Raw genomic sequence first — 144,179 nt, 5'->3', positions numbered from 1 at the left:
ACAGGCTGCAACGTGAGGGCATCATCTCCCCAGTGGAATTCAGCGAGTGGGCTAGCCCGATTGTTCCAGTACTCAAAAGTGATGGCACGGTCAGGATTTGCGGCGATTATAAAGGAACTATTAATCGTTTCTCGCTACAGAACCAATACCCGCTACCTAAGGCAGACGACCTATTTGCGATGCTGGCAGGAGGCAAGACGTTCACCAAGCTCGACCTGACTTCAGCCTACATGACGCAGGAGCTGGAAAAGTCTTCGAAGGGCCTGCATCAACACGCACCACAGATTCCCGTTTTGAATTCGTTCGGCTGCAGCGATCTTCCAGAGAACCATGGAGAGCCTACTCAAGTCGGTGCTACACACGGTGGTCTTTCAGGACGACATATTGGTCACGGGTCGGGACACCGTCGAGCATCTACAAAACCTAGAGGAGGTCCTCCAGTGACTGGATCGCGTAGGGCTGCGGCTGAAGAGGTCAAAATGCGTCTTCATGGTAACAGAAGTGGAGTTTTTGGGGAGAAAGATCGCGGCGGATGGCATTCGGCCCACAGACGCCAAGACAGAGGCTATCAGGAACGTGCCCAGGCCACAGAACGTCACAGTGCTGCGGTCATTCCTGGGACTCAACAATTTTGGTAACTTCCTACTGGGGTTAAGCACCCTTTTAGAGCACCTACATGTGTTATTGCGCAAAGGTGAGAACTGGATATGGGGAAAAAAACAAGTTTGCTTTTGAGAAAGCCAGAAACATTTTATGCTCCAACAAGCTGCTTGTATTGTATAACCCGTGTAAAAGACTTGTGCTAGCATGTAATGCATCGTCGTATGGAGTGTATTACAAGCTAACGTTGCGAGGAAGTTGCAACCTGTCGCCGATGCTTCCAGGAGCTTGTTTAAGGCCGAGAGGTCCTACAGCATGATTGAGAAAGAGGCATTAGCGTGTGTGTTCGGGGTAAAGAAAATGCATCAGTACATGTTTGGCCTCAAATTTGAGCTGGTAAACCGATCACAAGCCTCTCACATCCCTGTTCGCTGAAAACAAGGGGATAAATACTAATGCCTCAGCCCGCATACAAAGGTGGGCACTCACGCTATCAGCGTATAACTATACCATCCGCCACAGGCCAGGCACTGAGAACTAAATAAGAACATAAGAATTAAGAACAGGAGTAGGCCATCTAGCCCCTCGAGCCTGCTCCGCCATTTAACAAGATCATGGCTGATCTGGCCGTGGACTCAGCTCCACTTACCTGCCCGCTCCCCGTAACCCTTAATTCCCTTATTGGTTCAAAATCTATCTATCTGCGACTTGAATACATTCAATGAGCTAGCCTCAACTGCTTCCTTGGGCAGAGAATTCCACAGATTCACAACCCTCTGGGAGAAGAAATTCCTTCTCAATTCGGTTTTAAATTGGCTCCCCCGTATTTTGAGGCTGTGCCCCCTAGTTCTAGTCTCCCCGACCAGTGGAAACAGCCTCTCTGCCTCTATCTTATCTGTCCCTTTCATTATTTTAAATGTTTCTATAAGATCACCCCTCATCCTTCTGAACTCCAACGAGTAAAGACCCAGTCTATTCAATCTATCATCATAAGGTAACCCCCTCATCTTCGGAATCAGCCTCGTGAATCGTCTCTGTACCCCCTCCAAAGCTAGTATATCCTTCCTTAAGTAAGGTGACCAAAACTGCACGCAGTACTCCAGGTGCGGCCTCACCAATACCCTGTACAGTTGCAGAAGGACCACCCTGCTTTTGTACTCCATCCCTCTCGCAATGAAGGCCAACATTCCATTTGCCTTTCTGATTACCTGCTGCACCTGCAAACTAACTTTTTGGGATTCATGCACAAAGACCCCCAGGTCCCTATGCACCGCAGCATGTTGTAATTTCTCCCCATTCAAATAATATTCCCTTTTACTGTTTTTTTTCCCCAAGGTGGATGACCTCACATTTTCCAACATTGTATTCCATCTGCCAAACCTTAGCCCATTCGCTTAACCTATCTAAATCTCTTTGCAGCCTTTCTGTGTCCTCTACACAACCCGCTTTCCCACTAACTGTGCGGATGCTCTCAGTCTGATAACAATGCCCACCACAGGGGTGGAAATGGTGCAGCCTGCAAACTTGTTGATGGTGGCGCAGCCCACAGATTTGTTGATGGTCATGGAAGCGTTTGAAAATGATAAATCACCTGTCACGGCTCGCCAGATTAGGACTTGCACCAGCCAAGATCCTCTGCTGTCCCTAGTAAAAAACTGTGTACTGCATGGGATCTGGGCCAGCATCCTCGTTGGAATGCAAGAGCCAATCAAGTCGTTCCAGTGGCGAAAGGACGAGCTGTCCATTCAGGCAGACTGCCTGTTGTGGGGTAACCGCGTAGTGCTATCCAAAAAAGGGCAGGGAGACGTTCATCTCGGATCTCCACAACACACACCCGTGTATAGTAATGATGAAAGCGATAGCCAAAACCCACGTGTGGTGGCCCGGTATCGACTCTGACGTAGAGTCTAGTGTACGGCAATGCAGCGTGTGTGTTCAGTTGAGCAGCCCAGAGAGGCACCACTAAGTTTGTGGTCCTGGCCCTCCAGACCATGGTCGAGGATCCATGTCGACGATGCGGGCCCGTTTCTCAGTAAAATGTTCCTGGTGGTGGTGGATGCTTTTTCAAAATGGATTGAATGTGAAATAATGTCGGGAAGCTTCGCCATTGCCACCATTGAAAGCCTGAGGGCCATGTTTGCCACCCATGGCCTGCCTGACACACTGGTCAGTGACAACGGGCCATGTTTCACCAGTGCCGAATTTAAAGAATTCATGACCCGCAATGGGATCAAACATGTCACCTCGGCCCCGTTTAAACCAGCCTCCAATGGGCAGGCATAGCGGGCAGTACAAACAATCAAACAAAACCTTAAACGAGTCACAGAAGGCTCACTCCAAACCCGCCTGTCCCGAGTACTGCTCAGCTGCCGCACGAGACCCCACTCGCTCACAGGGGTGCCCCCAGCTGAGCTACTCATGAAAATGACATTTAAAACCAGACTCTCGCTGGTTCACCCCAACCTGCATGATCAGTTAGAGAGAGCAGGAAGCAGCAACAAAATGTAAATGATGGTCACGCCACTGTGTCACGGGAAATTGATATCTGAATGACCCTGTTTATGTGCTAAACTATGGACATGGTCCCAAGTGGATCGCGGGCACGGTAATAGCTAAAGAAGTGAATAGGCTGTTTGTAGTCAAACTGGACAATAAACAAATTTGCAGAAAGCACCTGGACGAAAAGAGGCTGTGATTCACAGACTGCCCTGAACAACCCACAGCAGACATCACCTTTTTCGAGCCCACAACACACACCCAAAGGATCAACGACACCACGCCGGACTAGGAAATCAAACCCATCACGCCCAACAGCCCAGCAAGGCCAGGCTCACCCAGCAGCCCTGCAGGGCCAACAACACGCCAGCCCAGCGAAGGCACAGCTAACGCACCAGAACAGACATTTGTACGGAGGCGATCCACCAGGGAAAGAAAGGCTCCCGACCCTCACCTTGTAAATAGTTTTCACTTTGACTTTGGCGGGGGGGACTGATGTTGTGTATCTGTAAAGCATGCACTCCCATGTTCTGCCACCAGGGAGCTCATCCCCTGAAGTTCCAAGGGATCCCAGTATATAAGCAGACTCCTAAGGCCTGTTCCTCACTCTGGAGTGTCTTAATAAAGACTGAGGTCACTGTTACTTTAACCTCCCTGTGTGCAGCCTCATCTGTGTTCGGAGCACAATAAAGGGGAAGGAATACCACATCGTGGCCCCCCCAACCTGCGAGAGAACAGCTCCACAGGTCGGGCTATAAAGGAGCTGGAGCGCCGGGCCCTGGAACATCGTGGCCCCCCGACCTGCGAGAGAACAGCTCCACAGGTCGGGCTATAAAGGAGCTGGAGCGGCATACCACTTCAACCTCCAGCGTGAGCTGCTCCAAATGTGTGACGATTTTGAGATGGGCGACTGGGTGATGTCATCAAAACCCTGGTCACCGTTTTGGAGCATGGGCAGGAACATCGGCAGGACCCAGGTACAGAGGAGTGGGAAGGTTGGAGCGGATGAGCGGCGAGTGCTTGTGGCGAGATGTGATGAAAGTTTATGGCGGGGGAGCGGTGAGAAATCATGGCGGAGGTGCGACAGATGAGTGTACGGAGCCCAGAAGAGCAGAGAGCCCAGGGGCGGCATGGGCCAGCCCACACTGCGATATGGGAGCGCACTAGGTCCATGCAGCAGAGCAGGTCTCCAGTTGTCTTGGTTAATCCTTGCCACTGGAATAAGAACTAGCTCTGCCAAGCCCGTGTGGTGGCTGGTGTGCAACGGTCACCACACGTTAAAAAAATTCACGCACAGGCATCTTTCACCCCCTCAATTGGAGTTCAGGACTGGAACATCGGGTCCTTCATCAAAACTCGTGGAAGCAAGTCATCCTCGTTCGAGGGGCCGCCTATGATGATGTAGAAGTGTTCCCTAATTTCACTCCTGAAAGGTCTGACTCTAATTTTTAGACTATGCCCCCTAGTCCTAGACTCCCCAACCAGCAGAAATAGTTTTTCTCTATCTACCCTATCTGTTCCCCTTAATAGCTTGAAAATGTGATCAGATCACTCCTTATTATTTGCCATCTTTTTAATTGCTTCTTCATTACCTCATCGTGTTCCCACATACTTTCTATAGCTATTCTGTTAACACCTGCTAAGCCTGCCGTGTCTCCTATTCCTAACCATTCTGTCAACAGTCGCCTTCTTCACGATTTAAACTGATTCTCCTTATGTTCCCCCTGGTTTCCAGCCCTTGGTTCCTGTTTTCTATTCTTTTATAACACATCTTTTACTAATTCTCCTACCATTTTTTCTATTCATTGTGAATAACTCCCTTCACGTAATCTAGTTGACAGGTTCAAGCTCATGTTTAACATAACTGGCAAAATTTCAAAATGCGTATCGTTATGTAATACATTTCCTGATTTAATTACTTCCAGTCCATTAACATTTGGGTTCTTTTGCTGGATTGGACAGGTCACTTTCGGGTTGGCAGACTGTAACTAGTGGGGTAGCGCAAAGATCAGTGCATGGGCCTCAGCTATTTGCAATCTGTATCAATGATTTGGATGAGGGGACCAAAGTCCAGAGAGGCAGCGGCCGATAAAAGGCTCAGCAGTCCGGGGAGCGTCGAGAGAGGCGGGAGTCCAGAGAGGCAGCGGCCGATAAAAGGCTCAGCAGTCCGGGGAGCGTCGAGAGAGGCGGGAGTCCAGAGAGGCGTAGCGGTGCAGCTCCAGCTGGGAGAGAAGGCAAAAAAGAAGTAGAAGGAAATCAAAAGGTGACGTCACAGCCAACGGGGTAAGTGATTGGCTGCTGATTGGTGAGTAGTTTTTCTTTTTCTTTATTAGTCAGTAACTTAACATTGTTGTCGGCAATTTAAGTGTATCTAAGGGTTAAGTCATGGCAGGACAGCTCGGTCACGTGATATGCTCCTCCTGTACCATGTGGGAACACGGGGACAACACCAGTGTCCCTGACGACTACATGTGCGGGAAGTGTGTCCACCTCCGGCTACTGACGGTCCGCGTTGCGGAGTTGGAGCTGAGGGTGGATTCACTCTGGAGCATCCACGATGCTGAGAATGACGTGAGTATCACGTGTAGCGAGTTGGTCTTACTGCAGGAGAAGGGTCCACAGCCAGCGAGGGAATGGAAGACCAGCAGGAAGAGTAGTGCAAGAAAGGTAGTGCAGGGGTCCCCTGTGGTCATCCCCCTGCAAAACAGATACACCACTTTGAGTACTGTTGAGGGGGATGACTCATCAGGGGAGGGCAGCAGCAGCCAAGTTCATGGCACCGTGGCTGGCTCTGTTGCACAGGAGGGCAGGAAAAAGAGTGGAAGAGCGATAGTGATAGGGGATTCAATTGTAAGGGGAATAGATAGGCGTTTCTGCGGCCGCAACCGAGACTCCAGGATGGTATGTTGCCTCCCTGGTGCAAGGGTCAAGGATGTCTCGGAGCGGGTGGAGGACATTCTAAAAAGGGAGGGAGAACAGCCAGTTGTCGTGGTGCACGTTGGTACCAATGACATAGGTAAAAAAAGGGATGAGTTCCTACGAAATGAATTTAAGGAGCTAGGAGTTAAATTAAAAAGTAGGACCTCAAAAGTAGTAATCTCGGGATTGCTACCAGTGCCACGTGCTAGTCAGAGTAGGAATCGCAGGATAGCTCAGATGAATACGTGGCTTGAGCAATGGTGCAGCAGGGAGGGATTCAAATTCCTGGGGCATTGGAACCGGTTCTGGGGGAGGTGGGACCAGTACAATCCGGACGGTCTGCACCTGGGCAGAATCGGAACCAATGTCCTCGGGGGAGTGTTTGCTAGTGCTGTTGGGGAGGAGTTAAACTAATATGGCAGGGGGATGGGAACCAATGCAGGGAGATAGAGGGAAACAAAAAGGAGGCAAAAACAAAAGACAGAAAGGAGATGAGGAAAAGTGGAGGGCAGAGAAACCCAAGGCAAAGAACAAAAAGGGCCATTGTACAGCAAAATTCTAAAAGGACAGAGGGTGTTAAAAAAACAAGCCTAAAGGCTTTGTGTCTTAATGCAAGGAGTATCCGCAATAAGGTGGATGAATTAACTGTGCAAATAGATGTTAACAAATATGATGTGATTGGGATTACGGAGACGTGGCTCCAGGATGAGCAGGGCTGGGAACTCAACATCCAGGGGTATTCAACATTCAGGAAGGATAGAATAAAAGGAAAAGGAGGTGGGGTAGCATTGCTGGTTAAGGAGGAGATTAAGGCAATAGTTAGGAAGGACATTAGCTTGGATGATGTGGAATCTATATGGGTAGAGCTGCAGAACACCAAAGGGCAAAAAACGTTAGTGGGAGTTGTGTACAGACCTCCAAACAGTAGTAGTGATGTTGGGGAGGGCATCAAACAGGAAATTAGGGGTGCGTGCAATAAAGGTGCAGCAGTTATAATGGGTGACTTTAATATGCACATAGATTGGGCTAACCAAACTGGAAGCAATACGGTGGAGGAGGATTTTCTGGAGTGCATAAGGGATGGTTTTTTAGACCAATATGTCGAGGAACCAACTAGGGGGGAGGCCATCTTAGACTGGGTGTTATGTAATGAGAAAGGATTAATTAGCAATCTCGTTGTGCGAGGCCCCTTGGGGAAGAGTGACCATAATATGGTGGAATTCTGCATTAGGATGGAGAATGAAACAGTTAATTCAGAGACCATGGTCCAGAACTTAAAGAAGGCTAACTTTGAAGGTATGAGGCGTGAATTGGCTGAGATGGATTGGCGAATGATACTTAAGGGGTTGACTGTGGATGGGCAATGGCAGACATTTAGAGACTGCATGGATGAACTACAACAATTGTACATTCCTGTCTGGCATAGAAATAAAAAAGGGAAGGTGGCTCAACCGTGGCTATCAAGGGAAATCAGGGATAGTATTAAAGCCAAGGAAGTGGCATACAAATTGGCCAGAAATAGCAGCGAACCTGGGGACTGGGAGAAATTTAGAACTCAGCAGAGGAGGACAAAGGGTTTGATTAGGGCAGGGAAAATGGAGTATGAGAAGAAGCTTGCAGGGAACATTAAGACGGATTGCAAAAGTTTCTATAGATATGTAAAGAGAAAAAGGTTAGTAAAGACAAATGTAGGTCCCCTGCAGTCAGAATCAGGGGAAGTCATAACGGGGAACAAAGAAATGGCGGACCAATTGAACAAGTACTTTGGTTCGGTATTCACGAAGGAGGACACTAACAACCTTCCGGTTATAAAAGGGGTCGGGGGGTCTAGTAAGGAGGAGGAACTGAGGGAAATCCTTATTAGCCGGGAAATTGTGTTGGGGAAATTGATGGGATTGAAGGCCGATAAATCCCCAGGGCCTGATGGACTGCATCCCAGAGTACTTAAGGAGGTGGCCTTGGAAATAGTGGATGCGTTGACAGTCATTTTCCAACATTCCATTGACTCTGGATCAGTTCCTATGGTGTGGAGGGTAGCCAATGTAACCCCACTTTTTAAAAAAGGAGGGAGAGAGAAAACAGGGAATTATAGACCGGTCAGCCTGACATCGGTAGTGGGTAAAATGATGGAATCAATTATTAAGGATGTCATAGCAGTGCATTTGGAAAGAGGTGACATGATAGGTCCAAGTCAGCATGGATTTGTGAAAGGGAAATCATGCTTGACAAATCTTCTGGAATTTTTTGAGGATGTTTCCAGTAGAGTGGATAAGGGAGAACCAGTTGATGTGGTATATTTGGACTTTCAGAAGGCGTTCGACAAGGTCCCACACAAGAGATTGATGTGCAAAGTTAGAGCACATGGGATTGGGGGTAGTGTACTGACATGGATTGAGAACTGGTTGTCAGACAGGAAGCAAAGAGTAGGAGTAAATGGGTACTTTTCAGAATGGCAGGCAGTGACTAGTGGGGTACCGCAAGGTTCTGTGCTGGGGCCCCAGCTGTTTACACTGTACATTAATGATTTAGATGAGGGGATTAAATGTAGTATCTCCAAATTTGCGGATGACACTAAGTTGGGTGGCAGTGTGAGCTGCGAGGAGGATGCTGTGAGGCTGCAGAGCGACTTGGATAGGTTAGGTGAGTGGGCAAATGCATGGCAGATGAAGTATAATGTGGATAAATGTGAGGTTATCCACTTTGGTGGTAAAAACAGAGAGACAGACTATTATCTGAATGGTGACAGATTAGGAAAAGGGGAGGTGCAAAGAGACCTGGGTGTCATGGTACATCAGTCATTGAAGGTTGGCATGCAGGTGCAGCAGGCGGTTAAGAAAGCAAATGGCATGTTGGCCTTCATAGCAAGGGGATTTGAGTACAGGGGCAGGGAGGTGTTGCTACAGTTGTACAGGACATTGGTGAGGCCACACCTGGAGTATTGTGTACAGTTTTGGTCTCCTAACCTGAGGAAGGACATTCTTGCTATTGAGGGAGTGCAGCGAAGGTTCACCAGACTGATTCCCGGGATGGCGGGACTGACCTATCAAGAAAGACTGGATCAACTGGGCTTGTATTCACTGGAGTTCAGAAGAATGAGAGGGGACCTCATAGAAACATATAAAATTCTGACGGGGTTAGACAGGTTAGATGCAGGAAGAATGTTCCCAATGTTGGGGAAGTCCAGAACCAGGGGTCACAGTCTAAGGATAAGGGGTAAGCCATTTAGGACCGAGATGCGGAGGAACTTCTTCACCCAGAGAGTGGTGAACCTGTGGAATTCTCTACCACAGAAAGTTGTTGAGGCCAATTCACTAAATATATTCAAAAAGGAGTTAGATGAAGTCCTTACTACTAGGGGGATCAAGGGGTATGGCGAGAAAGCAGGAAGGGGGTACTGAAGTTTCATGTTCAGCCATGAACTCATTGAATGGCGGTGCAGGCTAGAAGGGCTGAATGGCCTGCTCCTGCACCTATTTTCTATGTTTCTATGTTTCTATCAGAGGAGCAGCGGCGGCCATAAATACCGCGAGCTGGGAGCAGAGCGAATGGACCAGTGACGGGAAAAAAATCAGTGTGACATCACAGGAAAGCAGGTGATTGGTTGATGAGTATTTCTCTCTTTTTTGCTAAAACTACACTATTGGTTGAAATTAAGAGCCATGATCATAGATTAAAAACTATAACTAGATAATTGAGTGATATTTCAAAATGTAAAAACCAAATTAGTTAAATAAGATACAAGGGCGTGGACCCGAGCGGAGGCAGAGCAGAGCAGCAGAGGCAAAAATCGAAAGGTAAACGTCAGAGTGACGTCGGCACAAGGGAAACAGCTGATTGGTGAGTAGCCGATGAGTGTTTTTGTCTTCTACTTTTAAGTTTATTTCATAGTCAAATAGTTTGTAGTTCATAGTTTAGTTCAGTCAACTAAATATAGACGCGGCAGGGCAGCTCAGTCCCGTGGAGTGCACATCCTGTGCCATTTGGGAAGTCCTGGATGCTTCACGTAGCCTGGACAACCACAGCTGCAGCAACTCGAGCTCCGGAGCTTGAGCGGCAGCTGAAGTCACTGTTGTGCATCCGTAAGGTGAGAACTTCGTGGACAGCACGTTTCTAGAGGTGGCCACTCCGCAGCTTAAGAGTGTGCAGGCAGAGAGGGAATGGGTGACTGCCGGACAGAAGAGGAGCACCAGACAGGTAGTGCAGGAGTCCCCTGAGTGCATCTCACTCTCCAACCACTATTCTGAGTACTGGTGGGGGCAATGGTTCCTCTGGGGAGTGCAGCCAGAGCCAAGTCCACAACACCACAGGTGGCTCAGCTGCACAGGGCGGAGGAAGAAGAGTGGAAGTGCAATGGTGGTAGGGGATTCGATAGTCAGGGGAGCAGACATGCGTTTCTGTGGCCACAGACGTGACTCCAGGATAGTATGTTGCCTCCCTGGTGCCAAGGTCGAGGATGTCACCGAGCGGCTACAGGGCATTCTGGGGGGAGAGGGTGAACAGCAAGAGGTCGTGCTCCATATCGGTACCAATGACATTGGTAGAAAGAGAGATGAGGTCCTGAAGGCAGGTTTTAGGGAGCCAGGAGAGAGATTAAAAAGCAGTAATCGCCGGATTACTCCCGGTGCCACATGCTAGTGAGTACAGAAATAGGAGGATAGAACAGATGAATGCATGGCTGGAGAGATGGCACAGGAGGGAGGGCTTTAGATTCCTCAGGCATGGGATCGTTTCTGGGGAAAGTGGAACCAATATCCTCACAAGGGGGTTTGTTAGTGCTGTTGGGAAGGGTTTAAACTAGCTTGGCAGAGGGATGGGAACCTGAGAGTAGATTCAGAAGGGAGAGAAACAAAGCTGGAATTGGAAAGCAGAAATGTAGAAAGTGAATTTGGAAGACAGAGGAAACAGGAGCTAGAAAATAGACAACGTTTGGCAGTGCTAAATTGTATATATTTCAATGCAAGGAGTATAGGGGATAAGGCAGATGAGCTGAGAGAACAGATAATCACTTGGGAGTATGATATTATAGCCATTACTGAGACATGGCTGAAAGAAAGGCAGGTATGGCAGCTCAACATTCCTGGTTGCAGGGTTTTCAGACGTGATAGAGAGGGGGGCAAAAACGGAGGGGGGAATCACAGTATTGATTAAAGAAACAATTACAGCTGAGGAGAGATGATAGTTAGGACGGTCGTCAAATGAGGCCATATGGGTTGAATTGAAGAACAAAAAAGGGGTGATCGTACTACTGGGAGTGTACTATAGACCCCTAAACAGTCAGAGGGTGTTATGCATTAATGCTCTGGGGTCACTAGACACCAGAGGGCGCCGTAGTCGGAGGTAATCAGGCTGTGCGCATGTGGCATGTGTGCTTGGTCACCTGTACATAAGCTGGATGTCTTTGTCACGCAGGCACTCTCGGGCTGGAATAAAGATGGATCAGGTTGCACCTGAGTGAGTTTACAGTAACTAGACTCTTGAGTCATTACAATTGGCGACGAGGTAATTTAAGAACTTTTGCATGCACAATGGGCATGGTTGGACTCCTGGAGAGATTTGTGGAGGGTGAGGATTAGACAGATTTTATCGACCGCCTGGATCACATGGAGGCAGAGGCCTAGGCAGTTAAGTGCAGGGCAATTCTCCTCACCGTTTGTGGTCCGAAAATTTGTGGCCTCATGAAGAATCTTCTCTCGCCTAGACTTCTGACGGAAAAAGGGTACGAGGAATTGTGTACGTTGTTGGGTAACCATCTGAAGCCACAAGAGGGGATCATCATATCACGCTACCGTTTCTACACGCATGTTCATGATGAGGGCCAGGTCGTGTCGGGATTTGTCGCCAACCTGCGATGTCTTGCTGAGCCGTGTAAGTTCGGGAACATGCTGGAAGACATGCTGCATGATGTCTTCATGATAGGCATCAGCCATGATGCGATCCTCAGGAAGCTGTTGGCTGCAGAGATGCTGGATTTGAAAAAGGCCATTGGGACTGCCCAGGCATGAATGACGACGGATGATAATTTGAGGCATTATCGACGAGTCAGAGTTCCACGGCAAGTACTGTAAACAAGATGGTGTTGTTTTCGGGCAGAGCTGCTTACGCAAAACCTGCCGCTGTTCAGAGCCTGCCAACTGGTTCGAACCAGATTTCACCCTGTTGGCGTTGTGGGGGCAATCATCGGCCTCATCAGTGTCGGTTTAGACAATACTCATGCAATGGATGTTCAAAAATGGGGCATCGTCACAGGATGTATCCATAACGGAGCAAGCATGGTTGATGAGGACCAGTTCAATGATGGCCCGGATATGCAACCCGAGGAAGAAGTGAATGGACTGTATTCGTTCCTGAGCAAGAGCCAGCCGCTAGTTGTTAATGTGAAGCTGAATGGCGTGCCTGTATCGATGGAGCTAGATATGGGTGCGAGCCAGTCGATAATAAGCCAAAGGACATTCGACAAGCTCTGGGACACTAAGGCTGCGAAACCGAAGCTGAGTCCAGTCATTGCCAGGTTGCATACTTACATTATGGAACTCATACCGGTGCTCGGCAGTGCAGCAATCGAGGTGTCATATGATGGTGTGGTTCACGAGCTACCATTATGGATCGTCCCAGGTAATGGTCCAACGCTGTTCGGCAGGAATTGGCTCAAGAAAATCAAGCTGAACTGGAATGATGTCAAGATGTTGTCCTTGGTGGATGATACTTCGTGTGCTCAAATATTGAAAAAGTTTCCTTCCTTGTTTGAACCGGGCAGTGGTAATTTTACAGGAGCCAAAGTGCAGATTCACCTGGACTCCAATGCAAGGCTTGTTTCTCACAAAGCTCGGTCTGTTCCATACATGATAAGGGAGAAGGTTGAAATTGAGCTCGACAGACTCCAGCGTGAAGGGATCTTATCACCAGTCGAGTTTAACGAGTGGGCTAGTCCCATTGTTCCTGTGTTGATTTGTGGAGACTACAAGGTTACAATTAACCTATTTTCGAAACAGGATCAGTATCCATTACCAAGAGCTGATGACCTGTTCGCCATGCTAGCTGGTGGAAAGTCGTTCACAAAACTAGATCTGACATCAGCCTATATGACCCAGGAGCTTGTCAACACTTCGAAGTAACTCATCTGCATCAACACCCATAAAGGACTGTTCATCTACAACAGGTGTCCTTTTGGGATTCGTTCGGCTACAGCCATATTTTTAGAGAAATATGGAGAGTTTACTGAAGTCCGCTCCTAAAACTGTCGTGTTTCAAGATAACATTCTGGTCACAGGTCGCAAAACTGCTGAACATCTGAACAATCAGTCCAACAGTATCTGGACAAAGTGGGACTCAGGCTGAAACGCTCGAAGTATGTATTCATGGCACCTGAAGTCGAATTGCTGCTGATGGCATCAGGCCCATCTAAATTGATTCTAAAACCAAGGCCATCAAAAATGCACGCTGCCTCAGAATGTGACGGAGTTGCATTCGTTCCATGGGCTACTCAGCTACGGTACTTTGGTAATTTCTTACCCAAATTCAGCACTTTACTAGAGCCACTGCATGAGTTACTAAGAAAAGGTGATAACTGGGTCTGGGGTGCGTCTCAAGATACAGCCTTTGAGAAAGCAAAGAATCTGCTACGTTCAAACAAGTTGCTTGTCATTATGATCCATGTAAGCGTCTTGTATTGACCTGTGATGCTTCATCATATGTGCTTGGCTGTGTACTCCAACAAGCAAATGAATCGGGTAAGCTATAACCTGTTGCGTATGCTTCGAGAAGTCTGTCTAAAGCAGAAAGAGCTTACAGTATGGTAGAGAAAGAAGCTTTGGCCTGTGTGTATGGGGTAAAAAAAATGCACCAGTACCTGTTTGGTCTTCATTTTGAACTAGAAACAGATCACAAGCCACTCATTTCATTGTTTATGGAAAACAAAGGTATTAATACCAATGCATCGTCCCGCATTCAACGATGGGCGCTGACATTGTCTGCTTATGATTACGCCATCCGTCATAGACCTGGTACTGAGAATTGTGCCGATGCATTAAGTCTTCTGCCCTTACCCACAACTGAGATGGAGACGCCTCAACCTGCAGATCGACTGTTAGTAATGGATGCTTTAGAGAGTGGAGGAACCCCTGTCACTGCTCAACAAGTTAGGATCTGGACCAGCCATGACCCTATTTTATCGGCTGTGCAACGGTGTGTACTCAGTGGTGATTAGACTGCCATACCTATGGAGATGCATGAGGAGACCAAACCTTACAACCATCGCAAGGATGAGCTGTCCATTCAGTCAGACTGTTTACAATGGGGTAATCGTGTAATCATGCCTAAGAAAGATCAAGAAAAATTTGTACCTGAACTTCATAGCACTTATCCTGGTACTGTCATGATGAAGTCCATTGCTAGGTCTCATGTATGGTGGCCTGGAATTGACTCTGATCTGGATTCATGCGTGCATCAATGCAATACTTGCATGCAGCTAAGTACCAGCGGAATCTCTGCTGAATCTTTGGTTGTGACCATCCAAACCACAGTCGAGAATCCACATTGATTTTGCGGGCCCATTCCTAGGAAAGATGTTTTTTGTCATAGTAGATGCATATTCAAAGTGGATAGAGTGTGTTATGTCATAGAAACATAGAAACATAGAAACATAGAAAATAGGTGCAGGAGCAGGCCATTCGGCCCTTCGAGCCTGCATCACCATTCAATAAGATTATGGCTGATCATTCCCTCAGTACCTCTTTCCTGCTTTCTCTCCATACCCCTTGATCCCCTTAGCCGTAAGGGTCATATCTAAATCCCTCTTGAATATATCCAATGAACTGGCATCAACAACTCTCTGTGGCAGGGAATTCCACAGGTTAACAACTCTTGAGTGAAGAAGTTTTTCCTCATCTCAGTCCTAAATGGCCTACAACTTATCCTAAGACTATGTCCCCTGGTTCCGGACTTCCCCAACATCGGGAACATTCTTCCCGCATCGAACCTGTCCAGTCCTGTCAGAATCTTATACATTTCTATGAGATCCCCTCTCATCCTTCTAAACTCCAGTGAATAAGGGCCCAGTTGATCCAGTCTCTCCTCATATGACAGTCCAGCCATCCCTGGAATTAGCCTGGTGAATCTTCGCTGCACTCCCTCAATAGCAAGAACGTCCTTCCTCAGATTAGGAGACCACAACTGAACACAATATTCCAGATGGGGCCTCACCAAGGCCCTGTACAACTGCAGTAAGACCTCCCTGCTCCTATACTCAAATCCCCTTGCTATGAAGGCCAACATACCATTTGCCGCCTTCATCGCCTGCTGTACCTGTATGCCAACTTTCAATGACTGATGAACCATGGCACCCAGGTCTCGTTGCACCTCCCATTTTCCTAATCTGCCGCCATTCAGATAATATTCTGCCTTCGTGTTTTTGCCCCCAAAATGGATAACCTCACATTTATCCACATTATACTGCATCTGCCATGCATTTGCCCACTCACTTAACCTGTCCAAGTCACCCTGCAGCCTCTTAGCGTCCCCCTCACAGCTCACACCGCCACCCAGTTTAGTGTCATCTGCAAACTTGGAGATATTACAATCAATTCCTTCATCCAAATCGTTAATGTATATTGTAAAGAGCTGGGGTCCCAGCACTGAGCCCTGCGGCACCCCACTAGTCACTGCCTGCCATTCTGAAAAGGACCCATTTATCCCGACTCTCTGCTTCCTGTCTGCCAACCAGTTCTCTATCCATGTCGGTACATTACCCCCAATACCATGCACTTTGATTTTGCACACCAATCTCTTGTGTGGGATCTTGTCAAAAGTCTTTTGAAAGTCCAAATACACCACATCCACTGGTTCTCCCTTGTCCTCAAAAAATTCCAGAAGATTCGTCCATGCTGACTTGGACCGATCCTGTCACCGCTTTCCAAATGCGCTGCTATTTCATCCTTAATGATTGATTCCAACATTTTCCCCACTACTGATGTGAGGGTAACCGGTCTATAATTACCCATTTTCTCTCTCCCTCCTTTTTTAAAAAGTGCTGTTACATTAGCGACCCTCCAGTCCATAGGAACTGATCCAGAGTCGATATACTGTTGGAAAATGATCACCAATGCATCCACTATTTCTAGGGCCACTTCCTTAAGTACTCTGGGATGCAGACTTTCAGGCCCCGGGGATTTATCGGCCTTCAATCCCATCAATTTCCCGAACACAATTTCCTGCCTAATAACGATATCCTTCAGTTCCTCCTTCTCACTAGACCCACTGTCCCTGAGTACATTCGGAAGGTTATTTGTGTCTTCCTTCGTGAAGACAGAACCAAAGTATTTGTTCAATTGGTCTGCCATTTCTTTGTTCCCCATTATAAATTCACCTGAATCTGACTGCAAGGGACCTACATTTGTCTTCACTAATATTTTTCTCTTCACATATTTATAGAAGCTTTTGCAATCAGTTTTTATGTTCCCTGCAAGCTTCCTCTCGTACTTTATTTTCCCCCTCTTAATTAAACCCTTAGTCCTCCTCTGTTGAATTCTAAATTTCTCCCAGTCCTCAGGTTTGTTACTTTTTCTAGCCAATTTATATGCCTCTTCCTTGGTTTTAACAATATCCTTAATTTCCCTTGTTAGCCACGGTTGAGTCACCTTCCCTGTTTTATTTTTACTCCAGACAGGGATGTACAATTGCTGAAGTTCATCCATGTGATCTTTAAATGTTTGCCATTGCTTATCCATCGTCAACTCTTTAAGTATCCTTTGCCAGACTATTCTAGCCAATTCATGCCTCATACCGTCGAAGTTACCTTTCCTTAAGTTCAGGACCCTAGTTTCCGAATTAACTGTATCACTCTCCATCTTAATAAAGAATTCTACCACAATATGGTCACTCTTCCCCAAGGGGCCTCGCACAACAAAATTGCTAATTAGTCCCTTCTCATTACACATCACCCAGTCTAGGATGGCTAGCTCTCTAGTTGGTTCCTCGACATATTGGTCTAGAAAACCATCCCTAATACACTCCAGGAAATCCTCCTCCACCACTTTTGCTACCAGTTTGGTAAGTCCAATCAATATGTAAATTAAAGTCGCCCATGATAACTGCTGTACCTTTATTGCACACATCCCTTATTTCTTGTTTGAGGCTGTCCCCAACCTCACTACTACTGTTTGGTGGTCTGTACACAACTCCCACTAGCGTTTTCTGCCCTTTGGTATTCCGTAGCTCCACCCATACCGATTCCACATTATCCAGGCTAATGTCCCTCCTTACTATTGCATTCATTTCCTTTTTAACCAGCAATGCCACCCCACCTCCTTTTCCTCTCTGCCTATCCTTCCTAAATGTTGAATACCTCTGGATGTTGAGTTCCCAGACTTGATCACCCTGGAGCCATGTCCCCGTGATGCCAATTACATCATATCCGTTAACTGCTGTCTGCGCAATTAATTCATCCACCTTATTTCGAATAATCCTCGCATTGAGGCACAGAGCCATCAGGCTTGTCTTTTTAACACACTTTGCCCCTTTAGAATTTTGCTGTAATGTGGCGCTTTTTGATTTTTGCCTTGGGTTTCTCTGCCCTCCACTTTTACTATTCTCCTTTCTATCTTTTGCTTCTGCCTCCATTTTATTTCCCACTGTCTCCCTGCATAGGTTCCCATCCCCCTGCCATGTTTGTTTAACTCCTCCCCAACAGCACTAGCAAACACTCCCCCTAGGACATTGGTTCCGGTCCTGCCCAGGTGCAGACCGTCCGGTTTGTACTGGTCCCACCTTCCCCAGAACCGGTTCCAATGTCCCAGGAATTCGAATCCCTCCCTTTTGCACCACTCCTCAAGCCACGTATTCATCTGGGTTATGCTGTGATTCCTACTCTGACTAGCACAAGGCACTGGTAGCAATCCTGAGATTACTACTTTCGAGATCCTACTTTTTAATTTAGCTCCTAGCTCCCTAAATTCGTCTCGTAGGACCTCATCCCATTTTTTACCTATATCGTTGGTACCTATGTGCACTACGACAACTGGCTGTTCACCCTCCCTTTTCAGAATGTTCTGCACCCGCTCCAAGACATCCTTGACCCTTGCACCAGGGAGGTAACATATCATCCTGGAGTCTTGGTTGCGGCTGCAGAAACGCCTATCTATTCGCCTTGCAATAGAATCCCCTACCACTATAGCTCTCCCACTCTTTTCCCTGCCCTCCTGTGCAGCAGAGCCAGCCACGGTGCCATGAACTTGGCTGCTGCTGCCCTCCCCTGATGAGTCATCCCCCTCAACAGTACCCAAAGCGGTGTATCTGTTTTGCAGGGGGATGACCGCAGGGAACCCCTGCACTACCTTCCTTGCACTGATCTTCCTGTTGGTCACCCATTTACTATCTGGCTGTGTACCCTTTACCTGCGGTGAGACCAACTCGCTAAATGTGCTATTCACATCATTCTCAGCATCGTGCATGCTCTAAAGTGAATCCACCCGCAGCTCTAGTGCCACAATGCGGTCCAGCAGGAGCTGGAGGTGGATGCACTTCCCGCACACATAGTCATCAGGGATACCAGAAGCATCCCTGACTTCCCACATAGTACAGGAGGAACATAACACATGTCCGAGCTGTCCTGCCATGACTTAACCCTTAGATAAACTTAATTTGGTAATAACAGTGCTAAATGTTACTTACTGATATAGAAAAGAAAAATAAAAACTACTTACCAATCACCAGCCAATCACTTACCCCCTTGGCTGTGACGTCACCTTTCGATTTCTTTCTACTTCTTTTTTGCCTTCTCTCCCCGCTACAGCTGCACAAGCTGGGCCTTGATCGGCCTCTCCACACACCTTGAACTCCCGCCTCTCCTCTGCCGCTGCCTCCCGCTGCCGCTGGGAATTTCTAGGCCTCTCCACGCACCTCGAACTCCCACCTCTCTTCTGCCGCTGCCTCTCGCTGCCGCTGGACGTTTATAGGCCTCTCCATGCACCTCATCTAACACGTCTACAGCTACCATTGACAGCCTTCATATCATGTTTGCTACTCATGGTTTGCCTGACATTGTTGTGAGCAACAACGGATCTTGCTTCACAAGTCTTGAGTCCAGGAGTTCATGAAACTCAATGGCATCAGACATGTGAGATCAGCTCCATTCAAGCCTGCTTCTAATGGTCAAGCAGAGCGTGCCATTCAAACTATCAAGCAAAGTATGAAACATGTAACTTAGGGCTCACTGCAGAGATGGTTGTCATGATATTGCTCCGTTACAGGTCAAGACCTCATACACTTACTGGGGTTCCTCCTGCTGAGCTACTGATGAAGAGAAATCTCAAGACCAGGCTTTCTCTTGTTCATCCTGATGTGAATGCTCATATTGAAAACAGACGTCAAAGTCAGCAATGGTGTCATGATCGTGTTGCCGTGTCACGTGACATCTCGGTCAACGATTCAGTTTATGTACTGAACTATGGTCAAGGTCCAAAGTGGATCGCTGGCACTGTTACAGCCAAGGAGGGTAACAGAGTATTTATTGTCGTGCTCAAGAATGGACAAACATGCAGGAAACACCTTGACCAGGTTAAACTGTGGCACACAGATGAACTGGAACCGAGTGAGGAAGATGCAGTCAGTTACCAACCAACTATTGTTCACTCATCAGAGGGCTCTGCTGACATTACTGATTCTGAACCTTCAGTCTCTGATGTAGTCATGAACCACTCCCATCAGATTGGCTATTCAGCCCTCAGTCTCAACAGACTCAGAACGCTCGCCCAGAGCCAAAGTTGAACTGAGACAATCAACTCGTGAGAGGAAAGTCCCAGGCCATCTTAATTTGTAAAAAGATTGTTGTTAAGATTTTACAAGGGGGATGTTGTTATGTATTAATGCTTGGGGGTCACCAGACACCAGAGGGCGCTGCGCTCAGAGGTCATCAGGCTGTATGCATGTGGCATGTGTGCTTGGTCACCTGTATATAAGCGGGGTGTCTTTGTCACGCAGGCACTCTCAGGCTGAATAAAGATGGATAAGGTTGCACCATAGTAAAAGCTTTTACAGATATATAAAACGGAAAAGAGCGACTAAAGTAAATGTTGGTCCCTTAGAAGATGAAAAGGGGGATTTAATAATGGGAAATGTGGAAATGGCTGAGACCTTAAACAATTATTTTGCTTCCGTCTTCACAGTGGAAGACACAAAAACCATGGCAAAATTTGCAGGCCACAGGAATGTGGGAAGGGAGGATCTTGAGACAATCACTATCACTAGGGGGGTAGTGCTGGACAGGCTAATGGGACTGAAGGTAGACAAGTCCCCTGGTCCTGATGAAATGCATCCCAGGGTATAAAAGAGATGGCGGAAGTTATAGCAGATGCATTCGTTATAATCTACCAAAATTCTCTGGACTCTGGGGAGGTACCAGCGGATTGGAAAACAGCTAATGTAACGCCTCTGTTTAAAAAAGGGGGCAGGCAAAAGGCAGGTAACTATAGGCCGGTTAGTTTAACATCTGTAGTGGGGAAAATGCTTGAAACTATCATTAAGGAAGAAATAGCGGGACATCTGGATAGGAATAGTGCAATCAAGCAGACGCAGCATGGATTCATGAAGGGGAAATCATGTTTAACTAACTTACTGGAATTCTTTGAGGATATAACGAACATGGTGGATAGAGGTGTACTGATGGATGTGGTGTATTTAGATTTCCAAAAGGCATTCGATAAGGTGCCACACAAAAGGTTACTGCAGAAGATAAAGGTACGCGGAGTCAGAGGAAATGTATGAGCATGGATAGAGAATTGGCTGGCTAACAGAAAGCAGAGAGTCGGGATAAATGGGTCCTTTTCCAGTTGGAAATCAGTGGTTAGTGGTGTGCCACAGGGATCAGTGCTGGGACCACAACTATTTACAATATACATAGTTGACCTAGAAGAGGGGACAGAGTGTAGTGCAACAAAATTTGCAGATGACACTAAGATTAGTGGGAAAGCAGGTTGTGTAGAGGACTCAGAGAGGCTGCAAGGAGATTTGGATAGGTTAAGCGAATGGGCTAAGGTTTGGCAGATGGAATACAATGTCGGAAAGTGTGAGGTCATCCACCTTGGGAAAAAAAACAGTAAAAGGGAATATTATTTGAATGGGGAGAAATTACAACATGCTGTGGTGCAGAGGGACCTGGGGGTCCTTGTGCATGAATCCCAAAAAGTTAGTTTGCAGGTGCAGCAGGTAATCAGGAAGGCGAATGGAATGTTGGCCTTCATTGCGAGAGGGATGGAGTACAAAAGCAGGGAAGTCTTGCTGCAACTGTATAAGGTATTGGTAAGGCCGCACCTGGAGTACTGCATGCAGTTTTGGTCACCTTACTTAAGGAAGGATATACTAGCTTTGGAAGGGGTACAGAGACGATTCACTAGGCTGATTCCAGAAATGAGGGGGTTACCTTATGATGATAGATTGAGTAGATTGGGTCTTTACTCCTTGGAATTCAGAAGGATGAGGGGTGATCTTATAGAAACATTTAAAATCATGAAAGGGATAGACAAGATAGGGGCAGAGAGGTTGTTTCCATTGGTCGGGGAGACTAGAACTAGGGGGCACAGCCTCAAAATACAGAGGAGCCAATTTAAAACCAAGTTGAGAAAGAATTTCTTCTCCCAGAGGGTTGTGAATCTGTGGAATTCTCTGCCCAAGGAAGCAGTTGAGGCTGGCTCATTGAATGTTTTCAAGTCAAAGATAGATAGATTTTTAACCAATAAGGGAATTAAGGGTTACGGGGAGCGGGCGGGTAAGTGGAGCTGAGTCCACGACCAGATCAGCCATGATCTTATTGAATGGCGGAGCAGGCTCGAGGGGCTAGATGGCCTACTCCTGTTCCTAATTCTTATGTTCTTATGTTCTTATGTTCACCTGAGTGAGTTTGCAGTAACCAGACTCTTGAGTCATTACAGAGGGAGATAGAAGAGAAAATATGTAGGCAAATTTCTAATAAGTGCAAGAACTATAGGGCAGTGATAGTAGGGGATTTCAACTACCCTAATATTAACTGAGATAAAATTAGCGTAAAAGGTATAGAGGGTGCCGAATTCCTAAAATGCATTCATGAGAACTTTTTTAGCCAGTATCTAGCAAATCCAACAAGGGAGTGGGCGGTTCTGGACTTTGTTTTAGGGAATGAAGCTGGGCATGTGGAAGGGTAACAATGGAGGAGCATTTTGGTGCTAGTGATCATGGTGCTGAAATTGATCAACTCACCGTCCACTGCCGCCGACATTCCTCTGCCAGATTCGTCCAGTGACACTTTCGACGTGGCCTGGAGCGGGCGGGAGGAGAGAGCCGTCGGGAACCGCCCGCTGGTGTCAGAGGATGGCCGAGTGGTGCAACTGACTTCCCGCCACTAAGCTCCCATATTCATGCGGGCGCGAGTCGACGCCAGAACGGGGGTAGACCGCTGGCTGGAGGCTGGTCTATCCCTAACGGTAAGTATGAAGATCCTGAAAAAAAGGTTAGTGAACATTTTATATATTTTCTTTCCACAGTGACTGACCTGGATGGGGTCCCCTGAAGGTCTTCCGATAGTTTTTTAATTTTTTCTTGATGATTTTTTTTTTCAGCTGTTCGACCTTCCAAGTGCCTCTGCCGCCAAAAATGAGACCTCCCGCCCATTGCCGCCCAGATTGGGGGCGTACGTCCTTCATTTGCCACCCACTTACCTTCGAGGGACCTCGGCTATGAATATCCCGCCCAAAGTACCGTCCGGTACTTCGATTGCCATCGGCGACACTTTGGGCAACACTTGGGCGGGCGCAGGCCTTGACCAAATTCGGCCCCATAATTCAGTTAGATTTAGGGTAGATCTAAAAAAGGACAAAAATAGACCAGGAATAAAAGTTCTCAATTGGGGAAAAGCCAATTTTGCTAAGCTGAGATAGGACTGGAGACAGCTACTTATCAGAGCAGTGGGAGGCATGCAAGGAGGAGATCCTGAGGGTTCAGAGCAAGTATATCCCCTTAAAGAAAAAGGGAGGGACAAACAAATCTAGAGCCCCCTGGATGTCAAGGGACATACAGGGTAGGATAAAGAAAAAAAGGGAGGCTTATGACAGATACCGAGGGCTCAATACTGCAGAAACTCTGGAGGAGTATAGAGAGTGCAATTAAAAAGGAAATTAGGAAAGCAAAGAGGGAACATGAACATTTTTTACAAGTAAAATCAACGAAAACCCAAAGATGTTTTATAATTACATTAAGAGCAAGAGGATAACTAAAGAAAGAGAAGGGCCTATTAGAGACCGTAAAGGTAATCTATGTGCGAAGGCTGAAGAAGTGCATATGGTTCTTAATAACTACTTTGCATCTGTTTTCACAAAAGAGAGGGGCGATGCAGACCTTGCAATCAGGGAGGAGGAGTGTGAAATATTAGATGAAATAAACATAGTGAGAGAGGAAGTATTAAGGGGTTTAGCAGCTATGAAAGTAGATAAATCCCCAGGCCCGAATGAAATGTATCCCAGGCTGTTAAGAAAAGCAAAACAGGAAATAGCAGAGGCTCTGACCATCATTTTCCAATCCTCTCTGGCTACAGCTGTTGTGCTGGGGGACTGGAGGACTGCTTTTGTAATACCTTTGTTTAAAAAGGGAGAAAGGGATAGATCGAGTAATTACAGGCCAGTCAGCCGAACTTCGGTGGTGGGAAAATTAATGGAAAAACTTCTGAGGGACAGGATAAATCTTCATTTAGAAAGACACGGATTAATCAAGGACAGTCAGCATGGATTTGTTAAGGGAAGGTCGTGTCTGACTAACTTGATTGAATTTTTTGAGGAGGTAACAAGGAGGGTCGATGAGGGTAGTGCTTTTGATGTAGTGTATATGGATTTTAGCAAGGCTTTTGATAAGATCCCACCTGGCAGACTGGTCATGAAAGTAAAAGCGCATGGGATACAGGGCAAAGCGGTAAGTTGGATCCAAAGTTGTCTTAGAGGCAGGAAGCAAAGTATAAAGGGTGACTGGAAGGCTGTTTTCAGTGGGGTTCCGGAAGGCTCAGTGCTGGGTCCCTTGCTTTTTGTGGCATATATCAATGAGTTAGACTTGAATGATTAAGAAGTTTGCAGTTAATACTAAAATCGGATGTATGGTTGATAGTGAAGAAGAAAGCTGTACACTGCAGGAATATATCAATGAACTGGTCAGGTGGGCAGAACAGTGGCAAATGGAATTCAATCCAGAGAAGTGTGAGGTAATGCATTTGGGGAGAGCTAACAAGGCAAGGGAATACACATTAAATGGTAGGACACTGAGAAGTGTAGAGGAACAACGAGACCTTGGAGTGCATGTTCACAGATCCCTGAAGGTAGCAGGCCAGGTAGATAATGTGGTTAAGAAGGCATACAGAATACTTGCCTTTATTAGCTGAGGCATAGAATACAAGAGCAGGGAGGTTATGCTTGAACTATATAAAACACTCCTTAGCCCACAGCTAGAGTACTGCGTGCAGTTCTGCTCACCACATTACAGGAAAGATGTGATTGCACCAGAGAGGGTATAGAGGAGATTTACATGGATGTTGCTTGGACTGGAGAATTTTAGTTATGAGGAAAGATTGGATAGGCTGCGTTTGTTTTCTATGGCACAGAAGAGGCTGAGGGGAGGCCTTATTGAGGTGTATAAAATTATGACGGACCGAGATAGAGTGGATAGCAAGGACCTATTTCCCTCAGCAGAAGGGTCAACAACCAGAGGCATCGATTTAAAGTAATTGGTAGGAGGTTTAGAGGGGATTTGAAGGAAAATTTCTTCACCCAGAGGGTGGTGGGGGTCTGGAAATCGCTGCCTGAAAGGGTGGTAGAGGCAGAAATCCTCACCACGTTTAAAAAGTACTTGGCTGTGCAATTGAAGTGACGTGCAAGAGCTGGAAAGTGGGATGAGGCTGGATAACTCCTTGTTGGCTGGCATAAGAACATAACATAAGAATTAGGAACAGGAGTAGGCCATCTAGCCCCTCGAGCCTGCTCCGCCATTCAATAAGATCATGGCTGATCTGGCCGTGGGCTCAGCTCCACTTACCCGCCCACTCCCCGTAACCCTTAATTCCCTTATTGGTTAAAAATCTATCTATCTGTGACTTGAATACATTCAATGAGCTAGCCTCAACTGCTTCCTTGGGCAGAGAATTCCACAGATTCACAACCCTCTGGGAGAAGAAATTCCTTCTCAACTCGGTTTTAAATTGTCTCCCCTGTATTTTGAGGCTGTGCCCCCTAGTTCTAGCCTCCCCTACCAGTGGAAACAACCTCTCTGCCTCTATCTTGTCTATCCCTTTCATGATTTTAAATGTTTCGAAAAGATCACCCCTCATCCTTCTGAACTCCAAGGAGTAAAGACCCAGTCTACTCAATCTATCATCATAAGGTAACCCCCTCATCTCCGGAATCAGCCTAGTGAATCGTCTCTGTACCCCCTCCAAAGCCAGTATATCCTTCCTTAAGTAAGGTGACCAAAACTGCACAAAGTACTCCAGGTGCGGCCTTACCAATACCCGATACAGTTGCAGCAGGACCTCCCTGCTTTTGTACTCCATCCCTCTCGCAATGAAGGCCAACATTCCATTCGCCTTCCTGATTACCTGTAGCACCTGCAAACTAACCTTTTGGGATTCATGCACAAGGACCCCCAGGTCCCTCTGCACCACAGCATGTTATAATTTCTCCCCATTCAAATAATATTCCCTTTTACTGTTTTTTTCCCCAAGGTGGATGACCTCACACTTTCCGACATTGTATTCCATCTGCCAAACCTTAGCCCATTCACTTAACCTATCTAAATCTCTTTGCAGCCTCTTTGTGTCCTCTACACAACCCGCTTTCCCACTAATCTTTGTGTCATCTGCAAATTTTGTTACACTACACTCTGTCCCCTCCTCCAGGTCATCTATGTATATTGTAAACAGTTGTGGTCCCAGCACCGATCCCTGTGGCACACCACTAACCACCAATTTCCAACCTGAAAAGGACCCATTTATCCCGACTCGCTGCTTTCTGTTCGCCAGCCAATTCTCTATCCATGCTAATACATTTCCTCTGACTCCGCGTACCTCTATCTTCTGCAGTAACCTTTTGTGTGGCACCTTATCAAATGCCTTTTGGAAATCTAAATACACCTCTATCCACCATGTTCGTTATATCCTCAAAGAATTCTAGTAAGTTAGTTAAACATGATTTCCCCTTCATGAATCCATGCTGCGTCTGCTTGATTGCACTATTCCTATCTAGATGTCCCCCTATTTCTTCCTTAATGATAGTTTCAAGCATTTTCCCCACTACAGATGTTAAACTAACCGGCCTATAGTTACCTGCCTTTTGTCTGCCCCCTTTTTTAAACAGAGGCGTTACATTAGCTGCTTTCCAATCCGCTGGTACCTCCCCAGAGTCCAGAGAATTTTGGTAGATTATAACGAATGCATCTGCTATAACTTCCGCCATCTCTTTTAATACCCTAGGATGCATTTCATCAGGACCAGGGGACTTGTCTACCTTCAGTCCCATTAGCCTGTCCAGCACTACCCCCCTAGTGATAGTGATTATCTCAAGGTCCTCCCTTCCCACATTCCCGTGACCAGCAATTTTTGGCATGGTTTTTGTGTCTTCCACTGTGAAGATGGAAGCAAAATAATTGTTTAAGATCTCAGCCATTTCCACATTTCCCATTATTAAATCCCTCTTCTCATCTTCTAAGGGACCAACATTTACTTTAGTCACTCTTTTCCGTTTTATGTATCTGTAAAAGCTTTTTCTATCTGTTTTTATGTTTTGCGCATGTTTACCTTCGAAATCTATCTTTCCTTTCTTTATTGCTTTTTTAGTCATCCTTTGCTGTCGTTTAAAATTTTCCCAATCCTCTAGTTTCCCACTAACCTTGGCCACCTTATTCGCATTGGTCTTTGATTTGATACTCTCCTTTATTTCCTTGGTTATCCACGGTTGGTTATCCCTTCTCTTACCGCCCTTCTTTTTCACTGGAATATATTTTTGTTGCGCACTATGAAAGAGCTCCTTAAAAGTCCTCCACTGTTCCTCAATTGTGCCACCGTTTAGTCTGTGTTTCCAGTCTACTTCAGCCAACTCTGCCCTCATCCCACTGTAGTCCCCTTTGTTTAAGCATAGTACGCTCGTTTCTGACACAACTTCCTCACCCTCAATCTGTGTTACAAATTCAACCATACTGTGATCATTCATTCCGAGAGGATCTTTTACTAGGAGATCGTTTATTTTTCCTGTCTCATTACACAGGACCAGATCTAAGATAGCTTGCTCCCTTGTAGGTTCTGTAACATACTGTTCTAAGAAACAATCCCGTATGCATTCTATGAATTCCTCCTCCAGGCTACCCTGTGCGATTTGAGTTGACCAATCGATATGTAGGTTAAAATCCCCCATGACTACTGCCGTTCCTTTTTCACATGCCTCCATTATTCCCTTGATTATTGCCCGCCCCACCGTGAAGTTATTATTTAGGGGCCTATAAACTACACCCACCAGGGACTTTTTCCCCTTACTATCTCTAATCTCCACCCACAATGATTCAACATTTTGTTCATTAGAGCCAATATCGTCTCTCACAACTGCCCTGATATCATCCTTTATTAACAGAGATACCCCACCTCCTTTCCCTTCTTGTCTATCTTTCCGAATCGTCAGATACCCCTGTATGTTTAATTCCCAGTCTTGGCCACCCTGCAACCATGTTTCTGTAATGGCCACCAAATCATATCCATCTGTAATGATTTGTGCCGTCAACTCATTTACTTTATTTCGAATGCTGCGTGCATTTAGGTAGAGTGTTTTAATGCTAGTTTTTAAACTATGATTTTTAGTTTTGACCCCTCCTGCAGCCCCTTTATATTCAGTGGCCCTTTTTGTTTTTTGCCTTAGGTTTCTCTGCCCTCCACTTTTTACTCATCTCCTTTCTGTCTTTTGCTTTTGTCTCCTTTTTGTTTCCCTCTGTCTCCCTGCATTGGTTCCCATCCCCCTGCCATATTAGTTTAACTCCTCCCCAACAGCACTAGCAAACACTCCCCCTAGGACATTGGTTCCGGTCCTACCCAGGTGTAGACCGTCCGGTTTGTACTGGTCCCACCTCCCCCAGAACCGGTTCCAATGCCCCAGGAATTTGAATCCCTCCCTGCTGCACCACTGCTCAAGCCACAACTATCCTGTGATTCCTACTCTGACTAGCACATGGCACTGGTCCAATCCCGAGATTACTACTTTTGAGGTCCTACTTTTCAATTTAGCTCCTAGCTCCTTAAATTCGTCTCGTAGGACCACATCCCTTTTTTTACCTATGTCGTTGGTACCAATGTGCACCACGACAACTGGCTGTTCTCCCTCCCTTTTTAGAATGTCCTGCACCCGCTCCGAGACATCCTTGACCCTTGCACCAGGGAGGCAACATACCATCCTGGAGTCTCGGTTGCGGCCGCAGAAACGCCTATCTATTCCCCTTACAATTGAATCCCCTATCACTATCGCTCTCCCACTCTCTTTCCTGCCCTCCTGCAACAGAGCCAGCCATGGTGCCATGAACTTGGCTGCTGCTGCCCTCCCTTGATGAGGCATCCCCCTCAACAGTACTCAAAGCGGTGTATCTGTTTTGCAGGGGGATGATGGCAGGGGACACCTGCACTACCTTCCTTGCACTGCTCTTCCTGCTGATCTTCCATTCCCTAGCTGGCTGTGGACCCTTCACCTGCGATAAGACCAACTCTCTACACGTGCTACTCACGTCATTCTCAGCATCGTGGATGCTCCAGAGTGAATCCACCCTCAGCTCCAATTCCGCAATGCGGTCCGTCAGGAGCTGGAGGCGGATACACTTCCCGCACACGTAGTCGTCAAGGACACTGGAAGTGTCCCTGAGTTCCCACATGGTACAGGAGGAGCATATCACGTGACCGAGCTCTCCTGCCATGACTTAACCCTTAGATACCCTTACATTGACAACAACAATGTTAACAGGTTACTTACTGATATAAAAAAGAAAAAGAAAAGCTACTCACCAATCACCAGCCAATCACTTACTCCCTTGGCTGTGACGTCACCTTTTGATTTCTTTCTACTTCTTTTTTGCCTTCTCTCTCCGCTGCAGCTGCCGCCGCCTCTCCACGCACCTGGGCCTTTATAGGCCTCACCAACGCCACGAACTCCCACCTCTCGGACTGCCGCCGCCTCTCGCTGCCGCTGGGCCTTTATAGGCCTCACCAACGCCACGAACTCCCACCTCTCGGACTGCCGCCGCCTCTCGCTGCCGCTGGGCCTTTATAGGCCTCACCAACCACGAACTCCCGCCTCTCGGACTGCATGAACACAATGGGCTGAAATGGCCTCCTTCCGTGCTGTAAATTTCTATGATTCTATATCCAAGTTTGTTGATGATGCAAAGCTAGATGGGAATGTAAGTTGTGACAAGGATGCAAAGAGATTTCAAGGGGATATAGACAAGCTAAGTGAATGGGCAAGAACATGGTAAATGGAATATAATGGGGAGAAATATGAAGTTATCCACTTTGGTAGGAGAAATAGAAAACAGTATTTTTTAAACAGTGAGAGATTGGGAAATGTTGTTGTTCAGAGGGACCTGGGTGGTCTTGCACTCAAATCACTGAAGGTTAACATGCAGCTACAGGAAGCAATTAAGAAAGCAAATGTTATGTTGGCCTTTATTACAAGAGGATTTGAGTATAAATGTCTTACTGCAATTATATAGGGCTCTGGTGAGACCACACCTGGAGTATTGTGTCCAGTTTTGGTCTCCTTACCTAAGGAAGGGTGTACTTGCAATAGAGGGAGTGCAACAAAGGTTCACCAGACTGATTCCTGGGATGGGGGGAATTGTCCTATGAGGAGAGATTGAGTAGACTAGGCCTATCTTCTCTAGGATTTAGAAGAATGAAAAGTGATCTCGTTGAAACATACAGCATTCTTACAGGGTAGATGCAGGGAGGATGTTTCCCCTGGCTGAGGAGTCTAGAACCAGGGGTCACAGTCTCAGAATAAGGGGTCAGCCATTTAGGACTGAGATGAGGAGAAATGTTTTCACTCAGACTGTGGTGATAGATTTTTGATATTAAGGGAACCAAGGAACAGGAGGATAGTATGGGAAAGTGGAGTTGAAGTAGAAAATCAGCCATGATCTTACTGAATGGCAGAGCAGGTACAAGGGGCCAAATGGCCTACTCCTACTTCTTATGTTCTTATGGACAGGTAAGAGTTCTTTTTGTAAGGTGGGATGTCTTTTTTTGGTCCCACATACTCTTTAGATGATCACCATCAGCATTTGTACTTGGCAAACCAATACTTATTACTTATCGACATAAGACATTTCTTACTTTAAAACAACCTGCTGTCATGACCTTTTAAGTTTGTGTTGAAGTCTTTTATAATGTTCTTGAATTACTTTTTGTTCTAGTGTGATATCAACTCTTTAACGTTAACTTAAAATTCTGTGCCCAATTTTGTGTTTGGGTTCAGGATGGGTCCCATCCCATCTGTTTCAGGGGAGTCTTCCTGGTCTCCCACACACGGAACTCCCAATCTTCCCAAGGAGCCCGCCTTAGGGTTCGTTCCCCAATACCACCGAACTTATGCTTTTGAGAGGCTATACCTTGGTTTATTGCGGATTCCAAACCGAACTCTTTTTGTGATCCTCTGCTTCCTCATGGAAGTCGTGTCTCACTTGGATCCATGTTTTGTTATGGAACCTGTAAAGTATGGCCTCCTGGTGTCCCACCTTCAGTTTTGTATACAATCAGGGCTCCTTTGTCCAGAGCCAGGCCTAGGCCTCCTTTATATTTTTTAACCTCACTACAATCTTTCTGGAATATTGTGTTCAGTTTGGTCTCCTGATCTGAGGAAGGACGTTCGTGCTATTGAGGGAGTACAGCGAAGGTTCACCAGATTGATTCCCGAGATGGCAGAACTGACATATGAGGAGAGACTGGATCAACGGGGCTTGTATCCACTGGAGTTTAGAAGCATGAGAGGGGATCTAATAGAAACATATAAAATTCTGACGGGATTGGACAGGTTAGAGGCAGGATGAATGTTCCCATTGCTGGGGAGTTCCAGAACCAGGGGTCACAGTCTAAGAATAAGGGGTAAGCCATTTAGGACCGAGATGAGGAGAAACTTCTTCACTCAGAGAGTGGTTAACCTGTGGAATTCTCTACCGCAGAAAGTTGTTGACGCCAGTTCGTTAGATATATTCAAAAGGGTGTTAGATATGGCCCTTATTGCCAAAGTGATCAAGGGGTATGGAGAGAAAGCAGGAAAGGGATACTGAGGTTGAATGATCAGCCACGATCTTATTGAATGGCGGTGCAGGCTCGAAGGGCCGAATGGCCTGCTCCTGCATCTAATGTCTATGTTTCTTTGTTCAGCAGTTAGTGGAGACCTAGAAACTGCTGACCATTCTAGCTGTAAGGAAATCCTAACTTAATCAGCATTCTCTTTACTTTTAATTTTAATCCCTCTTCAGTTACGTGGATAGACTAGAGAAGCTGGGGATGTTTTCCTTAGAACAGAGAAGGTTGAGGGAGATTTAATAGAGGTATTCAAAATCATGAGGGGTCTAGACAGAGTAGAAACTGTTCCCATTGGCAGAATGGTCACGAACCAGAGGACAGAGATATAAGGTTATTTACAAAAGAACCAAAGATGACACGAGGGAAAAACGTTTTTAACGCAGCGAGTGGTTAGAATTTGGAATGCACTGCCTGAAAGGGTGGTGGAGACAGACTCATCGTGGCTTTCAAAAGGGAGTTGGATAAGTACCTGAAGGAAAAATAATTGCAGGGCTATGGAGAAAGGGTGGGGGAGTGGGACTAGCTGGAGTGGTCTTGCAGAGAGCCACTATGGGCTCGATGTGCTGAATGGCCACCTTCTGTGCTGTAACCATTCTATGATTGACAGGCAGAAGTATGTTTAACTCTGATTATTTCAAAGTTGGTTTCTCTATGGGGTATGTGTTAGTGCCTTGGTGATTTAAAAAGTTGTCTCACTCTCCTGAGCCACATTATGGGTTAACTCATGAGCTCATGTTGTGCCATTGTCGATAACTGAGCAGATCTGGGACCCATTTTTCAGTGCAACTTCAATATGCATTTCCACATGGTAGTTACTTCACACAACACATTTACTTTTGCACACACTCTCCGGTATCCCAGTATCATGGCACATATGACATCTGAGAGAAGCCATTCTTGGGTTTTCAGGTGATTTTATCAAAAGATCTTTGCTCATCTGACCCTGCATGGTCCCGATTTCTCGGGAAGTGGTCACGCCATCAAATGAGGTTTTGTCATTGTTCAGTATAAGCAATGACACATTTCCAAGAGAAAGCTCATCAATTTACCATTCTTAACTACACTTTCCTGACTTCCACAAGAATGTACATTATCAGATTGCGCCCAGGGGATTTATGCCAACTCACCCAACAAAAGTGATTTTAGAAAAATTTCCATTTGATTGTGTAATTTTACTGTTTTCATCCTATATCCTCACTCACTTCCTCTCATTCAATTTTACACAGTATTTACCATTTCATCTCATTCATGAGCTCAAGGAACATTAATTCCCAATACAATATTATCATCATATCTTAGATAAAATATTTCCACTTGACCCAAGTTATAACACATTTTGTTTGATTTAATCTTATTTAACCTTATTTAACTGAACCTCTTCTTGGACCTTTCATTGTTCTAAAAGAACCTAATATAGTGTGCCCGAGTCCATTTTTTTCATTTCAAAGAGCATTATTGTTGGACTGATAGGTCTTGTCAATGTCCAGTTCCAGTTTCCCCCAAAACTTTCTTCTAGAAAAGAAAGACTTGCATTTAAATAGCGCCTTTCACGACCACCGGACGACTCAAAGCGCTTTACAGTCAATTAAGTACTTATGAAGTGTAATCACTGTTGTAATGTGGGAAACGCGGCAGTCAATTTGCGCACAGCAAGCTCCCACAAACAGCAATGTAACAATGACCAGATAATCTGTTTTTGTTATGTTAATTGAGGGATAAATATTGGCCAGGACACCAGGGATAACTCCCATGCTCTTCTTCAAAATAGTGCAATGGGATCTTTTATGTCCACCTGAGAGAGCAGACGGGGTCTCGGTTTAACGTCTCATCCAAAAGACGGCACCTCCAATAGTGCAGCACACTCTCGGCACTGCACTGGAGTGTCAGCCTAGATTTTTGTGCTCAAGTCCCTGGAGTGGGACTTGAACCCACAACCTTCTGACTCAGAGGCGAGTGTGCTACCCACTGAACCACCTAGACTGCTCTCAACCAGTTTATTTTACTAAAAATTTGATTATCCCTTTAAACTTCAGTTCAATTTTCCCCTAGATTGCTTGAAACAGCAACTCACATCAATTTTGTCTTTATCAATTTATCTTTATCAATTCCAATTTCAGAAGCAAGTGATGCACAGGCTTGGTAGTTTTGTTATCTTCTGAGGCAGAGTGCTCAAGAGGGAGAGATATGGAAGTTACCTCCAAAGTAATTGTAAGCACTATCTATCTCTAATGATAACAAATTACCCTGACTGGGTTAAGTCCGAGCCCTTGAAGGATAAAATCTTCAGTCCAAATTGTCACTATGCTATGACATTTGATGTTTGCAGATAAACTCTTAAATTGTTAAAACTGCTAGATCTCTTGCTATGCCATTAGCTTCCATATGGTCCGGAAAACCACAATACGGTTTATAAGAACAAAGAACAGAGAATCAATTGTGGCTCTGCTTAAGTGCCCAAGGGGTTAATTTGACAATTCAAAAGTTCTTTCCGTCATCGTGGGGAAATAGCCATTTAAATTAATAAACATAAATTTAATAATGCCCTGTATACATTCAGCAATACAAAAGTGATTGCTTGGTTAATTAAGAAAACAGCTGTCAGAGGAAAAGGTTAACTCCTTTGTAGGTTTATAAGAAGGCGGAGCAAAACATTGTCAGACACCATTGCGTCACTTCACTTAAATTTAAGGAAACTTTCCCAAAGAACCAAAACTTTTTATTTCTTTCACAGTCTTTTAAAACTTGCACAAAATGTCCCGCCGCAATTAAATTCATAAATAAATTTCAGCTTTTCCTTTAGTACTATTAATTTTAAAACATTCTGCCAGTGAATTCTGTTCCAACTCTAGGATGTCTTACCCTTTTTTTCAATGTGAATGCCTCATGTCCGAACTAGAGACCCCCACACAATCAAAAATAGTCAGAATTTCACTGTGGCCACAATGAAAGTCGGGTTTTCACCATTTAATGGGTTAGTTAAACTTCAATAGTTCCAATTTAATTCAGACCAATATTTTATTGACTAAACACTACACAGAACAAATAAAATAAACCAAAATAGCACCTGCTTACAGTGAATTACATCTTTTCTTCAAGTGTTTTCCCAAATTACTATGAAAATATTGAATATAACTGCACAAAAAATTATTTTTTTCTGTGAAGCTAAACTTAACATTCTTACACAAAAGGGAAGAGGGCGGAGCCACAGTGGCACCAAAAACCTTCACACAGGCTTTTTAAAGAGGCAGTACACTAAAATTTTGCAGCTTTAACAGTAGAAAGGGGACATAATCTTTCCCTTTCTCCTTCTTTATTCCATCCTCTTTTCCACAAACCAATTTTCAGTTTCTGATGTTTGCTACTTAACCTCATTCGGAAAAGCAGACAATAACAACAAGACGTACTGGTTACCCTTCTGAATCTTCTGAAACTGGTCAATGTAATCAATCTGCAAATTTCTCTTTATCTACCCTATCAGTTCCCCTTAATATCTTGAAAATCACCCTCTTTTTTAAAATTCCAGAGAAATACAACCGTAGGTTGTGTAATTTCGCCATGTAATTTAACCCTTGAGTTCTGGTATATCTATGCTGCACTCCCTCCAAGGCCAACATAACCTTCCTAAAGTGTGGTCCAATCAGGGCTTTGTATAGCTGTAGCATAATTTCTACCCCCTTATATTTTAGTCTTCTAGATATAAAAGCCAGCATTCCATTAGCCTTTTTGATTATTTTTGCACCTGTCCATGACATTTTAATAATCTATGTACCTGGATCCCCAAGTCTCTTTGGACCTCCGCTGTTTTTAGCTTTTCACCATTTAGAAAGTACCCTGTTCTATCCTTTTGAGGACCAAAGTGATGACCTCACATTTGCCGATATTAAAATCAATTTTTGCCACAGTTTTGCCCATTAATTTAATCTATTAATATCTTTGTAATTTATACTTCCATTTACACTGCTTACATTGCTACCTATCCTTGGGTCACCGACAGACTCGCAATAACAGCGTTTTGTAATTGTTCAAACTGATTTAAAACAAGACCACAGGATCTTTAAACAGGTTTTTTTAAACTCCAGTCCAATTAAAACAACCATGCTTTGAAGAGTTCAAATTAATTTTCTACCAGACACCATGGCAACTGTAACTTCAAGGCTAAAGTTTGGAACTGCAATTTATCTTTTGTAAAACAAAGTTTTGTGTTTCTCAGTTGCACAAGTAAATGTTAGTTAAAATAAATCAACACCAGCATTTTTAACTTAAATTGTAGTTCAAAGTATTTCCCCCAATTCTGGGGAATTAATCTTAAATTAAAAATTAAAATGAACATACCCAATCAACTATATTCACACTTTTATGCAACTTCGATATTAAATAATTCCAACGATTTCTTATCTCTGGCCCTCTCAACCTTGTTTGACTCCATCACCCTTAATTCTGTCTCCTTTTGATAGGAGTCCATGCTTGACTGCTCGAAACCCACACTAGTTACGTATCTCTAGCCCTTTCCCCTTTGGATTTGGCCCCTATTGGAGGTGATCAGTCTCCGCCATTTTTCCTTCCATTATCCCTGCAATAAGTTATGAACTCAAAGTGTGATATTCCCTGGTCACGAGCCAAGAAACATTCACACACATGCTCGGTCCACTTTTTCCTTTTTATTTAAAATAAAGTGAAATCATGCTGAAGACACTTATCTTGTTTAACTTTGGCTGTGGACTTTTTAACATTTTTCTCCTTTTCCTAACACTTTTTGTTACACATCAAACGATCAACCCAGAGTGTTTATTAGCTGCTTTTACTCCACAAACTTATCAGGCAATGTCATATCTGGAGGTAAGACAGTCTGCAGCAGTAGAAACGTCTCTTTGTCTGTCAAGGCGTGCACTTATTATAACAATCATACTTTATTTAATAACTGAGTTTGGTCTCCTACTCCCTCATATTTGGGCAATTGGCCAGTGAGTTGGCACAATTGTGAAAGGGTCAGATCCTGACTTTTTCTTTATATTCATATACTTGACTTTCCTGGTTTGTTGTCCCTCCTGTGCGCAGGTATTTGATAACTATGGGGGCCATCTTAACAGACCTGTATAACCCCTGTACTATCTCCTGTTTTAGACCGGGTATAATCAGCAACACTCCATAAATTACTACTGATACTAGAAGTATCACTTCGCCCACTGCTCAGCATTAGTAACCTCCACCTTCAGTGGTCTTTCGAACTGTGGGGGCGCAGTTGGGAGGACTGGACATCCTCGTCGTCACTACTGGATTCTTCGTGAGAGCTGAAGGACAGGCTGCCACTCGAACTTTTAATTCCTTAATATTTTTCTTGTTTTCTGCTCTTCCTCGTCTGTTTTCCTGCAACAAATTCCGTAGTTCTCAATAAGCGATCTTGCTATCATCAAACTTTTGCTGCGTTTTAACTATTATTTCTGAAGAACTCTGCAGCTGGACACATAATTGAGTTATTTCTTGGTGCATCTCCAATTGTTGGTTAATCTACGTTCCTGTACAGCACATGATTCGCTTTTAAATCTCTGCTTCTGCCTGAAGAGTCTGAACCTGGCTACTCTGTTCAGTGAATTTCTCATTCAAACTGTTCATATCTGCACCATTGCCTTTATGCAGTTGGTCTTTTTTGCTTTCTTATCTTTTTCATTTACCTCTCAATTATTACACTTCATGGTAAAGGTCTCAAAAGTTTCTTCCCTAGTGTGCTTTTGGACATAACTTTCTGCCAACATCCAGGATAATACTCCTTTATCATTTATTTTTGCAACTGTAGCCCATTTTGTCCTCCCCTTGGACTCGGCCTTTATTGGAGGTGATCAGTCTCCAAATTTCCCACTTACAACATCCTCCCCTTTTCTATAATGCCTGTAAGAGATTGAGGACTATATTAGCAGTGATCTCCCAGCGACTGTCACATTAAATCACCATTATAATGTGGGTGCGGTTGTACTCCTTTATCAAATTGGCTAATGATACTGCTCACGCGTTCTTTATCCCGAGTTCTGCTGTGTCGCCTTGGTTTGTTGATGATGGAGATTGAATTCTATTACTCTATCCATTTAGGCATGAAATCATAAATGAGTAGTCTTAATTCTATATTCATTTTATTTTTAGGTCATTGGAAAATGGTAGGCAACATGAAGATTGGAAGCATGTGGGGCTTTGCAGTGCTAGGACTGGAAGAGTGAGGTTGTGGTGCAGTTGGAAGCAAGGGATGGCAGTATTGTGGAGGGGAACGCGATTTGGTAATACTAGTGGAATATAGAGCTCAATTTATTGGGTTCTGGCACTGTTGAGTGAATTACAGTTTGAGTGGTGTGATGGAAGACTTGCATTTAGATAGTGCCTTTCACAACATCAGGCCATCCCAAAGCACTTTACAGCCAGTGAAGTACTTTTGAAGTGTAGTCATTATTGTAATGTAGGAAACATGGCATTTAATTGCAGACAGCAAGCTCCCACAAACAGCAATGTGATGTCGACCAAATAATCTGTTTTAGTGATGTTGATTTGAGGAATAAATATTGACCAGGACACTGGGGTTAACTCCCCTGCTCTTCAAAATAGTGCCATGGGACCTTTTACATCCAACCGAGAGAGCAGATGGGACCTCACTTTAACATCTCACCCAAAAGACAGCACCTTCAACAATGCAGCAGTCCCTCACCACTGCACTGCCAGCCTAGATTTTTGTGCTCAGGTTTCTGGAGTGGGACTTGAACCTACAACCATCTGACTCAGAGGCAAAAGTGCTATCAACTGAGCCGGGGGGAGGAGGGGGGGGGGGGAGGAGGGGGGGGGGGGGGGAAGAGAAAAGAGAGGCAAAACAGTACCGTCACTCATTAACGCTAGGACCCTGGCCCAGGAAGAGTGAGCCGCAGAACATAAATGAGCATGTTAGAACTGGGGGAGGGAAAGCAGCACTTGTAATTAGTGTGCACTTTCTGTAAGCATCACACTTACTTTTTGTAACATTTTCCCAGTTGCACAATTATTTTTAATAGGGCATCACCAAAGTGTATCTTTTAACTCATTGTGAGCAATGCCACAGCCATCTGCCAGTAATTATGAAGTCTTGTCTACAGTAAGCAATTCCTGTTTGTCTAAGATTTACTTTGTTACATCTTAAAATGATTAGCTCAATATAAAACAGCAGCAAATTGGAACTAATAAGGCAGGATCATACAAAGCATAAATAAGGAAAGTAGCTGGAAACCTATCAATGAGAAGCTCCTAATCACATATAAACCAAAGTGTAACTTGGAAAGTGTTACAGGAGGTAAGCTATATGCAAGACTTTTAATATACTATAAAGATATTTTTTAAAACCAGGTACCAAAACCAACAAGAGGAGTTATGTAGGAAAAAAACCTTTACTGTCATCACTCCCCATTCCTAGAGATAACATGATAGTCAAATTACGCCCATCTCTAAAACATCCCTTTATGGAAATTTATAGTGTTGCACTAAAAGCTTCTAGATCAAGATACACTTAAAAAAAGCCAGATTCCTCTCCACTCCTAAAGGAATTGACTCTCACTTAAGTACAGCACCCCCTAAACACAGCCATTCTTTATTTCAAAAGACAGGTTATTTTAACACAAGATGCTGTACAACTCAGCTCAACTATGTCCGCACCAAACATCTACATGCACTAGTGTGTGTGTGTGTGAGTGTAATATCACTCTCTCCCACACTCGCCGCTTCTGCCCAGGAGAGGTTTGAGTTCGGGGCCCAGGAGCAGCACAGGCAAGCCCACACTGCGATGTGCGCGCGCATTAGCTCCGTACAGCAGAGCTGGTCTCACATTGCCTTGGTTAACCCTTGCCACTGGACCAAGACCTAGCTGTCAAGCCCGTGTGGTGGCTGGTGTGCAAAGGCCACTGCAAGTTTAAAAAAAAATCCACACAGGCATCTTCCACCCTTCAACATGTAGTTCGGGACCTGGAATTTCATTGAAACACCTGTGAACTTATCCCTTTTTGGCATGGAAGCAAGTCATCCTCGTTGCGAGGGACCGCCTATGATGATGACATGCACTTTCCAGAAAATGCCACTGGATAGCAATCAGGAGCAGAAGCCCATGCCGATTTTCTCTTCCTAAGCCTCGGGGAGACAAGGCCAATAGTAATTTATTTATTGCCACTCCAATTGAAATCAGCAAACCTGGTGCTCATTTTAATAGCAAGTGTGGGCAAGTAATTCTGTTGTTTCCTTAACACCATCTCCAAAGTGCGGCAAATTTTATTTGGAGCAGGTGAAGTCAGAGGTCACATATTGGGGGAAAATTGCGGTCGGAGGCTTCTTTTGGATGAACTTCTCCAACCCGAAAACTTTTTGCGAAAATACCTGGTGGTCATGGAAGCACCTTCGATTCCGGTCGAAGGCCTTCATTCGATGCGCAGCATATGGGGAGATGACTTCCCTCCACGTACAGAAATGCTGGAATCACGTGGGCCTGGATCATAGGTAGTATTCTCATTGATAATAATGGGAACTCGTAAAAACAAATCAATGAGAATACCCCCCGAAGACAACATAATAAATAAAAAAAACACCTCACATATTTAAAATTAATTGAAATTAAAAGTAAATTAAATATTTTAGAAAAAAAAATATTTTGGGGATTTTTTTTTTTTAAATGTGTTTTAATAAGGTTAAAAATAAACTTACTTTAATGGACAGGGTTTGTAACATAAAAATGTATGATTAAATGTAATTTTTATATAGGTTTTAAAACTCTTACGCTGGTAAAAGTAAGCTATACCAGGCGTAAAAGTTTGAAGGACATTCGCTGGGCAAATAGCCCAATCTCTCTCCCCCACACGAATGTCCTTCTCCCGGGGATGCGGAGGATCTGTCAGATTGGAAAAGATGGTTTTCAGTACATCTCGCCCCGAAAACCGGCTTTTGCGAGGCCTCGCCGGGTCCGCGCGCATGTCATTCGGACCTGGCGAGGCTGGAAATTTCAACATAACTTGGGGCATGATTATGAACAAAAAAAATCTGCTCACAATGGTTTTTTAAATTGTATTCAAGGAACGCATCATAGCATTTTATGAGGGAATTGACAGCAAATTTATTTAGAGAAGGAAAAAACATATTGCACTCCATTTTGTATATAGAACTTAATTAGAAATAATTTGCTTCTTTGCTCCCCCTTTAAAAATTTGGTCACTCAACTTTTCTCATCTGGTAATTCCTCTTCACTTCTCTCCTGAAGGCACTAACTCCTTGCAAGGGGACAGTTTCACACAAGTATTCTACTGCGAGGGTCATCATGGCTCCGCCATTCCCCATCCACACGTAAATTTCTAGCAGTGCTCACTGGATTGTGATCAGAATATTTCCTGATCCAGAGGTTCTGACTAAGGACTGCACACGGGACCTTCCTGATCTATGCCTGCAGAAGCTTTACTTTGCAGCTGTCCCAGGCTATACCTGAAATGCAAATGCCCCCGATATCAGTACTGGGTGCAAAATATGTTATTTCATTTCAATGATATGTCATTTTTAAGAACACAAAAATGCATTCAGCAGAAATGTTTAGATAAAAAATTAAATCTAATTGTGCAATTAGCGAAAAGTTAATTTAGTTTTATCTGATTTACATTTAGTATAAAAATTAAGGCATTAAGCTAGCATCTTACTTAGCACTTTTATGATTTTCTATTAACTAACATTTTTCTAGTTGTGAACCCAGATCCCAAGGTGACAGGGTAGTGCACTAATCTACTGCATCACATATCCCCCCTCATTTTTATTTCACTTTTCTCAGTCGCATTAGTATTTTGCATCAAACATTCTCCATAACAGTCAGAATCAACATTCAATCATGTCTTAAAAGATACCCAGGAAATCAGACAAGTATCAAGATGGTTTAAAAAAAAGTTACCTCGAGACTGAAGCTCTCTTCCAGTTATTAAAATACCATGGACATCAAGTTATCTCTTTATTGTAAATGCAATAGCCAGGTTCAAGTATTTGTTAAAGAAAATAACCCAATGTACACAATGAAATGAAATGTTTTATGTCAACTTATTGATAATTATACTTCAATGTTTCATTTCACCAACGAGTACAAATTCAACAGTATGCAAATCAGCCCTTTGAGTCTTGAATCTTAAACAATTCCATTTAAGGCACTTTAGTCAACAGAGATTGCATACTTTTTTTGAAAACTGCAGATCAATTTTTATTTTCTATTTTGCCCCAGGAAACCTTGAAATCTTTTCATAAGGAAATGGTTTAATTTTTAAAATATTTTTGTTGCCCGACAGTAAACTTAAAAATCTACTAAGGCACTGTAGGCTCTCTTTGGTTCAAGTCATCCTCGGAGAGACCTCGATTGGAATTACATTGGGAGGCAGTCTGGAACACAACTAAACTCTCCTTAACTTCATGTATATTTTCAACTTCTCAAGCCATGGTGCTGTGCTTCCAGCTTCTGCCTGCGTCTCTAGGATTAACTTATAAGAAAGCTAAAAAGGCAAAAAGGATAAAAATGGACTCAGTCAGCGAATAACATTCTGGAAAGTAGCTAACTTAGTAGCACATTTTAATAAGTTTAAAACAAGCAAAATATATTAATATGCCATCTTATAAGCTATGCTGCAATTGGAAAAGTGGAAGGAAATATTTGGGGAGTACTTTTTTTTGCTCAAAGTTTTCCTCCAATTTGCACGTGTTAGACTCGGGAGAATTTTATGGACTTCCCAACCGGCAATGTGGTTTCCTGGAATGCCACAGTTCCAGTCTTGCGTCACAGCCCCTGCCATTTCCTATGGCACTATCAGACTGGCCCAGTAGCAAGGAAGCCCCAACCCGAGAGTTTCCAAGTTGATAAGAAATTGATGTTTTTTAAAGAACTAATCAAAATTCTGCGAAGAAAAAGTATTTTCTGAAATAAATTGAAGGAACACTTCAAACAAAAAATATCTTCCCATGCCTTTTAAAAGAAGTGAGCTCCTAGATATGAATCAGTTTTTTCCACCAACTAAATAATATTTGCAGAGCTCCTCCACAGAACTGTCTACAATTTTTTGGTGAGGTGTGGAAACCATGTTTAAAAGTCTCCACGTAGGTAGAGGCTGTGTTTGACTGGTAGAGTGTAAAATCTCTAAGGAACACCTCCTCTAATCCAAAAACAAAGTTTACGTCCAGGTTGGCAAAAGTCCTCAAGTAGGTAGAGAAGTGCAGCTGGTGTTTAACCGCTAAAACTGTACAGCCTACTCGCATAGAGCAGTGGTAAGCTTCCTACTTCTTGTCCAGAAAGGACCACCCTTCACTCCAGGGCATTGCTTTTCAGTGCTATATAGAACGGAATGGTAAGAATTCCCATTTTCAAATGACTGACCAGTCCTCCAAATCATGTTGATGAACCAAACTGGCTGCCCAATTAGCAACAATGCCATGGAGCACTGCCCAGCTCAGGTATTAGATTAAAATGAGACAGTAAAGAGGATTGATTGACTTGATTCCAATCTTGCAACACTAGGAATGACATCAAGATACCTCAATTCCAAAGATATCAGGTACATGATGGAGGTGACAAGTTGAGATGATGTACATCAAAGGATTCTAATTTTTATTATTGCAGTCAGTGACCCGTTTGTAAATAGACTGATTGGGGAGGAGGGGGGAGGGAGTGCTGGAGAGCAGAAGGGGCAAGGAGAAAATATGTGTGTCTTTCTTACACTCTGTTGAATCTTGATAGCAAATTAGCAAAAAAACTTGGAACTAAATGGTGGACGGAGAGAAAGGAGGAACAAAACTACTTGCGCTTGATTGGTCTTAAAAGAAACCAGTCAAACAGATCCCCCAATGTGTGAATATACACAAATGGAATAGCCCCATTGCTAAACCACATCTGTACATCAATTGCACTGATAAACTGTTGAAATAGATAAAACAGAGGCTTCACAGAGGAACCCTGCCAACGGAAACACGAGAGTGTGAATTGCCTTTTGAAATGGAAATGACACACTATGTATACATGTCTAACAAATGCAGATTTTAATTTTGTTAAAGTATTCAGTTACTGTAAAACAACTATATATGCGATCCACATACATCAAAACTCACCTGTATGGATATCCATGATATTTAGCTCTGAAAATGGACAACATCAGGCTAAAGAAAAACACAACCAGTCCTAGTCCTGCCACACACAAAACTGCAGGGTAAAGAGTAAAAACAAAGGTGGATCATTAAACCACTACAGCCTCACATGGTCAGTACAGTGTATTCCAATCACATGCATGTTTGCTTGTAAATCACACTTTAAAAGGCCAAAATTTTACTTCCTTTCTACAAAAACTGTCATTTTAACATTAATTCCTCTTAATGTCAGGTTGCGTATTTGTTCCTAGTCAGTTCCTTTTATAGGACCACTAATTTAAGGTGCATCAACAGAAATATTTATCTTTTTAAAAAAAAATTACTGATGTACACACACGCACACTGGTTTGGAACGAGCAGGACAAGATGAAATCATAAAGTTGATACCAAAAATAACATTTATACAAGATTGATTGCTGCACTATGAATGCTGGCAGCTTATAAGGGGAACTGACAACGAAGAATGACTAAAGCAGACAGTAAAAGGGAGCTGAACTATCAGTACAGATGGTTAATAATCTAGGACGTCAGTGATCAGATAACTTTAACTGTATAACTCCTCCAAGCTAGCAATCCATGAAGCAATCAACTTAAATAAAAAGGAAAAAGAAAAGTCATTGGTCCATATCGGTATCAAAGACATGGATAGAAAGAGAGATGAGGTCCTGCAGAGAGATTTTAGGGAGCTAGAAAAGAGATCAAAGGTAGTAATCTCCGGATTACTCCCGGTGCCACGAGAGAGTATAGAAATAGGAGGATAGAGGAGATGCATGCGTGGCTGGAGAAATGGTGCAGAAGGAAGGGCTTTAGATTCTTGGGACATTGGGATTGGTTGTGGGGGAAGGAGAGACCTGTACAGGCCGGACAGGTTGCACAGACAGAGCCGGAACCAATGTCCTCGCTGGGGGAGCTGGGGGTGCCAGTGCTGTTGGGGGGGGGGGGGTTTAAAACTAACTTGGCAGGGGGGTGGGCACCAGGATGTAGCATTAGAAAGGAGAAACAAGGTGCACAAATAATTGGGAGAGACAGATAGCACTAGAGTAAGAATTAGTACAGTATTAGGTGGGGTCAGACTAAGAGAATACAAGATCTAAGATAGGTTTACAGTGTATGTGCATGAATGCACGGTGTGGTAAATAAGGTTGGTGGAGCTGCAGGCATAGGAATATGATGTCGTGGAGATAACAGACCTGGCTCAAAAAAGGGCAGGATTGGGTATTAAATATGCCTGGAAATAAGGTGTTCAGGAAAGATAGGAAAGGAAAGAATGGAGGTGGGTGGCAGTATTAATTAAGGAGAATATTATAGTGCTGGAGAGAGAGGATGTCCTAGAGGGGTCAAGGACAGAATCTATTTGGTTAGAGTTGAGAAACAATCGAGATGCCATTATACTACTCCTAGCTGTATTCTATAGGCCACCAACTAGTGGGAAGGATATAGAGTAGCAAATTTGCAGGGAAATTACAGAGAGGTGCAAGAACTATAGAGTAGTGATAACAGGGGACTTCAACTAGCCTAATATAGCCTAGGACAGTAAGAGTGTAAAGAGCAGAGAGGGGGAAGAATTTCTGAAGTGTTCAAGAGAACTTTCTTGATCAGTACATTTCCGGCCGAACAAGGAAGAAGACATTGCTGGATCTGGGGAATGAGGTGGATCAAGTAGAGCAAGTGTCATTAGGGGAACATTTCAGGAATAGTGATCATAGTATCATAAGGTTTAGACGAGCTATGGTAAAAGGGAGCAATCTAGAATAAAAATACTAAATTGAAGGACGGCCAATTTCAGTGGGTTGAAAATGGATCTAGCCTGGGTAAATTTGAATCAAGGATTGACAGGCAAAACTGTAATCAATGGGCTGCCTTTAAAGAGAAAATGGTTCGTGTACAGTTGAGGTACATTCCCACGAGGGGGAAAGGTCGGATAACCAAAGCCAGGGCTTGACAAATCTTCTGGAATTTTTTGAGAATGTTTCCAGTAGAGTGGACAAGGGAGAACCAGTTGATGTGGTATATTTAGACTTTCAGAAGGCTTTCGACAAGGTCCCACACAAGAGATTAATGTGCAAAGTTAAAGCACATGGGATTGGGGGTAGTGTGCTGACATGGATTGACAACTGGTTGTCAGACAGGAAGCAAAGAGTACGAGTAAATGGGGACTTTTCAGAATGGCAGGCAATGACTAGTGGGGTACCGCAAGGTTCTGTGCTGGGGCCCCAGCTGTTTACATTGTACATTAATGATTTAGATGAGGGGATTAAATGTAGTATCTCCAAATTTGCGGATGACACTAAGTTGGGTGGCAGTGTGAGCTGCGAGGAGGATGCTGAGGCTGCAGAGCGACTTGGATAGGTTAGGTGAGTGGGCAAATGCATGGCAGATGAAGTATAATGTGGATAAATGTGAGGTTATCCACTTTGGTGGTAAAAACAGAGAGACAGACGATTATCTGAATGGTAACAGATTAGGCAAAGAGACCTGGGTGTCATGGTACAACAGTCATTGAAGGTTGGCATGCAGGTACAGCAGGCGGTTAAGAAAGCAAATGGCATGTTGGCCTTCATAGTGAGGGGATTTGAGTACAGGGGCAGGGAGGTGTTGCTTCAGTTGTACACGGCCTTGGTGAGGCTATACCTGGAGTATTGTGTACAGTTTTGGTCTCCTAACTTGAGGAAGGACATTCTTGCTATTGAGGGAGTGCAGCAAAGGTTCACCAGACTGATTCCCGGGATGGCGGGACTGACCTATCAAGAAAGACTGGATCAACTGGGCTTGTATTCACTGGAGTTCAGAAGAATGAGAGGGGACCTCATAGAAACGTTTAAAATTCTGACCGGGTTAGACAGGTTAGATGCAGGAAGAATGTTCCCAATGTTGGGGAAGTCCAGAACCAGGGGACACAGTCTAAGGATAAGGGGTAAGCCATTTAGGACCGAGATGAGGAGGAACTTCTTCACCCAGAGAGTGGTGAACCTGTGGAATTCTCTACCACCGAAAGTTGTTGAGACCAATTCACTAAATATATTCAAAAAGGAGTTAGATGAAGTCCTTACTACTAGGGGGATCAAGGGGTATGGCAAGAAAGCAGGAATGGGGTACTGAAGTTGCATGTTCAGCCATGAACTCATTGAATGGCGGTGCAGGCTAGAAGGGCCGAATGGCCTACTCCTGAACCTATTTTCTATGTTTCTATGTTTCCTGGAAAACAAAAGAGAGAGAGTAAGATGAAGCAGAAAAAGGGGGCTTATGTCAGATTGAGAATACACGTGAGAACCAGGCTGAATTTAAAAAGTTCAGAGGGGAAGTGAAAAAGGAAATAAGAGGGGCAAAGAGTACGAGAATAGATTGGCAGCTAACATAAAAGAGAATCCAAAAGTCTTCTATAGGCATATAAATAATAAACAGGTAGTAAAAGGAAGGGCAGAGCCGATTAGGGACCAAAATAGAGACCTACACATGGAGGCAGAGGGTATGGCTGAGGTACTAAATGAGTACTTTGCATCTGTCTTTACCAAGGAAGATGATGCTACCAAAGTCATAATGAAAAAGGAGGTAGTTAAGTTACTGGATGGGATAAAAATTTATAAGGAGGAGGTACTAGAAAGGCTGGCTGTACTTAAAGTAAATAAAGTCACCAGGACCGAATGGGATGCATCTAGGACGCTGAGGGAAGTGAAGATGGAAATTGGGGAGGTACTGGCCATAATCTTCCAATCCTCCTTGGATACTGGGCGGATGCCAGAGGACTGGAGAAATGTAAATGTTACACCCTTATTCAAAAAAGGGTGCAAGGATAAACCCAGCAACTACAGGCCAGTCAGTTTAACTTCAGTAGTGGGGAAGCTTTTAGAAACGATAATCCGGGACAAAATTAACAGTCACTTGGTTGTTAAAGGCAAATCGCGTTTTACTAATTTGATTGAGTTTTTTGATGAGATAACAGAGAGGGTTGATGAGGGCAATGGAGTTGATGTGGTGTACATGGACTTCTAAAAGTTATTTGATAAAAGTGCCACATAATATGTCAGCAAAGTGGAAGCCCATGAAATAAAAGGGACAGTGGCAGCATGGATACAAAATTGGCTAAGTGACAGGAAACAGAGTATTGGTGAATGGTTGTTTTTCAGACTGGAGGAAGATATACAGTGGTGTTCCCCAGGGGTCTGTACTAGGACCACTGCTTTTATTAATGACTTAAACTTGTCCCACCCGTGACAGGGATTGTGGCTCTCGTATTGGACTATTCAGCCACCCAAGGACTCATTTTAAGAGTGGAAGCGAGTCTTCCTTGATTCCGAGGGTCTGCCTATGACGATGAGACTTGGGTGTAATTTCAAAATTTGCAGATGACACAAAACTTGGAAGTATAGTGAAGAGTGAGGAGGATAGTGATGGACTTCAAGAAGATAGAGACAGGCTGGTGGAATGGGTGGATACGTGGCAGATGAAATTTAACGCAAAAAAGTGCGAAGTGATACATTTTGGGAGGAAGAACGAGAAGAGGCAATATAAACTAAAGGGTACAATTCTAAAGGGGGTACAGGAACAGAGAGACCTGGGGGTATATGTGTACAAATCGTTGAAGGTGGCAGGGCAGGTTGGGAAAGCAGTTAAAAAAGGCATACGGGATCCTGGGCTTCATAAATAGAGGCTGAGAGTACAAAAGCAAGGAAGTTTGATGAATCTTTATAAAACTGGTTCGGCCTCAACTGGAGTATTGTGTCCAATTCTAGGCACTGCACTTTAGGAAGGCCCTAGAGAGGGTGCAGAAAAGATTTATAAGAACATAAGAAATAGGAGCAGGAACCTACTCCACCATTCAATAAGATCATGGCTGATCTGATCATGGACTCAGCTCCATTTCCCTGCCCGCTCCCCATAACCCTTTACTCCCTTATCGCTCAAAATCTGTATCTCCGCCTTAAATACATTCAATGACCCAGCCTCCACAGTTCTCTGGGTCAGAGAATTCCATAGATTTACAACCCTCAGAGAAGAAATTCCTCCTCATCTCAGTTTTAAATGGGCGACCCCTTATTCTGAGACTATGTCCCCTCGTTTTAGTTTCCCCGATGAGTGCAAATATCCTCTCTGCACTTACAAGATTGATTCCAGGGATGAGGGATTTCAGTTATGTGGATAGACTGGAGAAGCTAGGGTTGTTCTCCTTCGAGCAGAGAAGGTTGAGTGGAGGTTTGATAGAGGTGTACAAAATCATGAGGGGTCTAGACAGAGAGAAATCGTTCCCATTCGCAGAAGCGTCAAGAACCAGAGGACACAGATTTCAGGTGATTGGCAGAAGAACCAAATGTGACATGCGGAAAACATTTTTTTTTTTTTACACAGAGAGTGGTTAGGATCTAAAATTCGCCACCTGAAAGGTGGAGGCAGATTCAATTATGGCTTTTAAAAGGGAATTGGATAAGTACCAGAAGGAAAATGTTTTACAGGGTTATGGGGAAAGGGCAGGGGAGTGGGACTTGCTATAAAGTGCTCTTGCAGAGTGCCGGCATGGGCTCGACGGGCCGAATGGCCTCCTTCTGTGCTGTAACCATTCTATGATTCAATAAAATCAAAAAGGGATACTGTAGTTAATTCATTATAATGGACTGAACTTTAAAATGGGAAATGGTGTTGATACCTACTCCTTAACCATAAAGCATATTAATGTGCTACTACACTACATTTGACTAGGCCTGTATTCACTAGAGTTTAGAAGAATGAGAGGGCTTCTCATTGAAACGTATAAAATCCTGACGGGGTTGGACAGACTGGATGCGGGGAGGATGTTTCCCCTGGCTGGGAAGTCTAGAACAAGGGGTCACAGTCTCAGGATAATGGGTAGGAAATTTAAGACCGAGATGAGGAGAATTTTTTTCACTCAGAGGGTGGTGAACCTGTGGAATTCTCTGGCAGAGAAAGCTGTGGAGGCCAAGTCACTGAATATATTTAAGAAGGGGATAGATAGATTTCTAGACACAAAAGGCATCAAGGGGTATGGGGAGAAAGCAGGAATATGGCATTGAGATAGAGGATCAGCCATGATCATACGGAATGGTGGTGCAGGCTCGAAGGACCGAATGGCCTACTACTGCTCCTAGTTTCTATCACAATATTATAAACCTGTTGCAATAAACTTATTGCCATCACTACAAATTCAAAATAACATTTGTCTTTCTCACAATTATCTGTGAATGAAAGACTAATTTTGGGGAAATGCTCCTGCTCTGAACAATGGTATGTAAATATGAGTTTACCAAGTTCTTGTTCGTTTGCTAAGTTTCTTGTATTTTGTTGTTATGGATTTATTGACAAGATATGGGATGACAGTTTGATTAATGCAAAAAAAATAATTTAGGTCTGCAAAATTGTCATTAAAAAACTGCAGAATTTACCATAATTCTGTGCAGATTCACACTAACTCTACTGTGCATGCATATTCATTAGGCTGAGAAATGGAGCAGTGTTGCAATAAAAATGAGAAATTGTTACAATGAGGATCAATGATTTAATTAAGTGGGGTAGCAATTAAATAATTCAATTTTCCATTTGGAAAAATTACTAGCTTCACTCAAACCCCAGTAAAAGTCAATGCCTTCAAGAATGGAGGGGAAAATGGCTGGGACATTTGGATGGTTCCAAAATGTGTCGCGTTTGAGAAGGGACATTTTGGATGGGAGTAGATATTTCTGAAGTTACCTCAAAATCTGGCAAAAGCCTTTAAAGCATTGGCAAAATAAATGAAAGCTCATAAAAAGATGGATGAATCCTTAGAATTTCCCTCAATAAACCCATTTCTAGTAACAACTAGAAGTCAACACACTGATGCATTTAGTACTTACTTCTTCGTTTGCCTATTTCCATATCAGATGTTGCTGCTTCATGAAGGAGCACCATACCTAATGTTATAGCTGCATCTGCAATTGCTGGTTAAGATATAATAATGTGTAGCAAATTCAGATTAATTACTGTCACAGAACATATTCAAATCCCATGGTTCACATGGATGCATTTAGTGAGGAACACAAGTTCAGTGCCAGAGAAATAGATTTGTCACAAAATTTCTTCCCAAGTGCTCTAAAGTACCACCAATTATATTAAAGTCAAGGCATAATCACTCCTGACCCATTTCCATAAATAACATCTCTATCTCAACACCCTTAGTTATTAAGATGAGAAAGCCACAAGTGTGACAAATTGAAACGGATGCCTGATACCATTAATTTGGGGGGGGACAAGATGCAAGGGAATCATGTTGTCTTTAAAATGGATCTTCAAAAGTACCTTTAAAACAGTTCAAATGTCTTACAAATTTCACCACGAATACTGCTGTCTCAGATTTGTGACTGGCCAGAGAAAAATTATACATTTGCTGTATAATGGCTTCCACAATTCTGTGTTGGTGTATAAGTTTAAAAAAAATACAATCAGGGTCACTCGTCACTTAGAATGTTGCCAGATTGTTTTTTGAAACACTGTCATTCGTTATGCACATAACAGATGGCAAGATAGCAGTGCCTCTATTGTTGCAAACCATTGTCTACACTTGCATGCAATAAAAAAAGGAAAGTTGGGATGGGAATAGGGCCATTAAGGGATTGACAGGATAATACCACAGGTAACAATAGAGGGATGGCAGAAATATTAAATTATTTTGCTTCAATATTTACCAGGGAGATAGAACAGTTGGACATAACATTGGATAATGAGATTAGTAATGAGACAAGTGCAGTTAAAATAAAAAGAGGGGTATCTAAAATAAACTCACAGGATAAAACCCCTGGCCCGGATGGATTACATCCATGCATTTTAAAAGAATCTCGGGAAGAGATAAGAGAGGCATTACTACACATATTTAATAAGTCCAAGGACTGGTGGTAGTTAACATAATACCTATATTTAAGAAGGGGGATAGAACATGTCCAGGGAATTATGGACCAGTCAGCTTAACATCGGTGGTAGGAAAAATAATGGAGCACTACTAAAAGAAAAAATAGAACATCTAGAAACCAAAAATATAATAATGAATAGTCAGCATAGATTTCAAAAAAGGAAAGTCTTGCTTGACCAACCTCACAATGTTTTGAAGAGGTAACAGAGAGAGTAGACAATGATAATGCAGTAGATGTAATCTATTTCAAAAGGCCTTTGATAAGGTACACCATAATAGAGAATGTGGAGTCAGGGGACAAGTAGCAGAATGGACAGCTAGCTGGCTTCAAGACAGAAAGCAGAGAGTAGGGGTAAAAGGTAACTATTCACAGTGGCAGAAGGTGGGTCGTGGTGTTCCACAAGGATCAGTGCTGGGACCACTGTTGTTCACAATTTATATTAACGATTTAGACTGTGGAGTCAAAAACAATTTCTAAATTTGCAGATGACACCAAATTGGGGAACAGTCAATACTGAGGAGGACTGCAACAAATTACAGGAGGACATCAATAAACTTGCAGAATGGGCATATAATTGGCAAACATAGATAAATGTGAGGTATTACATTTTGGTAGGAAGAATAGGGAGGTCACTTATTACTTGGAAAGTGTGACTCTAGATGGAGTAGAGGAACAAAGGGATCTCAGAGTACAAATACACAAATCATTAAAAAGTTGCGACACAAGTTAGCAAGGCCATAACAACGGCAAACCAAGCACTAGGGTTTATTTCTAGAGGTATAGAATTGAAAAGTAGGGCAGTTATGCTGAACTTATATCGAACCTTGGTTAGACCACATTTAAGAGTTCAGTGTACATTTCTGGTCACCATTTTATCAAAAGGATATAGAGGTACTGGAGAGGGTGCAGAGAAGATTTACAAGGATGATACCAGAAATGAGGGTATACATATCAGGAAAGAATGAACAGGCTGGGTCTCTTTTCTCTTGAAAAAAGGTGGCTGAGGGGTGACCTATTAGAGGTCTTTAAAATTATGAAAGGTTTTGATAGATAGATAGATAATGTTTCCACTTGTGGGGAAGAGCATAACCAGAGGCTATCAATATAAGGTAGTAACTTAGAAATCCAATAGGGAATTCAGAAGAAACTTCTTTACCCAAATAATGGTTAGAATGTGGAACTCGTTAGCACAGAGAGTGGTTGAAGTGAATAGTATAGATGCATTTAAGGGGCGGCTAGACAAGCATATGATTTAATGGGAAAGCATTTGGGGAACAGCGATCATTATCATTAGGGATGGGCAATAAATGCTGGGCTTGCCAGCAAAGTTCACACCCCAGGAACAAATAAATAAAAGATATAGAATACTTAAGGAAAAGGACAAGGAACAATCAAGCAAAAAATACTTAACTCAAGCAGGGCTAACTTCAGTGAGTTGAAAAGCGATTTAGCCCAGGTAGATTGGAATCAAAAATAGGTAAGCAAAACAGTAATTGAACAATGGGAGGCCTTCAAAGAGGAGATGGTTCGGGCACAGAGTAGACACATTCCCACGAGGCCATCCAAAGCTAGAGCTCCCTGGACGACAAAGGTATAGAGATTAAAATGAGGCAGAAAAAGACTTATGACAAATGTAAGGTTCACAATACAGCTGAACATAGAAAGTATAGAGAACTAAAAGTGATCAAGAGGGGCTAAGAGAATGTACGAGAATAGATTAGTAGCTAACATAAACGGGAACCCAAGTCTTTTATGACCATACAAATAGTAAAAGGGTAATCAAAGAAATGGCAGGGCCAATTAGGGACCAAAAAGGAAATATTCTTGTGGAGATAAGACGGCATGGCTGGGGTACTAAATATGCGCTTTGCATCTGCCTTCACTAGAGAAGAGGATGCTGCCAATGTAGCAGTTAAAGAGGAAGCAGTAGTGATATTGGATAGGATAAAAATAGATAAAGAGGTACTTAAAAGGTTGGCAGTCCTCAAAGTAGAGAAGGCACCTGGTCCAAATAGGTTAGTTAGGGGTGAAATTGCACAAGTTACACCGACCGCGAGAGAGCGGAGAGATACACCGGCCGACAGAGAGGGAGAGCGAGCGAGCGAGCTACACCAACCAACCAAACGAGAGAGCGCTATACCGACCGACCGAGAGAAGAGAGGGAGCTACACACCGAGGTGCCCTGATCCTGTAAACTTTCTGGGAGGCTATGCTCACTGAACCTGTATAGGGACTTATGGTCCTTGTTTCGAGGTGGCCAGGTTGTTGTTCCAATTAAGTCTGCACCTGTGGGCTGACAGTTAGCAAATTATATATTGTACCATTTTATTGCAACATTCAGGGTTACTGGGCGCAGCAATTTTTTTTGATCCATTGAAAACATGTGTTTTCTCTTCGGTTTTGCGCCTTTCCCAGGTGATTACATGGCTGTGAGTGGGGCAGGGGTTATGTAGGCAGTGTCTAGTTGAAATGCTCCACCCAGCTTGAAGTGTAGAGTGGGCTTGATGGACAAGCTGATCTTTTCCTATCCATCAATATTGTAAATTCTACATTTAAACAGGCCGATGTAACCTGGGCTTTTCCCCTGTCCATTTGCGTGCACACTTTGACTGCCGCTCCGGAACCGAGCCAGTCAATACTTTTCTCTTCTTTCCTTTTCTCTCTATCCCTCCCTGACCGTTCTCTCCTGTCGTCATGTCTCCTTTCATCTCCCCTCTCTCAGATACTCTGCCCTCCTAAATCCCTACCCCAATCCTTCAGTACTCATCGACATTCCTTCTGCTGCCGTCATCCCAGGCTCGATTTCTGCTCGATAAGCTTACATCTTCGCATCCTACGAAGGGCCCATCGAGGCACTCACCGCTGCCTCCTTATGAGCAGAAAGCCCAACTGTCCCCTCCTACTCTCTCACCGACCTTCCCGCCCAGCGCGCCCACTGGGGGCTAATCTTGCTATCTTCTCCTCGTCCAACTCACCCTCCCCCAGCGCTGACCCTGTGGACGCAGGCAGTGGGGCAGTCATCACCGACCCTCTCCGCATCTCCCTCCAGAACATCCGTTCGCTTGCGAACAAGGCCCTTCCCATCCATGAGCTTACCGTAGACGATGGCATAGACATCATGGCCTGGACGGAAACCTGGTTGAGAGGTGATGACATCTTACCTTTAAATAGAGCCTCCCTGCCCGGCTATACCTTCCACCACTTGCCCCACTCAGACCGCCGTGGTGGCAGTGTGGCTCTCAGCAAATCACACTTGATCTGTCCCCCGACTCCTACGGCACTTTCTCCTCCTTCGAGCATCTCGCCCCTCTCACCTCTCATTTAAAATTCTCATTCTCTACCGATATTTCTTCACTACTTTCCTCCCTCTACCTCTGCACAGAATGACTTCTCATCCTCAGTGATTTCAACCTCCGTCTCAATTCACCATGTTCTCTCTCCTCAGAGTTCACTAGCCTCCTATCCTCCCTTAATCTCTCCCTCCATGTAATCTCCCCAAACCATATTCATGGCCAGCCCCGCAACCTTGCCATCTCTTGTGGCCTCACCACTCCCATCGTGTCAATCACAGATAAGGCCATCTCTGATCATTTCCTTGTATCACGAGAACATAAGAACTAGGAGCAGAATTATGCCATCTGGCCCCCTGAGCCTGCTCCACCATTCAAGAGCATGGCTGATCTGATCTTTGCCTCAACTCTACTTCCCTGCCCGCTCCCAATAACCCTTGACTCCCTTATCTCTTAAAAATCCATCTACCTTCACCTTAAATATATTCAATGACCCAGCCTCCACAGCACTCTGGGGTAGCGAATTCCAAAGACTCACAACCCTCAGAAGAAATTCCTCCTCATTTCTCTTTTAAATGGGTAACCCCTTATTCTGAGACTATGCCCCTAGTTCTAGTTTCCCCCACGAGAAGAAACATCCTCTTTGCATCTACCCTGTCAAGCCCTCTCAGAATCTTATACGCTTCAATAAGATCACACCTCAAGTCTTCTAAACTCTAATGAGTATAGGCCCAACCTGCTCAACCTTTCTTCATATGACAACCCCTTCATCTCAAGAATCATCCTAGTGAACCTCCAATGCAAGTACATTATTCCGTAAATAAGCAGACCAATACTGTACGCAGTATTCCAGGTGTGGTCTCACCAACGCCATGTACAGTTGTAGCAGGACTTCCTTACTTTTATACCCCATCCCCTTTGCAATAAAGGACAACATTCCATTTGCTTTCTTAATTACCTACTGTACCTGCATGCTAACATTGAGTTTCATGTCGCTCTCCACCCACATCCCCCTTCCACTGCGCGCCCCCAACCTTACCTCCTTCTGTGTCTTCCAACTCTCTTACAACTGCATTTATGAACTCCCAACATCCAGCCTTTGGCCCTCCATTCTCCATGACATTTCTGCTCAATCACACCCTCACCACCACCTTTGATGCCCTAGTTAAACAATTACTCTCTCTCACTCTGGTCATTTCCCTGGTATAGCCCTGATCGTCGCTCCCTTAAGCCCAAGAGATGCAGCTTTGAACAGATATGGCGGACAACTGGTTTAGCCATTCACCACCAGATTTGGCTGGACCACATAAAGCACTATTGGGTCCTGCCAAAACCGCTCACTATTCCAAAATCATTCTGGAATGTAACGATAAACCCCGGCTTCTATTCTCCACCGTTAGCTGTCTCTTTAAACCCCTCTCCCCAGTCTCCACCCTTACCTTTGACAATAAGTGTGAGGAGCTCATGGACTTTTGTCTCCAAGATTGATACCAAATATTTGGCTGCCTCTGCCTCTTCCATTCCTTCCTCGAGCCTTCCGGGCCAGACATCCTTTAACGATCTCCCCTGCATCTCACATCTTTCTCCAATTTCTCTCCGATCTCCTCTCATGATCTTTGAGCTCATCCTGTCCATAAGGCACACTCTTCCTGCTTCCTTGACCCTATTTCCACCAAACTTCCTTTTCTGGCTCCCATGTTAGCTGACATTGTTAACAGTTCTCTCTCCTCGAGTACTGTCCCCTTCGCCCTCAAATCTGCTGTCAACACCCTGCTCCTCAAAACACCAAAATTCGTCCCTTCCATCCTTGCAAACCATCGCCCCATCTCCAACCTCCCTTTCCTCTCCAAAGTCCTTGAATGTGTTGTCGCCTCCCAAATCCGTGCCCATCTTTCCTGCAATTCCATGTTTGAATCCTTCCAATATGAATTCCATGCCTGCTACAGTACTGAAATGGCTATGACATCCTTTGTGACTGTGACAAAGGCAAACTATCCCTCCTCGTCCTTGCCTGCAGCCTTTGACACGGTTGACCACTCTATCCTTCTCCAATGCCTCTCCACCGTCGCTGGGTGGGACTGCACTTGCCTGGATACATTTTTATCTATCGAATCACAGCCAGCGAATCACCTGCAACAGCTTCTCTTCCCGCCCGGCATCGTTACCTCTGGTGTCCCCCAAGGATCTATCCTTGGCGCCCTGCTATTTCTCATCTATATGTTGCCCCTTGGCGACATTATCTGAAAACACAGCGTCAGTACGCTGATGACATCTAGCTCTCTCTCACTACCATTTCTCTCGATCCCTCCACGGTCTTTAAATTGTCAGACTGCTTGTCTGACATCCAATGAATAGCGTGAAGACCAAAGCCATTTTCAGTCCCCGTGACAATCTACGTTCCCTAGCCACTGACTCCATCCCTCTCCCCAACTTCTGTCTGAGGCTAAACCAGACTGTTCGCAACATTGGGTGTCATATTTGACCCCCAAATGAGCTTTCGGTCACGTATCCGCAGCATAACTAAGACCGCCTATTCCCACTTCTGTAACATTGCCCGTCTCTACACTTGCCTCAGCTCATCTGCTGCTGAAGCCCTCATTCATGCCTTTGTTACCTCTAGACTTGACTACTCCAGAGCACTCCTGGCTGGCCTCCCACACTCTACCCTACGTAGATGGTCCAAAACTTGGCTGCCCATGTCCTAACTCGCACCAAGTTCTGTTCAGCCACCACCCCTGTGCTCACTGGCTTCCGGATAAACAACACCTTAATTTTAAAATTCTCATCTTTATTTTCAAATCCCACCATCGCCTCCCCCACCCACAAGATGTCTGCGCTCCTCTAATTCTGCCCTCTTGAGCATCCCTGATTATAATCGCTCAACCACTGGCGGCTGTGCCTTCTGTTGCCTAGGCCCGAAGCTTTGGAATAACCTACTTAAATCTCTCTGTCTCTCTTTCTTCCTTCAAGACGCTCCTTAAAACCTACCTCTTTGATCAAGCTTTTGGTCACCTGCGCTAATTTCTATTTATGCGACTCGGTGTCAATTTTTTTCAAAACTCATAATACTCCTGTGAAGCTTCACTACGTTAAAGGTGCTATATAAATACAAGTTGTTGTTGTACTACAAAAGTGGAAAATAATTTAAATTGAACTTTAAATGATAAATGGTTAATACATTAATGATCATTTCTATTCCCAGAAGCAGAACGTTGGCAATTCTTCAATATTTAAAACACTATTCGTCAAGGCCAAAGGATACTCAGCAAAATAACAATGTGTGTTTCAGCTACAAACTGTGCTTGACTGCTTCCATGAATGTAACTCTAAAAAAAGGAAAAAGCAACAAGGGTTAAAGGCTCATTCATTTAAAATTTCAATTTTATTATCTGCAGCTTTAGTGGTTTATAAAATGCTCATTCTAAACTGTGGAATGCATTTAGCCCTCAATCTTGGAACAGCTCACATCCATACCTACGATCATCGTTCTGGGGGCCTGGTTAACACATCAACATTTGCTGACAATCAGAACAAACTGAGTTGTCGCCCCTCACTACTGATGCTTTTTCTACTCTCTTATCCAGGTCCCCACTTCTCTCAGAGTCCAGCTGCAATGGCCTGGACTGAGGTCTCTCTCTCTCTCTCTCTCTCTCTCTCTTCAGTGTCACTAATAGGAGTTATTCTGACTACTATATAACATGGGTGGGAAATCTCGAGTTCCAACTAGAGAAGACAGCGGCCAGAATCTGTGCCATTGGTGGCACTGAAGAATGAGGTGCTTGGTTCCAGTCCATTTTCAGCTGGATGTGATGGGGGAAATAGATGGCAACAAGAGAGTGGCAATGGATGGAAGGGGTAAAAACTAAGAAGTATCTACTTGAATAGTGCTGTGAAAGACAATTACCAGCTTGAACTTAATTGGCGTGGTGATGTTTGTGGGGGGGGGGGGAGGGCGGAGGGTGGAGCGGAGGGTGGAGGGGAGAGTGCGCCAGATTGAATTCTGGATTGAGGAGGGCAAAGGAGAGAATACAATCATGAACTGGGTGAGTTGGAGGAAAGTGTCTTGGTGAAAGGGTGTACTGTTGGTAGCAAACCAATGTCTCTGAACTGGAGCAGAGAGGTTGGATAAAGCTCGAGGTAGTTTTTGGGGAACTGTTGGTCTGGTTAATCTCATGAAAATCCTAAATGTTATTTGTTTTTCTAAAAAGATTGTTAATTCTGAAATACAAGAACACTTAGCATTAACTATAATGCTTCATGTAAAATTTTAAATTTTCCAGTGGGGTTGCCCCTTAGAAATGCACCACCGATTTTGTGCCTTCAACGTTGTTGGATTTCCCCTTCAAACTTTCTTGTAGATATGTTTTTTTTTACTGCAAGTGAACATATGTTGTATAGATCTAGAGATTAAGTTATAAAGCCTTGCTTTCACATACAATAGATTTGTCACATAACATAGGAATTAAGTACCTCGAGCCTCTTCCGCCATTCAATTAGATCATAGGTGATCTGTATCTTAACTCCATCTACCCACGTTGGTTCCGTAACCCTTCATATCCTTGCCTAACAGAAATCTATCAATTTCAGTTTTTAAATGTTCAATGGACCCGGCCTCAACAGTTTTGGGGAGAGAGTTCTAGATTTCTACTAGTCAGTGAAGAAGTGCTTCCTGAAAGGGAGGTGGGGGGGGGGGCGGAGATTCTTGCCGAGGAGGTTGTTCGGGCCGTCCGGGCCCCATCGAGGAAGGCGTTTGGACGGGCTGGCGAAGAAGCCCTGAGAATAAGGGCAATGGTGGTCGAGCGAGCGGCGGCGAGGCCCGAGGATGGTAGGGTCGTTGGGTCCCGATTCCGGAACTCCGGATTCTCGACACTGCACCTGTACAGGTAGAGCGTCCGAAATCCGGAAACCTCTGGACTGAGGCCATTCCGGATTTCAGGTATTTCCGGATTTCGGAACATCCTAAATTTCGGAACTCCGGACGCTCTACCTGTACATCTTTGAAAACAATTCATGACATTTTCTTTTAACTTAGTGGCTAAAGTGATTGGAAAATATGACATAATTATGACTAGTTTAAATGCACTCAACCCTATCTAAACCTCTGAAGGATTGAGCAAAATAGCTCCAGAAGTCTTAATTTTGACCACGGTATGCTATGTATCTCTTCTGGCCCGGTGAATACTATTCCAGAGGGGACACTATGGCCGCCTTTTAAGAACAGCATCTGGGCAGCAACCTTGCACTCACCTAACTTCACGGTGTAAACTATGCAGAAGTTAACAATGGCTGATCATAAAAGGAGTGGGTAGCTCTCTTCGATTCACAAAGGCCCAATCACATTTGTTACTTTGGGGAAGGAGGGGGGGGGGGGGGGGGGGGAAATGAATTAGGTGCAAATTTTGGGTGACTTTTCATTAAAGAAAAAGTGGTTCTATTCAAATGACTATAAATCTGCCTCAGTTTGACTGTCAGGCATAAAACTACTGAATTTCTGCAAAGCAGGACTCCAGGATACGATGGTGACTGGCCATTATTGGCAGACAACTATTGATAGTTACTTTTCAAAGACATTATCAAAAAGAACAGTTCCATCAAATCGCACCCCTCAACTGAAATACCGACTAAATCATACTATTTACTTTAATGGTGTTTAAATCGCTTTGAAAACAATTCTTTTTTTTCCATTCCAACTACTAAACTGGTAGAAACACAACATTCACCAGGTTTCTAAATAGCAGATTTGAAACTAAAACAAGACCAAAAGCTTCAATAGCATTTCAAGAAAAGTACATAACAAAACTGGCCATTTGGTGTCAGTGTGTTTGTATGTAGCACACAAATCACTAACTCCACACGGTCTGGTGTAAATCTAACTGCTGTGACCTTCGTCCTTTATTGTTCAGCTCCAGAGTGCCTCTCAGGTGTGGTGGTCAGCCTTTTATAGTGCCTGTTGCAGGTACTTCCAGGTTTCCCACCACAGTGCCCTCTGTGGTGTAACATTGTACTTACATTACATTTAAAGGTACCAGGACATTACACACATCAATACATAACAGTCAGTTGTTATATTAGTGCTAAATATAGCTTTCAAAATGGTTACTTTGTGAGCCTGCACATTTTCAACTCAATAAAATTCCTTCCCAAAAGTGTCTCAGTCCATTGTTTAGTCACTGCCCTCAAATCATTAGACGTGCATAGCAGGATAGGGGAAAACAGGGTTCTTCGGTTTCATTACTTCAAACTGTAGCTTTATTTTTCCCCAGCCCAATTTCACTGTTTCTACTACCTGCCGCAATAAAGCCACAGCTAGTCTGTAGAGTTCTATATTTCAAAAAAGATTGCATGTATTAAGGGATATATATATCCCTTAATATAGAACCAAAGCAGGTAGGAACACTTGCAGAATCAATATTTTGGCCCTGAAAATCTGGCCTCCCTGGGTCCGTACGGAGTGTGTACAGGCCCGGGAATGCATCGGAAAAGCCGGTTTTCGGCGCCCAAAGCGCATGCGCTGAAGACTGGCTTTTCCGATCTGTCAAGTTTCTGGCTCGACAGATCGCAGGCATCTCGGGAGCGAGGACATTCCTATGGCAGAGATTGGGCTATCTGCCCATCTCTTGCCCTGCGAATGTCCTTAAAACTCTTGCGCCTGGTAAAAGCAGGCGCACAGCCTACTTTTACCCACATAAGAGTTTAAAAACATTAAAATAAAATTTAATACATATTTGTTAAAACCACTGCCCACTCAGATAATTTTATTTTAAACCATAATTAAAACTTTTAAAAAAAATCGGTATATAGTTTTTTCAAAAACATTTCTATCAACTTTAATTTCTATAGTGTATTTATGTGAGGTGTTTTTTTAATGTTTTATGTAGTGTTTGGGTATGTTTCTGGAGGCCATGTCACTGAATATATTTAAGAGGGAGATAGATAGTTTTCTAGAAATAAAAGGCATTAAGGGGCATGGGGGAAAAGCGGGAATATGGTGTGAGATAGAGGATCAGCCATAATCATATTGAATGGCGGTGCAGACTCGAAGGGCCGAATGGCCTACTACTGCTCCTATTTTCTGTGTTTCTATGTTTCTCATTCATATTAATAGGAGTTTTGGACTTATAAGACTCCTATTACAAAGGATGAGAAAATACTTTACCGTTATTGAGTGTCCAGATCCATGTGACTCCTACGGACATCCCAAAGTGAACATGCTCCGTTGCGCAAGAAGAGGAGGCCTCAAGTCTTGGATCTCTGGCGAGCATTCGACCAAAAGGTAAGTGCACATCTTTTGTCCTATTTTTAGTTGAATGCCCGCGGGAAGAAGAAACCGGGATTTCAGGGCCATAATCTTAATAATTCGATTCAAATCCCATGAGGACTCCAGATGCTTCTACAAAATTCCACTGGACAGCTTTACTTCTAATGTTTGCTGTTAAACTTCTGGGGGCTGAAATTGGTCGATAAATGAGGTCCGCCCATTTCTCGGCGATATGCCGGCGGTGCATCATTTCACACCGCTGGCATACTGCCGAGACCGAAGAGAACAAAAGAAAAGGAAAGGAAAGATAGATTACGAAAGTAAACTTGCGCAAAACATAAAAACAGATAGTAAAAGCTTTTACCGATATATAAAACGGAAAAGAGTGACTAAAGTAAATGTTGGTCTCTTAGAAGATGAGAAGGGAGATTTAATAATGGGAAATGTGGAAATGGCTGAGACCTTAAACAATTATTTTGCTTCGGTCTTCACAGTGGAAGACACAAAAACCATGCCAAAAATTACTGGTCATGGGAATGTAGGAAGGGAGGACCTTGAGATAATCACTATCACTAGGGGGGTAGTGCTGGATAGGCTAATGGGACTCAAGGTAGACAAGTCCCCTGGTCCTGATTAAATTCAGCCTAGGGAATTAAAAGAGATGGTGCAAGTTATAGCAGATGCATTCGTTATAATCTACCAAAATTCTCTGGACTCTGGGGAGGTACCAGCGGATTGGAAAGCCTCTGTTTAAAAAAGGGGGCAGACAAAAGGCAGGTAACAATAGGCCGGTTAGTTTAACATCTGTAGTGGAGAAAATGCTTGAAGCTATCATTAAGGAAGAAATAGCGGGACATCTAGATAGGAATAGTGCAAGCAAGCAGACGCAACATGGATTCATGAAGGGGAAATCATGTTTAACTAATTTATTGGAATTCTTTGAGGATATAATGAGCATGGTGGATAGAGGTGTACCGATGGATGTGGTGTATTTAGATTTCCAAAAGGCATTCGATAAGGTGCCACACAAAAGGTTACTGCAGAAGATAAAGCTACGCGGAGTCAGAGGAAATGTATTAGCATGGATAAAGAATTGGCTAGCTAACAGAAAGCACAGAGTCGGGATAAATGGGTCCTTTTCGGGTTGGAAATCGGTGGTTAGTGGTGTGCCACAGGGATCGGTGCTGGGACCACAATTGTTTACAATATACATAGATGACCTGGAAGAGGGGACAGAGTGTAGTGTAACAAAATTTGCAGATGACACAAAGATTAGTGGGAAAGCAGGTTGTGTAGAGGACACAGAGAGGCTGCAAAGAGATTTAGATAGGTTAAGCGAATGGGCTAAGGTTTGGCAGATGGAATACAATGTTGGAAAATGTGAGGTCATCCACCTTGGGAAAAAAAAACAGTAAAAGGGAATATTATTTGAATGGGGAGAAATTACAACATGCTGCGGTGCAGAGGGACCTGGGTGTCCTTGTGCATGAATCCCAAAAGGTTAGTTTGCAGGAGCAACAGGTAATCAGGAAGGCGAATGGAATGTTGGCCTTCATTGCGAGAGGGATGGAGTACAAAAGCAGGGAGGTCCTGCTGCAACTGCATAGGGTATTGGTGAGGCCGCACCTAGAGTACTGCGTGCAGTTTTGGTCACCTTTCTTAAGGAAGGATATACTAGCTTTGGAGGCGGTACAGAGACGATTCAGTAGGCTGATTCCGGAGATGAGGGGGTTACCTTATGATAGATTGAGTAGACTGGGACTTTACTCCTTGGAGTTCAGAAGGATGAGGGGTGATCTTATAGAAACATTTAAAATAATGAAAGAGATAGACGAGAGAGAGGCAGAGAGGTTGTTTCCTCTGGTCGGGGAGACTAGAACTAGGGGGCACAGCCTCAAAGTACGGGGGAGCCAATTTAAAACCGAGTTGAGAAGGAATTTCTTCTCCCAGAGGGTTGTGAATCTGTGGAATTCTCTGCCCAAGGAGGCAGTTGAGGCTAGCTCATTGAATGTATTCAAATCACAGATAGATAGGTTTTTAACCAATAAGGGAATTAAAGGTTATGGGGAGCGGGCGGGTAAGTGGACTGAGTCCACGGCCAGATCAGCCATGTTCTTGTTGAATGGCGGAGCAGGCTCAAGGGGCTAGATGGTCTACTCCTGTTCCTAATTCTTATGTTCTTGTGTTCTTAAATTGGTTAAAATGTTTGCTGGTATGTCATCGGGTGGCATGTATCCTAGTAATCGAATCAGAATGACTTTGTTCAATGGGCTGTGTGGCACTGAAATTTTTTCTCCCTCATTTTTTTTTTTACAGAAGCGTTTTACCCGCGATTTCGGGGGCCAGGGGCCACCCGCGCATGCGCAGTGAGTTGAAGAGGAGGGAGAGAGAGAAGGAGTAACAAGCCAGTTGATGGCCAGTTACTTGAAAAATACATAGCACCGTGCAAATATATTCCTAACAACCCATAATTCTTCAGTTTGAAGACTAACTAGAGGTGTTTAACAAAGCATAAATCATACAAATAGAAAGATTATGGCAATGTTAAAAAAGAAATCGAAGTGCAGGAACATCGAGAAGGAGGGGAGGTTGAGGGCGCCTGCTTTCGATGAGACGGAGTTACTTGCCTTTCTGGAGCATATAACAGAGTGGTACTCCGAGCTAACGAAGGGTGGTCATGGAAAGCCCCCTCTAAAGGAGTAGAACCGAATATGGGACGAGATCGGAGAGGTTGTGTCCTCTAAAAGTACCATGGTTCGCACCGGGGAAAGGTACCATAAGAGGTGGAACCGACCTGGTGAGTGTAGCAAGTGTAAGTAATGATTTTATTTACACTCACCAGGTCAGTTGAATAAAATGCAGTCTGTGTTGCGGTCTTCTCATGTCATGTAATGTTACTGTAACTGTAATGTTGGCCTGATGTAATGTAATGCAAGTTTATTGCACTGTAATGTTGGCCTCATATGATGTACTGCAATGTTGGGGGCATGTAACACAATGCATATATGTATTGTCTATCTGAGATATGTAATGCAGTACTGCAGCAGTGGTGGACATTTAGGTAAGACTGCAATAAGTCACTGTATTACGTACTCATGTAACCCTGACCCTTCCCCTGGTGACAAGCTTTTTTAAAAAAAAAAATGTTGTTTTGTACTTCCAGACTCGGATGATTCAGACCACACCGACACAGACGACAGACCCACTGCCTCCACCTCTGGCATCTCCAAGCCCTCTCCCGACTTCACCACTGGCAGAGATGAGGAAAACGAAGAGGAACAGGAAGAGGAAGAGCCGCTGATCCTGCATCCAGTGGAGGTGGGGATGGCGATGGAGGAGGATACACCAGCTCCATGTGGGACAGCTGGGATCCTCCACCACGGAGTCTGTATTCAGGGGATTCCCCCATGGCTCCTCTGATTCTGCGGACCAAGCCGTGTGCAGCAAGGCACCACCAGTGTTGCAGCGCCTGTGCCGCAACAATGGAGGTTTGTGCAGGAAAGGTCGGTTGCTGTAGGCGCGTACCAGGACATGGTACGTTTGTCACAGGCCAGCGTCAACATAGGCAAGAACTACTCAAGGCCATGACTACAATAGCCACAAACACCGCGGCTCTATCAGAGCAGCAGTCGGAGGAAAGGTTGCGTATGATCGCCGCAATGGAGCGAACTGCCGATGCCATCGAAGCCATGCGGAAATCGACAGGATCGGGACATGGCGCGGAACCCTTGTGCCATCGTAGTCAGGTCGACAGCAGCCGAGGGTGGGGAGCCGACATCATCTTCCAGCCCTGAAACCTCGCCTTCCACATCGCGAGCTTCTCCTGAGGCCCTATTTATTGCGCCTGCAATGTCTGAGCCCCAATGATAGCACCAGCACTTGGGCTATGGTGCTGTATGCTGGCTTGGTATTAACACAGGGGGGGTCCATGCCCAGGGGCACTGGGAAAGGGAAGGGCGGGAGTAAAACAGTGGGGGAAATAGTCCCATGGGTGGTGAAGCACACAGGCGTGGACGGGGCAGAGGTCGTGGCCGAGGAAAGGGTCTTTTTGTTCTAATTGAAGTTTGATTTGTAAAAGGTTATTAATGGGGTTATTAAGTTATAAGTTTTATAAAGTTTTAAAAAAGTAGTATATTTAAAATTTTTATATAAACGTTTGAATTGAATTTAAGCACTCTTGTACAGCATCAAACTTTTGGGGCAACAGTCATCAGGATCCCAAAACACAGCTCTCCGCATTCAAGTAAAGTGTTAATTTATGAGCTGCTGGCTTAACAATTTTGCAGTGGCATACTGTGCCCTCCGCTGTGGTGTTGGGGAGGTGGGGGTGTGGTGCCATGGGTTTATCTGCAAGATCCTCGTCATCCTCCTGCCCCTCACTGTCCTCTTCTTCCTCCTCCGTCTCCTGCACTCTCTCCTCAGGTGGTCCCGCAGTCCCCTGTGGCAATTGCTGTCCCCGCATGATTGCTAAATTATGCAACATGCAGCACAGCACTGTGAACTGAGCAACTTGCTCAGGGTAGTATTGCAGTCTGCCTCCCGAGTGGTCAAAGCAGCGAAAGCGCTGCTTCAGCACTCCAATTATGTTACGTGTGGCTATATGGCTCTCGGTTTCCGTCTGAGGGTTCTGCAGGGGCGTCAAGGGCCAGGTGGTGAGGCCGTACCCTTTGTCCCCCAGCATCTAGCATTTACCTTTTGGCTCAGACTTGAACTGGTCAGACACAGTGCTCTCATGCAAGGTGTGCGCATCATGGATGCTCCCTGGAAAGTTAGCATTCACTGCCATTATGCGCTGTGTATGGTCGCATACAAGCTGCACGTTGAGGGAGTGAAATCCCTTATGGTTTCGATACACCTCCGCCTCCTGTAATGGTGCTCGCAGGGCAATATGCGTTATAGTCAATGGCGCCCTGCACCTTGGGGAAGCTGACAATGCTTGCAAATCCCAAAGCCCTGTCACTCGGTGCCTCCCGGATCATTGGGAAGTTTATAAATTCCATCCGGCGTGCATACAGTGCTTCAGCTACCTGTCGAATGCACTGATGAGTAACGTACTGAGAAACAGAGCATATGTCTCCAGCTGATGTCTGAAAAGAGCCACACGCATAAAAGGAAAGTGCTGCAGTCACCTTCATTACGATAGAGAGTGCAGTAATGTTGGTGGTATTTGGCTGCAGGTCTGCCTCAATGAGCTGGCAAATCTCAGTGATGACCTCTTTTTGGAAGCACAGCCTTCGAACACAGTGTCAATCGGTCAGGTCAAAGTATGAGCACTTCTCCCTGAAAATCCTTTGCGGCCAAGGTCTCCTCCTCCTCCTCCTCCTCAGTCTGCGACCTTCTCTATTACCCTTATAACTCTGCTCAATAAACTTTCTCAGAACTTGTTCCTCCATTAGACAAGTTGTCAGCAATACAGGCTGAGATAATACAGGCCCCGTTCTTTTTAAATCTCCGCAATATTTTTCGATGAAAAAAAATATAATTAAAATGCCTTCTAGCTTAAGGTCCACAGCAACAATAAAAATACCTTTTCCAATCTAAATCCCACTGTAAAATCACTGTTCACCTCAGAAATACAGAGGTGCTGCTTTAGCTGACAGTTCCCGATTTCCAAAATGGCGGCTCCGTGCACTCCGCCCACTTTCGAAGAATGAGGGGTGATCGTATCAAAACATATAAGATATTGAGGGGGGCTCGACAAGCTGGATGCAGAGAGGATATTTCCACTCATAGGGGAAACTAAAACTAGGGGACATAGTCTCAGAATAAGGGGCCACCTATTTAAAACTGAGATGAGGAGGAATTTCTCTGAGGGTTGTAAATCTGTGGAATTCTCTGCCCCAGAGAGCTGTGGAGGCTGGGTCATTGAATATATTTAAGCTGGAGATAGACAGATTTGAGTGATAAGGGAATAAAGAAAGGATATGGGAAGCGGGCAGGGAAGTGGAGCAGAGTCCATGATCAAATCAACCATGATCTTATTAAATGGTGGAGCAGGCTTGAGGGGCCAGGTGGCCTACTCCTGCTCGTATTTCTTATGTTTTTATGATAACATCGCATAAAACCATTTTTTCCAGGACAGTATGCAGCTCTAGCGGTATGTGATGAAAATGGGACTTTTTGGGCAGTATGTGGGTGGTCCTGCACAGCGGGTGGTGTGCGTACCGCTCGGTGGTATGTCAATGATGAATATTCCGCCGAGCAGTATGTCGACCAATTTCAGACTCCTAAAAGGGGAAGGAGATGGTGGGGTGGGGGGGGGGGGGGAATTTCCAGACCACCATCTGGTGGCAAATTACATCAATGTCAAATGTTGATAACAATTAAAGATTGAAATTTTTGTTTTTAATCCCTCTGTTTTTCCAGAGAAAAAGAAAAAGAGAACATATATTCTCCCCACATTTAAATGTGCTGATGAGTGTAGGACACCAGCTCCAGTGCAGATTCTGTCACAAATTGGCACTTTCTAGAAATATGGTAGTAAAAAGGATTACATTGCTCAGTAAAAAAAAAAAGTAAAAATTGAAAAACATAATCCCAACTGTAGTAATGAGGATTTAAATCAGTTAAGAAATACATGTACATTGAAAATGTGTAACAGCCCAGCAATAAAACCCCAACAGCAATGGCTACACAATATCACACTTTGAAAATCAATGTAGATTGAATTACTCACCACTTGGCCATTATTAGGGTTCTTGTGTGCATATGGGGGACCTCGGATGTGGTTCCACATCTGACCAGAGGTCATAGCAAGTACGAAACACTGTGGGTGAAAATGTAACAGAAAATGAATGGGCCAGATTTTGCTGCAGCAGGGCATCTATCGTCAGGCACACTTGTCCCCGCACCCTTCAGCTCCAAACATTTTTGCCCACAAAGTTGCTGAAAGTGCGAGCTGATAATGCTGCAGAGAGGGAAACGGGGCATCCGAGACCTGAGTGAACAGGGTATTCTCAGTAACCAATGAGATTTAAGGATTGGGAAGGACTGAGAAGGAGGGCGAATTAAACATCAAATCAGGTACAGAAAGAGAAAGAGAAATAAAGAGGAAATGAAAATTAGAATTATGAGACAGGCAGAAAAGGAAAAATATTAAATGTAGAATTGGACATTCCCAAAAAATTCAAAACCTGAAGGAATGAGACTCCACACTAGTGGAGATAATTTTCGGTGCCGGAGGTTGGCTGATAGTCATTAACATGGTATTTACGCTTGAAATTAATATCTGCGGCGGGTTTAGTTCACATCTACCGCGCAAATACAGCAACTTCAAGACATTCAATGCATATCAATGGTGAGGCAGGCAGCGACATGCTGTTTTCCTGAAGCCAATTGAAGAGTGTGGCGCAGCTTGGACAGCAACTTCTGGATGTTCGCATTTAACCGTGCATCTGCCCCTCGCCTGTTGTTTCTGTACCATTTACTCATAAATAACGACGAACGCTTTTAGCCTCACCATTATTTTGACAGCAACATTCTGGCCCAATGTTCTACGCATTCAAAAGGTACTTTTCCACCTCCAAGTTCATTATTCCCATTTCTTTCAGAATTATTTATCTATGGAACTTTGCCAACAAGCAGGCAAGACAGAGTCAATTTTCATTTTGTAATCTCTCCCCAGTCTGTTGCTTTCCTGCAGTAGTGTTCTTCCAGGAGACAAAGATATGGGTCACAAGTATCTCCAACTATGTCAAACTGCTTGATGCCAGGTGCAGTAGGTACCTGTACCTTTAAAAGATAGGTTAAGTCAGAACTGCTCACTTCTCCAGGATCACCTATGAATGTAAAAAGATAACACCCTGGCATCTTTTCTCCACTAACAATAGTCTCCCTTAAACCCCTCTCCCCTGTCCCATTCATCCAACAAGTGCGAGGAGCTCATGTCCTTCTTTGGCACTAAGATTGAGACCATCCATTCAGCGGCTGCATCCGTCCCTTCCCCACCAAGGTTCCCACCTGCCCTAGCCCGGAACTCGCATCTTTTTCTATTTTCCATCCCATCTTTCTCTCTCCGAGCTCATCTAGTCCACCTCGTGCGCTCTCGACCCTCTTCCACTAAACTGCTGACCACCCAACTTTCCTTTCTAGCCTCCATGCTAGCTGATATTGTAAATGATTCCCTCTCCTCAGATACGATCATCTCCCTTTCAAATCTGCCGTCGTCATCGCCATCATTTTTAATTGGTGCCAAATTGTGTGCTAAACGGACATACTTTTCATACGAGATCCTTACAGTCAGCAGATAAAGGAGACACTGAGCCGATCAGTTTGGAAGAGATTCAAAATTAAGGTCCCACAACATCACACCTCTCTCTGCTTCTTAAAACAGTACAGATTTTCACCAATTAATTATTTTTAAGAATGTAATTTTCAACATGGACAGCCCAGGAAAAGGAACAGAACTTTAATACTAACCATAGGTTAAAACTTAGGAGTAACTGATTTCATTTTCACTTACCAAAGCAACAAATGCCCAGCCATTTTTGTTACATAGGAAGTCAAGGTTATTCCGCCTAAGATACACAAGTCCACCAATTATGGCAAGTAAAAATCCCAGCATCAAGGGACCAGCATAGTTCGGAGGCCTTATCACTCGGATCTGTTGAAAACAAAATAATGTCACTCACATTTTGCTTTGACTGTTGATATTTTACAATTATATAGATATTATTCCTTTGAATCACACATTTAAATGACTATCAATTTAGGTCACATCACATGGTTCCTCACATGCAATTTAAAAATCCAACTAGTAACAGGCTCATGAACTGTTAAATGATGACATTAAATGAGTCTGTCTGTTCAGGTGGACATAAAAGATCCCATGGCACTATATTGAGAGCAGGGGATTTTTTTTCCAAGTGTCCTAGCCAACATTTTCCCTCAACCAACATCACCAAAAGATTAACTTGTCATTTATTTCATTGCCATTTGTAGGACCTTGCTATGTGCAAATTGGCTGCCATGGTTGCCTACATCACAGTGACTGCACTGCAAAAGTAATTAATTGGCTGTGAAATGCACGAGATGTCCTGAGAATGTGAAAGGCACTATCTAAATTATTCCAACCACTTTCAACAGTGATCAATTTGTTGAATGTCGAAACTAATTTCAAACTTATCGTGAGCATCAAAAACGAGCTGGTCGACCGCCTCAAAGACTCCCCCTGTGGGGTTAATGAACGCCTCATGACTGTTCGACTCACCCTATCCTGGAACCAATGCACCACAGTCACCAGTGCGTACGTCCCAACACTTGATGTAACAGATGAGACCAAAGAGGGTTTTTACTCCAAACTCGAAAAATCCCTGTCCCGCGTCCTCGCAGGCGACAAACTGATTCTCCTAGGTGACTTTAATGCTAGGGTCGTTCGAAAAATCCCTGTTCTGCGTCCCCGTGGGTGACAAACTGATTCTCCTAGGTGACTTTAATGCCAGAGTCGGCAAAGACACAGCCCTCTGGGGAAGCGTGATTGACAGAGAGGGCTAGGGAAAGCCAACTCCAGCAGTACCCTATTCCTGACAAAATGTTTAGAACATGAACTTCTCATCACCAACACCTTGTTCCGCCAGAGGGACAAATACAAGGCATCGTGGCAACACCCTCGCTCCAAACACTGGCATCTGCTCGACTATGTCATCGTCCGAGCCTGGGATTGCAAGGACGTGTGCATCACCCGCGCCATGACAGGAGCTGATGACTGCTGGACGGACCACCACTTAATCTGATCCATCATCAACATCAATACAGCCCCAAAGCAGAGGGGTCAGCAGAAACAGTGCTGCAAAAAAAGTCAATGCTGGGGAAGTTAAAGACCCAGCTAAGAGAGCCCTATACAGCCAGCACCTCACAGCTAACCTGGCGTGCCTTGATGACCCCGAGATGCAGAATGCCCACAGCACTTAGTCTACCCTCCAGGCCTCCATAATCAGTGTCGGCGAAGAGACACTTGGTCACTCAACCAGACAACACCAGATCTGGTTTGATGAGAATGATCAGGAGATCCAAGAACTAATAGGTCGCAAGCGCAGAGTATTTCTGAGCCTTAAGCAACAACCCAACTCGGGAGCAGCAAAGCAACATTACAGGCGGCTTCAGACTGAGGTCCAACAAAAAACCCGGGACCTAAAGAACAGGTGGTGGATGGAGAACACACAGGAGATACATCAACTGGCTGACAGCCATGATGTGCGAGGATTCTTTATTGCAGTCAAGGTCACCTACGGTCCAAACTCCCAAGGCCCACCCCACTGCTGGCCAAGAACGGGAAAACACTCATCAAGGACACCGAGGCAGTCAGAGCCCGCTGGAAGGAGCACTTCGAAGATCTCCTCAATCGAGACTCTGCCTTTAACTAGAGTGTTCTCGACTCCATCCCGCAGTATGCAACCCGCCACCACCTCAGTGAAACCCCAACGTTGCACGAGGTAGGAAAAACCATAAGACAGCTCAAGAACAAGGCGGCTACGGGAGCGGATGGAATCCCTGCTGAGGTGCTAAAGTATGGCGGAGAGGCGCTGTTGGCGTAGATACATGACCTCATCTCACTCAGCTGGAGGGAGGAGAGCATGCCGAGAGATCTCAGGAGATGCAGTGATCGTGACTATATTTAAAAAAGGAGACAAGTCCGACTGCTGCAACTACAGAGAAATCCCCCCGTTACCAGCCACTGGGAAAGTTGTTGCTAGAGTCCTCCTCAACTGTTCTCTCCCTGTGGCCGAGGAGCTCCTCCCGGAGTCACAGTGCGGATTTCGTGCTCTACAGGGCACAACGGACATGATCTTTGAAACATAGAAACATAGAAAATAGGTGCAGGAGCAGGCCATTCAGCCCTTCTAGCCTGCACCGCCATTCAATGAGTTCATGGCTGAACATGAAACTTCAGTACCCCCTTCCTGCTTTCTCGCCATAACCCTTGATCCCCCGAGTAGTAAGGACTTCATCTAACTCCTTTTTGAATATATTTAGTGAATTGGCCTCAACTACTTTCTGTGGTAGAGAATTCCACAGGTTCACCACTCTCTGGGTGAAGAAGTTTCTCCTCATCTCGGTCCTAAATGGCTTACCCCTTATCCTCAGACTGTGACCCCTGGTTCTGGACTTCCCCAACATTGGGAACATTCTTCCTGCATCTAACCTGTCTAAACCCGTCAGAATTTTAAACGTTTCTATGAGGTCCCCTCTCATTCTTCTGAACTCCAGTGAATACAAGCCCAGTTGATCCAGTCTTTCTTGATAGGTCAGTCCCGCCATCCCGGGAATCAGTCTGGTGAATCTTCGCTGCACTCCCTCAATAGCAAAAATGTCCTTCCTCAAGTTAGGAGACCAAAACTGTACACAATAATCCAGGTGTGGCCTCACCAAGGCCCTGTACAACTGTAGCAACACCTCCCTGCCCCTGTATTCAAATCCCCTCGCTATGAAGGCCAACATGCCATTTGCTTTCTTAACCGCCTGCTGTACCTGCATGCTAACCTTCAATGACTGATGTACCATGACACCCAGGTCTCGTTGCACCTTCCCTTTTCCTAATCGGTCACCATTCAGATAATAGTCTGTCTCTCTGTTTTTACCACCAAAGTGGATAACCTCACATTTATCCACATTATACTTCATCTGCCATGCATTTGCCCACTCACCTAACCTATCCAAGTCACTCTGCAGCCTAATAGCATCCTCCTCGCAGCTCACACTGCCACCCAACTTAGTGTCATCCGCAAATTTGGAGATACTGCATTTAATCCCCTCGTCTAAATCATTAATGTACAATGTAAACAGCTGGGGCCCCAGCACAGAACCTTGCGGCACCCCACTAGTCACTGCCTGCCATTCTGAAAAGTACCCGTTTACTCCTACTCTTTGCTTCCTGTCTGACAACCAGTTCTCAATCCACGTCAGCACACTACCCCCAATCCCATGTGCTTTAACTTTGCACATTAATCTCTTGTGTGGGACCTTGTCGAAAGCCTTCTGAAAGTCCAAATATACCACATCAACTGGTTCTCCTTTGTCCACTTTACTGGAAACATCCTCAAAAAATTCCAGAAGATTTGTCAAGCATGATTTCCCTTTCACAAATCCATGCTGACTTGGACCTATCATGTCACCATTTTCCAGATGCACTGCTATGACATCCTTAATAATTGATTCCATCATTTTACCCACTACTGAGGTCAGGCTGACCGGTCTATAATTCCCTGTTTTCTCTCTCCCTCCTTTTTTAAAAAGTGGGGTTACATTGGCTACCCTCCACTCCATAGGAACTGATCCAGAGTTAATGGAATGTTGGAAAATGACTGTCAATGCATCCGCTATTTCCAAGGCCACCTCCTTAAGTACTCTGGGATGCAGTCCATCAGGCCCTGGGGATTTATCGGCCTTCAATCCCATCAATTTCCCCAACACAATTTCCCGACTAATAAAGATTTCCTTCAGTTCCCCCTCCTTACTAGACCCTCTGACCCCTTTTATATCCGGAAGGTTGTTTGTATCCTCCTTAGTGAATACCGAACCAAAAGTACTTGTTCAATTGGTCTGCCATTTCTTTGTTCCCCGTTATGACTTCCCCTGATTCTGACTGCAGGGGACCTACGTTTGTCTTTACTAACCTTTTTCTCTTTACATACCTATAGAAACTTTTGCAATCCACCTTAATGTTCCCTGCAAGCTTCTTCTCGTACTCCATTTTCCCTGCCCTAATCAAACCCTTTGTCCTCCTCTGCTGAGTTCTAAATTTCTCCCAGTCCCCAGGTTCGCTGCTATTTCTGGCCAATTTGTATGCCACTTCCTTGGCTTTAATACTATCCCTGATTTCCCTAGATAGCCACGGTTGAGCCACCTTCCCTTTTTTATTTTTACGCCAGACAGGAATGTACAATTGTTGTAATTCATCCATGCGGTCTCTAAATGTCTGCCATTGCCCATCCACAGTCAACCCCCTAAGTATCATTCGCCAATCTATCCTAGCCAATTCACGCCTCATACCTTCAAAGTTACCCTTCTTTAAGTTCTGGACCATGGTCTCTGAATTTACTGTTTCATTCTCCATCCTAATGCAGAATTCCACCATATTATGGTCACTCTTCCCCAAGGGGCCTCGCACAATGAGATTGCTAATTAATCCCCTCTCATTACACAACACCCAGTCTAAGATGGCCTCCCTCCTAGTTGGTTCCTCAACATATTGGTCTAGAAAACCATCCCTTATGCACTCCAGGAAATCCTCCTCCACCGTATTGCTTCCAGTTTGGCTAGCCCAATCTATGTGCATATTAAAGTCACCCATTATAACTGCTACACCTTTATTGCATGCACCCCTAATTTCCTGTTTGATGCCCTCCCCAACATCTCTATTACTGTTTGGAGGTCTGTACACAACTCCTACTAACGTTTTTTGCCCTTTGGTGTTCTGCAGCTCTACCCATATAGATTCCACATCATCCAAGCTAATGTCTTTCCTAATTATTGCATTAATCTCCTCTTTAACCAACAATGCTACCCCACCTCCTTTTCCTTTTATTCTATCCTTCCTGAATGTTGAATACCCCTGAATGTTGAGTTCCCAGCCCTGATCATCCTGGAGCCACGTCTCCGTAATCCCAATCACATCATATTTATTAACATCTATTTGCACAATTAATTCATCCACCTTATTGCGGATACTCCTTGCATTAAGACACAAAGCCTTCAGGCTTGTTTTTTTTTTTTAACACCCTTTGTCCTTTTAGAATTTTGCTGTACAGTGGCTCTTTTTGTTCTTTGCCTTGGGTTTCTCCGCCCTCCACTTTTCCTCATCTCCTTTCTGTCTTTTGCTTTTGCCTCCTTTTTGTTTCCCTCTGTCTCCCTGCATTGGTTCCCATCCCCCTGCCATATTAGTTTAAACACTCCCCCTAGGACATTGGTTCCGGTCCTGCCCAGGTGCAGACCGTCTGGTTTGTACTGGTCCCACCTCCCCCAGAACCGGTCCCAATGCCCCAGGAATTTGAATCCCTCCCTGCTGCACCACTGCTCAAGCCACGTATTCATCTGCGCTATCCTGCGATTCCTACTCTGACTATCACGTGGCACCGGTAGCAATCCCGAGATTACTACTTTTGAGGTCCTACTTTTTAATTTAGCTCCTAGCTCCTTAAATTCGTTTCGTAGGACCTCATCCTTTTTTTTAACCTATGTCGTTGGTACCAATGTTCCCCACGACAACTGGCTGTTCTCCCTCCCATTTCAGAATGTCCTGCACCCGCTCCGAGACATCCTTGACCCTTGCACCAGGGAGGCAACATACCATCCTGGAGTCTCGGTTGCGGCCGCAGAATCGCCTATCTATTCCCCTCACCATTGAATCCCCTATCACTATTGCTGTCCCACTCTTTTTCTTGCCCTCCTGTGCAGCAGAGCCAGCCACGGTGCCATGAACTTGGCTGCTGCTGCCCTCCCCTGATGAGTCATCCCCCTCAACAGTACTCAAAACAGTGTATCTGTTTTGCAGGGGGATGACCACAGGGGACCCCTGCACTACCCTTCCTGCTGGTCTTCCATTCCCTAGCTGGCTGTGGACCCTTTCCCTGCGGTAAGACCAACTCACTACACGTGATACTCACGTCATTCTCAGCATCGTGGCTGCTCCAGAGCGAATCCACCCTCAGCTCCAACTCCGCAACGCGGACAGTCAGGAGCTGGAGGTGGATACACTTCCTGCAAATATAGTCGTCAGGGACACCGGAAGTGTCCGAGTTCCCACATGGTACAGGAGGAGCATAACACCCGACCGAGCTCTCTTGCCATGACTGAACCCTTAGATACACTTAAATTGGCAACAACAATGTTAAAAGTTACTCACTGATATAAGAAGAAAACGAAAAACTACTCACCAATCAGCAGCCAATCACTTACTCCCTAGGCTGTGACGTCACCTTTGTTTCTTTCTTTGCCTTCTCCCTGTAGCTGCACCGGCACGCCTCTCGCCGACCCCGGACTCGCGCTGCTCCGAGCTCCCGCCTCCTCGACTGACTGCTCGAACTGCTCGACTCCCGCTGGCCTTTATAGGCCTCTCGCCGACCCCGGACTCGAGCTGCTCCGAGCTCCCGCCTCCTCGACTGACTGCTCGAACTGCTCGACTCCCGCTGGCCTTTACCTCTCGCCGACCCCGGACTCGCGCTGCTCCGAGCTCCCACCTCCTCGACTGACTGCTCGAACTGCTCGACTCCCGCTGGCCTTTATAGGCCTCTCGCCGATCCCGGACTCGCGCTGCTCCGAGCTCCCGCCTCCCGACAGCTGCAGGAAAAATGCAGGGAGCAGCGCAGCCCTTATACATGGCCTTCTTCAACCTTACAAAGGCCTTTGACATTATCAACCGCAAGGGTCTATAGAGCATCCTCCTCCATTTCGGACGCCCGCAAAAGTTAGTCAACATCTTTGCCTACTCCACGAAGACCTGCAGGCCGTGATCCTTACCAACGGATCCATTACAGACCAAATCCACATCGGGACCGGGGTCAAACAGGGCTGTGTAATCGTTCCAACCCTCTTCCCAATCTTCCTCGTTGCCATGCTCCACCTCACAGTCAACAAACTCCCCGCTGGAGTGGAACTAAACTACAGAATCAGTGGGAAGCTGTTTAACCTTTGCCGCCTCCAGGCCAAGTCCAAGACCACTCCGACCTCTGTCGTCGAGCTATAGTACACGGACGATGCCTGCGTCTGTGCACATTTAGAGGCTGAACTACAAGATATAGTCGATGTATTTACAGCGCACAGTTTTAATCTCCTTATCTAAGGAAGGATATACTTGCCTTGGAGGTGATGCAATGAAGGCTCAGTAGATTGATTCCTGGGATGAGAGGGCGGTCTTATGATGAGAGTCAGCCATGTTGGTGTGGGACTAGAATCATACGTAGGCCAGAATGGATAGGGATGGCAAATTGCGTTCATTAAAAGGACATTCGTGAACCAGTTGGGATTTTACAACTATCTGACAGCTTTTTTGTTTATTTTCAGATTTAAAACAAAACTGATTTCAAATCATCAGACTGCCATGGTGGGGTTTGAACTTCAAGATAACCACTACTGCAGTTCTCGTCAAAAACATAGTAGCTGTAAGACTGCAGCATTTTTTTTCTTTGCATTTTCTGCTAATAACTCTCCTTGCAAACCGCTCCAAAATGGCTGAACCTGGCTTGAACATTTTTAATGACCCAAAATGCTGTGCGAATTCAAAAGACTCTCTCATGAGTTTTAACACCTCACAGTTGCAAAACTCTTATCTAGGAACTGTGTAAAAAGACTATCCAGGAAATGAGAGAGAGACATATTCACCGTGAGAGTGTCCCTTTGTTTTGAACCTAGAAAATTGCGTACGCAATGCGCAGGCATCCAGAAAAAAAAATAGTATAAAATGGCCATAACACGTGAGGTCAAACGCTGCAGTCAAGAGATTGGTAACCTGGTCAGTTACAAAGGGAAAGGGGGTTAGTTTTTGATCACTGACCACGGCTGGAATTAACCCTGTGAGTGTCTTTGTTTTCTATTAATCACTTAGGGGATAGGCAATTTTAACTGTTATAATGGGATAGGTTGGTGTGGGCTAATAATTAGAAATGATTGTGCATTTGATGCTATCGTAAATTGCATGTTTTTCTTTTGATTATTCTAAATAAAGATAACCCCTGGATAGGGGTGAGTGAAGAAACATCCCGTGCCTGTATTGTTCTGTCTCAAGTCCGAACTCTGAAAGTGTAGAGTCAAGACATATATCTTACAGGCTAAAACCTGCTCTTATAAAAGCTAAGTCTTGACTCTGTTTAGTGGAAAGAAAAGACAAAATATTACAGGCTAAAACCTGTGCTTATAAAAGATAAGTCTTACCAGTAGCACACCATACAGCATATCCTTGCAACATTCTTAAATGTTCTTTTTTTGTTCTTGCACACCAATTTCTTCCCCTTTCTTACTCTACTGAAGGCACTGACTCGTTGTTGCATGGTTAAATAAACACCAATTGTCCTCCAGTACCTTGTCCAAATGTCGATAATTCAGGTGCAAGCCTCAACAGTAAACTTCAACCAGCATCACAACCCAGCCTACCTCTGTCCTTATCGGACATTCACGAACACACCTCCAGCATTCCTGGTTTGTGTGGCTGGACCACTCATTAAACCATTGAGGGTGGAGTGGGGGGTAGTGGTCAGTCCTTCTTAGCTTTTTAATTCAGACCACAAGTGCAGCTACTGGAGGGGAGCTGGTATTTTATGGGGGAAGATAAAAACAAAAACATAATAAAATTCTGGCTCTGAAAGAAAAAGAATGGGCAACACTTTGAATATGACCTTCAATATAGTTCTGTTGCTGATTTTGCAGATGTGCATTCCCACTATTTTGTGTATTTTGTTTTAAGTAAGATAATTAGGACAGAAGATAGATGTTATCACACATACACACACATACAGTATCACTGACTTACATTTATCTCTGTCCTATCAGCAATCCATCGTGCAATCTGCTCAGCCGCAAATCCCCGAACTTGAAGTTCATAGGTGTCTGATCGTTTTGGCTTCCCTTTAGCAGGAAAATGCATGAATGTTGGAGCAGAATTCATATTAAGCTGCACAAAGAAAGACATGTTGAAGAGTTAGGTTTCTCATTACACTATTACTTTTATGACTATATTCCTCCTCTGCCAATTTTCACCCGTCTTCTCCCAACAGTGGTGACTTGGGCAAAGTACTGGAGGGCTGTTAGCATAAGTGGACATTCTTTGCTAGTGTCAGCGGCCTATAGAATTTACAGCACAAACACAGGCCATTCGGCCCAACTGGTCTATGCCGGTGTTTATGCTCCACACGAGCCTCCTCCCACACATTTGCCCATGATGGTGATCTCAATCATGTGCTTCGGCAAGAGTTACTAGATGATCAGGAATGTCAACATTAGTCACTTTTTCCACTCATCAGCCTGCAACACCCATACTGTCTCTCCAGTTAAAAATCATCGAACTGAGGGCAAACAATGGGTTGACTACTCAGTACCATACCATGCTGAGATTTTATCTCCTGCCCCCCCAAAAACAAGTTAACGTAACTTTCTTACCTGATGAAATACGTCAGAACCTTCATCGAAGTCCACCACAGCAAAGAAAAGTTTATTTACGAAGGAGCTGGAATAACGCCAGGAGTTAGCCAGGATTTGGTATTCGTCATCCACTTGCCTTTCGAGAGTTGAAATAAAACTTTTAGGAACTTTTGCAATCCAAAACAAAATATAAATCATATTGATGTATCACACTGTCACAAGCTTTTAGCACAATAAAAAGGTACAGTCATATACTTGCAAACAGTGCACTGGCGTTGTGGCTGCAAGGCAGTGAACATCACAACGATGGAGTAATTCCTTGGCGGAGCTTTCACAAATCGACGGAACTTATCTCCATTCATCCGAATTACAGCTCGCCTGTTCGCCCATTCCATCAACTGCCCAACTTTTTCAGACAGAAGAGTCTAATGAGGCAAAAAGAGAGAGTCAATGTATAATCCTTGTGACAAAAAGCCCTAGTTGCAGTAATAGCATGCCAATCTTCAGCAATTTGAAAAGCAAGTGCAAATAAAACGGCGCATTTTAATCGGATGTGGTGGCATCTCTTTCCCAAAGGATTAAAGACCATAAACTAGATTGATAGTTTTATGCATGAGAGAAGTATCAAGAAGCACACATCGGTAGGGCTATATATTTTGTGGGTGATTCAGAATATCCTCTGAAACACAGTTCAGGACGAAAAGAATCTCAAAACCTGGATGGCAACTCATTGCAGTATAGTCAAGTATAAGCACTGATTGTCCTCAAGTATATACAAGGGGACACTCTGGCCATAATTTGCAGCCCCTACTTGTGTGTACATGTCCGCAAGGATTGTGCAAGTTCTGGGCTTTTGTGCACAAAGCACATGCATGAAAACCTGGAACTTGCGGTATGTCAAGCATTTTCTTGACAGATCGCACACGTCCCCGGGAAAAGGGCATCCACGGGCAGAGAGTTGGGCTATTTGCCCAATTTCTGCACAGTGAATGCCCGTGAAATTCTTGCACCTGATAAAAGCAGGCATAAGGCCTGCTTCTAAGAGTTTAAATAAACAAAGATAAAATTGTCAATTACTTATATATTAAAAACCCCGTGCAATAAAGCAAGTTTATTTTTAGCCCCGTTAAAACATGTAAATTTATTTTCAAAAAATAAATTTTTCATTTTAAATACTTAATTAAATGCCATTTTAATGAATTTAAAATATGTAATGGTTTATTTATTTATTTGAAATGTAGATGTATTTTTTGGGGTATTCCCATTCATGCTTATGAAGTTTCTGCACACAGAATTCCCTATTAAGCATGAATGGGGATCCCCTTCTTTGATTTGTTGGGCTGGCCCACGTGATCCCAGCAGTGCTTGCGAACCGTCTGCGCTCCGGAGATACGTGGGCCTCTACCAGCGGGTACCTGGAGAGTCCCAGGACCGCGAATCTCTGTATCTCCCGGACCACCAGATACGCGGGCATTTTATTTGCGGATCGGTGGAATTTCCCCGCGGAAAGTCTCCGACCGCAAATTCAGGGCTCAATTCACATTCCCCAACTGGCTAGGTAAATTATTCTAAATTTTCAAAGGCTGAATCAGGAAACCAAATGATTGGCAAAAAAGTTATTTTAAAAGAAGAACTTTAAAGTTAAGTGGAATTTGTTTCCGCATTTTGCTTGTTAGTTTCTATGTAGATTTATAAAAGACCCAAAATGACTTACTATAATTTTGAACTATCTAGTTACCTTAAAATGCAAGTCTGGAATTATACTGGAGGTTACTAGTCTACAAACACTCAATGCATCAGTCTGATAATGTATCTTTCCATTATTTTAGGAGGCATTAACCCTTTTACTTTAAACATATCATCTTCACTGAAATAATTGAGAGGGCTCTCCGCTGAACACATTAAGCAGTACCGAAGTTGCAAATTCATACACATTGAAAACGATTCTGAAATCTGAGGATATGACTTATGCACTGGTATAAACAAATTTTTGCTGAGTGAATCACACTTAAAGCAAGACAGGTTTTAGAACACCTGAAAGACGTTACACGTGACTCTTCATATCCTTAAAATGGAAAGCAATTGCAATGTATATGAGCATGAAACTACCGGATTGTTGGAAAAACCCATCATACTACAGGTAGAGTGTCCGAAATCTGGAAACCTTGGGACCAAGGCCATTCCGGATTTCTGGTATTTCGGAACGTCTTTCCGACATCCTGAATCCGGAAACGCCTGGGCCGAGGTAAGGATCGGCGGCGGAGGGTCCGGGGCGGTGGCGGCAGCGGAGGTAGAGGGGGCAGGTGGCATTTCCGGGTTTGGCAGCGATGCTGCGGTTCAGGGGTCAGCGGTTCCGGGCTCGGCGGGCGGGAAAAACCTGCGTTGAAGACCTGCAAAAAAAGGTAAGTTAAAGTTTTTTCTTTTTTTTTGAAATTATTTTTCAACGATTTAGTAGGTAAGGGTTTTGTGAACTTTTATTTTTTGGATTTTTTGTGTGTTTTCCCCCCTCCCTAGGCCCAACTCGCAGCAGTAAATCGGTTTTAAAAAATGTCCGGAGTTCGGAACATTTTTCGAATTCCGGACGACTCCTCCACAGAACAGCGCGATGTATAGACTGCAGAACATTCCGAATTTTGGAACTCTGGATTCCGGATGCTCAACCTGTACTACCAGGGTAAAAAAACACTGAGGGATGTATATGCGGTACAGTTATCACAAAGTAGAAATTTATAAAGATAAACGTTTTCTATTTTCCTAACTAGGGGACAACTTGCAAGGAATCCTTACTCTCATTGTTTTTGCTCACCCTCTCCTTTTTCCCACAATTTTAGTTCCTCTGTGCTATAATAATAAATAGGAACAGGAGTAGGCCCTACAACTGCTCAAGCCTACTCCACCATTCAAAATCATGCTTGATCTTCTACCTCAACTCCACATATCTGCCCTATCCCCTCAAGAGTCCAAAAATCAGTGTGCCAGTCCCTGGCTGATAGAGGTCGACATTTAGAGAAATCATTGGATTACTAACTCTTAACTGGTGCCAGTTGACTGGATACCACTGTTGAAATAAGTACACCTCACTTTACAGCCCTGAATGGATCTCAGCAAAATGGAACAAAATCTAATTGGCTCAACTCCCGTGGGACTAAACATGCTCTGAAGCAATTATCTATTCGTTCAGCTTAGACCAAGCTATTAAAAAAATAGGGGCATTCTCCCTGAAATGCAGTAGGAAGTCGCATGTTAAATGGAGCACAAAGCACCACAACATGCACAACAGATTTAACAACAGTCGTTGGTATGGTAGCCTGCAGTCATATCTCACTGCAGTAATTCCCTACTTCTGGAAGAAACATTAGAAATATACGCTTCACTATCGTACTTAATGGATCTGCAACGCTTTTATTTTAAGGGTAAAGTTTTTCATGCATTAAATCGCTATATAAATGCAAGTTGTTCTCGTTGAGTAGATTTGACACTTGTTTCTTCATGAACACTATTCACTGAATTGGGATAAATCCAACTTGTATGTGCTGGAATACGTGACATAATGGGCTGGATTTTCGGCTTTTTGCGATTTCGCCCGTTTCGGGCGCAAATTGCGGCGAAATCAAAAATGTTGCACCGAGTTAGTGTTGAATGAAAGTTCACGAGGAATGTTGGTGCTAATCCCGGCATTGGATCACAGAATGGGTGTGCTGGAGCCAAAAATTCCGGGAGGGGGAGGGAGGGAGAGAATAAACCGGTCATTCTGCGCAGGTGCAAATTTTAATCTTTTTCCCCCTGCGCTTCTGGTCTGCTGTCCCATCGCAAACACTAATGCAGGGTGCGGTCGCACACATGCGCAGTACACCCGGGGATGAATCAGCTATTTTTAAATTGGATTTTGATCATGGAGAAGGAGGATTGTAGACAGTGGCCAGGCGATTTAGCTAAGAGTAAATGTTGGTCCCTTAGAAGATGAGAAGGGGGATTTAATGATGGGAAATGTGGAAATGGCTGAGACCTGAAACAATTATTTTGCTTCAGTCTTCACAGTGGAAGACACAGAAACCATGCCAGAAATTTCTGGTCACAGGAATGTGGGAAGGGAGGACCTGGAGACAACTATCACCATCACTAGGGGGGTAGTGCTGGACAGGCTAATGGGACTCAAGGTAGACAAGTCCCCTGGTCCTGACAAAATGCATCCAGGGTATTAAAAGAGATGGCGAAAGTTATAGCAGATGCATTCGTTATAATCTACCAAAATTCTCTAGACTCTGGGGAGGTACCAGCGGATTGGAAAGCAGCTAATGTAACGCCTCTGTTTACAAAAGGGGGCAGACAAAAGGCAGGTAACTATAGGCCGGTTAGTTTAACATCTGTAGTGGGGAAAATGCTTGAAATTATTAAGGAAGAAATAGCGGGACATCTTGATAGGAATAGTGAAATCAAGCAGACGCAGCATGGATTCATTAAGGGGAAATCATGTTTAACTAATTTACTGAAATTCTTTGAGGATATAACGAGCATGGTGGATAGAGGTGTACCGATGGATGTGGTGTATTTGGATTTCCAAAAGGCATTCGATAAGGTGCCACACAAAAGGTGACTGCAGAAGATAAAGCTACGCGGGGTCAGAGGAAATGTATTAGCATGGATAGAGAATTGGCTGGCTAACAGAAAGCAGAGAGTTGGGATAAATGGGTCCTTTTCGGGTTGGAAATCGGTGGTTAGTGGTGTGCCACAGGGATCTGTGCTGGGACCACAACTGTTTACAATATACATAGATGACCTGGAAGAGGGGACAGAGTGTAGTGTAACAAAATTTGCAGATGACACAAAGATTAGTGGGAAAGTGGGTTGTGTAGAGGACACAGAGAGGCTGCAAAGAGATTTAGATAGGTTAAGCGAATGGGCTAAGGTTTGGCAGATGGAATACAATGTCGGAAAATGTGAGGTCATCCACCTTGGAAATAAAACAAAAAAGGGAATACTATTTGAATGGGGAGAAATTACAACATGCTGCGGTGCAGAGGGACCTGGGGGTCCTTGTGCATGAAACTCTTTTTGGGAGTAAACAAAAAACATTAAACCGTGCCCCCCCGATCTGGGGCATGAAACTCTTTTGAGTAAGTTGTCTTTAGCAGAGGATGGTTTCGATCCATCGACCTCTGGGTTATGGGCCCAGCAGAATCCTAAAAAGTTAGTTTGCAGGTGCAGCAGGTAATCAGGAAGGCGAATGGAATGTTGGCCTTCATTGCGAGAGGATGGAGTACAAAAGCAGGGAGGTCCTTCTGCAACTGTACAGGGTATTGGTGAGGCCGCATCTGGAGTACTGCGTACAGTTTTGGTCGCCTCACTTAAGGAAGGATATACTGGCTTTGGAGGGAGGGACAGAGACGATTCACTAGGCTGATTCCGGAGATGACGGGGTTACCTTATGATGATAGATCAAGTAGACTGGGTCTTTACTCGTTGGAGTTCAGAAGGATGAGGGGTGATCTTATAGAAACATTTAAAATAATGAAAGGGATAGACAAGATAGAGGCAGAGAGGTTGTTTCCACTGGTCGGGGAGACTAGAACGAGGGGGCACAGCCTCAAAATACAGGGGAGCCAATTTAAAACCGAGTTGAGAAGGAATTTCTTCTCCCTAGAGGGTTGTGAATCTGTGGAATTCTCTGCCCAAGGAAGCAGTTGAGGTTAGCTCATTGAATGTATTCAAGTCACAGATAGATAGATTTTTAACTAATAAGGGAATTAAGGGTTATGGGGAGCGGGTGGGTAAGTGGAGCTGAGTCCACGGCCAGATCAGCCATGATCTTGTTGAATGGCGGAGCAGGCTCGAGGGGCTAGATGGCCTACTCCTGTTCCTAATTCTTATGTTCTTATAAGAGGCTAACTAAGCTCTCGTGGGGGCTGTGAAGATGGCAGGAATTACATCGGAAGGGTGGATCTAGACCAGTCATCAATTTTTAATTGAATATGGAAGGAAATCGCCGAGAAGGTCTCTGCCTCAGACACCAGTGGTCATGAGTGGGAAACAATGCAGAAAAAAGTTCAATAATCTTTTGAGGGTCATTAGAGTACAATTTTAATTCATGTACTCCTTCATTACTTCAATTATAAATCTGACACGCTATTTGTTCTCATGCTTTTGGTGCCTATCAGCACTCTGTGGGTTGCCTCCTAAAATGCATGACACATAGGTAGACTTAGTTTGACACCCTATTTGCCATGAATAATCTGTACAATTTATTAAGATTGCTTTCTGCGATCTCATAAGATGTTTCCTCACATCGATGTCCTCCTGATGAACCACGTGCAACTTCCAAGGCCATTAATCAGAGGACTCTATTACAATCAGGCAGTATGGTATAAGTGCTTTAGTGGCTGTGTGTGCCATAAGAGCAGATAGACCCTCTGGTAACCATTCCCATTTTCATCTTTGCAGGCAAAGAAGTCCCATAACTGCCGAGAACAGTTGAGGACAGGCGGCGGTGTGCCTCAGACCCTGCCACTCACGGACATTGGCGAGAATGTGGCAGGCCCCATCGGTGTCTCAGGTCGGGCAACTGCCACTAGGGGCGCTGATCCCCGCTCGGAAACGAGGGCAAGTCCTGCACACTCCCTGGGCTGGGTTGGGGCAATGTGATGCAGTGTCTGTGGACTAGGGTTGGGGCAATATGAAGCAGTGTTTCTTGACTCGGGTTGGGGCAATGTGATGCAGTGCCTCTGGACTAGATATAATGGAGTAGCGGCGGTCCTTCAAATGAGCCTGTGCTATGCGACCTTCCTCGTGTCACCCTGCCCCCTCCCCTACTGCTAACCACTTGTCTGTTGCTTCCTGCTTCCAAATGACCAGCCACAGCCGCAACATCCCTCAAATCAACCCTCCATGTCAGGTCATCGTGTGGAGGAGGAGGAGGAGGAAGAGGAAGAGGAAGAGGAAGACGAGTTCAGAGATCAGCTCACTCCGGGGCAGATGCAATCTACCCCTCTTTTACCACCAGCAATCGCCTCGTCTGAGGACGATGTAACTTTCTCGGGGTTTGAGACCTCCGAGGCTCCTGACACTAGTGGCATGCAGTTAATGCAGTTCTGGGGTTGAATCCCATATGCCATCTCGCCGGCGGGTGAGATGGCAAAGTCCGTAAACCCTTCCACCATACTCTCTGCGTTCCAGTGTCACACCCAGACCCACACCACCTGTAACTGTCGAAGGCGATAGAGAGGCTTGCCAGTTAGAAGCCAGGCCTTCTACTCCATGAGCTAATCCAGTTCGTCCCCAGGCGGCCGTTTCCAATGTCTCTCCTCCACCCCCCCCCACCCCCAACGCAGCGGCGCTCTGGCAGCCTTACTGACGCCATCTTGGTGCCACTTTGGGTAGGAGCAGCAGGCAAGGGAGGGGGATAAGGGTAAAGGGGGGGGGGGGGGTGGGAGAACGGTGGTAAAGATAGTAGGGCAGGGGTTGCTGCTGTTGTTGAGTAATCACACTGCTGGATGCAGATAATTTATGTTATTTTATTAAAGTTTCAAAATTATGTTAAAAGTTATAAAAGTTTACAATGTTTCATAAATTCTTTTGTTCACCTTAACCATTCTTGTGTAGTGTCTCATTTGCAGGAAAGGGGGAATCGTCAACATGGTGAGATGGAGTATCCAGGCAACGATGAAACGTGCCGTGCACTCTTCAAGCAAAGTTGCTGACGTAAGGTTTTTGCAGCGGTGAAATTTCCACAATGCCTCCCCTGTGCTTGTGGTGGCATGGGTTCCTCGCCAGGCTCCTCCTCCTCCTCCTCGCCCCCCCACCCCACCCCCTTCTCTCCTGAAGTGGTCCTGCAATCTCCATTGGCAAATCCTGTCCCATGCAGCACGCCACAATGAACTCAGAGACCTGCTGAGGGGAGTATTGCAGGCAGCCTCCAGAGTGGTCCAGGCATCGGAAGCGCTGCTTGAATACTCCAAGTGTCTGTTCGACGATGTTGCGTGTGGCTGCATGGCTCTCATTATAGCAATGCTCGGCTTCTGTCTGAGGGCTCCGATGGGGGGGTCCTGAGCCAGGTGGAGAGGCCATAACCTTCGCCCCCCGGCATCCAGCTCTGGCCTTATGGTTGACACTGAAACATGCGTGAGACACTGCTCTCATGCAAAATGAAAGCATCATGGATGCTCCCTGGATATTGGGCGTTGACTGCCATGCTGCATTGAGTATGGTCGCAGACGATTTGTACGTTCATGGAGTGGAATCCTTTTCGGTTTCGATAAACCTCTGGATTCTGTAAAGGTGTTTGCAGGGTGATATGCGTACAGTCAATGGCACCCTGAACCTTGGGGAAGCCAGCAAATTGTCCAAAACCTACAGCCTTCTTACTTTGGGTCTCCTTGGTCATTGGAAAGTTTATTATGTCCATCCTGCGTGCGTACAATGCATCAGTCACCTGGCGAATGCAGCAATGTGCAGCATGCTGCGAGATGGAACACATGTCCCCCGCTGATGTCTGAAAGGAGCCGGAGGCATATAGAAGGCAAGTGCCACAGTCACCTTCACCTCGATGGGCAGTGCAATCTTGTTGCCACTGGTAGGCTGTAGGTCTGCCTGTATGAACTGGCATAGCTCTGTGACCACCTCTTTTCGGAAGTGCAGCCTTCTGACGCACTGTGCCTCAGAGAGCTGCAGATATGAGCGATGGTCCCTGTAAACTCGTGGGGGGTAAGGCCTCCGCCCCATACGTCTGCGACCTCTTCGATTACGTTGAAAATGATTAACGATAAGCCTTCTTCCAGCTCGATGCCGTATGAATATAGTAGCCAGGATTAATGGCTGACATAGAATGGCCCTGATCTTTTAAAATGTCTTTAAATGTCCTTTAAAACAAACTAGAAACTCACATAAACTTGACAATCGAAAGTATGCAGTAACGCAGCATTCTGCTCCCAATGCTTTTAATCGCTCAGAACTCCGACTTTCTCCTCCGTTTTCAAGATGGCGCCGTTAGTGCCTGGTGCGCCGAGTCCGACTGCTATTTGCTGGCTTGTTCCCGGGTGGACGCTAAAGCGGGCGATATGTTTGAAAGTTCCGCCCGGGGTGCTAGCGCAGCGATGCACGATGATTTACGTTATCCAAATGGTCAAAACAGCGGGCGGGCACTAAGCTTTAGCGCTGCCACAGAACCATTGCCAAAAATTCCGCCCGGGCGCAAAATCGTGTGTGCATCGTTTCACGCCAAAAAAGAAATCATTTTTGCGCCCCGCCCAGATGCTAAATGGGGCACAAATGAGCCGAAAATCCAGCCCGACAGATTTTTAATCTGTGATCCCTGGGGACTGCATGGGGATCCCTGGATTTTCCCAAGGTGATCAGATCCTATATCTGCTGACTCACTAGAACATTATTTCTGTTTTTATAACTAATAAGCTTACATGTTCTGTAATGATGGCACTGTTTCCCTTAGTGTAACTTTCAGAGGGGAGAAAAAAAAATCACATTTACATACTGAAATGTTACAATCTTCATTTGCTGCATTGGAATGTTTAATATCTCTGCATTTTAACAACAGCTGCAAATATCTTCTGCAGTTAATAAAATAACCATCAGCAATTTCCACAGCAATATATTCTCCCAATTTATTCACCAGTGTTGGATGAGATGTTAAATCGAGGACCCGTCTGCCCTCTCTGTTGGATGTAAAAATTCCCATGGCATTATTTCGAAGAGCAGAGGAGTTCTCTCTGCCAATATTTAACCCTCGACTAATATCACAAACATATTATCTGGTCATTACCTCATTGCTGTTTGTGGGAGCTTGCTGTGCGTATTTTACATAAGAACATAAGAATTAGGAACAGGTGTAGGCCATCTAGCCCCTCGAGCCTGCTCCGCCATTCAAAAAGATCATGGCTGATCTGGCCGTGGACTCAGCTCCACTTACCCGCCCGCTCCCCATAACCCTTAATTTCCTTTTTGGTTTAAAAATGTATCTATCTGTGATTTGAATACATTCAATGAGCTAGCCTCAACTGCTTCCCTGGGCAGAGAATTCTGCAGATTCACAACCCTCTGGGAGAAGAAATTCCTTCTCAACTCGGTTTTAAATTGGCTCCCCCGTATTTTGAGGCTGTGCCCCCTAGTTCTAGTCTCCCCGACTAGTGGAAACAACCTCTCTGCCTCTATCTTATCTATCCCTTTCATTATTTTAAATGTTTCTATAAGATCACCCCTCATCCTTCTGAACTCTAATGAGTAAAGACCCAGTCTACTCAATCTATCATCATAAGGTAACCCCCTCATCTCCGGAATCAGCCTCGTGAATCGTCTCTGTACCCCCTCCAAAGCTAGTATATCCTTCCTTAAGTAAGGTGACCAAAAATGCACGCAGTACTCCAGGTGCGGCCTCACCAATACCCTATACAGTTGCAGCAGGACCTCCCTGCTTTTGTACTCCATCCCTCTCGCAATGAAGGCCAACATTCCATTCGCCTTCCTGATTACCTGCTGCACCTGCAAACTAACTTTTTTTGGGATTCATGCACAAGGATCGAGAGGTGGGCACCGGAGGGACTGGAGTGCATCATCACGCCCGGCAACCAAATTTTAATTTGATTTTACGTTTTAAAGTTTAATTTGTTTTAATTGCCGGTGCTTTTAGTGTCCCCCTCCCCTTTTATAGGGGGCACTGGGAAAATTTGATTTTAGCGCCCCAAAAAAAAACCAAAAAAATAATTTAAAAAAAAAAGGGGCCTTGAAAATGTCTGCTGTGTCACCCAGGTCGGGTGGCATGGTCTTAATGTTTTATGTTTTGCAGGTAAACTCAAAAGAGTTTCATGCACAAGGAATCACGCCTGGCAACCAAATTTTAATTTGATTTTACGTTTTAAAGTTTAATTTGTTTTCATTGCCGGTGCTTTTAGTGTCCCCCTCCCCTTTTATAGGGGGCACTGGAAAAATTTGATTTTAGCGCCCCAAAAAAAAGAAAAAAAAAAAAAAGGGGCCTTGAAAATGTCTGCTGTGTCACCCAGGCGGGTGGCATGGTTTTAATGTTTATGTTTTGCAGGTAAACTCCAAAAAGAGTTTCATGCACAAGGACCCCCAGGTCCCTCTGCACCGCAGCATGTTGTAATTTCTCCCCATTCAAATAATATTCCCTTTTACTGTTTTTTTTTCCCCCCAAGGTGAATGACCTCACATTTTCCGACATTGTATTCCATCTGCCAAACCTTAGCCCATTCGCTTAACCTATCTAAATCTCTTTGTAGCCTCTCTGTGTCCTCTACACAACCCACTTTCCCACTAATCTTTGTGTCATCTGCAAATTTTGTTACACTACACTCTGTCCCCTCTTCCAGGTCATCTATGTATATTGTAAACAGTTGTGGTCCCAGCAACGATCCCTGTGGCACACCACTAACCACCGATTTCCAACCCGAAAAGGACCCATTTATCCCAACTCTCTGCTTTCTGTTAGCCAGCCAATTCTCTATCCATGCTAATACATTTCCGCTGACTCCGCGTACCTTTATCTTCTGCAGTAACCTTTTGTGTGGCACCTTATCGAATGCCTTTTGGAAATCCAAATACACCACATCCATCGGTACACCTCTATCCACCATGCTCGTTATATCCTCAACATCCAGCTGCTGTGTTTCCTACATTACAAGTGACTACACTTCAAAAATACTTAATTGGCTGTAAAGCACTTTGGGACGTCCTGAGGCCATGAAAGACACTGATTAAGTGCTTCCTGTGGTGCAGAAAATCTTCAGATTTATAAAAACTCAAATTTCTCTAACCCTCAATATCAATCTAGCTTTCTACTTATTATTCAAACCTGACAGGCTAGATCTCATCAACATCACATTAGTTATTCTCTTCCTACACATCTCATCTGTGAAATAATTGTCACTTCTTATGAGGTAACTTCTCTCCTCTCAGCCAGAGATAATGGCCCAATAATTGCGGTCAGCGGCGTAGGTACAGATACGCTGACTACCTCCGAAAAGAATACAAACTTGCCTCGTGCAGGGCCCCACATGTAGACTTGCTGTTCGGCGCTCCAGAGCTGTGCACAGCGCATTGCATCATGGAGGTCTGGAGCGCACCTTTTGCGGTTGCTAATCTATTTCTGATATTCATAGTCATAGAAACTTACAGCACGGAAGGACGCCATTTCGGCCCATCGTGTCCAGGCCGGCTGACAAAGAGCTATCCAGCCTAATCCCATAGCCTTGTAGGTTATGGCACTTCAAGTGCCCATCCAAGTACTTTTTAAATGTGCTGAGAGTTTCTGCCTCTACCACTCTTTCAGGCAGTGAGTTCCAGACCCCCACCACCCTCTGGGTGAAAAAATGTCTCCTCAAATCACCTCTAAACCTTCTACTTTACATCTATGCCCCCTGGATGTTGACCCCTCTGCTAAAGGAAATAAGTCCTTCCTATCCACTCTATCTAAACCCCTCAATTTGATACACCTTAAATGAGGTCTCCCCTCAGCCTCCTCTGTACCAAAGAAAACAATCCCAGCCTATTCAATCTTCCATCATAGCTAAAATTCTCCAGTCCAGGCAATATCCTCATGTATCTCCCCTGTACCGTCCCGTGCAATCTCATCTTTCCTGTAATGTGGTGACCAGAACTGCACGCAGTACGCTAACTGTGGCCTAACCAGTGTATTATACAGTTCAAGCATAACCTCCCTGCTCTTGTATTCTATGCCTCGGCTAATAAAGGCAAGTATTCCGTATGCCTTCTTAACCACCTTATCTACCTGGCCTATCATCTTCAGGGATCTGTGGACATGCACTCCAAGCTCCCGTTGTTCCTCTACATGTCTCAGTGTCCTACCATTTAATGTGTATTCTCTTATCTGGTTAGCCCTCCCCAAAAGCCTTACCTCACACTTCTCCGGATTGAATTCCATTTGCCACTGTTCTGCCTACCTGACCAGTTCATTGATATATTCTTGAAGTCTACAGCTTTCTTCTTCATTATCAACCATACAGCCAATTTTTGTATCATCTGCAAACATCTTAATCATACCCCCTACAATCTAGTCTAAATCATTGATATGCACCACAAAAAGCAAGGGACCTAGTACTGAGCCCTAAGGGACCCAACTCGAAATAGCCTTCCAGTCACAAAATACCCATCAACCATTATCCTTTGCTTCCTGCCTCTGAGCCAATTTTGTTTCCAACTTGCCACTTTGCCCTGTATCCCATGCGCTTTTACTTTCTGCCATGCGAGTCCTTATCAAAAGCCTTGCTAACATCCATATACACTACATCAAACGCACTATCCTCATCGACCCTCTTTTTTTACTTCTTCAAAACTTTCAATCAAGTTAGTCAGACACGACCTTCCCATATCAAATCCATGCTGACTGTCCTTGATTAATCCGTGTCTTTCTAAATGAAGATTTATCCTGTCCTCAGAATTTTTTCCAATAATTTTCCCACCACCGAGGTTAGGCTGACTGGCCCGTAATTACTCGGTCTCTCCCTTTTTAAACAAAGGCAGAACGTTAGCCATGCTCCAACACCACACCTGTAGCCAGAGAGGATTGGAAAATGGTCAAAGCCTCTGCTATTTCCTCTGAAGAACTAGGAACAGGAGTAGGCCATACGGCCCCTCGAGCTTGCTCCGCTATTCAATATCATGGCTGATCTGATCATGGACTCAGCTCCACTTCCACACCTGCTCCCCATAACCCCTTATCATTTAAGAAACTGTCTATTTCTGTCTTAAATTCTGTCTTAAATGTCCCAGCTTCCACAGCTCTCTGAGGCAGCAAATTCCACAGATTTACAACTCTCAGAAGAAATATCGCTTCATCTCTTGTTTTAAATGGGCAGCCCCTTATTCTAAGATTGTGCTCTCTAGCTCTAGTCTCCCCCATCAGTGGAAACATCCTCTCCGCATCCACCTTATCAAGCCGCCTCATCCCCGGAATCAACCTAGTGAACCTTCTCTGAACTGCCTCCAAAGCAAGTATATCCTTTTGTAAATATGGAAACCAAAACTGCACACCGTATTCCAGGTGTGGCCTCACCAATACCTTATATAGTTGTAGCAAGACTTCTCTGCTTTTATACTCCATCTCCTTTGCAATAAAGGCTAAGATACCATTGGCCTTCCTGATCACTTGCTGTACCTGCATACTATCCTTTTGCGTTCCATGCACAAGTACCCCCAGGTTCCGCTGTACTGTGGCACTTTGCAATCTTTCTCCATTTAAATAATAACTTGCTCTTTGATTTTTTTTTGCCAAAGTGCATGACCTCACACTTTCCAACATTATACACCATCTGCCAAATTTTTGCCCACTCACTTAGCCTGTCTATGTCCTTTTGCAGATTTTGTGTGCTCCTCACACATTGCTTTTCCTCCCATCTTTGTATCGTCAACAAAGTTGGCTACGTTACACTCAATCCCTTCTTCCAAGTCGTTAATGTAGATTGTAAATAGTTGGGGTCCCAGCACTGATCCCTGTGGCACCCCACTAATTACTGGTTGCCAACCAGAGAATGAATCATTTATCCCGACTCTGTTTTCTGTTAGTTAGCCAATCCTCTATCCATGCTAATATATTACCCCCAACCCTGTGAACTTTTATCTTGTGCAGCAACCTTTTATGTGGCATCTTGCCAAATGCCTTCTGGAAGTCCAAATACACCACATCAGCTGGTTCCCCTTTAGTCACCCTGTTGGTTACATTCTCGAAGAACTCCAGCAAATTTGTCAAACATGACTTCCCCTTCATAAATCCATGCTGACTCTGCCTGGCCGAATTTTGCTTTTCCAAATGTCCTGCTACTGCTTCTTTAATAATGGACTCCAACATTTTCCCAACCACAGATGTTAGGCTAACTGGTCTATAGCTTCCTGCTTTTTCTCTGCCTCCTTTTTTAAATAGGGTCATTACATTTGCAGTTTTCCAATCTGCTGGGACCTCCCCAGAATCCAGGGAATTTTGGTAAATTACAACCAATGCATCCACAATCCCTGCCGCTGCTTCTCTTAAGGCCCTAGGATGCAAGCCATCAGGTCCAGGGGATTTATCTGCCTTTAGTCCCATTATCTTACCCGAGTACCACTTCTTTAGTGATTGTGATTGTGTTAAGTTCCTCCCCCCCATAGCCCCTTGACTATCCACTGTTGGAATATTGTTAGTGTCCTCTACCGTAAAGACTGATATAAAATGTTTGTTCAGAGTTTCTGCCATCTCCATGTTCCTCATTACTAATTCCCCAGTCTCGTCATCTAAGGGACCAACCTTACTTTTGCCACTCTTTTCCTTTTTATATAGCTATAGAAACTCTTTTGCTTCTCTTAACAACCTGGGATACATTTCATCCAGGCCTGGGGATTTATCCACTTTCAAAGCTACGAAACCCCTTAATACTTCCTCTCTCACTATGTTTATTTAATCTAATATTTCATACTACTCCTCCCTGATTGCAATGTCTGCATCGCCCCTCTTTTGTGAAAACAGAAACAATTCATTAAGAACCATACCCACGTCTTCCACCTCCACACACAGATTACCTTTATGGTCTCTAATAGGCACCATTCTTTCTTTTGTTATCCTTTTGTTCTTAATGTATTTATAAAACATCCTTGGGTTTTCCTTGATTTTACTTGCCCAAAATTTTTTGGATGCTCTCGCTTTGCTTTCCTAATTTCCTTTTTGATTTCACCCATGCACTTTCTATATTCCTCTCGGGTCTCTACAGTATTGAGCCCTCGGTATGTCATAAGCCGCCCTTTTTCTCTTTATCCTACGCTATATGCCCCTTGACATCCAGGGGGCTCTAGATTTGTCAGTCCCACCCTTTTTCTTTAAGGGAACATACTTGTTCGGAACCCTCTGGATCTCTTCCTTGAATGCCTCCCCCTGCTCAAATTGCTGTGCAGTTGGTGGGCAATTAGCCCAACTCTGCGCCAGCAATGAGTATTTCCCCATCGGTGCAGATCATCTGTCAAGGCGTACCTTGACAGATCTCGAGTTCAGGATTTAGCACGTGCTGAACACGCGGTCAATTTCAAAGGCGGTATGATGGAGTACTCTCAGAGTATGCCGTATTACCCACCGCAAAACCTGCCCCATTTTCTCTTCACTTACAACTCCACATCAGCTAAAGGAATTAAAACCCAGACAATGACAACCCACTTATTTTAATCGCTCTCTGCTAAAAGACTAACTGCCATCATTTCTAGCTGGATTAATACTGCAGCAGAAAAACAATGAAAAATACTTTCTCTTTAGTGCAAATGTCTGGGTACCAAGTCTGAATGTCAGTTCTGCCATTACTTGGTGCGGTATTATTAGTTTGAACACAATATAGCAATTTCGTAGGTGTCATTAAAAAAAAGGAAGTTGATTTTAAGCTCCAACTGCTTCCCTAACTGAATGGTATTTAATGTTGAATAGTTGTTCAGTGCAGGGAGTCAAAAAACAGAAAAATCTCATTCTTAAAACGGGGTCTTAGTTACTGTTCTTTCGAAAAGCTGCAACTCTGCTAAAGATCTCTTCCTGGTTAAATCTTAAGCAAAATGGATTCTCCCAGTTGTGGTGCTGGCTGCTTGGGGAAACGATTAAAAAAAACCACCAAAGGAGAAATGTTGCCGCTGTGCACACTTTGATAAGGTGCCGCACTTCAGGAGAGAACAGGCTTTAATTGGGGAGGTACTTGAAAGGTTGCACGAAGGGTTTTCAGTGGGAGACGCCGCTGCTGCCAGCACTCGGCCCTGCCGGCGCCGACACGCTCCCGGACACGATACACGCTCATTTTAATCAATAAATGAATGAAATGGCCCCCTTCAAACCTCTTTCTTCTTCTGTCCGTCAGACGGGATTCCGCAGCACACAATCAGCAGGAGAAACGCCGCCAGCAAGCGAGCCGCTGCCATTCTCGCCTCCCGACCGGCTTGCACACAGCGGCGCTAACAGCGCGACGTCAGACGCACGCAGCGGCGTGAGCGAACCCTGCCATGGCATCTCGTGATTGGCTCCAGCGGCTAGCCCTTCCATTGGTCCTCTCCATTCAAGGTTTGTGATTGGCTGCTCCTTAGCTGCGGTTGAGAGGGTCAACGCTCCCAAGTCCCTGCAAAGCATCATCACCAGCACAACAGCTTTGCACTTTTATAAAACAATCTGAAGTAAAAATAGAAAATGCTGAATATACTCAGCAGGTCAGGCAGCATCTGTGGAGAGATAGAGACAGAGTTAACGTTTTACGTCGATGACCTTTCGTCAGAACTCACATCTCATAGAAACATTGAAAGTAGGCGCAGGAGTGGGCCATTCGGCCCTTCGACTGTCCTTAATGTAGTAAAACGATCCAAGGATCTTCACAGGAGCGTTATCAAACAAAATTTGACACCAAGCCACATAAGGAGATATTAGGGCAGATGTCCAAAAGCTTAGTCAAAGAGGTGAGTTTCCAGGAATGTCTTAAAGGAGGAGAGAAAGACTGAGGTTTAGGGAGGGGATTCCAGAGCTTAGGGCCGAGGCAACTGAAGACACGGCCGCCAGTGGTGGAACAATTAAAATCAGGAATGTGCAAGATTGGAAGAGCGCAGATATCTTGGACGGTTGTAGGGCTGGAGGAGGTTACAAAGATAGGGAGGGGCAAAGCCATGGAAGGATTTGAAAACAAGGATGTGAATTTTAAAATTGAGGCATTGCTGGACCAGGAGCCAATGTAGGTCAGCAAGCCCAGGGGTGATGGATGACTTGGTGTGAGTTAGCATACAGGCAGCAGAGTTTTAGATAAGCTCAAGTTTATGGTGTAATATAGGAGGCTGGCTAGGAGAGCATTGGAAACTCAAGTCTTGAAATAACAAAGGCATGGATGTGGGTTTCAGCCAAGGTCTGGTGCTTCCTTGGTATTTTCTAAAGTAATCCATAAAGAAATACCAACTGAAAACCTTTTAAAGGGGCTTAACTTTTGAAGAACTTAACCACAGAATGAAAGGAAATGCATAAAACTTAGAATAATAATATTACTATTATTCACTATGCACTTGTGGAAGGCCTCAAGCGTGCTGGTGGATACTGTGTGCTCCTTCAGGGCCACCCGGGCATGCACAAGACAGACAGGCAGGCAGCAAAAGCGACCATCTCCTTGGACCTCGATCAACCTGGACCTGTAGATGGCCACCTTAGCCAGGCCCAGGTGCAGACTCATGAGGTCCACGGCTTGCCCATCCCCCTATGCAAAGGATGCCAGAAATTAAGAGCGTATGACTGAAATGGAGCCAAAAGTTGAGAAATAGCCCCTTCAAATAGTGGAAGAAAGATTGCAACAAAGATCACGCGAAGTTGCGTGCACGCACACTAATCTGAAACGTCCCACGCAGGCCACTCACCAGCTTTTACATTGTAAATACCGCGTGAAGTGGAGTATTTAAAATAAACACTCAACACCGGGTCTGTGTTCGAAGATTCAAGCAGTCTTTATTCGCACCGGTGGGGAGGTGACCTGTATAGGTCTAGCCAGGTCACTATCCAACGATACGTAGTTTCAAACAACCTTTTATACACTTAAACGTACATGCTCAACCTCGTGCACGATCCTTTGGCACAGTGACTGATTGGTTAATTTCCTTCCGTGTCACATAAACACTCGTCTCTGTTTTCTGCCTACTCACGTAACATTAAGGTACCGCCTCCATAACCGGAAGAAGCGTATGACTGATGTGGCCACAATCTAGTGTCGTATGATATGTCCTTATTATACAGTATAAATGCACACGAGGCCCATACTTGAGAGAAGGTCACTCTGTGACCAGTTACCTTTATTACCAAGACCTCAATTGATGAAGGTGGGTGGAGCGTCCCCTTTTATACCTGAAAGTCCAGATTAGGAGTGTCTCCCACAAGTTCACTCCCTTGTGGTCAATGTTCTCAAGGTGTACAACTTAGGTCAGCTTATACATGGGTTACAATGATAGTTGAATACATGACATCACCTCCCCCCCAAAGTCTTATTGGGATCACAGGTTAAGTCTCTGGTGGTTTACGCTCCCTTGTAGAGCGCCTGAGTTGGGGCTCCGGTTGTTGGGCGCTGGCCTGAGTGTCTGCTGTTTGTGGTGCCTCAGGCCTGTCCGGACTGCCCACAGTGACTGGGCTCTCCTCCACTTGGTTCCGGTGTTCAGTCACCTGTGGTGGAGTAAACTCTATGTCGTGTTCTTCTTCTGCTTCTTCTATGGGGTTGCTGAACCTCTTTTTAGTTTGATCCACGTGTTTGCGGCAGATTTGTCCATTGGTAAGTTTAACTACCAAAACCCTATTCCCCTCTTTGGCAATCACAGTGCCTGCAAACCATTTGGGCCCTGCAACGTAATTAAGGACAAAAACAGGGTAATTGACATCAATACATAGCGCCCTCGCATTCATGTCATGGTAGTCATGACGCCTGCTCTCGACAATTTCTTTCATAGTAGGGTGTATAAGGGACAACCTGGTTTAAGCGTCCTTTTCATTAGCAGCTCTATGGGTGGAACCCCTGTGAGCGAGTGTGGTCGGGATCTATTGGCCAACAGGAGGCATGATAAGCGGCTTTGTAGGGAACCTCCTTGGATTCTGAGCATCCCCTGTTTGATTATCTGCACTGCTCGTTCCGCCTGGTCGTTTGAGGCCGGCTTGAACGGTGCTGTTCTGACATGGTTGATTCTATTGCCTGCCATGAAGTCCTGGAATTCAGTGCTTGTGAAGCACGGGCCATTGTCGTTGACCAAGACATCTGGTAGACCATGGGCGGCGAACATTGCCCGTAGACTTTCTACCGTGGCAGAGGATGTGCTTGAATTTAAAATAGCACACTCAATCCATTTGGAGTAGGCGTCTACTACAACCAAAAACATTTTTCCCATGAAAGGACCTGCGTAATCCACATGGATGCGTGACCATGGCTTGGCGGGCCAGGATCAGGGGCTAAGGGGGGCTTCCCTGGGTGCGTTGCCCAGCTGAGCACACGTGTTGCACTTGCGAACACAAAGTTCCAGGTCTGCATCTATCCCTGGCCACCAAATGTGTGACCTGGCAATTGCGTTCGTCATGACAATGCCCGGGTGCTCATTGTGAAGTTCTCTGATAAACACCTCTCTGCCCCTCTGGGGCATGACTATCGGTTTCCCCACAATAGGCAATCGGCCTGAATCGAGAGTTCATCCTTGCGCCTATGAAACGTTTTAAATTCCTCAGGGCATGCCCCGTACGTGGCTGCCCAGTCCCCATTCAGAACACATTTCTTAATTAAAGACAGTAGCGGATCTTTATTTGTCCAGACTTTAATCTGACGGGCTGTCACAGGTGAGCTTTCGCTTTCGAAAGCTTCAACAGCCATGACCATCTCAGCATCATGCTCAGTTGCCCCCTCAGTGGTGGCTAGTGGGAGCCTGCTGAGTGCATCGGCATAGTTTTCAGTGCCCGGTCTGTGCCGAATTGTGTAGTCATAGGCGGCTAACGTAAGTGCCCAACTCTGTATGCGGGCCGATGCATTCGCATTTATGGCCTTGTTGTCGGCCAAAAGTGACGTTAGGGGTTTGTGACCTGTCTCCAGCTCAAATTTCCTGCCAAACAGGTACTGGTGCATTTTTTTTACTGCATATACACATGCTAGTGCTTCCTTTTCTACCATCCCGTAGCCCCTTTCTGCCTGGGACAGACTTCTGGAGGCATAGGTTACCGGCTGTAACTGACCATTGGCATTCACATGCTGCAACACACACCCGACCCCATAGGATGACGCATCGCCCGTTAGAACAAGTTTCTTACACGGGTCATATAATGTTAACAGTTTGTTGGAGCATAACAAGTTGCGTGGTCTATCAAAAGCCCTTTCCTGGCTGTTCCCCCAGATCCAATCGCAACTTTTGCGTAGGAGCACGTGTAGCGACTCTAACAGCGTGCTCAATGTGGGAAGAAAGTTACCAAAATAGTTCAGGAGCCCCAGGAACGAACGCAGCTCCGTCATGTTATGGGGTCTGGGTGCTCTCTGGATCGCTTCTGTTTTGGACGCAGTGGGTCTGATCCCGTCTGCTGCTACCCTCCTCCCCAGGAATTCTACCTCTGGAGCTAAGGAGACGCACTTCGCCTTTTTCAGTCGCAGCCCTACCCGGTCCAGTCTGCGTAGCACCTCCTCCAGGTTGTGAAGGTGTTCTTCAGTATCGCGACCCGTGATGAGGATGTCGTCTTGAAAAACCACCGACCTTAGAATCGACTTGAGGCTTTTCATATTTCGCTGAAAGATCGCGGCGGCCGAACGAATCCCGAACGGACATCTGTTATACTCAAACAACCCCTTGTGTGTCGTGATGATGGTCAGCTTCTTCGACTCACTTGCCAGCTCCTCGGTCATGTAAGCTGAGGTCAGGTCCAATTTTGAAAAAAGTTTGCCACCGGATAGCGTCGCAAAGAGGTCCTCCGCTCTCGGTAGCGGGTACTGGTCTTGGAGTGACACCCGATTGATGGTGGCCTTGTAATCGCCACATATCCTGACCAACCCATCCGCCTTGAGCACCGGTACGATCGGGCTTGCCCAGTCACTGAATTCGATTGGCAAGATGATGCCTTCCCTCAGCAGGCGGTCCAATTCGCATTCTATCTCTTCCCGCATCACGTACGGCACCGCTCTGGCCTTGTGGTGTACTGGCTTGGCGTCCGGGTTTATGTGAATCACTACCTTGGCCCCCATGAAAGTGCCGATGCCGGGTTGAAATAATGAGTCAAATTTGTCCAGGACCTGCGAGCATGATACTCGCTCCACAGAAGAAATTGCATTGAAATTGCCCCATTTCCAGTTCTTGACAGCAAGTCAACTCCTCCCCAGTAGTGCGGGACCGTCTCCCGGGAAAATCCAGAGTGGCAACCTGTTCTCCGAATCTTTGTGGGTCCCGACTACCGTGGCACTGCCTAGCACCGGAATGATCTCTTTATATGTCCGTAGCTGTGCGTCAATCGGCAATAATTTTGGCCTCCTGGCCTTGGACACCCACAACCTTTTGAACTGTTTGATACTCATCAGGGACTGACTGGCCCCCGTGTCTAGCTCCATTAATACTGGGATGCCACTGAGGAGCACTTTCATCATTATCGGTGACGTCCTGGTTTATGAACTGTATATGTGCTCCACATGAACTCGCTGAACTTCAGCTTCCAGCGATTTCCCCCAGTATTCATTTGGCCTCGTAGGGCTTACATCGGGCCCGTCTCGTTCATCAACCTGGCTGCAGGCTTCCTGCACATACGTGCCAAGTGACTGCTGACGTTGCAGTTTCTCAGGTATATTGCTGATACCTGCAAGCTCTGGTTGGGTGTTTGCCACCACACCTCCAGCATGAGCTGAAGGCCCCGTTGTTGGAAACAAAAGGTCCATTACCAGTCGATCGTCTCTGAGTGTCTCTGTAACTGTCCTTAAGCGCACCATTAACAGGTGTTGATGGCCCCATTACTGGCCGCATTGTCCATTGCGATGGCATGAATCGCCGTTCAGCTAGCCATTGCCTCTGTTGAATTCCCCCTTTGGTTTTGACTACATGCTGTGGCATGTCCAATTGCTCTTGTCTGCCTAGAGAACTGTGTGCCACGTTAACAATGTTGACTCCCTGGTCGTTTGCCGCATTTGAGCCAAGATTTTGTCATACATCATTCTGGTCTCTTCCTCCCCTGAGATAAATGTCTTGGCTATCAGAGCCGCCGCTTCCAAGGTCAAGTCTTTGGTCTCAATCGGTTTCCTGAAAACCCCAGCGTGCCCAATGCCCTCAATAAAAAAGTCCCACAGCATCTCCGCTCTGCATGCATCTGTGAACTTACATAGGCTCACCAGTCACCGGAGATCTGCCACGAAGTCAGGAACGCTTTGCCCTTCTCGCCGCCGGTGCGTGTAAAACCGGTGTCTCGCCATGTGCATGCTGCTCGCCGGTTTAAGGTGTTCCCCGATCAACTTACTGAGCTCTTTGAACATCTTGTCCGCCGGCTTCTCTGGGGCTAGAAGGTTCTTCATCAGGGAGTACGTTCTGGATCCACAAACCGTCAGGAGATGAGCCCTGCGTTTGTCGGCCGAATCCTGTCCCAACTATTCCTTAGTGACAAAACTTTTCTGTAGTCTCTCAATAAAGTCGTCCCAATCATCATCAACGCAGTACCTCTCTTCTGTGCTGCTAGTGGCCAAGCTCGCGTGGTTTAAATCCCAGTTTCTCGTCGCCAATGATATGTCCTTACTATACAGTATAAATGCACACGAGGCCCATACTTGAGAGAAGGTCACTCTGTGACCAGTTACCTTTAATACCAAGACCTCAAGTGATGAAGGTGGGTGGAGCTTCCCCTTTTATACCTAAAGGTCCAGGTTAGGAGTGTCTCCCACAAGTTCACCCCCTTGTGGTCAATGTTCTCAAGGTGTACAACTTAGGTCAGCTTATACATGGGTTACAATGATAATTGAATACATGACATCATTAGCTTGACCTTTGCTCAGGCCAGGGATTATCCTGTTAACAGTTCACTTGTGTCCCAATGTACCGCTTTCCTACCCTCCTAGGCCCCTTGTGGTTCCATTTCCAAGTCATGCAGCTTACCTTGGTTAGTTATTATAAAGTCAACATGTTATTCTCAGCATTAGCTCAACTGCCTTTTAAGTGACCTAGAAACTGACCACTGCAAAAGCCATTTAGCTCATATTGAGACCCTAGACCCGTTCTTAACCCTTTAATTAAAGCAGAGCTCGAAAGTCCCACTTCAGTCCCCCCTTTTGGTACTTGGCTACTCAGCCCAAGAATACCAACCTAATTCTGCTGCATCCTGTGCCCCCTGCTCCGTTCTTTGGTGATCAGCCACGCAGTTTGTGGGACCCGGGACGTAACCTACGTCTCAGAATATTTCAGGGTGCTCAGTTAACAACTTTCGCTGTTCCATAATTAAAGCTTCTCCGTTGCCTCTTTCTGCATGCCATGCATAACCCAATTCCCCATCCGACAGCTAGCCCTAACTGTATGACCACCAATACGTGAGAGGCTATATGAATCCACGGATGGATATTCACATTCATTCCTCAATTCCATACATGTTTCCACCATTGAGTGTCCTTCAGGGTTTCCTCAATGTCCTTTGTATGCTGTATGGAATCTTTCAGTATGCTTTTTTCAGTGTCTGTTTTCAATTGCGTCAAATGTTCTTTGAGATGGAGAATATCTTGCCAACTTGGTATCTCATATTGTTCCATTTCATCATCCCATCTCGGGATGTTTAAAGTGATGTTCTCAACATGTTCCTTTTTTTGTGGGCCTATTTTGAGCACAGCTTTAGGCGTAAAACAGAAATTAGGTTGTGGGATTGCACATATGTCATTACCATGGTTGTACTCACTTTCCTTGGTAGATATGCAGTATGTCCCATCATCCCGGGCTGCCACCTCAGTCCCTCCCTGACTCAGGGGGCTGATTTCCAATGTGCAATTAACAGTCTGAATAAAACCGCATGCTATACGTTGCCCTACTAAGGGGTGTGCGCACACTATCACATCCAAATATTGCGTGGAACTGTTGATGTGCACCTCTTGGAATGGGCCACTTAGTTTCACCGTATAGGGGGGCATATCGTGGAAGAAAACCCAGGATTGACCTTGTATCTCACCTATATTCTGTACTGTCCACAGAGGTTCAGCCTCTGCGCCCTCTATCTGTGGGATAGCTAGGATCATACCTATCAATTTAAATTCTCTGGCAATACAATTACGTGGTGACAAGAACGCTTGTATTGTCTTGTGAACATTGCAGAGGGTAATCCTTTGGCCATTTGGACAACTGCTCATTGCTTATCCAATCGGGTATTTTTCCCTGTTTCATCTGGTTTACATTGTATCAGAGGTTCTCAAACATTGGGCAAAGTCTTGAACTTCTTGGTCTATACTGGCTATGTCAAATGTGTTAACAGTTGCCACCCCCGCCGCATACCGATAGTGTGTGTTGTTTGTTGTTAGACAATAGATAAGATGAAAACCACACATCGTCTCGTGGTTCATTGTTGGGCTATCTCGATCCTATGTACCGTAAGTATCACCTCAGCGTCTAGCCGTTGTGACCTTCTGTTCCCCATTTCACTTAATGCCCATTGCACTTGGTCCTCAATTGGCCCAATTAACTATCCAAAATCATTATATCTTCCCTTTGGCAGTTACACTTTTAACTCCTTTCTAACAGTGATATTTATTTGCCTACGCAAATAAATACTTAATGAAACCCCTGCCCCAAGTCTCACAGTTTGGACTGGGGTAAAACAAACATTCCTGTCGCAATGGGACAAGTCAGGTTGGTACCGTACTGGTATTCCCAGTGTATAGTGCTGACACAATATTCACCCTCCCCTCTTTATACAGATTGTACGGGAAAATGCTGTCCTGCAAATATCTTCGTGGTGCAGTTCCATGTTATCCCATCCCAATCCCAATTAAACCCGCATGCAGAGACTGCATGTTCTACCACGTTGTAGAGGCAAATGAACATGTCCTGAACATGAGCACATCCAATTCGGCCTGGGGCTACGCATGTTTTTCCCATCCACCCGGGTTACATTTCCGGTGTTCATTGTATCCTACTAAATTTTCTCAGGCATGATTGGGTAATACTATACTATCTCGAACAAGGTGATGGCATTCTGTTCCTGTAAATGACACGTGTGCCACCGGGTACACCTGTACCAACCTTCTGACTTGGCACAGAGTCTTTAGTAAGTTGGTAAGTGGACATTGCCCTAGGTTTCGATCAGTTACCCAGAAAGAGAGCGTTCCCTCAGCAATATGCTGCAAGTTTCCTTGGGCGTGTTCCACTAACCAAGATCCATATATTACTTCGAGCCGTTTCGTTGAAGACGATTTGTTCCCCTTCTATAATCTGGCCCTTTTTAGCATTAAACTAGTTGCACCACATTAATCAGGCCTCACCGCCTTCTGTTATGATTCTTCCCCAATAGGTAAGATCAAACCCATCACTCTCCCTGAATTCAATGCAGATTGTATTGGCCCTCTGCCAAAATCCCTTGATCATTCTCCCATGTAACCATGCGGTTTTAGGCTTGCACCACCCAGGTAGTCCCACTTTGGACAGATTCAATATTACAGGTACCACTTTGTGATGCACATCATGGTATAATATCCTCTGAGTTGGGATTACCATTAGCTCATTTGTTAGCCCTGGAATGTGTTTATGACAAACAATTCGCTTTTCCTACAAATCTGTTTATTCATTGGAGAAGGAGCCTTTGGATGAGTCTTTTTTAAACTCTACTGCTTGTACAACCACGCTCCAGTCCTTGCACCCCTTGATATAATGGACAGTTACAGTGGTATGATTACCATGCCACTGGAAATGTAGCCCTACCCTCGGCCGTCCCTACTTCTATCATTCACGATATGTCTCTTAGTACTCGTGAGATTGGCGGGGTTTGCGAGACTTGTCTGTGGACAGGAGGTGGTTCCAGATCTGGGACCCGAGGAGTTTCTTCCAGCTCCTGTGCTCTGTCCACTTCCATTTGGATCATACTGTACCTGATTAGGTGGGGGTATCCCATTAGGCACCCCTTCTTCCTCAACCCTCTGGAGAGAACGAATCCAGCTCCCCATGTTCAGAACCATTTCTTCTTGTCTTGGTACCTGCAAGTGAACTAAAAAAACTTAATCTGGTAAATATAAAACCATTTAATTCTCCTCGGTAACCGGGCTGCATATACCATGGGACTAGCTTTATCAATGATATTATATGGTCGCTTGTACCGGAGTTCAAAACTTCCACCCTGGCATAGTTTTGTTCCATTACCTGGCCCCCCCCCACCTCCCACTCCTGAGGTTTACTCGGGGACAGATATAGTCGGTTATGGTGGTGTGTCTTCCTGATCCCTCTGGCACAATCCACGAACCCTTTTAAACAACATCGCCTCTTCCTGATGGTCACCTTCTTAAAACAAAAGAAACAGAGAATCTCTGGTGACTCTGCTTAGGAGCCCAAGGGGTTTATTTGTAACATGATCCTAAAATTCCTTCTACCCCGGGAGCAAATGTTCTCTTCAAATTAAGAACATTACCAATATTCAAAAGATATCGCCCACTGAATTAAAACAGAGTTTACAGCTGCTTGTGAAAGAGTTAACTTCCTTTGTTTCGAAAGCTAACAAACACAGACACCGTCAATCAATGTCAACTTCAGTCCTACATCTTCCAGCTTTTTCCGTTTAACTTTCTAATTAAAAAACTTTTACTTTTGTGAAGTCTCTGTGCTTTTACTCTTAAAATAAACATTCAGAAAAACAACTTTGCACACAATAGCATTTCATCCTTTTCTCCCCAGTTACACATTGGTCAGATTTTTTTTTAAACCATACCAATTATTGATGTGAAATGCCTTAGGTCCGAAACTAAGGGCTCTCCAGACAATTTACACCAACCAGAATTTTATCATGGCCATAATAAAAGTCTGATTTTTAATAGGTTAATTAACCTCAGTAATTCCAACCTTAAACTTCCCAATGCCACTTGGAAAATGGGGAGGAGCCATAGCTACACAATGGAACATGGCATCCCAAAAACTTTAAACATCAAAGAAAAATACCAGAACAGTAAGAAATAAACATGATCTTTCCTTTTTTCCTTTTTTATTGAGTCATAACTATCCATTATTCCTTAAACCAGTTTCAATTTCTGATCCCTGTACACTCTAAGTGACCTCTAAGTACCTTTTAAATGTGGAGAAGGTTTCTGCCTCTACCACCTTTTCAGGCAGTGAGTTCCAGACCCCCACTACCCTCTGGGTGAAGAGATCTCTAAACCTCCCCTCCCTTCTATATCGTCGACCTTTTTGTGTGTCCTGACCGGTGCTGTTTCCATCACACCTATTGTCGGTTTATTTCGTCTCTTTCTCAGTCAATAGTCTAGTCCGTCTACTTAATTCATAATATGCACGAGTGACTAAAATGAGGGCTTTCTCCTCTTGTTTCTTTTCCGACTCCCACCATTTTCTTTGTTCAGCAGGTGGGTCATCTGGTTTCCAATTTTGTTTAATCATTATTTCAATTAGTTTTCTATTTTTGTCTGCTAGGTACCATGTCAGAGACCCCTCTCGTCCCCACTCGAGTTTCTCACTTCCCATGGCTATTGATTGTCAGCGGTACGTCCCTTACTTACTCGTCCTGACTGAGACCATTACTTGCAACCCATTGGTTGTCAGAGGTACGTCCCTTACTTACTCCTCATGAGTGAGACCGTTACTTGCAACCTTATTGGTTGTGACCGGTACGTCCCTTACTTACTCTCCCTGAGTGAGACTGATACTTACAACCTATTGGTTGTCAGCAGTACGTCCCTTATTTACTCCTCACGAGTGAGACTGTTACTTGCAACCTATACCAATTATCAATCGCAACGTTACACAGACACACTTCTATATAACCGATTGTGATTGTTTCACCTGAGATCTTCTGCTGACTACTTGAAGTCTCGGCCAGACCTGCAAATTCGGATCTCTCAGGCAGCTGACATCAGATGAATTTCTGCCCTTGTCCTAACTTTTTGTGCATGGTAATTAAAACGTACTCATGCCTTTGACATGGCTTCCATCTGCCAGTGTTCGCCGTCCGCTTGAGATCCTGCCAACTATGCCAATTGAAGTGGAGTATTTAAAATAAACACTTAACACTGGGCCTGTGTTCGACGATTCAAGCAGTCTTTATTCACACCAGTGGGGAGGTGACCTTCTATGGGTCTAGCCAGGTCACTGTCCAACGATACATAGTTTCAAACAACATTTTATACACTTAAACGTACATGCTCAACCTCGTGCATGATTGTTTGGCACAATTTGATTAGTTTAAAGCCCACGTGCACAGTGATTGATTGGTTCATTTCCTTCCACGTCACATAATCACTCGCCTCTGTTTTCTGCCTAGCTTGCGTGACATTTGCTCAGGCCAGGTGGTATCCTGTTAACAGTTCACTTCTGCCCCATTGTTCCGCTTTCCAACCCTCTAGGCCATTTGTGGTTCCATTTCTAAGTCATGCAGCTTACAAAGTCAACATGTTATTCTCAGCATTAGCTCAACTGCCTTTTAAGCGACCTAGAAGCTGACCACTGCAAAAGCCTTTTAGCTCATATTGAGTCCCGAGACCGATTCTTAACCCTTTAATTATAGCAGAGCTCGAAAGCCCCACTTCACCACACATGGGCAGAAATTTAACGGGACCACGCATTAAAAGAAACAAACCTCGCAGAACAATGCGCAGCTTACAGGGAACTTTGGACTGCAATCTCTCACAACTGTTGTTGACTGGCTAAGGAAAGAGTTTAGAAGCAGAAATAAATTCACTTAGCACATAACTTAAAAGTGCAAGAATCTCAATGTTAGAAACCTTAAGATTTACAACTTGCAATACAGTTAGAACAGAGTTAGATGTCCTTGTTATTTAGGAGGTGAAAAACTTTTAATATCTACAAAGCACAAATGTTATGAATTGGATGTGTGATGTTCATACTCTACACAAGCATCTTCCCACATTGCCCCAATATCACTCTTTTCCATTTTCCCTCATGTATACATCACACCTCTCAAATCATTAATGCTATCTTTTTCAACCACTCCACATGGCAGCATGTTCCACATTCTTACCACTCTCTGCATAAAGAAATTCTTCCTAAATTCTTTATTTGATCTTAAGCTTCCTTGTTCTGGACTCACCAACAAGTGGAAACAGTTTCTCCACACCCACTCTAGCGAACCCCATCATAATTTTAAAGACTTCGGTCAGGTCTCCTCTTTTCCAGAGAAAAGAGCTCCAGCCTGCTCAATCTTTCCTGAAAGTTGCATCCTCTCAATTCTGCTAACATCTTTGTAACTCTTTATTACACATTCTCCAGTGCTTAAATATCCTTTTTGTAGTATGTAGACCAGAACTGCACACCATAATCCAAGTGTGGTTTAACCAAGTTTCTATATAAATGTAACTTTTATCTCCATTTCTTATGTATTCTATTCATCTAGAAATGAACCCGGCACTTTGTTTGCACTCTTTCTAGTCTTATTAACTTGCGTTGCTACTTTTAGCAATTTATGTATCAGTATTCCCAGATCTCTTTGCTCCTTTATTCTATATACTTTCTTGCCTTGCAAGGAATAAGTGGCCTCCTTATTATTCACCTCACACTTCGTTATTTTGAATTTCATTTGCTGTTTAGCTGCCCACTCTGCAAGCCTGTTTATGTCTTCCTGTATTTTGGTGCAGTCCTCCACATTATTAGTTGTAACCCCCAATCTACTATCATCTGCATATTTTGATACCATACCTCAAATTTATGAGTCCAAATCATTTATGTATATGGGAAACAACAGTGATCCCAGCATGGATCCCAGCGGGACACTACATCCTATTTTTTGACAGTCAAGAAAGTTCCCTTAACTGCCACAAGGAGTAGTTGAGGTGAATAGCATAAATGCATTTAAAAGGAAGCTAAATAAGTACACGAGGGAGAAAGGAATATGATGGGATTCGATAGAGTTGGTGTTGAGAAACTGATGCCACTTGTTGGTGAGTCCAGAAACATAAAGGGGAATATTGCAGGAAATGTTCCATGCAAAAAGCAATCTGAATGTGGAATATTTTGCCACAAGTCAAGATCAATGCTAGCTCGATTGCACACACTCAAGGAGATACTGGGCAATTATTTAAATATAAAAGGATGTAGGGAGAAATCAGAAAAATGGAAAACAGAAAAATGGGACTATAGAAAACCAGTTCTCACAAGGAGCCTAACTTTAGCGCAGACATGAAGGGTCAAATGGCCTCCTCTGAGTCAGAATGTCTGGCCGTGATTTTACGAAACTTGGGTCCGTGGCAGGTGACATTGGTGGTGCATCCAGACTCTGCCGCTGCCTCCATCCCAGCCTCTGAAATGAATTTCCTGAGATTGGGCTTGTAAAGCCCGCCCAGCGTGTTTCCTGGCCAATTAGAGCAAGCGGGTCTAGTTACGTCGTTTGATGACTCATCATCAGCCGATTTCCTTAAAGGGACCATGGCCAACTTTATTTTGACAGTTGTGCTGTCAGTGTTCTACAGTATTGAGGTGCTGCAAGCACTGCACAGAGGTGCATGGCACCCTGGCGCTCCCATGACTTCCATAAGCTTATGAAGGGAGTCACAGCATGCACCCTTCCCATGGGTGGAAGAGACCTCCCTAGGAGATCAGCACAGCCTGGTTGCACATTGCAGAGGAGGGCACAACAGGGATGTGGTCAGAAGGACCTGGGTGCAGAGCCACAAAACATTTCAATGGTCAGTAGATCACGAAATGTTAGTACAAAACCACACTCAACCTCATCCTGTTGTGCCTCTCATTACATCCCATCATGCTCCCTTCCCTACCCTATTCCTGCACATCCTTACTCACACCAACTTAGCTTGCACCTCCACCTATCTACATTATCTACATTATCGCATCCCCATCTCACTAGCCACCCCTCACACTCACCCTCATCCCAGTGCAATCACACCAACTAACAACACAACTGTAGGCACTTGGGTGCTTTATGCAATGTTCATGTAAAGTTTCTGTTCGTTTGGTGTCAAACATTGAAACTTTTATTTTCAACACTTTGCATTCTTGGACAGATCTGTGTGCACCTTTGGAAGTGGCTTAGTGAGTTGCAGTGAATAGTGAGACATAACAGCACCCCCTGCAATGGTGTTGAGTGTGAAAGGAATGGCTTGGTCATTGTAGGGATGCTTTGTGGTGCCATGTGACAGCCAGAGTGTACAGCGTCAACTGAAGTAAGTCTGGCCATGGTGAGGCCATCCCTGGCCTCCCAGGCAGCAATGTATTCAGGTACTGATGCCCTGTGTCCTGTGCAGCATCAGTTGATTGCTGAGAAGGTTGGTGTTGTTGTTGGTGCTGCTGGTGTGCCTGGTGATGCTGGTGTTGGATCCGATCTTGGTGGGATTCTGAGGACAAAGGTGAGAGAGTTTCAAGGGCACCCATGTTAATGGAATAGATGGCAGGTGATGTAGAGATGACAGAAGTGATCTGTCAATGTCCTTGAGTGTATATGGTACAGTACATGGCTTGCAGTAAACTGGTCTAGCGTCCTTCTGTACCCTGACACTCACCTTGAAACCTTGGATCAAACTGCCTGTTTTGCGGAACACCTTCCGATATTGCTTGATGACATCCCTTCGATGCAAATCTTGTTTCAATACGAAAAATCTCATTCCAATCCAGCTTCAGTGGTCCCAACCAATTTCTACCTATCAAGGTAGGCTTGTCTCCTGACACTACTATGAGAGGCAATCTCTGAAACAGATCCTTGTATTTCACTAGTACAGTGGTACGTCTGACCACAGGGATTTGCTCTCCTGAGTAGCCTCGCAGCTCTTCGACTTCTCCAGTAGAAAATTTCTCACGAGGGGGGTAGTGATGGATAGGCTAATGGGACTCAAGGTAGAAAGTCCCCTGGTCCGGATGAAATGCATCCCAGGGTATTAAAAGAGATGACGGAAGTTATAGCAGATGCATTCGTTATAATCTACCAAAATTCTCTGGACTCTGGGGAGGTACCAGTGGATTGGAAAGCAGCTAATGTAATGCCTCTGTTTAAAAAAGGGGGCAGACAAAAGGCAGGTAACTATAGGCCGGTTAGTTTAACATCTGTAGTGGGGAAAATGCTTGAAGCTATCATTAAGGAAGAAATAGCGGGACATCTAGATAGGAATAGTGCAATCAAGCAGTCGCAACATGGATTCATGAAGGGGAAATCATGTTTAACTAATTTACTGGAATTCTTTGAGGATATAACGAGCATGGTGGATAGAGGTGTACCGATGGATGTGGTGTATTTAGATTTCCAAAAGGCATTCGATAAGGTGCCACACAAAAGGTTACTGCAGAAGATAAAGCTACGCGGAGTCAGAGGAAATGTATTAGCATGGATCGAGAATTGGCTGGCTAACAGAAAGCAGAGAGTCGGGATAAATGGGTCCTTTTCGGGTTGGAAATCGGTGGTTAGTGGTGTGCAACAGGGATCGGTGCTGGGACCACAACTGTTTACAATATACATAGATGACCTGGAAGAGGGGACAGAGTGTAGCGTAACAAAATTTGCAGATAACACAAAGATTAGTGGGAAAGCGGGTTGTGTAGAGGACACAGAGAGGCTGCAAAGAGATTTAGATAGGTTAAGCGAATGGGCTAAGGTTTGGCAGATGGAATACAATGTCAGAAAATGTGAGGTCATCCACCTTGGAAAAAAAACCAGTAAAAGGGAATATTATTTGAATGGGGAAAAATTACAACATGCTGTGGTGCAGAGGGACCTGGGGGTCCTTGTGCATGAATCCCAAAAAGTTAGTTTGCAGGTACAGCAGGTAATCAGGAAGGCGAATGGAATGTTGGCCTTCATTGCGAGAGGGATGGAGTACAAAAGCAGGGAGGTCCTGCTGCAACTGTATAGGGTATTGGTGAGGCCGCACCTGGAGTACTGCGTGTATTTTTGGTCACCTTACTTAAGGAAGGATATACTAGTCTTGGAGGGGGTACAGAGACGATTCACTTGGCTGATTCTGGAGATGAGGGGGTTACCTTATGATGATAGATTGAGCAGACTGGGTCTTTACTCGTTGGAGTTTAGAAGGATGAGGGGTGATCTTATAGAAACATTTAAAATCATGAAAGGGATAGACAAGATAGAGGCAGAGAGGTTGTTTCCACTGGTCGGGGAGACTAGAACGAGGGGGCACAGCCTCAAAATATAGGGGAGCCAATTTAAAACCGAGTTGAGAAGGAATTTCTTCTCCCAGAGGGTTGTGAATCTGTGGAATTCTCTGCCCAAGGAAGCAGTTGAGGCTAGCTCATTGAATGTATTCAAGTCACAGATAGATAGATTTTTAACCAATAAGGGAATTAAGGGTTACGGGGAGCGGGCGGGTAAGTGGAGCTGAGTCCACGGCCAGATCAGCCATGATCTTGTTGAATGGCGGAGCAGGCTCGAGGGGCTAGATGGCCTACTCCTGTTCCTAATTCTTATGTTCTTATGTTCAACTTGTCGAGATATGGTGATTCTGGTACTATGCTTATGGATGCATCAGTGTCGATTTCCGTGAGTATCCTGGTTCCTGCAATGTCTTCGATGCCGATACTTCGCGAATCACTGTTAAATACCTTGATAACGATATCTCCAGAGCCTCCACATCCTGTTGCTTCTCTTCAATGCTATGTAGTCTCTGCCGATTTCTACTTATAGCATTGAAAGTTGGTTTATCTTCAGTCGGCATGCCCTGTTTTCTTGCATAAGAAACGCTCTGCCTTCACATATGGACAGCTTTGAGAGATGTGTTGTCCCAGGCCCCGATAACATGATTTCATTGCGCTGAATTGAACAAATACTTTGGTTCTGTCTTCACGAAGGAAGCCACAAATAACCTTCCGGAAGTACTATGGGATCGAGGGTCTAGTGAGAAGGAGGAACTGAAGGATATCCTTATTGGCTTGATATTGTGCTTGGGCAATTGATGGGATTGAAGGCCGATAAATCCCTGGGGCCTGATAGTCTGCATCCCAGAGTACTTAAGGAAGTGGCCCTAGAAATAGTGGATGCATTGGTGATCATTTTGCAACATCCTATTGACTCTGGATCAGTTCCTATGGTCTGGAGGGTTGCTAATGTAACACTGCTTTTTAAAAAGGGAGGGAGAGAGAAAGGGGGTAATTATAGACCGGTTAGCCTAACATCAGTAGTGGGGAAAATGTTGGAATCAATTATTAAGGATGAAATAGCGGCGCATTTGGAAAGCAGTGACAGGATCAGTCCAAGTCAGTATGGATTTATGAAGGGAAAATCATGCTTGACAAATCTTCTGGAATTTTTTGAGGATGTAATTAGTAGAGTGGACAAGGGAGAACCAATGGATGTGGTGTATTTTGACTTTCAAAAGGCTTTTGACAAGGTCCCACACAAGAGATTGGTGTGCAAAATCAAAGTATTGGGGGTAATATACTGATGTGGATAAAGAACTGGTTCACAGACAGGAAGCAGAGAGTCGGGATAAACGGGTCCTTTTCAGAATGGCAGGCAGTGACTAGTGGAGTGCTGCAGGGCTCAGTGCTGGGACCCCAGCTATTTACAATATAGATTAATGATTTAGATGAAGGAATTGAGTGTAACATCTCCAAGTTTGCAGATGACACTAAGCTGGGTGGCGGTGTGAGCTGTGAGGAGGATGCCAAGAGGCTGCAGGGTGACTTGGACAGGTTAGGTGAGTGGGTGTCATAGTTCATCAGTCATTGAAAGTTGGCATACAGGTACAGCAGGCGGTGAAGAAGGCAATTGTTATGTTGGCCTTCATAGCTAGGGGATTTGAGTATAGGAGCAGGGAGGTCTTACTGCAGTTGTACAGGGCCTTGGTGAGGCCTCACCTGGAATATTGTGTTCAGTTTTGGTCTCCTAATCTGAGGAAGGATGTTCTTGCTATTGAGTGAGTGCAGCGAAGGTTCACCAGACTGATTCCCGGGATGGAAGGACTGACATGAGGAGAGACTGAATCAACTTGGCCTTTATACACTGGAGTTTAGGAGAATGAGAGGGGATCTCATAGAAACATATAAGATTCTGATGGGATGGGACAGGTTAGATGCGGGTAGAATGTTCCCGATGTTGGGGAAGTCCAGAACCAGGGGACACAGTCTTAGGATAAGGGGTAGGCCATTTAGGACTGAGATGAAGAGAAACTTCTTCACTCAGAGAGTTGTTAACCTGTGGAATTCCCTGCCGCAGAGAGTTGTTGATATCAGCTTATTGGATATATTCAAGAGGGAGTTAGATATGGCCCTTATGGCTAAGGGGATCAAGGGGTATGGAGAGAAAGCAGGAAAGGGATACTGAGGGAATGATCAGCCATGATCTTATTGAATAGTGGTGCAGGCTCGAAGGACCAACAGGCCTACTCTTGCACCTATTTTCTATGTTTCTATGTTTCTATGTTACCTTGGCCAGTTGTTGAGACCTTGGGGCCCAACTGCCTTTTATTTTTAACCTGCAGACGATTCACCTCGATTGGTTGACGACTGGAAGTGACGCAAAATTCTCGGGGGTATTGGTCGGCCATATCCATTGACATAGCTGTCTGACAAGCTAAATCAAAAGTCAAGTTAGGGATTGTCAACAACTTTCTTCTGATTGCTTCATTTTTCATCCCACAAACAAAGCGGTCACACAATGCTCGGTCCTGAAAGTTTCCGAAATGGCAGTAAATGGATAGCTTTTTTAAAGCTACAATATACTCACTGGTACTCTCATCAATTAATTGATCTCATATTCCAAAACAATAACTTTCAGCAATTTCCAGGGGCTCAGGACTGTAGTGCTCTTCTAACGAATCTCTTTCAGTTGCATGCCCTTTGGCTTGACGGGAATAAGCACATTTTTCAGGGTTTCATACACCTCGGGGCCTGCTTCAGTCAGGAAAATAGCTCTAACACCACCTGGTTACAATTTTCATCATCGGGGACTTCGACGATACTATTTGCAGTGAAAAACATTTCTAGCCGCTCCACATACACTCCGACAGTCTCTCGGTCGCGATGGAACTCACCCAAGCGCCCAATTATTCCCATAGGCGCGGCCACCTGGACTCTTCAGTTCAGCCAAGTGTGCTTATAATTTACCTTGGATTTTTAGCTGTGCTGCAAAACAAAGAACCGCTCAACGTATCTCTGTCAGTTGGCTGAATCATGCACCAACAAAAATTTCAGCTACTAGCCTCGCTCGCCAATGCGACATCTTCTTATGACATCACTGATGCACACACACTCAAGATGGCTTCAGTCTGGAACTTGCCTTATTGTAAACATCAGCAGTTGCATTACCACAGTAGTCCACTAGGTGGAGCAGTAGCCTACTAGGTGGAGCTATATTGCATGTCAAATCCAAAAAGCTGGGAAAAAAACCATTGATAAATGGATGTAAACAAGTCACAAATTATTTTAATTACCTCCTCAGCCTCTCCACGTGACGGTTGGTTCATAGTAGGGTCTTGACCTGCTGGGGGAAAAAACCTGACCCGCCACCAATCGGTCCCGCTGACCTGGGCAGTTCCCAGTTAAATGGTTCAGTATGACGTTTGGAGGTGCATTTAATTATTGAGCCATTGGTGATGCATTTTCTTGAATACTAGATTGTAAATGAACATACATTTTTCAACCAGCTTTCCTATGATGAAACAGTGTCTGCACTTCAAAAATACTTCACTGGCTGTAAAGCACTTTGGGGTTGTTAAAAAGCTTGCTTTGTTTCATAATTTTCCATGGTAACAAAATGCAACATATGCATTTTATAGCAGGATAGTACATTAGAGGAGAATGGCCACAGGGCTGATAACAGAGTTAATGCATTTGACCTGTCAAACATCACTTTTGTGACATAAACTCCGAACATGTCCTGTATTTGAACTGCAGACAATGCTAATACATTGCAGGACATGACAATCGCATAACATATTTTACAAAAGTTTGGGAATATTCACTCTGCATCTGTTAATCATTAGAAATGCTTTGTTCTACATAAAAATTTGCTTAAACAGTTTCATCCATCCAATGCGTCATACTTTGTCATGCTAAATGGTGACTTTTTCCCCCCTATGTTTGCTATCTCTAATGCATTTGGCTTTATTACCGTTGTGTTCAACTCAACCATTTATAAAAATGAACAGAAATGACTGATAGTAACTTCGGAATTTGCTGACAGCCGTGCCACAGAAAAATGCTGCTTGGGGAGTCTGATTCATTTAGTTTGAAAAATTATTCCACTGAAATAACCTGTTTTCGCTCGAATGATTTATCATTACAGTGTTAATTTAAAACATTCCTCTCCGTCGTTTCAAAGCAAATGGGCAGGAGACAAGAGATTTTGCTGTGTGAGATCATTATGTGGCAAAAGATCATGATAATGCAGCTTGCCAGTAAACTGACTCAAATTAGACATACGGCAACATGCTCACAAGCTCTACAAAATTAGCTTTTACCCGGTGTTGTTAAACCTTTTGTCTATAAACTCTTTCCTCATTACATTGCCTCATTCTTATAATTTTGAGTGTATGTTTTGTATTGAAATATTCACCCAACAAAGGAGTAAGTTTCAGAAGCAGATTCAATCAGATTAAGGCTTGTACATTATTTATTTAGTGGAATTCCAACAAGAGCTCCCTAAGCTACAAACTGGCATACTGTTCAATCAGCATCACTGCATCAATTAGTTTTAAACATAAAAGTCAAGCTTCACTAAAATCTATACACATTTTAATTGTAATTAGAACAAACCTTGCCTCACAGGCTCAAAATTTATTTGAATGCACAGTTACTTTCATCATTTTTTTCCCAGTCATTTCTTCCATTATGAATTGTCAAATTAAAGTTTTCAAGATTATGAAGGGAATTGCGCACCATGGTCACGGGTTCACTTGCCTTGGGAAACAGATTGACTTTAGGTTGTTAGGATTGAGAAAAAGATGGGTTTGGACTGCCTCAGCCAAACTGCAGTAACCTTATGGAATGAATGACCAGGGAAAGCCATTGAAGCGGACTCTATAAGTGGGTTCAAGAAGCGATTAGATTAAGGGTTATGGTGATTAGGCAGATGGGTGGAGATAATCTATCAAAAAGACACTTGTTGGACCTTATGATTTTTTCTCTCTGTTCTTAAAATTTATGTTCTTAAGACTTGCACTTATTGTAGTTCTCCCAATATATTAATGGAAATTAAAACTGTTTTTCACTCAAAACTTTGAAATGGTCACCCTCAGTGCTTCTGTGAAGAACCTGTGATGTCAGCTATCACTGCACCATGTCTTGTGCACATATCAGTCATTAATGGGATGCCACTGTAATAAAAATTAGAAACACGCATTGTGGACATTGTGGACAGTTAAGCTTTGGCGACTTTGAGTAAATATAAGCGGAGCCTTTTGTACGTAGTGGACTGCTGTAATCCCCTCTCCCCACCATCCAGCAGCAAAGGTGTGGGTGGTGGGTTAAGATGGTGAGGCAGGCAGGTTGTGCTTCGTTCCTGACATATTCATGCCGTTCCCCCACCCCAACTTCATTTACCTGAATTCAGGCATGGGAAGGCAGCCACCCCCAAAGAAATAGGGGCCTAATTTAAATGGCTAAGTCACGTCCCAAAGACGTCATTGGGAAATGCAAGGCCTTTTAACTGCGGACTTGACTAAGTTCCAAATCTCGAACCTACCAGTGAAATATGGTGGCAGGCTGCATCCTGGCCACAGGAAGCCTTGGTAAGTTAATGTTTTTAAAACCTTTTATAGGTTCTGTGTGAGCCAGAGGAAGAGGCATGCACCACCTGGCCCCACAAGGATATCGTGGGCGTCTCCTGCCCTGATCGCGAACCTTGCTGGGGACTGTTTCCATGGTGACAGAATCCTCACCGACTTCAGGTGGGAGTCAGTAATGGGGCACTCAAATAAGGCCTGAGAGTTGAAATATCATCGTCCGCTTTGGCCCCCGCAACCCCGATTCCTGTCCAGAGTTAAAATCGGGGTTTAAATGTTTGTTCTATGCCTGTTTCATTTCAGTCTTGAAACAAATAAGAAGCAATATTTTTATTAGCAGGGGAGTTATTCCCGGTGACCTGGTCAATATTTATGCTTCAATCGACATCATTAAAAAGCAGATTATCAGCTCATTGTAACATTGCTATTTGTGGGAGCTTGCTTTGTGCAAATTGGCTACTGTGTTTTCTACATTGCAACAGTGACTACACTTCAAAAAAGTACTTCATTGGCTGTAAAGAGCTTTGGGACATCTGGTGGTCATGAAAGGAGCTATATAAATGCAAGCCTTTCTTTCTTTTTTAAACTTTATTTCATTTTGGCAATGCATGGTGCAGTACTTTTGAGGACCAGTTCATTGTACCACAGAGATTCATCCCCCTTCCCACTGAATTTCTGATTCTAACCATGCTGTAATGGAGAGGTACCAACTAGATGCTAGTCAAAGGCTAAAAATCAGCGGCAGGGTTGTAGCTGGGCTCCTCATAGGTACCTTCCAGTGCTCAGCTAAGAGGCATGGAAACAAGTTGCCTGCCTGTTCTTTAGGCCACACATCACATAGTAAGGTCTGTACAAGGGGATAACTAAGAGGCATTTCATCTTTTAGAGTGGAAGAGAGATTTCAAGGGACTGACAATAATTGATTGATTGCTTTCTGATCTACATTGGCTCCTTAAACAACGTCTCTATTTCAAAATTCTTATTCTTGTTTACAAATCATTCCATGGCCTTGCCCCTTCCTATCTCTGTAATCATTTTCAGCCTTACAACCCGACAAGATGTCTGCGCTCAAATTCACCCTCAAATTCTGCCCTCTTGAACATCTCTCATTATAACTGCTCAACCATTGCTGGCAGTGCCTTCAGCTCTTTGGGCCCTAAGCTTTGGAACTCCCTCCCTAAACCTCTCCGCCTCCTTACCTGTCTTTCGTCCTTTAAGACGCTCCTTAAAACCTACCTCTTTCAACAAGCTTTTGATCATCTGCCTTAATTTCTTCTTTTGTGGTTCGATGTAAAATTTATCTGTTTTGTCTTGTAACACTGCTGTTGAAGCGCCTTGGGAAGTTTTACTATGTTAAAGGCGCTAGATGAGCGGCGAGTGTTTGTGCCGAGATGCGGTGAACGTTTATGGCGAAGGAACGGTGAGAAATCGTGGCGGAGGTGCGACAGATGAGGGTATGGTGCCCAGAAGAGCCGCGGGCCTAGGGGCAGTACGGGCCAGCCCACATTGCGATATGTGTGCGCGCTAGGTCCATGCGGCAGAGCAGATCTACAGTTGTCTTGGTTTACCCTTGCCACTGGATAAAGGCCTAGCTTTGTCAAGCCCGTGTGGTGGCTGGTGTGCAACGGTCACCACACGTTAAAAAAAATTCACGCACAGGCATCTTCCACCCCCTCAATTGGAGTTCAGGACTGGAACATCGGGTCCTTTATTGAAACACCTGTGAACTCGTGGAAGCAAGTCATCCTCGTTTGAGGGACTGCATATGATGATGATAACACTTAATAAAAACATTATTTCATAATAATTTCCTCCCCAGTTTATCTGTGTTGAGTTGCTTCCCACATTCATGCATTAATCCTTCAGCTGGGAAGGTTGTTGATCTGGGCAACTGAATCTATTTTAAAGCATATAGTAAGCTACACCTAATCCCAGTAAGAAACACATATCTTTACTATAAGCAGATAGAAGATAAGAGATCATTTTCTTCTTATGTTTATTTCATAACTCCAGAACATCAAGCATTATAAAAATATAACCTTTTCCAGGTATACACAATGTGTTGGCTTTTCAAAAATACAAATCACATCGGTGCAAGAACAGAAGAAAAGTCAAGGATAAAAATAGGACATACAGCCCATTGGAGATTGTCCCTCTAGTACGTTAATTCTCGTATCAAGTTCTACCAGTGGTTTCATAATAAGGGTCAGGCGACACTTGCTGCAAACCTTTACATCAGCTGGAACGTTTTATTATTTTGAATGTGCTATATAAATATACGTTGTTGTTGTAAGAACCTAAGAAATAGGAGCAGGAGTAGTCTTTTCGGCCCCTCGAGCCTGCTCCATCATTCAACAAGATCATGGCTGATTTTCTGCCTCAACTTCACTTTCCTGCACTATCTGCAAATCCCTCGATTCCCTTAATATCCAAAAATCTATCGATCTGTCTTGAATATATTCAATGCCTGAGCCTCCACAGCCCTCTGGGATAGAGAATTCCAAAGATTCACCACCCTCTGAGTGAAGAAATATCTCTTCATCTCAGTCCTAAATGGCCGACCCCTTATTCTGAGACTGTGACCCCTGGTTCTAGACTCTAGGGAGCCAGGGGAAACATCCTCCCAGCATCCTGTCAAGCCCTGTAAGAATTTTTTATGTTTCAATGAGATCAACTCTCATTCTTCTAAACTCTAGAGAATAATGGCCTAGTCTACTCAATCTCTCCTCATAGGACAATCCCTCCCATCCCAGGTTGTTGTAGTTCTCAGCAGTCATGTGTCTCTAGGCCTCTAACCACAAACTGCCAGCTCTGGGATGTTGGTGAGGACAGAATATAAGTATGTAATAGGTTTTGGCATACTGATCTTTGATGGCAAGTTAGTGATTGGCCATGCCTTATGTAAAATACTAGCTGTTAGAAATTGTAATACAGGATATGAAACTGAATTTCCAGGAATCTTAAGCAATCATTAATAAGGCTGTATTTCAAATTATATATAATAATTTCTGCACCAGCTGAAATTAGTTTAAGAGTTTCAGATACTGCACTTGGACCCAGAACTGGAATCCAAGTCTGCATCTCAAATCAATCACCTAATGATTCATTAAACCACCCTCGTTATGCTGCAATTGCTTTCACCAGGATGAGTAAAATTACTGCCACTATACTCACTAATCTTGCCTTCTAGAACTTGCTTGCCATCCCATTTCATTTATATCCCAATTCCAATTTATCTGAGCCCGCCATGCTCTAACAAGCACTACGCTAAATTGAAAGAACAAAATCACATTTTATATAGTGACTTTTATGACTTCAGGATGTCCCAGAGTGCTTTACAGTCAATTAAGTACTTTTGAAATCTAGTCACTGCTGTAATGTAGGAAATGTGGCAGCCAATTTGCACTCGGGCAATTCCCACAAAATAGCAATGTGATAATGACCACATAATCTTTTTTTTAGTGATGTTGGTTGACGGATAAATATTGGCCAGGGCACTGGGGAGAACTCCCCTGCTCTTCTTCGAATAGTGCCATGGGATCTTTTCCGTTCACATGAGAGAGCAGACGGGACCTCGATTTATCGTCTCATTTAAAAGACGGTACTTCAGACAGTGCAGCACTCCCTCAGATCTGCACTGGAGTGTCAGCCCACAATGAGTGTGCTCAAGTTCGTGGAGTAGGGGTCGAACCCACAACCTTCTGACTCAGAGGTGACATTGCCACCACTGAGCCACAGCTCACGTTGAAGCTGAAAGTGAAGTATCTGGGTGTACAACAATTTTTAAAAATGCTTTATTTTAAGTTTAAATTTAAATTGAGTGGGAACGTAGCAGCAGTTGACTGGGTGGGTGGCAGAAAAAAACCCAAATGGGAAAGCAACCTTGCAATTGGTTGGCGGGAGCAGTGAGTGGGGTTAGCAGTGGCCATGTTGTGGAAGTGCCAAGAATTCAGGAACAAAGTCCATCTGTCTGGTTATACTGGCCTGATCTCTCTCACATGCCTTCAAATCATCCCTTGATTGAAGCCATTTTTCCATCAGTCTTCATTGATACGAATGCAATTCAGAAGGTGATAATTCGGGTCATTTATAGTAGCAAACAGCAGATGAATTTTTGGTAGATTTAACACACACTTGTTACTATAAACAGGGCATTACTGAAAAAGGCGACGGGACAGCTGCTGTGTGAAATGGAAATGGAAATGTTATACAAGTGCAACAGTGGGGCTTTACAGAGCTAGGGATTAATGCACATTGTTCGGTTAGTACCGAAGGAACTTTAATCTACACTAATATGCACCGAAAAATGCACAAGTGTTCTGCCAACCAATGAACATAAAGTTAATCAAAAGCAGTGTTGCATTGATGGCATGCCAGTCGTTAATAGTAATTGTTATTAAAACCATGGAAAGCAAACCATGAGCACCTGTGTCAGCTGGATAATCCTATTGTTCCCTGATGGGATGTTCATTGTAAAAATGAATAGGTAAAACCACCTGTTGGCCAGATGAGGGTGCTGTAACATGTAGAAATATTATAGCTCGGTGTTAAAAGCCATGTCTTATTTCCAGCATCAGAAGGGGTGACAGATATGGCAGGATTCTGATTCTGGTTGCTATTCCTCTTTATAATAAAAATAATTAAAACAAAAACAAATTGAGTCCACTGCTGACCCCTTACTGCTAAATAATAAATTTCACTATGTCAGCAACTGGGATCTTCCTGCATCTATGCTCATTAACTCACAATCATGGTGCCCAAAGTTTAAAACCAACATGGCTCCACCAGTGGCTCAGTGGGTGAATGTGGTGCCGGAGGGGAACTGATTCACGCAGTCCAGCAAAGTTCCAGGTTCACTCACTCATTCAGTTTGGGTGAGGCTAGGGGCATTATGACAAGACTTCAGTGCCCTTGGGCTAAGGAGGCAAAAACGATGTAAGCCAAATCACTCCCTGCTATTTACAGTAGCCAACACTGCAAGCAGTCCACTGCAGTCACCATTTCATTTTCAAATGTCCTGCCAAAAGTAAAGACAAGACCAGGTGAAGTGTATTTTCACATGGCCAAAAAACAAAACATGTATAATTCTGCCCTGCTGTGGTGCCATTCAGAATGAGTGGTATTATTTTCCTGCAATGACACTCAACCTCTCTGGCCGAGAAAGGGAACAAATTAAACTGTGATGTCTCATTCCAACAGGAAGTACATTGTTGTTAGAGAGTTTTTTAAGTTTACATTTAAAATTTTTTCTTACATTTCCTTGCTGTCTTTTTACTCTCGCTTTGATTAATTCAGTCTTTCTTTCTCTCTCTATTTTTTTCTGTACATGAGTTGACTCCGTCGTTCCTCTGCTTCTTTCTCTATCCTTAAATCTCATTGGCTAAGGAGACTGCTGGTCCCGTCGTTCACCAAGGTCCAGGATGCCTTCTTGCCCTTGCCATGCCATTATCAGCTCGCACTTTCAGCAACTTGCAGGGCAAAATTTTTTTGAGCTGACTGGTGAGGGAAAAAGTCTAACTAACGGTGCACGCAGAAAGATGCCCCACTCCAGCAAGATTTGGACCTACATGGCAATCGCAATGCATACAATGCCCTTTATTGTGAAAGTCACAATTTAATAACTCTCCCGACAAATCATTATTGCAAGGATTGTGGCATATTTTGTGGCCCAGATTTTCCTGCAATGATGAGATCGACAATATTCACCATAAATTGAAATGTCTAGTGCTGATTTCGCTGTCGATAATTTTTTGCATCTCTTCCTACACTTTGAATTAGAATACGCTCCAGTCAGCATGGCAGTGAATCAGAAGTGGTGCAAACATTTTTTTCCAGTGACTCAACAAAAACATTCGATGCAAAGTATTTCACCTTTACGGGCAGAAGGGCAGGGATTAGCTGCCAGGAATAGCGACAGAAATCTCCCAGAGCATCGTCATCTTCACAATTAATGATTGAGAGGAAAATAACTTTGGTTGGGACTCCACTAAGTTCCAGGCCTTTACTAACATTGAGCAAAAAGAAATGTTATTAGATTAACAGGTCCATGAAACTGGCAACTCATGCAGAAAAAGAATATTTTAATCTAAATACAAGGGTTAGCATCATATAAAAGCCCATCAACTTCTTGCCTGTAGGGATCAATAGTCTTTGTAACAGTTTTTGCTCTATCCCAGTTTATTTGTGCATGTGTTTCAAAACAATTATACTCTTCAAAGCAACAATCACTGCATAAACAAAAACATAGTTAAAATAGTACTTAACAAAAAAGAATCGCAAATAATATGTTTTTATTGCCATGACAATGCAATGGTTTAAGAACCTGTCTTTCAACAAGTACCGATCAGCAAAGACATTAGCACCTCATTTAAATGCAATCAGAGAATGCATTTAAAATCAATAAATCACTCTGATGCCAGGCAGCCAGCCGCCATTACTTTTAAATCTAAGAGGCAGCGGTGTGAAAACTAGTGTTAATCCAGGAAAATTGCGAATGCCATTGATTGAATTGCGAAGGAGCCATGATAATTACCTTTAACTGTTGTCGGCAAGGGTAACGGCAAAAGTCCCAGGAAAATATGGTGCGGCAGAAGTATCGGCGTAAGTCACTTACTCCATAACTTCCTTTTTCTTTTCATGCCGTTCACAGGGTACCAACATCATAAATCCCCAGTAAATTCTGGGCCTTGTGTATTATGTTCCCATGTTTAATAGTGCCATTTATTTTCATACATGAATTTCTTACCTATAAGTGAGAAATTCCAGATCACATAAAGCATGTGGTCTGCAGCTTTGCTGTTCAGGCCTTCTTACTGAACTTTACAGTAGAAGTATCACTCACACTGATTGTTCAAATGTTTGGATATTATTGCCATCATTCGCTGATGTATTACCCAGTCCAGCAAAGCTCTCAATAATTATCTGATTTGACTGTGTGAAAGTAAACTGGAATTGATGATAAATTGCAGTTCGAAATTTAAACATTATGTACCACACACGTTTTTCAAATGATTTATTTGTCTCATACCTGCAAGTTATACAAACAAACCAACTGGCAATTTTCAGCAAATAATTATTTTATCACAGCTCAAGTGCAGATATTTGCAAAAGCTTGAGCATGTGTTTGGGATTAGAAAAGGTATGTGATGCTCTTGACTGATCATGTCATTCTCCATGAAGGCAGCCGTCCCTGTGGAAAATTTACAGATGTTTCCAATTTTAAAAGGTTAAAGCCTCGGAGAAACTTCATCACGATTCGTACAATTATGGGGCATTATGTTACTTCAAAAACAGTCCCAACCTTGTCTCTGAAAAAAGGAAACAGGAGCTGTAGAAATACAAAAAAAGTTTATTTACAAGGCTCAGAGTGGGTGAATTGCAACTTATATAAAAGGCAGTTGCAAATGCTCAAAATAACTTTTGTTCAGATTACTAAATCTACCTTTAAAGATGAGGGGGGCTTAAATAATTCTAATCACTTACCAAGTGTAGGGGGTTTTTGCTCTGCCAATTACGGGGGTCTTTGTGGCTGTTGGTGTATTGGGCCTCTCTGTCCCTTCTAGCAGCTTATGGCTGGCTGACCACTAAACTGGCGGTTTCGAAGCACCCTAGCACCCCTATCTGGTTCTAACCTCAGAATTTTGGTGGATTATGAGCTTCCACAAGGGAAAACAAAACACTCAGAGACAAGTGGTCCTTGGAACGAAAAAAAAACGGGTAAGTCCAATTTATTAACCACGGTAAGTTTCCAACAAGGTCAAACTTCATCAAAACACATATCTGACACACACTTATAAACTATGAAAATCTTTGGGAAGAAACGGTCACAACGAAAACCTTACACAATTTTATCTTTACAAGACATTTCCAACACCACCCCCAGCCCCCTTTTTACCTGACTGACCTAGGCTGACAGTTGGGAAAAGAAACCCGAGGATAATACTTACGATCCCTTTTGACAGTTATTTTTTTAGCCTTAGGATGGTTGGTTTACAGGGTAGCTGGAGTGAATGTTGCCTCTCCCAGTTACTTCGGTCTCCGGTTCTTCAGCTGGTTGGCCTCGGAACGTTGTTCGGTGTGCGGCTTGACTTCTTGAGACGATGTTGGGCCTCTCAGTAGTTGGGTTGTATATTCTGCACACAAGTCGAGTCCAGGGCCCGTTCGATGGTAGGTTTCCCAGCCGATAACAGTCCGTCTCCGTTCTCTCTCGGTTTCTGTCTGTCTGTGACTGCCACTGCTCCTCAACTCCTTCTCCTACTGCTCCAGCTGCTTCTCCCCTCCTGGTGGTTCCGTAGGTCCTATATTTGTACCCAATTTAGTTCTGGCGTTTTCGCGCCCAAACTCAGTTGGTGATCCAGTGTGTAAGTTTGGGCAGGGAGATAGATTTGAATATTTAATCAGAAGATGTCACAGGTACAGGTAGGTGTGAGGACAGGGGTATTGTTTCAGTGCACATTGGTGCCTCAAAGTCTGCTGGTCCATTGTAACAGCCCTGGGAGTCAATCGGTTTGGTCCTCCCCTTTGATGGGCGATCACCGCAGTGATCTCAGGACTATTGTCCACTGTCCATATTAATTAGGTAGATGATGGTCCACATTCATAATTTGATTAGGGGTGAGTCATATTTTCGAAGTGGGCCTGCTAGTCCCCATTGGTTGAGGATTTCCCCATTTCAGGCCCGACTCAACCCCTGATCGGCCTGCCAGAATGCACTTTTCCTCCATTGGCCAGTGCCTCTGTCTCGCTTGTGAGCCAGACTCCACAATGTCTGTATCAGCCCACACATTTCCCAGCCTGCCCGGTCTGAGGATTTTACTTGGCCAAAAATGTTCATTTAAAATGTATAGGACAATCCCATCTTGGTTTTCTTGTCCTTAGGGTGTTCCAATAAAATGCGGCCGTGGATTTTCAAACCTTACACTCCCCCATCTTGACACACCCGGATATAGACGGAATGTGTCAAAAGGTTTGCAAGAAAATCCTAGAGCTCCCCAAGTGTCAGTCATTCCCATAATTACTCTAAACGATAGACCTGCATAAACCAATGTGCACAAACAATATTTCTATCCATAATTTGTGCACTACCCACGCTCCTTTACAGGTAAACTACAAACAAGGTACCATTTTTGCTTTTAGTTACGTAGAGTTAAGTACATAATTATAAGAACATAAGAACATAAGCATTAGGAACAGGAGTAGGCCATCTAGCCCCTCGAGCCTGCTCCGCTATTCAATAAGATCATGGCTGATCTGGCCGTGGACTCAGCTCCACATACCCGCCCGCTCCCCGTAACCCTTAATTCCCTTATTGGTTAAAAATCTATCTATCTGTGACTTGAATACATTCAATGAGCTAGCCTCAACTGCTTCCTTGGGCAGAGAATTCCACAGATTCACAACCTTCTGGGAGAAGAAATTCCTTCTCAACTCGGTTTTAAATTGGCTCCCCCGTATTTTGAGGCTGTGCCCCCTAGTTCTAGTCTCCCCTACCAGTGGAAACAATCTCTCTGCCTCTATCTTGTCTATCCCTTTCATTATTTTAAATGTTTCTATAAGATCACCCCTCATCCTTCTGACTCCAACGAGTAAAGACCCAGTCTACTCAATCTATCATCATAAGGTAACCCCCTCATCTCCGGAATCAGCCTAGTGAATCGTCTCTGTACCCCCCCCAAAGCCAGTATATCCTTCCTTAAGTAAGGTGACCAAAACTGCACGCAGTACTCCAGGTGCGGCCTTAACAATACCCTTTACAGTTGCAGCAGGACCTCCCTGCTTTTGTACTCCATCCCTCTCGCAATGAAGGCCAACATTCCATTCGCCTTCCTGATTACCTGCTGCACCTGCAAACTAACTTTTTAGGATTCAAGCACAAGGACTCCCAGGTCCCGCTGCACCTCAGCATGTTGTAATTTCTCCCCATTCAAATAATATTCCCTTTTACTGTTTTTTTCCCCAAGGTGGATGACCTCAGACTTTCCGACATTGTATTCCATCTGCCAAACCTTAGCCCATTCACTTAACCTATCCATATAGCACATCATGTCGCGTGTTCCTTGCGTTCCCTGAAAGATTTTTCCGCCATCACAGCATATCTAACAGATGTATTTACACTGTACAAATGAATATCTGTGATAAGTAAGTCCGTATTGTATTCTGTCATGGATAGTTTTAACAGCTTACGTAGTTGACAGTTTCCAGGCACCGGCTTTCATGGTGCTATGGTAAACCAGAATGTTCTTTTTTGTTTAAAACCACTTAGAAACAAAATGGCATTGTTGTTTGTTAGACTGGGCTGTCCTTCTGTTGTTTCTGGAATATTTTAAGATAACCCTGTGCTATTTGGGCTCTTTTGGATCTGCAGGCATTGATAATGAGACATAGGACAATGACCAGTTGTACAATCACCAGTGTGTGGGAGGCCATGCGAAGCCAAACCGGGATATCTACTCCCGTACCCCATTCCCACCACGCTGGTGACTGTATGTCCGCGATTTCGAGGGCTATGTCTTTGGTCTTTTGCTGTAGGGTGTAATAATGTTTTTGGCTGAGATCCACTGCCTTCAACAGGGCAGTGAGTTTCTCAGGTAGTAAGGGTATGGGGTACCTAAAATGGGCAACATAGTTCTGCAGATCACTCGCGTTATACTGTACCGTGAGGTGGACCGTGGAGGGTTCTGGGATTGGCCCTTCCTGGGCCACTTGAACTTCTGCCCTAGGTTTAAAGCAAAAACTGCTGTCCGGAATATCATACCACTTACTCGGGCCGTGTCTATACCGGTGGGCAGTCGTGGCGACACAATGCGTTCCACCACCTACATATGCTATCTGTGGAGGTACATGGCCAGGTGCCATCACCTCCATCGTGCGATTTATAGGTTCTGCCCCCGCAGTGCTAAACCCGCACTGTGGCCTCCCGAAGACATTCAAATGCTGGGGACACAGGATGACCTGTGCTCCCTGGCTACAGCAGCCAGATAGGTCTGTACCTCTCATTGCGCGCTCCCGCACAATGACATAGGGTGGGACTGCTGCGAAACGGACGTGTACCCCCCCGCGAATGACTGAAATGTTCTCCACACGGTACAGGGGTGCTGGCTTGGCGGATGGCCCCATCACTGGCATTCGCACAACTACACCCATAATAGTGTGGTTGGATTTCCCACAGTCAACAGGGACAGGATAGGCTTCCGACGCCACGCGGAGTTGGCAGGGACTGAGGGTGCTGCTGTATGGGTGTAGTGCCTCCAGGTGCTGGTTGCTGATCCAGGAGGGGACCCGACCTTGCCTAAGGTCTTCCAAATTGCTCCGTCCCTCTCCCAGCAACCAGGCCCCAGACAGTACACACATTTCGTTCTGTGCAGCCTGATCTGAGGCCAACCCATCCTCCTTGATCAAGGTGTTTATTGTCCGGGCGTGAGCCTCTAGCTGGGCAATAATTTCTTTCAGATGCACAGTCATAGCCGCCTCCTCGTGAAGCGTGGAACCCAATACATTATTCTCTTTCCCTAGGATGCTGCGCAGCTGTGACTTTAACCCATTGATCTGTAGAGCCAGCTGCACATCATCCAGGCTGTTCATGATGGATGCCCCAGTGTTAAATCCGGTGAAAACGGCATTCATGACCCCCCTGCGTTGTCGTTCCCGTTCGGTTGTATCTTCTTGTCTCTACAGGTCTGCCACATTGACGTCCCCCGAAGTCCAGCTCATAGAAGCTCCTGAACATTTCCTTCAGTAGAGCTTGGTACAACAACTCGGTTTCTCTGGGGCAGAAGGCGGATCGGCGAACTTCTGTCAGGTTTAGAATTACTGAAGCAACAGCATAATGTACTCCCTGGTATACTAACTTATCTGTCGGTACTAACACTAACCCATTCCCAGGTCCCCTAGTGGTGGGCAGACATCCATAATTGTCAATGGGCTTGGGCGTGAGCAGGGGTTTCTTCACCTGAACCAGCAGCTCGGTGGCGTTGACTGGTACCCGGAAGCGAGGGAGCACAGTCTTCCCTGCTGCGATCCCATTCCATCCCCTTCCCTGAATCCTTCCACCATCTGGCAAAGGCGATGGACAAACCTGCTGGGCACACCTGGGCCGACCCCCATAGCCATGTATAGATCCCCTGATCATAGGCCCACCATTTCTCCCAACACACAGTGACCCCCCCACCCCGGTGACCCCGTGATCATCCGGTAGGTGTCGTTGCTCAGACGTTCCCAGTCTGAGCTGCTGTCCTCGACGTCCGCGCTCAGTTTCCTGAGCCACCACCAGCGTCCCAAAGGTATGTCCCTAACGCACGTTAAACACACTCTCCTTCCCTCTGTCACCCTAACCCGGGACGTGGCCATCTCGATTTCGGGGCAAGGGATGGAGGCCTCCCCATAGGTAAAACTCTTGTGGCTCGAATACCGGGTGGAATTCGAACCCAACCACCCAGGCCATCTCCCCTTGTGGAAGTAGGTGGCCTGGCCTTCTGCCTCCATGATCCCTTCTCCCGTGGTCACGATTGGTGCCCTGCCCCCGGAGCATCCGTATGTCAAAGACATCTCGATGTTGAGTTTCTGTCCGGTGCAGGTCCCCAGGTAGGTAAATAACATTGCGACGGTCTGGAGCATCTTCTGGAACACAAGATTGAACACAGTCTTGCCTGAGACTTCTTCAGGCTCGACTGGAGTAACATCACAAAATAAAAAAACACCATCCCCTCACTTTAAAATCTCCCTAAACTATATACAGAACACCGGGCTATATACAATGCCACCCGTCTCCGGGTAGCCAGGTCAGTCTCTGATACTGACTTGGCTTTGTCAGCCATCTTGATGACCTTGCCCCAGGAGCTGGACTGCCCCCTTTTGTAGGGCTTGCAGGAGAACTTCTTTTAAATGTTCTGCTTCCATTTCTGTGAGCCCTTCGGTGTCTGGGATCTTTCCCGGGTCTTTCGGTGGTGTCCCTTTTACCGCACAGAGTCTACCACTCTTGTGCTTCTTTTCTCGTTTGACTCTGGGACGGGCGGGAAGGTATACGGGGAACCAAGGCATCCTCGGCTGCCCCACTCTGGAACTACGCCTAACCAGGGGCGCGGAGTCCCATGTTACGGGCTGCACCCCTTGGTCCTCCCACTGGTCTATCCCTTCCTCTATCTGCCCTGTCATTATACTGCACAGGACTCCCTTCTCCTGTGCTAAGTCCCTTTCCTGCCTATTAGGCTGTGCCACTTCACTCTGTGTGTGATGGTCCTACTGTAGCAATGGACTATTCCAGGTTGTGGGGCTTCGGGGCAGGGGTTGACCTCTGTTACAGCCTCCACATCCACCAGAATGTCTTCTGCCTCCCGTGAGGTTTCTTTACCTGTGGGAGTCTTCCTTTTTCCTGCCCTAGTAGGGTTGAACCGCTTGCATTGGTTTATGTGGTACCACTTTATCCGGCGGGGTAATTGGACTGCATTAACCATAGGACTTGCCTTGTCCACTATACTGTAGGGCCCCATGTACAGTGGCTCGAACACCCCCACCCTGGCAAAGCTGCGTACCGTGACCTGGTCGCCCATTTCCCAGTCGTGGTGGCTACGGGCTTCCAGCAGCAGCTTGTTACTAAAGTGCTGTCTTCCCATGTTGGTGGCTGCCTGCCAGTGAATCTGCTGCAGCTGTTCCAGCAGATTCCTAGCAAAGCGGTCTCGGTTAGCTTCCTGAAGCTGTCCTTCGGTGAGACCCGGCACCATTGTGTGTACTGGGGTCCTCATGGGTCTCCCAGTCATCAGCTTGTGGAGTGAATACCCTGTGCTTTTCAACTGACTAGCCCAGATCCCTATAAGGACCAGTGGCAAGACCTCTACCCATCTGTTGGGTGAATTCCCTGTCTCCTTGCGGAGCCTTTCCTTGATGGTGCGGTTGAGATGCTCTACAGGGCCTGAGGACATGCCATCGTGCTTTAATCCCCAGTACCTTTAAGGTGGCCTGCATCACCTGGCTGGTGAAGTGGCTTCCCTGGTCGGACTCCACAGCCTGCGGCAGACCCCACCTTGAGAACACTTCCCTGACCAGGATCTTGGCCGTCCCCAATGCAGTAGCTGTTTGGCAAGGGAAGGCTTCCACCCATTTGGAGAATACATCCACCAGCTCTAGACAGTACTTGTACCCACCCCGGGCGGTTGGTACGGGCCCTATGTAGTCGATTTGGATTGACTGCCATGGTCCCTCTACCCGCCTGATGTGTCCCATGGATGCCTTTCTCTTCTGACGGTCTGGGTTGTTGGCTGCACACACCAGACAGACTGCGCAGAAATCCCGGACGTCGTTCCGGAGATCTGGCCACCATGCTGCCTGTTCCACCTTCTGCCAGATGGACTCTGGCCCAGGGTGTCCCGCACCTGGACCCTCATGGGCCAGTTGTAGGAACTCACGCTGGTGTTGTGCTGGAACCACCCACTTATCCCCTTTAAACAGCATCCCTTCCTTGACAGCTATATCTGCGGCACTGTATGAGCTCTCTGCCTTTCCTCCACTTAGGATAGTTGCTATGGGAGCCTTGAGTTCGGGGTCCTGCGCCTGAACCGTTGTCAGGTCCGGGGCCACTGCTACCCCTGCGCTCCCTTGTTTCCCTGGCTTGCCTCTAGCTGCTATCACCCTGCCTTTCTCATACGGGTCCCAGAAGCGACCTGTCTTGGCTCCTTCTCTGGCCAGGAGGTCCGCCCGCTGGTTACCCTCTGCCCTGGGCTCTGTCTTAGAATGTGCCTTAACCTTGTGGATGTAGACATCCCTATTGTTCCCTAGGGCTGCCACTATCCTGACGAGCAGGGGTTTGGTTACCAGGGGCTTCCCATCTGCGGATGTATACCCGCTGCATGACCAAATAGCCAGATACTCTGTACACGAATTGCAAGTAAACATACTGCCCGAACAAATCGTGTGCGGGGTGGGGAATTCCTCGGGGTGTGTCACCACGTACATCACCACTGACAGTTCAGCCTGCTGGGCGCTCAGGGTGCTGGGGAGTTTAAGCGCCAAGGCTATGCCTGCCTCGGGATCCCAAACTCCGCAGCCCGTGAGTCTTGTACCCGCGGACATCGACGTAGATCTCGTGGCCTGTGGGATGTACCCCTGCCCGAAATCCAAAGTCGGTGTCCCAAACCCCTTCTACTGAGCATCTGTGCGGCTCCCCTGCATAAATGAGGTTAGCTGCGAGCCTGGGCTCGCAGAGGCCCCTGACCCTGATGGCCATTTGGGAGAGGAGGAGGGTCCAGCGAGTGATCCTGGCACTGCTGACTGTTCCATCCTTTATTCTCCCATCTAACAACATCTGGGTCGGGGTGTGATGGGTGAGGAGTGTGATAGGGGAAACTCCTGTGAAAACCTGTGCTCTTTTCACAGCCCAGTGAGTGGCTAACAGATGCCTTTCACAGTTGGAGTACCCCTTCTCCACCTCTGCAAGGACTCTAGAGGAGTACACCACCGGTCTCAGCTGTCCGTGCCTTTCCTGTAAAAGCACTGCACTCAGACTGTCCCCGCTGGCTGCTACTTCTAAATAGAAATCCTTTCCCCCATCAATAGCCCCAGTGCAGGTGCCTTCTGCAGGTTCTGTTTCAACTGAAGAAATGCAGCTTGGCAGCCTTGATCCCACTCCCACTCGACCCCTTTGTGTAGAAGCCTGAGGAGAGGGGCTGCGGTTGCTGCATAATCTTCTATGAAATCTCTACAGTAGCCTGTGATCCCTAAAAAAGATCTGACTCTGGATACGGTGGTCGGTACTGGGAGTTCCTGCACGGCTTGCCTTCGGGCCTCATCTATACCTCGTTCCCCTGCTCTGAGTGTTAGACCCAGGAATTTTACTTCCTTTAACCATATCTGGGCCTTCTTGGGGTTGACCTTAAAACCCCCCTCCTTGAGCACAGCCAACAGTTCTGCCAGCAGGGGACCATGCTCTTTACTGTTGTCAGTGAAAAGGAGCAGGTCGTCCACATACTGCACCAACTTTGCGGCTGGCTGAAGCTCTTTAAACAGTTCGCCATGCACTGGTGGAAGATGCTCCCTGAGGGAGGCAGCTCCAAGTATATTGCTGTTCCTTAAAGGTGAAAGCAAACTTGTACTGGTCCTCTCTCCTCACAGGGATAGACCAGAAGCCATTTGAAATGTCTAGGACTGTGAAGGTGGTTGCAGACGCAGGGATTTCCCTGATCAAGTCTGCCACTTTAGGAGCACAAGCCGGGATGTTTCTGTTGAGCACCCGGTAGTCCATGATGGCCCTCCACGAGTTGTCCGGTTTTCTGACCGGCCACAGGGGAGAGTTCACGTGCATGGCTATGGGTCTCAACACACCCTGCTCCACCAGTGAGCTCAGTGCCACTTCCAAGTCAGCTTCTGCCTCTTTTGGGAAGTTATACTGCCTCTAAGGTCGGGACATGGGATCCCCATCTATTGGGATCCCCATCTATCCTGACCTCTATTCCGGTGACTCTCCCACAGTCGTGTTTGTGGGTGGCAAATGCTGCGAGACTGGCTCGCACATAGGCCCTGTACTCTGCCGGGGTGTCCCTGACCAGAAGCTCTAAATCATAACCCCCTTTTGACTTCACAGTACACAGAGCCCCTTTACCTTGTATCCTTTCTATAAGCATGACCTCGTTGTTTGTACCTGGGTCCACTGTTCCCCATAAACAGTGATTTCGCAGATCCACCAGGATCTGGTGGGCTATAATGAAGTCGGCCCCCAATATACCTTTGTTAGCCTGCTCTCACCTTATCAGGACGCACTTCCATTTGGTGGTCAGTGCTCCCAACTTAAGGATCAGTGGGATCGAAAAATACCCTGATCTTTCGTTCCCCGTGAAGCCGACTAGCTCGTAGGGCACACCGCTGGACAAGGGCGAGGAGGCCAGGTCCTCTGTGTTGACAAAGGTGCTTGAAGCCCCCGTGTCCATCAAGTAAGTTCCCTGGTTCCCCTCCACCTCCATTTTCACCCACGGTCTTCCCCACGAGTCATAGTCCAGCGGACACAGGTAAGCAGGCTTGGTGGTTGCTAGCCATGGTTCCTGCCGTATGGGAGCTGTGGGGATCTCTCTAACCACCGCTACGTTGATACGGCCGGGACCTGTCAGCAGTTGCCTGAGGGTTTCTACAGCGGTTTCAAACACTGCTGTGGCATCCGCTTTCTCATTGCCCGGTTTCACCTCCCTCGGTATTTTTACTTCTTTCACGCGGTAGGGGTTGGCCCTGCAGTTGTTGCGGTAGTGGCCAGGCTTACCGCACCCTTCACACCCCCCGCTTCTATCAGGAGGATGTCCACCCTCCTGATGCCACTCTCTCTTGGGGATTTGCTTGGGTTGCACCGCATGCACCCGGCCTTTTACTGTTTTCTCTGGCCCTTCCTCGTCCTCCCCATCCCGCCACCGTGTGGCTGCCACTCTGCCTATCACGATGGCTTCGATGAGATTGGGGTCTCCCGGGATGAACCAGAGATCTGCCCTTTCCTTGACTCTGGGCAGGCTGTTCGCAATTATGCCGCGAAACCATGCTTCCCTTTGTTCCGCTGTAAGGTTGTTTCTGACAAGCAGGCCACCACATGCTGTGCTGTAGACCCGCCATAACCTTTCCACGTATGTCTGTGGGGCCTCTCCTGCTAACTGGTGTGCTTTCGTTATCCTTTCAAAGGGACTCCCTTCATTCCACCCCATGGCCTCTAGGATAGCCCTTTGTAGTGCTGCGAGAGTGCTTTGTCCCCCGCGACAATCTGGGGGAAGAGCCTGGTAGATCTTCCCGTCAATGGAAAAAAGGAGCACTTTAACTGCTTCCGCGTTATCGCATGTGTTCATGTCCACTGCCTGCGGTATCTCCAGGAAGTGAGCATACGGGTCTCCCAGTCTAGTGAGCTTTGGGATATGTGACACCATGGCCTTTAATGCAGCAACTGAATGTGGAATGATAAACTCGCTGTCCAGCGGTCCTTGGGGTTGTGCACCTTGTGGGGGACCGTACTTCCTCTGCACAGCCGGGCACATTGGTCCTGCGGCAGACACCACCACTGGCTCCCCGCTTTCCTCAGCCTCAACTGCCTCTGAATTTAAATCTGCAGACTCGACCCTTTCTGCGGGTGTCCCATACCCCTTTGGCTGGACCGGCTCTACCTGGCTGATCCCATGCCTTGTGGGTTTCTTGGGCTGCAACCTCTGATCCTCCGTAAGGCCTGCCGGACACACTACCGGTGTCTCAGGAGGCGGTCGACTGTCCTCTGCCGCCGGATCCCCTTCCACTCCCCAATACCCTGACTTGTTGGTTGCCTCCCTGGGCCCCAACAGATAGACTGCCCCCTTTTCCTGGGACAGAGCCTGGAGGAGGGATAGGATCCGCTTATGGCAGGGTGAATGATCTGCCTTCTCATGGCTTATTTCGGTGTTAACTTTATAGGCTGTGTGCAAATCCCTTAATTGGACCCGAAGCTCTTGGACCTGCTGGGCATAAGCTGCACTCTGCTCCCTGTACTTCTGTTCCGTAGCCCGTGACACCATAACCTAACTCTGCAGGTACTCCTGATGGTTGTGGAACGTTTCCTCTAACTGTGCCCTTCTATTCCTTTCCTCTATTAGCTCTTCTGTGACCTTAGTACCCGCGGCCCCCCTGGCCGCTGAGGTGATAACGGCATCCTTTAATTTCTCCTGTAATTTTCCTACCTGGAGGTCTAACTCCCGAACCTGCCTAGTTAAACATATCAGCCAAATTGCCTTTTCTACCCTTTTGTTATGTGTAGGCCCTTCTGTCCACTGGGCTGCTGCGTCCACTGTACGTGGCGCCCTGGTCAGGTTCTGAACCCATGTTTTGGTAAAATTTACCCTGGAGAAAACATATTCCGTGATTCTCTCCTCCATTTTAGATTTTTCCTGTACCACCCTCTCTGAGATAGTAAGGTCATTCTCCCACTGAGCTCCTACCTGGCTCGCCATGAGTGTAGGGGGTTTTTGCTCTGCCTAATTACTGGGGTCTTTGTGGCTGTTGGTGTATTGGGCCTCTCTGTCCCTTCAAGGGGACGGTCCAGCAGCTTATAGCTCGCTGACCACTAAACTGGCGGTTTTGAAGCACCCTAGCACCCCTATCTGGTTCTAACCTCAGAATTTTTGTGGATTATGAGCTTCCACAAGGGAAAACAAAACACTCAGAGACAAGTGGTCCTTGGAACGAAAATAAACCGGGTAAGTCCAATTTATTAACCTCGGTAAGTTTCCAACAAGGTCAAACTTCATCAAAACACATATCTGACACACACTTATAAACTATGAAAATCTTTGGGAAGAAACGGACACAACGAAAACCTTACACAATTTTATCTTTACAAGACATTTCCAACACCACCTCCACCCCCCTTTTTACCTGACTGACCTAGGCTGACAGTTGGGAAAAGAAACCCCAGGATAATACTTACGATCCCTTTGACAGTTTTTTTTAAGCCTTAGGATGGTTGGTTTACGGGGTAGCTGGAGTGAATGTTGCCTCTCCCAGTTACTTCGGTCTCCGGTTCTTCAGCTAGTTGGCCTCGGAGCGTTGTTCGGTGTGCGGCTTGGCTTCTTGAGACGATGTTGGGCCTCTCGGTAGTTGGGTTGTATATTCTGCACACAAGTCGAGTCCAGGGCCCGTTCGATGGTAGGTTTCCCAGCCGGGAACAGTCCGTCTCCGTTTTCTCTCAGTTTCTGACTGTCTGTGACTGCTACTGCTCCTCGACTCCTTCTCCGACTGCTCCAGCTGCTTCTCCCCTCCTAGTGGTTCCGTAGGTCCTATATTTGTATCCAATTTAGTTCTGGCCTTTTCGCACCCAAACTCAGTTGGTGGTCCATTGTGTAAGTTTGGGCGGGGAGATAGCTTTGAATATTTAATCAGAAGATGTCACAGGTACAGGTAGGTGTGAGGACAGGGGTATTGTTTCAGTGCACATTGGTGCCTCAAAGTCTGCTGGTCCATTGTAACAGTCCTGGGAGTCAATCGGTTTGGGCCTCCCCTTTGATGGGCCATCACCACAGTGATCTCAGGACTATTGTCCACTGTCCATATTAATTAGGTAGCTGATGGTCCACATTCATAATTTGATTAGAAGTGAGTCATATTTTCGAAGTGGGCCGGGTAGTCCCCATTGGTTGAGGATTTCCCCATTTCAGGCCCGACTCGACCCCTGATTGGCCTGCCAGAATGCACTTTTCCCCTATTGGCCAGTGCCTCTGTCTCGCATGTGAGCCAGACTTCACAATGTCTGTATCCGCCCACACGTTTCCCAGCCTGCCTGGTCTGAGGATTTTACTTGGCCAAAAATGTTCATTTAAAATGTATAGGACAATCCCATCTTGGTTTTCTTGTCCTTAGGGTGTTCCAATAAAATGCGGCCGTGGATTTTCGAACCTTACACAAGAGCGGAGTGAAAGCCCTGTATCATGTAAATAAAACCCAAGTGCAAAGGGAGAAAGGTCCGCTGGTCACAATGTGTTCAAAATCATAAAGAAAGCAGCAAAATTTCCCGTGTTCACTATTTCTAGTTAAACTGCAAATGCATTCTGAAAGAACAATCAGAATAAACATTTCCCACCATGATTATGATGTCACTGACACATGGTGGCCAGAAGAAATCTCTCCCCAAAGAGACTTTCGACTTTCTACACTTTCACGGCCAAGATTTAATAGCCAATTTAAATTGCATTCTCATTTGCCTAAATGTTTTAAAATGTTATACAATGCTAGTCTATCTCCCAAGACATTCATTGCAGAAAGGGCGTCAAGTGCATAGGTAGCCTTTAGGTGAAGCTTGGTTGGAGGCAGGGATATTGAACCAGGTTGCAGGCATAATTCAGTTGCCCTTTTAAAATCATACAATTGGTCCTTTTTTATATAATACTTCTATTGTTTTAAGAAAAATCATTAGAATGTGAGTGTTGCTGGCAAAGCTGGCATTTATTGCCCATTCCTAGTTGCCTTTGAGATGATGGTGGTGGTGGACCTTAATCTTGAACCAGTGCAATCCATCTGGTGAAGGGACTCCCACAAAGAGTTCCAGAATTTTGACCCAGCAATGATGAAGGAACGGCAATATATGTCCAAAACAGGATGGTGTGTCATTTGGAGAGGACTTGCAGGTGATGGTGTTCCCACACACCTGCTGCCCTTGTCCTTCAGGATGGTGGAGGTCACAGGTTCAGGAGGTGCTGTGGAAGAAGCCTTGGCGAGTTGCTGCAGTGTATTCTGTAGATGGTACACACTACAGCCACTGTATGCCGGTGGTGGAGGGAGATGTTTAGGTTAGCAGGTGAGGCCAATTAAGCAGACTGCTTTGTCTCAGATGGCATCTAGCTTTTTGAGTGTTATTGAAGCTGCACCCATCCATGAAAGTGGAGAGTATTCCATTACACTCCTGACTTGTGCCTTGCAGGAAGTGGAAAGATTTTGGGGAGTCAGGGGGTGAGTTACCTGCTACAGAATATCCAGCCTCTGACCTGCTCTAGAAACCACGGCACTTATGTGGCTGGTCCAGTTAAGTTTCTGGTCAATGGTGGGTGACTCGGTGATGGTTATGTCATTGAATTTCATGGGGAGGTGGTTAAGCTCTCTCTTGTTAGAGATAGTCATCGCCAGGTACTTGTATGATGTAACTGTTACTTGCTACTTATCAGTTCAAGCCTGGATGTCATCCAGGTCTTGCTGCATGCAGGCATGGAGCACTTCATTATCCAAGGGATTGCAAATAGAGCTAAGCACTGTGCAATCATCAGCAAACAGACCCACTTCTAATTTTATGATGGAGGGAAGGTTATTGATGAAGCAGCTGGAGATAGTTGGGCTTAGGACACTACAGTGACCAACTTCTGCAGCAATGTTCTGCAGAGATAATTGGCATCCAACAACCACAAACATCTTCCTTTGTGCCATGTATGACTCCAGCCACTGGAAAGGGTTTCTCCTGATCTCCATTGGATTCAATTTTACTCGAGCTTTTTGGTGCAACACTTAGTCGAATGCTGCCTTGTTGTCAAGGGCAGTCACTCTCATCTCACTTCTGGAATTCAGCTCTTGTGTCATGTCAGAACCAAGACTGTAATAAGGTCTAGAGCCAAGTGATCCAAACGGAATCCAAACAGAGCATTAGTGAGCAGGTTATTTGTGGTAGCACTGTGGATGACTCCCTCCATCATTTTGCTGATGAGAAGGCTGATGGTTGCCAGTTTGGATTTGTGGACAGGACATACCTGGGCAATTTTCGTGTACATCCCAGTATTGGGCCTGTACTGAAACTGTGGCTAGATCTGGAGTACAAATCTTTGGGTCTGTAGCCTTTGCTATATCCAGTGCAACTACTGTTGATTTTGTGTTATTACTTATGACTGGGAGCCAATGTAGGTCAGGAGTGATGGGCAAATGAGTCATGGTACGTATTAGGATACAGATAGCATGAGCTCAACTTATGGAGGGTGGACGATGGCAGACCAGCCAGAAGAATATTACAATAGTCAATTTAGGAAGCAGAGTGTAAAGTTTGCTGACACTTTGGAGTCTCTTCACAGTGCAGGCTGAGGATTTGGCTGAAGGAAACCTGTGCTCCATTGCCACCACTCCCTTCTTCTTAGGCAGTCCCCCGGAGTTGAGGATGACTTGCTTCCATGTTAAAATGAGTTCTAAGGTGACTAATGAGACCAATGCAGGATCTACAGTCTTTGTCACAGATGGGGCAGATGGTGGTCAGAGGGACGGGTGGGTGGGGTGCTTGATTTGTCCTACGCTCCTACCACTATTTATACTTGCTTTCCGCGTGCTCCCAGCAAAGAGACTCTAAGTGTTCGGCATCTTCCCAGATGCTCTCCTCCACTTTGAGTGGTCAGGGATTCCAAAGAGTCGGTGGGGATGTTAAATTTTTTCAAGGATGCTTTGAGGGTGTCCTTGAAGCATTTTCTCTTCCATCCTGGGGCTTGCCTGCCGTGACATGGCTCGGTGTAGAGTGCTTGTTTTGGGAGTCTAGTATCGGGCATGCAGACAATGTGGCCCGTCCATTGGAACTGATCGAGCGTGGCCAATGCCTCGATGCTGGAGATGTTGACGGAGAGAGAATGCTCACGTTGGTGCATCTATCCTGCCAATGAATTTGCAGGATTTTGTGGAGGCAGCATTGGTGGTACTTCTCCAGTGCTTTGAGGTGCCTACTGTACATAGTCCATGTCTCTGAAGCATATAGGAGGGCAGATATCACTGCTGCTCTGTAGACCATGAGCTTGGTACCGGGTTTGAGATCCTAGTCCGAACATTCTTTTCCTCAGGCGTCCGAAGGTTAACTGGCTCACTGAAGGCGGTGTTGGACTTCGTCATCGATGTCTGTCCTTGCTAACAGTAGGCTCCCAAGGTATGGGAAGTGGCCCACATTGTTCAAGGTCTCATCATGGATCTTGATAATTGGGGAGCAGTACTGTGTGGCAGAGGCAGGTTGGTAGAGAACATTTGTCTTACTAATGTTTAATGTAAGGTCCATACTCTCAAACGCTTCAGTGAAGGAATCAACAATGGTTTGGAGTTCGGTCTACAAGTGTGCACAGACGCAACTGTCATTTGCATATTGTAATTCAATGACAGAGGTTGGAGTAACCTTGGATCTGGACTGGAAGCATTGGAAGTTGAACAATTTCCCGCTTGTCCTGTAGATTAACTCCACTCCAGTGGGGAGCTTGTTAAAGGTGAGATGAAGCATTGCAGCGAGGAAGATTGAGAAGATCGTTGGTGTGATGACACAGCCTTGTTTGACCCGGATCTGCACTTATATTGGGATTGTGGTGGATCCGTTGGTAAGGATCACGGCTTGCATGTCATCATGAAGCAGGCGGAGGATGGTGACCAATTTTTGAGGACAACCATTGACAGTCGAAGGCCTTTGTAAGTTCAAAGAAAGCCATGTGCAGAGGTTAATGCTGCTCCCGACATTTTTCTTGGATTTGTCGTGCGGCGAAGATCATGATGGATGAACTTCAACAATTGTACATCCCTATCTGGAATAAAAATAAAACGGGGAAGGTGGCTCAACTGTGGCTAACAAGGGAAATTAAGGATAGTGTTAAATCCAAGGAAGAGGCATGTAAATTGGCCAGAAAAAGCAGCAAACCTGAGGACTGGGAGAATTTTATAATTCAGTAGAGGAGGACAAAGGGTTTAATTAGGAGGGGGAAAATAGAGTATGAGAGGAAGCTTGCTGGGAACATAAAAACTGACTGCAATAGCTTCTATAGATATGTGAAGAGAAAAAGATTAATGAAGACAAACGTAGGTCCCTTGCAATCAGATTCAGGTAAATTTATAATGGGGAACAGAAATACCGGACCAGTTAAACAGATACTTTGGTTCTGTCTTCACGAAGGAAGACACAAATAACCTTCCGGAAGAACTCGGGACGGAGGGTCTAGAGAGAAGGAGGAACTGAAGGATATCCTTATTAGGTGGGAAATTGTGTTAAGGAAATTGATCAGATTGGAGGCCGATAAATCCCCGTGGCCTGCTAGTCTGCATCCCAGAGTACTTAAGGAAGTGGCCCTAGAAATAGTGATCATTTTCCAACAGTCTATCGACTCTGGATCAGTTCCTATGGACTGGAGGGTAGCTAATGTAAACACTACTTTTTAAGAAAGGAGGGAGAGAGAAAACAGGTAATTATAGACCAGTTAGCCTGACATCAGTGGTGGGGAAAATGTTGGAATCAATTATTAAAGATGAAATAGCAACGCATTTGGAAAGCAGTGACAGGATCAGTCCAAGTCAGCATGGATTTATGAAAGGAAAATCATGCTTGACAAATCTTCTGGAATTTTTTGAGGATGTAATTAGTAGAGTGGACAAGGGAGAACCAATGGATGTGGTGTATTTGGACTTTCAAAAGGCTTTTGACAAGGTCCCATACAAGAGATTGGTGTGCAA

General features: G+C 45.0%; 1 protein-coding gene across 1 annotated transcript; it reads right to left on the bottom strand.

The window, feature by feature from the left end:
* Window positions 1–41,269: 41,269 nt before the first annotated feature.
* Window positions 41,270–96,939, bottom strand: LOC139265117 (dolichyl-diphosphooligosaccharide--protein glycosyltransferase subunit MAGT1-like). The gene is made up of 10 exons (XM_070882023.1): window positions 96,793–96,939; window positions 80,239–80,408; window positions 80,002–80,119; window positions 79,376–79,516; window positions 70,379–70,519; window positions 68,594–68,683; window positions 57,922–57,985; window positions 50,320–50,394; window positions 43,445–43,535; window positions 41,270–41,841 (listed from the first exon to the last, which is right to left on the bottom strand). Exons 1-10 carry the CDS (start codon window positions 96,874–96,876, stop codon window positions 41,826–41,828), a joined length of 990 nt encoding a protein of 329 aa, XP_070738124.1. The 5' UTR covers window positions 96,877–96,939; the 3' UTR covers window positions 41,270–41,825.
* Between the last annotated feature and the right edge of the window lie 47,240 nt (window positions 96,940–144,179).

Source organism: Pristiophorus japonicus, chromosome 6 (assembly GCF_044704955.1).
Source record: "Pristiophorus japonicus isolate sPriJap1 chromosome 6, sPriJap1.hap1, whole genome shotgun sequence".
NCBI lineage: Eukaryota > Metazoa > Chordata > Chondrichthyes > Pristiophoridae > Pristiophorus > Pristiophorus japonicus.
The sequence above is the reverse complement of the archived record's forward strand: the minus strand, read 5'-3'. Positions and strand labels throughout refer to the sequence as shown.

What these genes read in the sequence shown, in the direction of transcription:
- LOC139265117 (XM_070882023.1), bottom strand. Translation starts at nt 96,876, where the DNA reads ATGGCAGCGGCTCGCTTGCTGGCGGCGTTTCTCCTGCTGATTGTGTGC. An exon ending in ACGGACAGAAGAAGAAAGAG is followed by an intron (nt 80,409 to 96,792) that starts GTTTGAAGGGGG and finishes TTGCCTCATTAG; the next exon opens with ACTCTTCTGTCTGAAAAAGT. An exon ending in GCTGGGCATTTGTTGCTTTG is followed by an intron (nt 68,684 to 70,378) that starts GTAAGTGAAAAT and finishes TTTCACCCACAG; the next exon opens with TGTTTCGTACTTGCTATGAC.